Genomic DNA, 121,148 nt, shown 5'->3' on the forward strand with positions numbered 1-121,148 from the left:
TAGCATAGCTTAGCACAATCCATTGAATCTGATTAAACCATTAGCATCAGGCAAAAATATCCAAAGAGTTTCAATATTTTTCCTATTTAAAACTTGACTCTTATGTAGTTTCATCGTGTACCAAGACCGAAGGAAAATTAAAAGTTGTTATTTTCTAGTCAGATATGGCTAGGAACTATACTCTCATTCTGGCGTAATAATCAAGGACTTTTCTGATGTAACATTGCTGCAGGAGGCGTAGTGATATTACGCACTGCCCGAAAATAGTCCCCTGCCATTGAAAGTAACCAAAGGGACTATTTTCAGGCAGTGCAGTAATATCACTACGCATATAAATAGGAAAAATATTGAAACTCTTTGGTTATATTTTAGCGCGATGCTAATGGTCTAATCAGATTCAATGGATTATGCTAAGCTATGCTAAAAGTGCTAGCGCCAGACCCGGAGATCGGCTAAATGGATATCAAAACGGTAAAAATTATATGTTTAACTCTAGGGGACCTGGAAAATTAGCATATTTTCAAAAAAAGTGGAATGTCCCTTAAGAGGCAACCATGAGGAAGAATGCGTAGTATAATTTTTTTCTGTCACTCCAGGTATGTGATGCATGCACACTATGGATGCATGCTTCCTTTTGACATCATGAATGATATCATACACTATTGTTTTTTATCTTTGCACCTGAGGCATGCTTAAAGGTGTGTGCTTTGTAGTTTAGAGCTAAACTTATGTGGGCATGTGTGTTCGAGTGTGTGTGGATTTTTGCCACCCACTACTCCTTTCACATCCACACCCACACATACAACATATGGAGCATGCAAACGTGCATGTGTGTATCTGAAAGCCAGATCCAAATGAAACTGATACTAGTTTTTCATTTATTTTTAAAACACTACAGTTATCGGGATGTGCACATGTATGCGGGTGGGTGTGCACGTGTGCAATTCATTCAGATTGATCCCGGCACTTTCATTTAGTGGTTTTCATTGATATTTGCCTGAGTGGTGATGTCACCATCAGATGCCCTGCCCACAGTCATGATGGACATGTAACTGTTGTGTATGTACAAGATCTTTATCCGTTTAGTCTGTAACCCTTATTTTGATATACATAACTTCTTAATGTCTTGTAAATAATAAACATCCTTAAACTTCACAATAAAACTTTCAAACGTATACTGTACTTTAAAAATACGAATTGTACAGTATTCGGCTTGCTTGGTATCACATTACTTCTTTGCAAGGATTATATATATGAAATATTACCCCTGCAGTACCCTAAAGACAGATGCACTGTTTTTTTTTAAAATATATTACATTGCATTATATACTGTGATTTGCTACCGGCTACGTCCTCCAGTCAGATAAATTTAAACCCATATAACTCACTGGATTCATTTAATATCCTCCAGTTTTTTCATGAGAGTTACATGAACCAAATTATATTTATAGCAATGCCAAGATCAGATTTTCTCCAGACGTTTTGGCTCAAGGTTTAGTGAATGCCCGACAGATGCTCCCTTTTAATTCACCTTTCAGTTCCTCCCCGATTTTCCTTCTCTTTCTTGTTGAGATTCAGCTGAGTTTTTAAGGAAAAAGGAAATCCGTCAGATCCGAGTATGGCACCCTGCCCTCCTTGGAGAAGCTATGGTCTTTTGAAAGCCAGAGGAAGCCAAAAGTTTTAAGGAGGATCCTGCAGACTTCCTGCAGGGCCAAACCTGCGCCCGCACCCCCTGATTTGCGAGCAGAGTGTAACTTTTCACCCTAAACTGTATCTAAACTGTCAACAGTTGGAATCAAACCTTGGTGTTATGGCTGTGTTGAAATAATTCAGCATTAACCTTAATAAGTTCCTTGGGGTCAATCTTACCCCAAGCCACTTTTCTTTAGTTAAAAAACATGATTCCTGTCATCTCAGTGAAATAAGATTTTGTAACTTTTCTAGACTGCCTGTTAATACAAAAAAAAAATTTTATTTGACAAAAAAAAATCAATGCATCAAGAATAAATTTGAAAATTTCAACACAGAAAAGCCAATGTCACAAAACCTGTTGGCAGTCTTTAATCTATGAAAAACTACCATTTAGTATGTTTTTTAGCTTTTCAGTTTATAAACCTTATAGCATAGTAAACATGTCATTATATGTCACTATTCATGTCCCTGTAAACCAAATATACCAACACAAACAAACGCGCACACACGCCACATAGAGACACACACACTTACATTCAGTCAAATTTCTGTGGCATTTTGTAAAAACAGACATTTCAAAATGTATAAAAAAATTACTTTTTATATATACATAAACTAACAAATTTTAACACTGAAGTAGTGATGTAAGCAGTTGGCCACATCCAGTGAAATGTCTCTATGGGCCTCTGCTGGTCAAAATTATTTGCTAAACTGTTTTTCTACACAACAGATGACCAAATTTCACACATAAAATCTAGATCAATATCTAAGAATAATTGAAATAAAATTAAGATCAGAATTTATGGATATTTTACAGGCGAGCTAATGGTGTAGTTGAGGAATTTAGTGGTAAACAGGTACAAAAGTACTTCATATCTCCCAAAACGCAGCATTAACGTATAGATGTGAATTAAACAAAAAATATATCTATTTGTATCATTAAAAATGTATATATTTTTTGTAATCACTTTTGTAATCAAATTTATATATTAATTTCTGGGGTCATTTTTACCCCCACGGATCTTTAACATATACAGGAAAATAGGGCCTTTTGAGGGTTAAAATTTGTCCCATGTAAAGCAAAGTACTGCTGGAGAAAGTAAATGTTATACAAATATTTTCTTTAGTACAAGTGTATCAACAATGTTGCCGTCTGATCAAATAATGAGTCAAGAAATAGATGTTAAAAAGGTTTTGTAAAGTTAATGTAAATCTTGGTTAATCTATAAGACTAGAAATGGAAGGTGAAGTCAAGCACATCGCATTGTGGGATATGGCATTTTTTCAAATGTAGTATTCTCATACATACAGAAAGTTCACAAACTGTGCAAAATATGTACATACTATATAGTGAAATAATAAAGGGGAGCATGCTAGTGTGATTTTCCAAACAAGTTTTCTTGTAGCTTGATTGGTAGAGCAATGGTCATAGGTTTGATCTCAGGGAACACACATATACTGTACTGCAAAACATGTATAGCTTGTCTGCACTATAAGTTGCTTCAGTATCTGTTAACTGCAATATATAATGTATAAATAGCCAACACTAAAGGGGTTAAATCTCCATCCTGGAAGCCACACCCACAGGAGCAAGTGCCCCATCTGGACCCAATCCCAACCTGAGAACAGATAAAAATAGTGATGTGGTGACAGAGCGTGTCTAAGATGCATCAGTTGCACATCAAAGCTATTGAAAGATAGAAGATAGGAGGTTCAGATAGATCAAGGATCAGGCATGGCCCACAAGCTCCACCCAGATGAATGCCAAGCCCTCCATTCTCAGGCCTGATTCAATGTGGGTCATTCTCTCCGCCCCAAGATAAGATACACTCAGATTGGTCATGTTGAAAAGAATGTGTTTCCAATTTGACTCACGCTGCCCCCTTCGTGTCTCTTATCTGCTTTTCTTTTCTGTCTGTCTGAAGGCTTCATGCGTGTCGCACCTGATTAATTCAGCTTCGGAGCAGCCGGCCAAACGGTGAGACCAATAAATCATCGTTTAGTCCGTCGGCAGGTAAATGAGCGGCACGGCCCCCGGCTAAAAATACAGCGATCCTCTTCGGCCCCTCTGCTCACAGATGCTTCATATTAATGTCTTTCTGAACAGAGATTACTTTAACTCGACTTATATCCACTTTATTCGCAGAGGTCAAACCCATTGTGTCTGGAGAAAAAATATGCACACTTAAGTCATTAAAATGTGAATCACCTGGTGTAAAAAAAAACTGGAAAAGCTAATTCTGAGAAAAGGTTTATCATCATTTCTCGAACTATTTTGCTGTGCAATAACATAGTTAAATTTGGAAGTCAACGTAACTTAATTTAATTCAAGAGTCTTTCTCTCCTCTTAATATTAAACTTAAAATATATTGCACATAATTTCTGCTGTTTTAGATACTTTAGCAGTTTTCTGTTTAACTGTGCCACTACTGTGAACTATAAAAGTAAAATCTACTTGGGCTCTTGAAGATTAGTCACTGCAGTATATTCATCGCGTGTTTACCTCTATGTTTGTCTGGTTGATAAATAGGGCATGAGTCAAGAAGACCACAAAACTGTCCTCGGCCTTGTTTGTTTTATCTCTTATGTTTTTTTTATTAACCATAATGTCAAATCAAAGAAACATGCGGGTACTTTTTTGCACCAAACTTCGGTTCATTCCAAATGCTGATATCATTATTTTGTCCAAATACAAGAACAAAAACATAAAAACACTTATGGCTAAATGCAATGTAGATTTTTACATGAGCATTGTTTATATTTGCATTTTAATATCTATATATTAAAAGTAAGCAGATCATTGGATGTGTAGTTGTATAAGCAAGTGTGTTCTCTGGGAGTCTAACCCATGAACATTTTGACTCCATTGTGTTTACCGTGAGATGGTTTTCTGAGAGCGTCTACACTCCAGATAAAGTGGTTTCCTGTCGATGCTCCACTTTGCTGGTGGAGATTGTGAAAGTGCAGTGATAGCTGAAGGGAAGGTGTCGACACAGAGCCAGTTCAGGGGGTCGGTTACCCAGGTCAGGCCAAAGAAGAGAGCATTCAATGAGCCTCTGGTTGCAGTTTTTCTCTCGCTCTCTCTCTCTCTCTCTTTCTTATCCTGTGCATTGCCGCCCACTGATCTTGCACTCGCTCACCGTGGGGGAAGAAAAGGTGTTCTGTCACAGTAAGGCTGCGGTTTGTTCTGCAGTTTGTTTAGTTTCACCACTCCATCTCTCTCTGTGTCTCTCCTTATTTTCCAAGTTCATATTTCTAGAAAGAAATTAAATGCAACATGATTCCATAAAATAGTAGTTGTAGCATAAAACATTTTATGCATGCATCGTTTAGTGCTAAAACCTGCATCTTATTCACTCACCGCCTACAATTGAGTAATTGCCCTGAAATTGCACCACACCGCGAGCATGTAAATTTAGTGATCTCATTCTTTTTTTTTGCAAAAAAACGCCTCCTTTTATGTCGCTTGGGGTTATTGATAGTTCCACTATTTCCAAAGAATGTCAGATAGTCTGCTGCCTACTGTGACTAATGTGTAGAGTTACTTTTTAATGACTCAACTCATGTTAAAGGGCACCTATGGTCAGATTCACGATTTTCCATTTCCTTTGGTGTGTAAGTGGTGTATGTACCTTTTCCATATCGTTAACATGTACTAACACACAAAGTAAATTATGACACGAGTTATCGTGTCCAAAGTAAATCTCTTTTCTTGGACAACAAAAAACACACAGATTGTAGCCAACAGTTTACTTCCTGGGATTGATGACGTGGACAAGACCGACATTGTCATAATTCCTCCCACTTCGGACTCCTTAGCCTGTAGGTTAACTCCTGTTAGTATTGCATTGTGAGCGAATCTTTCAAACATGGTAAGGAGCGTCACATTTCCGGCTGAAGGTATTCAGACCAATCACAACGTACAAATTAGCTGGCCAATTTAGGGACACAGCGCTTTTCAAATTGATAAGTTTTGTACCAAATCAATGCACTTCAGTACGACAGGGATATCTGGAGCTACAAAAATGTACGGTTTGTGGATAATAATGTGTTTTTGAACCATAAACCATGCAAACACATTGTATTATACCAAATACACTAAATTATGTTGTTTTTTAGCAATGAAATAATTGCTCTATAAAACACAACCAATACCTTGTTTAAAAATAACAATCTAGTGTAATTCATCTGATTTTGAGATTAAGGGCTCTATCTTACACCCGGCGCAATGCAGCGCAATTGCGACGCAAGTGTCTTTTGCTAGTTTCCACCCTGCACAATTATCATTTTCACGTTTAGCGCCACGTTGTTTAAATAGCAAATGCATTTGCGCCCCCTTTTGTCCCCATGGGCGTTCTGGTCTGAAAACGAGGTGTGTTCAGGCGCATTGTTGGCGCGTTGCTATTTTGAGGCAACTAAAATAGACTACACCATTGACCAACAAAAACCTGATATATGCAAAATATGTTTTTTGTTATTTAAAGAGCACGTTAGTAATATGCGCCTATAAACGGGACAGCAACGCGGGTTTGCTTATCACATATATGAATGCGCAGCAGCACAAAAACGCTTTTAAATTTGAAAGATTAAAGGATTGAATGTAAAAGATTATTATTGAGTCTCTTGGACATAAATGAGGACCGATTATGAGACGTTAGAAGGCGCAAAGAGCTGCTTCACCTGTAGTCTGGTAAGTAAATAAATGCTCTGCTTTAAACAAATGCATCTATTTTTAAATGTTTTTAAATGCTCTCTTACGGATTTATTGTATATGATGACACTGTTGCCAGCCAGCGCCAGCGTTTTTCATGATTTTCACCAAAGTTTAATGTCTTCCAGAAAATGTTCTTCTTTAAATATATAAACATACAATATACCAAATGAAAGAACAGACCCTCTGCTTTCAAACGAAAAAAAAACCGTTTCATCCTATCTTCAGTGGTTCTTTTGTAATCAGCTTTTGAATATGGGTAGGTTTCTGCAAAAACACCACATTTTGAGCAAAAAGCAGACATTATTTCATTTTCTCTCCACACATTTGTAAATTCTTTATCTCTTGTTTGTATTTTTAGAGTACAAACCTTTTCTTGCATATTTGCAAATTATTTAATTTTACATTTAAGATTACATTGATTATGTAGGATATCAATACATTTACAGCAATTCAAAGCCTGCTATTTGTACTTCTATGACTGAAGGAAAAAGGCTTTTAAAGGTTTTAATTAAAAAAATTACAATTTCAATAAAATTGAAAACAACACATTTTTTAAAAATTTCTTAAACTGGTGGTCTTCTTCCTTCGCTTAGTTTTTCAGTTTACAAGGTCCGTCATCTAAATATGGATTACACACAGCACCAGCGCAACTTTTAAAGAGGATGAGAGATAAGACCCTCATTGGTCTATTGCATGTTACAAAACACACCCATTACTCATTAGGAAAATATGTACAACCCTTTTCGACCCTGCGCTCGGCGCACAAACCATTTTTCCCGTCGTTAAATTAGTAAAAGTGGCATCGGACACGCCCATTTAGACAGTGCGCCGTGCACTTTAGACGATGCGCTTAGATCGTTAAAATAGGGCCCTAAATCTTATACAGTTTATTTTATACAGTTTATTTTGTTTATCAATACAGTTGTAAATCCAAGGTGATTAAACTTAAAAAGTTTAATGCATTTGAATAGTTTGCATAAATAGCCTTCATATAACTTTGAGCATAGACTTTTTTTATTCTGCCAGCATCTTTTCTATCAAATCAAGTGAGATCGGCTCCAAAACTCATCAGCTGTACAATAAACTAATGCCTCCCTGCAGGTTTGGGTTAAACACTAATGATGTTCTCTAAAGTCATCTAAACTGGTGTGGTGATCTTTTCTTCATCCACACATCTGGTCAGTGCATAACCTATTCTGAATGTGAGAACGCCAGGCTGCTGCTGTTCCCAGCGTCCCAGCCCTGGAGAACAGCGTGGACACTCCTAATGTGGGAATAGGCCAGAAGGGGAACAAGCAGAGGATCCTAACAGAGCCCTACACCCGCATGACCCGACTGGGTGAAAAGATAAAACCCCCTTTTGATTTGTGCCTGTGTTTGCATGACAAAAACTTTGAAAAGCTGCCACATAGGAATATTTTTTTTTGCCAACTTTCATCTCTGTTTCTCAAGTTTTGGATAAATCAAGTAATGATCTTATTTTCAACTGGGCAAAAACCAAAGCATTCTTATAAAGTGAATATAAATAGCACGCAGTGTGGAAAGTCGTGCAATTCATACGCCAAACTTCAATTTTACATGCATATAATATGCCAGTACATCCCGTTCTCTTACTGCATCTTTTCGTGTCATTTTATGTATAGGTTTCTCCATGTTTTGTCTATTTTTAAACTATTGTCCTTGGAGTTGGGGTTAGATTTGGGGTTTGGATGTCATTTTATGTAACAAAAAGTTGTTCTAACCTCGAACCCAAGCAACAGTGGTAAAAAAAACTGAAAATAGGAGAAACCAATAAATAAAAAGACACAAAATTATGTGACTTTTTTGAGTATGTATTGCACGACTTTTCACACCGTGTGCTATTTATACACAAATCATGAGAATGAGCTGGCAAAAACTTTTAGCCTCCTAGTTATTTATAATTATCAAATAATATTCACCAAAAGGATTCTTGTCTTTGGCGGGGTATGATAATACAATCTTCAGTCTGTGTTCAAAAGATAAAATGTGCAGCAGCCTGTTTAGTCTCTGACTGCAGAAATCAAACAGAAAGCAATAATCTCACAGCCTGGCACTGATCAGGGCCTAACCATGATAGTGTTTCACAGTCATAAGACACAGAGACGATAGGAGAGACATTTCAGTCTAGACATTATTGGAGTCTAGAGGTTGGTGTTGGACGCTAACTTCTTTGGCAAAAGATTAAATGAGATTCAGAAACACATATGCGCACACACACATGCTTACACTCTTATGCTATTTAACACATTATGTGTCATTTTGTGTTAAAAAATAATACAAGTGACAACACAAGTTGTGTCAAAAGTTCCAATAACAACACAGATATGTGTCTATTTTGTCTATAGATGAAAACTACAGTTTTTGTTGTTTTAACACATTCAAAATTTCGAGATGGATTGTATATTGTAGGCCGGCTTATGTTGGGCACGAATAAAATATATGACACTGTCTATAAAATCCAGGCTAAAGTCTCATAATTTTAGGAGCATTAAAGTTTGATTTCATTTAAATCTTTCACATGACCTTACTCATCTTTTATAAAGATATCAAGGTTATATATTTTACTGAATGTTTTTGCATTATGTAGGATGATTTTATTTACAAAATGTAACAAAAGTACAAAAGTAAATCATAAACGATGACTGGGTCACATATGTTGATGTCTAAAATCACAATCTGATGTATATTTAACGCATTACCTTACTGATCTTTTATAAAGATATCAAGGTTATATATTTTACTGAATGTTTTTGCATTATGTAGGATGATTTTATTTACAAAATGTAACAAAAGTACAAAAGTAAATCATAAACAATGACTGGGTCACATATGTTGATGTCTAAAATCACAATCTGATGTATATTTAACGCATTATCTTTGGATTTGAATTACTTCAGGCTCCCACCAAAAACATAAATAAATAAATAAATATATATATAATTAAAAATTAATAACATAAAATAATCCCATACATAGAATTAAACAAAACATATTAAATTGTGTTTTTAATTAAGTTTGAATTACACAGATTTATGATAAATAAATGTATTTTAGCAAATGTCATAAAAGGGGCAACCCTGAAACCATGTGCTGCCCCCTAGTTTGAGAACCACTGCTTTAATCTAAGGATGATCTGTAGTTCAAATGCGTCCCAAATACGCTAATTTGCAAAGACCACTAAAAGTAGGTTAAGTTTGGAAAGTGTAAACAATGTGGTTTAGTGGTTATCAAAACATTGCTGTTTGTTTATGAATCCTGCACAGCAACATCGACAAAAACAATGGGGTAAGTTTAGGGCGGGACTATTTGGTAAACTGTCTGATAGGTTTGGGAAACCTATTCAAAATCAGTCACTGTTTTCCAGTTCCAATTAATGACAAACAAGAGATTTAGCTTCAAGAGCCGGGGTGGTTCCCGGTTGGCATGGCATCCATACTTTCTGGTTCGTGTGACTCATGATAGTTTACGGAGAGTGTTTGTGAATTACTTCCATATCATTCATCTTTCCATCCTTGTTTGGTTTATTCATATTGCGTAAGGACCAATAGGAAGTGTGAAGATGCATTTACTTTGTTTAAGGATATTATGCATCATCTTATGATCTCAGCCTTTCTCACGCTTAATCTGTTTACATCACTGAACTGGAATGAGTTTACGGAGGTTCCCGACTGACTCGTACAAAGTTGTGATCTGGTGTCCAAAACGTAATCTTGCCTTATGAGTCACTTCAAGAGTGTCCTAATGCTCTGTATTTTTTATGAAATTCATGAGAAAAAATGTAATGTGATTAAATCCTATACACACATACTATTTAGTTTTACAATGAAAGTTTTTGATCATTCAGTTAGCCCAAGCAGACACACAGTACAGTAATACCTCCATCCCGAATGAGACACTATCTGATCTCACAAACCACAAACTCACACCACTTATGACCATTCGTAAAATCTTAAATATTTTTTCGAAGTCTTCTTTTAAAACAGAAATAAAGAGGCTTTCAGGATTATGAATGGGAATTAAATGATCACATTAACTAAAACGACAAGACGGCTTGTAATGAAGTGCTTTTTGAGATGTGATTTTTGATGTAAGATGATGGTGGTTTTAGCCTGACAGAGAATCTGATGAGAAGCAAACCAAACTAAGATGATTCATGATGGAAAATGTCAGATGGCTTTTACTGTTTTTCCTCCCTCGTGTCTTTATCTTGCTTTGCTCAAGTTGTGCTTATTTAAGACTCTGATAGCTGATTTTTTGGTTCTTGTCAACATTTTTTCTCATTTTAGTTCTATTTATAGCCAGATATGATTGAAGCCAAGATTGCGAGATGAATATAAATGTCAGCTTATACCACACTGTCCCCTGCTAATGCAGACGGTCGGTTTAGACCACTGTCATGCATACTGAGTGCTAATTATTAAAAAGTGTCAACATTGGATATCATCATTCTGTTCAGTGAGTGAAAGTATTCATACAGGAAACTGAGTGGTTTTTTAATGCGATAAAGATTAAAAATGATGTCGAGATTATAAATTATGATTTGCATGTTGAGTTCATGTACAAAGGAAGTGCAGTCAGCAGATTAACCAATAAATCAGATCAGGATCAAGTGGTAAAGTGCACTGCAAAAAAATTACTTTCTTACTTAGTACGTTTATCTTGGTTTTAGTACAAATATCTAAACATTCTTAAATCATGATGCATTTTCTTGATGAGCAAAATTACCTAAAAAATAAGTCTAGTTTTTAGACAAAAATTATTATGTAAGTGAATTTGTCCTTAAAAAACAGGAAAAAAAATCTTCCAATGGCGTAACTAAAAAAAAAATTGAACTTTTTTCTTAAAAAAAAAAAAATCCTTTTTTTTAGATATTATACAAAAAAACAAGACAAAAATCCAAAGAAAGTCATTTTTTCAGTGCGTGCACATTCAACGGGAAGAAAAGAAAAGTGAAATATGCTGCTTTACTCTAAAAAGGGACAGCATTTTTTCAATACATTTTTACATTGACCTATAGCACGGCCTGGGGTTTCATTCATTCACATTTACAGCCAACTTTATAATTTCAAGACAGTCCTAACAATGACTTATGATTTCTGTAGAAGCAAATCAATGTTTTGTTAGTGACATTATAAACTATTTTTAAATAGCGTTTCATTTTCAATGAAGTATACAAGCCATGATTCTAAAAAGATATCATTAATAAATATCAGGCTTTCTGAACAGGTGGACACTCCTTATTTTATGAACTTTTTATGATAAAGGCACAGACAGGTTTACCTGTGTTAACTTTTCTTTGAAGCAGGGGTCTCCAACCTTTTTGTGAGCAAGGGCTACCACAATAGATAAAACTGGAGGGCTCCTTTTTTTAATATAGTCTACTCAAAACGTTTTTGTTTACTTGTTGACATGTTTTTATCATTATTTAAAATGTTATCATACATAAAAGAAGTCTAGCTAATATAACAAATATGTAATAAACAAATAATAATAGAATGTGCTTTTGTGGGCAAACTCTGTGTGTTGGCACCATGTTGGAAACCACTGCTGTAAAGCATGCATTGCTTTTGAAGAGATTATATTCATTGTAAGCAAGGTTGTTATGTCTATAGTATTTTACTTATTTTTCCAGAATCCAACAGTCATAGCTCCTAAACCCAGAGGAAAGCACAGAGCCTGGTAATGGAAATCCATGCTGCGGCTCCATCCTTTCTGTTTGTTTAAGCCCATAGTGATTCAAGAATCTTAGTATGGTGTAAGTACCTGTTATTATTAACATGTGCTGCTGTTTGTTTTCTCAGTACATTCGAAAGTCATGCAGGGATAAACTGCACAAGCGACCACCCATACAAATGCTGCACAGTATGATGGGTATGAAGGATAGTGAAGATAATCGAGAGAGGGGAAGAGTTAGACAAAGAGGAGGAGTTGAAAATAGACACAAAGTGCTGACCCTGGCCTAAGATGTCGTGGGAGAGCACGCTTACTGCAGCAGTTTGGTGGTGTAGCTATGAGAGTGTACATATAGACCAGCTCTGTTTAACACAGACCAATGCACCCCTTTGTAACCACTTCAAACATCTACTTATGAGGCAGTGAGACCTTTCTCCATCAACGTAACATATATAGCAGCTTTTCTGTGGCTTTACACTTTTTCTTGTTCTTTTAATGAGCATAGGTCAATCATAAAAGACAAAGTGGGCCCCTTTGTTGACTAGATGTGAAGAGGTCTTGGTTGAATTGCATCCAGCTGTCATGCACCTTTGTGCCATAGCTGCAATGATATACACTTTTAACAACAGACTTTTTCAAAATGTGTAGTTCATTAAAAAACATACAGTAGATGTGTTCAACATTGTGTAGCACAAAGCTTGTGGATTTGAACACACATACTGATTAAATATATAGCTTGAATGCACCGTATAGGTGGCAGTCTACACGGCAATGTTTTCAACCAAAGCAGTAAAGTTTTTATGGGCTTTGGCTGTTTGTTTCCAACACAACATTGTTTTGGGGTCCTGATGCTTTTAAATACAATTGTTTTTTGCAAATGACACCTGGTCGCATTCACATAAACTACGAAAATGCAAATCTGTGATAAAGGTGATGTCATGTGTGTGTTAATTCAGTCTAGGCATATGTAAGTATAACCAAAACCACAATGGCAGTCTACAGGACTGTGTCTATGCTGTTCAATATATTGAGTTTATTTGCGCTCCTCCATTAAAGTTTACATAATTTTACCGCTTTATAGCCTATGGTTACTTTTAGTAAAAAACCTATGTAATTGCTCAATGCTTTTGCCATCTTAATTGTTTGTATTCAACACTTCATAGACAAAATGCGTATGTGCTCAGGCGTGTGTTTCTTTACAAAGTAACTTCGCCACCTACTGTCCTGCATGTGTAATACTACCGAGTTTTCGCGGATCCGTGGATCTTTTTCACCGTTGAGTTGTAATCAAAGTTGTTTTTAATAAATCATTGTTCGGATAAAATTGTCCAATTGCAGCCACATGTTAAACGTGTAATGTAAAATGTAAGTAGATTAGTCTAATAGTACAATTTTGTTTTGTGAGCAAGTAAATTATAACATAAATTTCAATTTGGGGTTTAAAAATATACCGTATGGGGTGGTTTCCCGGACTGGTCTTATCCTAGTGCAAGACTAAAATGCATGTTTAGGCTGCCTTAATTTAAAGAGCCCATATTACATTGCTATGTAATACAATGTGTTTGTGTGGTTTATGGTAAAAAAAAAACATTATTTTCCACATATGTACATTTATTGTTGCTCCTCTATGCCCTGCCTCCCTGAAACGTGTTGATTTTGTACAAGGCTCATCATTCTGAAAAGCGCAGTGTCTTCAGATTGGCCGGCTAACCAGAACGTTGTGAATAGCCTGAACACCTCTATCGTCAGATGTGACGCTCCTTACCATGTTTGGAAGATTTGCTCCCAATGCAATACTGACAGGAGCTAACGTCTTTTCGACCTTATCAATCAACTTTTCCAGCTCGGCTTGAGCAGGACGTAACAGATTGGTAAGGTACGGATGATAAAAAAATTACATGTCTGCATTTGTGATCGTAAACACGACAAACAACAATCGCTACTCTGCACTGCTAAATACTTGCGTTTGAATCTCGATTTATACAGTAGTAAATTCTTTAAATATGAAAACATAGACTACTTACAGGCTGTGAGTCAGAAGTGGGCAGAATTATCAGTGGCGACCAGTGATGCGCGGGTTGATCCAAAATGAGCTGGTGTGGTCACCAACGGTTACCCGCTGCTAAGAGTCATTCAAAAATATTTGTAATGATATTCGGGTCGCGGTCGGTTGGGTCATTTGAAATAAAGATGCCAATTAACTATTTTAAACAATTATTACCTTTAAAAAAATGTGTTCTAGGAAGCAAGTTGGGTAAAAAAAAAATTGCGGTACAAGTTGCGGGCGTGTTAGTTGAAAACGTCAGTCGGGTGCGGTTGTTTTTTTTTGAGGGTGCAGGATGCGATGCTTGTCACAACATGTATTTAGACCGTCATGTGTGTGGTTCGTAATTTCAAATAATTTCGGCGTGTCATGTGAACCTATGTGCATCACGCATCTTGTCAAAATAAGTGTCTGCTGCAGACGCATCTAAAGCGTTTATGATAAAAGTGGCACCCGCGTTTGCCAGATACTCGCATAATTTCATGCGTAATCAGAATCAGAGTTTACTTTTAAGTTATTGTCTTGCGAGTAATTTGTAAACGTGAGTGTCTCTTTTATCATAAACCCATTTCGACACTTCTTTTGACAAAACACTTGATGCACATGGTTAACATGACATAATGAACACATATTTTGGAATGACGAGCAACACACACGTCACTCCGAATACATATTTTGAATTTGCGCCCCTCGGAAGAGAAGTCACCAGCTGCCAGTGGGTATTAGGTATTATGATAATGTCGGACCTAGGAAGTAAAGTTTTTCCTACGATCCTTATGTTTGTTGAAGTCCAAGAAAAAATAAATTTAAGTTGGAAAAGATAACTTGCGTCTTCATTTACTTTGGGATTTGTACCTTATGCATATCGTTAACATGTACTAACACACGCTCACACACACACAAAAAGTTAACTCGTGAGTCGGATAATAGGTGCTCTTTGCACTGACATATCGTAACATATATCATTGCAATTGTTTTCTCTTTAAATGCACATAAGTATTGTTTTTTGTAAGGTATGTTTGTAACATAAAATAAAATAACTAAGGCCTAATCCTGGATAAATCTAAACCGTGTCTGGGAAAGATGGATTTGATTGTATGTTTACTTTTTTAGTTTATGTGTTGTCCTGGAAATGTTTAAGTTTTATTCATTTAAATGTATGTAGCTTCACCATAATCCTCCATCGTTTTGTTATCAAAGCTGCCAAAACATTTCCAAGTGAGTTTCCCACCGAAACGCTTTTTCCCACAGCATTTACCATCTTCCCATTTTCGTATAAGGAGATTCCGTGTTTGTAATGTTCCAGGCCAAGTGTTACTATTACCCAGATGTGTTTCTTATAAAACCTCTTAAACTCATATAGGGGTTGAGAATGACTGTTCAAATCAGAACAGAACCCAGAGTCCATTAGGAGAATCCCAAGAAGAGATCTCTGGTGGGGGCCCTTGAGAAGTGGGTTGTGCAGAGGGGAGGAGGCCCTCTCAAGAGAAACTGTGATTGGAAGCAGATGTTGCCCCGAGAAAGCAATAGAGGAGGTGGGGGGTTCGGAAAATTCTCAGGCTCGAGTCTACGCTTTCTGGGCCCTGCCTCTGTCGACCAATCGGAGAGTGCCGTCGGCGCATTTGAAGGGTGTTGAAAGCGTTCCGATTGGTGGAGAGGGAAACCGTGGGCGCAGGGAGCAGATGTCCTGGGAAAGGCGTGCTAACTCCCAGCCGAAGTGCAGTAAAAGTAAAGTGAAAACATTTGAATGCGTAACTGGACATGGAGCAGATACTGCACATGGCCAGCTGCACATACACTCTCGGTCTCGCACACACGCATGCAGCGCACTTGTGCAAACAAAGTAGACATATGCCTGGTGGTATGACATACTGTGGCAAGTATAAACCTAGTGGAGAGGAAAAGGAGTTTCCACATACATTTTTCTTATAAGTACCACACAGGTTTTACAGGTGCAAAATAAGTCTAGCACTTGACTTTTTTTTCAACAAAAGCAGTATAATAGATGCTTAGTGCAAAGCTTTTAGCATCACTGTGTCAGGTTTTGAAAAGAGAGCACATTGTACCCCATCTCCCTGACCTGCCTGCTCAAACACACCAACACTTCATTGTTTCCATCCACTAGCCTATGAGCTGTCATGCCTTTCGAAACAAAAATCAATCAGCATTCCCGATGGAAAGTCCACATTACCATCTGAAGACATCTCCATTTCCCGTCTCGAATGCCAGGTCTCTGGCTTTTGGCCCCTCATGAATAAACCGTGGACCCGGCGAGGTGCTCTCATCTGGGCAGGAACACGGTAGGTTTCTCAAGGTGTCTGTGTGAGTCAGAAGCACATTACTTCAGATCTGTACAAGAACGAGTGTAATAAAAATGCAAATTGCACCCAAGGCTTGGATGGCCCCTGGCCCCAACCCCTATACACCCACATAATACACTTCTCATCTAGGTCAGGGTGACTTCACTTGCCCGTAGATGTTGAGAAACGAGAGATGAACAATCAAAGAGGACAGGGCAAAAATTTTGCAAGGCACACTGAGTGAATGAAATGACATTTTCAATGTCTTTGTCGTTAAACACATTTAAATATAAATACAAAATGGTACTCAAGTGATATGTTTGAAAATAATTAGAATGAAACTGTACAGAATGAAACAGATTAACCCACAGATGTTGAATTCAGAAAAGTAAAAACATTTTTTATAGTAAAAAAATAGATTTTTAACGTTATGTAATCCATTCAGTTGATCTTCGGGTATGGCGGTACCACTTTTAGCATAGCTTGGCATAATTCATTGAATCTGATTAGACCGTTAGCATCACGCTCAAAAATAACCGAACAGTTTAAATATTTTTCCTTTTTAAAACTTGACTCTTTTGTAGTGCTCGAAAATAGTCCCCCGCTATTGAAAGTTACTAAGGGGACTATTTTCAGCTCCTGCGTAATATCCTTGCACCTCCTGCAGCCATGTTACTACAGCAAAGTCCTTGATTATTACGCCAGAATGAGAGTATAGTTCCTAACCATATCGGCCTAGAAAATAACAACTTTTAATTTTCTCTCTGTCTTATTACACAATGTCACTACAGAAGAGTCAAGTTTTAAATAGAAAAAACATTGAAACTCTTAGGTTATTTTTGAGCGCGATGCTAATGGTCTAATCAGATTCAATGGATTATGCTAAGCTATCCTAAAAGTGGTACCACCAGACCCGAAGATAGGCTGAATTGATTCCAAAAACTGTAAAAATCAAATATTTAACTCTAGGAGAGCTGGAAAATGAGCATAGTGTGTCCCTTTAAAAACCATCACATTATCCATCAAGAAACCTCTAAAGTTGTCCACTACTTTCCTAAACATCTATAGTCATCCAATAGGCATTCACAAAAAGAAAAATATAATTGAGCATCTTTCTTTGCCTGAATGCTTGAACACACTCAAATACAGATAACATTTTTGAAGCAAATCATGAGTCATAGATGAAACCATGGGAATATGGAGATCAGACACTGATAGTCCAACAGGATCGGTTATGGGGCCATAATGAAGTCCCAAGACTGTGTTACCGATCCTTGGTCTTATTGACCCAGACCAGATTCGACCATTCAGGACAATGAGACCAGAATAGAATCGGTTGTTATGAAGAGGACTTTTGGGATCCGGGAATGGGCTCGTATTTCATGAGCTCTGGCGTAATGGAACCAGTGAGACGGGCTTAACATGCGTCATGAGGGCAATCTCTCTCTCTCTATCTCCTCATAGAGATACATGACCAATTCTGTGAGATCATTTATCACACACAGATCAGTTTGAGGAGCACAGATACTTCACCACTGACAAGACTGGGCGGATATACGCAAATTCGGGGATTAAGTGAACATACAGTATGTTCAAATGCAATATATAATGGATTAAAGCATCTGCCAAATATCAATGGGAGAGTTAAGTGCAATGTTAATAAATAAATTATGTTTTAGGAAAGTTTAGGTTCATCCAATGAGATGCAATTTGTTGATTTATACAAAATATCTTAACTGATGCATTGGTGTGAGCTTGGACTTCATGCTTGGCCAACAATGGAAGATATGGAGTGTTTGATTGACACGGTTTCTTTTATTTTACTATTTTATCAAGTTTAGGGTTTCTCTTCTCTTCGTAAATTTGGGGACATTTTGTGTGCACTTTTGTTTTTCTGTATCTCATCAGACTGAAGATACAGGAGACAGCTGGGCCCGGTCATAGACTTTAGCATAAATATTTGTGCTAAAACTGCACACATTTGTCCATCTCTTCCACAGAATGTTTTAAGTTGTGGTGTACGTACTGTATGGAAGTTTGTGAGGGCCATGTTTCTGATAATGTCTACAAATATAGTTAAACAACTCATAAAATGACTTGACATATGTAGTGGCGCTCACTTTTTGAACGAAAGGCTCATAAATCCGCCAATTCATGTTTTACATTATATCTAATAATGTCAATAGATTTCTGTGTGGGTGAGATTTAGTGGTGTGTATCAAAACCCTACTCAGAAAGATATAATAAATATGATCTTCGTATAAATCATTGCATTTATACGAGCACATGAACATAACTGTACTGGAGAGACGCAGATAAAATTCTTCAACAGCATGCACGCTTCACCTGATTTTACCACGTATGACAGACTTTGTACTTTGCAAATACCTTTTTTTTTGTTTTTTTTTTGCCTTTCTTTCGTGTTTTTTTTTTTTTTTTGTTCAACCGTAATGGAAAGTTATCTCAGTCAGATATGAAAATTACCCTTTGAAATCCCCAACTGTATAGGTGCCTTCAAACCCACAGAAACACCGTGTTTGTGTAGCCTGACAACCATTTCTGTCATTTTTACCTGCAAAGTGCAAAACACACACACACACACACACACACACACACACACACACACACACACACACACACACACACACACACACACACACACACACACACACACACACACACACACACACACACACACACACACACACACACACACACACACACACACATGCTAATGCATATTGTAGAAGCCCTGCTTTAAAATGTCCAGCAAGATACACATTATGAACTCAGGCAAAGGCTGTATTTAGTGTGTGTGTGTGTGTGTGATGAATATAAGGATGTGATGAAACTGTTGTGGATCTGTAGTTGAAAAGGTGAAGGTAAGAGAGGAACCACCTGCAAACCCAGAATTTACTTCTGCTGAATGATAAACGCAGAGACCTCCAATAATGTTTGCGTCTTTGTGTGTGGTTTTCTGAGAAGTGAAATATTTAACTAACAATCATGCTTTCATGTACTGTATAACGTGCACATATAAAACCCCAGTAATTCAATCAGTGGCGTTAAAAGTGATTTCACACATGAGTTTTTAGGACACTCTGTGCTTTTTCATTTTATATAATTACTTACTACATTCTGCAAACCACTTCAAAGATCCAAGTACATGCAAATGTGACACCCCAGCAAGTTCAGACTAAACTGCAAGGCATAGGAACAGTTTGAAAAATAAGGAAATATGCATTAAGGTTTGAGTCTCTGGCAAGTAATATTTTGCACAAAGAAACTTTGAGTTCAATGTAGACCTTAATAGCAAAAACATTATTTGCATTAAAACCTGTTGCAAGCAATTTCCCTACTGTTACGTATTCTTTGGTTGTTTTGATGTACTGTATGTTGTTGCATATGTGTACCAGAGTATGCGTAACATTATGGAATTTTTTTTACATCAATTTTTTAAGTGAAGTGAACTAATCATTTTTAGGATATGCTAGGGAGCCCCAGTTTTATGAAATTTTACAAAACACATTAGTATACACCAATGGTTTTCAAACTGGGGGCCGCGAGATGGTGCTAGAGGGGCCCCAGTTTTATGAAATACATTAATTTATCATGAATTCTGTGTAATTAAACCTAAATAAATAAGGCTACTAACCAAAAGCACTACTTTTTGTATAATTTTAGAGTTTTAGAACAGTTTTTGTCACAAATTTTCTTTGGGGAGCTGCGAAGGAATGCATCGTTTACAAGGGGGGCTGCACGCTGAAAACGGTTTGGGAACCACTGGTATACACCACCACACCAACAGCACTAAATTGTATAATTTAATATGATTAGTTTCATTCAAATTGTAAGTTTGAAATTGTTTTATGATATGATATAGAATACGGGGGGTTTAAATGAACATACGCTGGATTGTTTCAACTCATGGTGGGTCAGATATGGAAATTTTTAGGTGTATTATATCCAACCATTATAGCAACCCAACAGTGTCTATAAACTGCAATGCACATAACCCGGACAGGACTTAGTCCTTATTGCATATTTCAGCTGCCTTAATTTAAAAACACTTTGTATATCTTGACATATATTAGTGCCATTGTTTTGTCTCAAGACGCACACCAGCATTGTTTTTGTAAGGTTTGTTTGTAAAAACTACTTAAATGTCCTAATATAAATAAGGACTAATCCTTGTCTGGGAAATCGCCCCAATAACTACACTGATGATCCCTATCTGTCACTGGGGCTGTACCCTTTAATAATATCTTAATATGTACCATTTAGGTCCAAAAATGTATATATTTGATGGTAATATATATCTTGGAGGTACCATGTACTTCTGAGTAGGGCTGGGTATAGACCCCTTCACGGTTCACGTCACAGGCGGTTCCCACTGCGCATGTCGGGGTCAGAAAAGTCATTACAGCAGATTGAGTTGCGTATTATTCGGTATCGTCAAAAATGCTTACTTGCGTCGTGGGCTTTGAAAATCGCATCAGGTCTTCCGTTACGTTTTCGCGATTCATGCAGAATCTCAAAAACAAAAAAATACAACATCTGCGGCTGCAAGCAATTAACGTGCAGACTGGGACAATGCAAATATCAAAGAGGCTTGTGTTTGTAGTGCTCACTTCATTTGAGGTAAGTCATCATTTTTCAGCCCTGTTAGGTTAAATTATAAAGCCAGGATAGTATGAACAGTTTGACCCCATGCTGCGCGCGCACCCGATAATCATTCAATGTTTACAAACCTTGAAGGGGTCTATTGGCAAGGGCCTCACTATACAATATGTATCGTGGTTCAATGTATCACGGTACGATACAATACATTGCATGCTGCGATATATTGCCATGCTTTTTATCAAAAAATGTAAAAAAATTAAGGGTTAATTTTTTTTTAACTTATTTTAAAGCCAAATTCCAAACGAAAGCTGCAGGTGTTTTAAAATGTTCTGCCATTTTTTCACTCCCGCTAACTTCTGAGACATTAGCCGCATATAACAGACGACTGGACAGCAACAACAACAGCAGCAGCGGCGAAGGAGGTTGTTTGATGCACACAGAGGGATTATTAAACTTTTAAATATCCATAGTAGAGATTGAAATATTGATACACTATCATGAAAAAAGTATCACGATAGTTAGCTGTATCGATATTTTTGCACAGCCCTACTTCTGAGGTAGTAATATGAACTCTTTATGTGTACTTTTTGTAAGGGTCCCACCCAAAGACAGCTAGGGACCATTTTTTTTCCTGACAGTGTACTGTATGTATACTTTATACCACTGTATAATTTATAAGAACATTTCTTGAGAGAGACTAAAGACAGTGACCAGAGTATTTTGAACATTTGTAATTCATTGCACTCTGAGTTTAGATAATTAAGAATGGACCGGTCTCCCCATTGTACCTCTCTCATTTAATTGGGTCACTTTAAAACCACTGATAGCATGCCCTGTCCCCTACTAAAGATATCCCAGGGATATGTTATAAAAAAGCCTAAAGGTGATGCATGCACTAAATACTGATAAGAATCAAAGGTAACAGCCTCTAAGTTTCCGTGATGAGATCCACAAATAGCTTATTAAAAGCTGTGCTACATGAAAACATGTAGATGTGGTATGTGTGATGATTAGCAATGAAAGAAACAAGCTGCTCATTTAACCAAGAATCATAATAAACGCAACCACAAATCTGCCACAAACCCTGCAAAGCGCTGCACATAGTGAGCAAGGTGACACTTGCATGTGTATCTTCAAGTTTGTGGGAGAAGGTTGCTATGGGTGTGTTTTCCTTTTCGTTATTTGATTCAGCATTATCGCTTTATACATCCATGTTTGCGAAAGAATGAATCACACGGGTCGTTTTCTTCACATATATATTTTTTAACATAACAATTTAAAGTACAATAAGAAATAGAAGCTACTGTTTATAAAACTCTCCAGCGGAACATATTGATGGGCCAGCATCAGCCATATCTATACACAACCGTATAACTGCAGACAGGTCTTTAAATTCCTTATAGTCAACTTTTTTCTTCTTTTTTAAAAATCTTTTTCATATAAAAGAAAATTCGCTACATTTCGTCTTGCGCTACCTTAATTTTCTCATGAAAGCACCAGCTGTCTGCATTTCATATTTCAAAGTTTATAAAATATAAATTATTGAAAAATATCAAATGTTTGTGAACTAAATACATTAAAACTTTCATGTAACAAAAAATACAGAAATATAAAATATACAAAATAAGGCAAAACTGTGGGGAAATAAAAAAAACACTCATTATTATGTCTATGCATGTATGCATTTGTCAAAAGTAACCATTTTCACACACTTTGCAGTTATTATAGATATTTGGGACAATGACTGCATTATGATCTTAAAAAAAACAAAAAAAACTTGTCGATGTGATGTGTGGTTTAAGAGCACATAGCATTACTGTAGGGGTATCAATCAATGCTGTCTAACCAATGCATTTTTTTATTTCCGACAGCACAAAATAAACTGTGGTAAGACGTGTGACAATCAATCCGTTGGATTTTGAAAACAGCTGTATCTGACTTATTTATTTATTTATTTTTAAATAGCAACTTTATGAAATGTTATCTGTAAAAATAGACAATTCCAAAACTACACCAATCACATGGGTAGCATAACACGACTGTAAACAATAATATTTGCTTTCTTGTAACGTTCTTTACTTTGGCTTTTCTCACGAGGTCTTATCCGTGAGGCCATTCCCACACAGTGGCAGTCACAAAATAATATTTATTGCCTATAATATTTTTTACTTAAAAAAAATCATTTACATTAAAGTTTCCATGTTGCACATTAATGTAAATTATAGCAAATATGTGCAGTTGCACCAAACAATCACGTCTAAAGCATTCAATACTATATGATTGCACAGTAACATGGAAACTGTAATGTAAACTTTGACCTAAATGGTACAACCAGTGATGACTAAAACAGTTAAACATCTATAATACTGCATCTAAACGAACCATTAAAAAACGTCCATTTTCCATTGTGCATTAAGATCTTATTATTGATAGCGGCATTTGCATTAGCTAACCGTGCCAGCCGAACATCATCAACGCCATTGCAAAAAAAAAACTAAATACATATCATACAATAAACAGCCAAAGGTCACTTTCCTAAGCCATTTTCTTTCAAAACATAACGAAACTGCCCAGTTGGTCTTTCTTTGCTTTCAATACTTGACTCACTGCCGAATGCAGACTTCACTTTTAAACATGGCTGAGGCACACAAGATATTCAATCACGTCTTTGTCAAGTTCCTAACACCTTCGGTTTATGGCTTTCATTTCAGTAAACGCTAACTAAGAGCCAGTCTAACATCGCCGGCATGCCTTTTAAGTTGTAACCTACCCCACTCTTTCAATCTACCTTGCGTTAACACAGTAAGTTCATATGCAGGCAAATTTTCCATGTGCTAATTAAGGCAACATTTTGAAGAATTAAGTGTACAAAAAAAAAAAAAAGAAATGTTTGATGTCTTAATATGACATGCCAGTCTTAAACGCAGGCACTGTTTTAATACCACAGACGCAGGGGTGGAGCGTGTGCTTTGACTGTTACTGCTGAGCAGTCAACGGCCGTTTTCAATCGTGCCTCTCACCAACTCTCAGTTTGACTGAAACGCATCTCCTTCAACTGAAAAAGGCGAGACTTTGGTATCTGTTATGATCGGTTGATCAAAAACAGCCTTTTCAGGCACAGACATTGTGGTAAGAGCAGTCGACAATGACCTTAAAAGTGGAGGGAACGAGTAAGCACGGTTCGACTTCAAAAACACTTCATTTTCTGCATATGAAAATGTACAAAAATGACACAATCTCTGTCGAGACACAATACAACAGCATCTTAATACAAGTGATCTCCAGAAATTAATACTGGCACATTTAAGAAATGATAAAAAAATAAAAATAAAACTTTTGTTATTTTGGTCCGGCTGAGAACTCTTCCCTCGTGTTGTGTATGCAAGGAGAGAGAAACAGAAAAACAACGTAGTAGTAAATATTTCTGCAGTATTCCTCTTGTCTTTGATTTTGGCAACGTGTGTACTAACAGGAGTCCTTGTTTTTCCCTGCTTTCGCAGTCTGCTGTGTGCTACTGAGTCAAAATGGCAGTTTTTCCTGAACTTTAAACAATACAGACGCACAAAGTCTACGCATTATAAACTTTGGTAAATGTTTCGATGCTTCCTTTCGTCACCGCGTCTCCAATGAGCTCAGAACAAGACTTGACCACAACTAGGTGTTAAGATGGAACGTGACAGGAGCTGAAAATTGATGCCCCGTTTTAATTTCAGGGTATCTGAAGGCATTTTTAAGCCTAAATCTCCTCTTTCCCCTGTCCAGAGTTTACTCGTCTGTGTCAGGCTTTACGTCTAACATGGTGTGGAGCTCTTCGGGAGTGTATCCCAGCAGGCTTTTTAAGTCACACACAAAGCGGTAGACGTAACGCTTGCCGGACGTCTTGTGGATGATGTTTTTGTCGTAGTAGTAGCGCAGACCACGGCTCAACTTCTCGTAGTTCATCTTGGGCTTGTTTTTCCTTTTGCCCCATCTACGTGCAACCTGGAGGTCAGAGAGACAATGGACATGAAGGAACGTGTGCAACACTTTTAGATGGTCATGCATGTGGGTTTTATATAGGTCTTTTGCTTACTGTGGGAGTACCATGGTGCAGTGATGGTATCAAGTGGTACTAAATCATACAGAATGTTCAATTCAAATTATTTCAATTTTAATTGAAAATGGGCAACTGAATAATTCGAAAATAATGCACACACAAGGTGCTAACGCATCATGGCGCATTACCACCTTGGTTGTGCACTATTTTCAAATAATTCAAAGGGCCGGTGTCCATTATTCAATACACATATGGTTATTTTAAAGGAAAACACCACAGTTTTTCAATATTTTACTATGTTATTACCTCAACTTAGAAAAATGAGTACATGCCTATATTTTTTAAATGCGTGCACTTAATCTTTGTACAGCGCGCTGTGAATGTGTTAGCATTTAGCCTAGCGCCATTCATTCCTTAGGATCCAAACAGGAACTAATTCAGAAGCCACCAAACACTTCCATGTTTTCCCTATTTAAAGACTGTTACACAAGTAAGTATGGCGGCACAAAATAAAACGTGACAATTTTTTTCGGAAAATAATGAGAACTATAGTGTATGGCGGAAGAGCACTTAGTTTGCAGCACTTTGACCTAGGCGCGCAGTAACATCATCACTCCTGACTACTCCACATCTCGCTCAAACTTCCTTCAATATTACTGCGCTAAGTGCTCTTCCGCCATACAATATAGTTCTCATTTTTTATCCACTTAAAAAGTCGGCACATTTTATTTTGTGCCACCATACTTACTCGTGTAACAGTCTTTAAATAGGAAAAACATGAAAGTGTTTGGTGGCTTCTGAATTTATCCCTGTTTGGATCCTAAGGAATGAATGGGGCTAGGCTAAATGCTAACACATTCACAACGCGCTGTACAAAGATTAAGTGCTCGCATTGATAAAAGATAGGTTATGTATTAATTTGTCTAAGTTGAGGTAAGACCATAGTAAAATTTTGAAAAACAGTGGTGTTTTCCTTTAAATCATTTTATAGCTCAGGGGTGCATACCCGTGAAACATTTCTCAACCAATCAGAATAAAGCATTCAACACCCCTGTGGTATAACATGTTCATATATCATGGTATTTATGTGTTACTTCCAAGTCCAAAACCCGTGGTACTTCCATGAAGTGTCCAAATACTATTGCATGAAATAAAATGTATCCGCTCACCTCGTCGGGGTCGGAAAGCTTGAACTCCCAGCCATCTCCTGTCCAGCTGATGAAGGACTGGCAGGATTTGTCTGTCAAAAGCTCCAATAAAAACTGCCAGAGTTGGATGGGTCCACTACCTAAAAAAATCAAATAACACATATTTGTTAAAAGATTGCACTCGATTTTTGTTTTCTGCATTTTTGTTTTACACGTGAAGGTGATTTGAAACAATATACATACATACATACATACATATGTGCATGTAAGATGCTCAGTTCACATAATTTGACACTTACTTAAACATTATTATTGCTCTGAACATGAACTATAATAATGCAATGATGTTTCTTTGAAGAAAACACTATGTTATCATGTGATTTAGTACTTTTAGTTATAAGCATCATAGTATTATCCACAAAAGAACCATCAGACTTTATAATGTGGCCCAAAATGAATCTAACATGCCATTAGCCATATGTCACAGTCCATGAGAAAGGAGACCTGGGTGACACAATGGTGTATTGACCGACTCGCACTGCCACATACTCCATGTCCAATGACTCTTTGGACTCTTTATGTGAATTCCATATCATTGACATCATTTAGGATTTTGCCCCAAGGCTAAATATCTGTTGAATAAATGCGTTTGATCGTACGAGACGTGATGTGTATGTCTGAGTGTCGTGTTTGAAAGAACACATGTGTTTGTATCTGCATGTGTGAACGGCTGTGTGGGTGTGAGAGAGTGAAGTCCTCGCCGTCCATCTGCACTCATGTTCGTACACATAAGCACTCAGAGCGATGGGGTCAACTTTAAACATTTGAGATTTTCTGGGTGGTTTTAATTCGGCTGAAATATCACAATCGTGCATTGGTAATGCGTTTGATTAAAAGAAGTAATTTATTGAGTACTCTTTGAGGGAAGGGTTTATGTGGTTGTGTTGACCTATCGAGCAGACGTTCTTTCGCAGTGTGTGGGCAGCAGCAGTACAAACTCGTGCGCTCGGCTTCATAAGCTTTGTGTTGCCTTCGTCTTGTGGTTTTGTGTGCATGAACCGTCACATCACACCCGCTTTAAATGCACAGAAGCAGAGAGGAGATCTGTCACCAGCGTTGGCTCGCTAAACGCCTGTGTTTCTGGTTAAGAGTTTATTATATCCAGCATAATGCAATGAAAGGCTAATGTAATTGTGAAACTGATTATCTCATCAACTTTTTAACGGTTCTTTCACACCCACTCTTTTGCTGGCTGGCATATAATCGTATCACCTGAATCTCTTGTTCGGATCCGTAATGCCTTAATAATCTGTTTTTGCAGGTAACAGCATAAAAACATTCCAGAAACTGTAACACACCCTCGCTAGACCCAAAAGGGCTGGGAACGGAAAGTTACGGGTCGGTCCTCTGCATGCCTAAACCAAAGCCTCTAAACTGATAGATAAAATCCATGACTGAATTGTAGAAAGCTCTTGAAGCACACTGAAGTAAATGCATGACTACAAACAAAGGTGATGGCTGCATTAATGGGATAGTAACAAAAATGATGTCATTGTTTACTCATCCTAATGCTGTTGTACACCTGTATGAAAATATTTTAAAGAATGATGGTAACCACACAGTTGACGGTACCCATTGACTTACATAGTAGGAAAAAAACAATAGGTACCGCCAACTGTGTGCTTACCATTTCTTCTTTTGTATTCAACATAATAAAGAAATTCATACAGGGTTAGAACAACATGAAGATACGATAACACAATTTTCATTTTTGGGTGAAGCATCCCTATAAATAGATTTTGTTAAACAAATGAAATTCTCACTATTGCATTCGTTGAACAGTTGTGCGACTTTTGCATGGGGCGTCTTGGTGCAAAAACCTCGCAAACCAGGTGCCAAATGGCTTGATATAGCGCTGTGGCACATTTAAATGCATCTGTGTATTACACAAACATGCTGCCTTTCCGTGCAAATGTGTCTAATTATAGACTTATTATTTTTTTTTTTTGCATGGTAAATGTATTTACCATTGCAGCTCATGATATTAAAATTTTTTTGAATTTTCTATAGATCACAGCAGCAGTTATTCGTGAAATGATGGAGGAGAGCATTAACCGGCCATGAATCATACATGTGGTGTAGATAAGAAATTTTTGGCATTTTAAAGAGACTATTCAGGTGCTTGGATCTAACTGGTAGGGTTATGCTGTACAGTCCTAACAAAGTACTTCAGATTGTGTATAAACCACTACTAGAAAAAATGTACAAAATTGCAGACTTTGTTAAATCACACACTTAAACAGTGCGTACAAATATGTGTTAATAGCCTGTGTGATTCATTTTAATGAATTCCCCCTTTTAGAAATAAAGGCATTTTTATTAAAGAATTCAACTAAGTCTGTGCATAAGAAAATGCCAAAAAGTTAAAAATCAGTTGTCAGTGAAAAAAAGTACACTGTGGTAGCGTGGTTATGTAGCTCTCCTCCCAGATCTGATGGATTTGTACTTGCATACATGTTTAATGATGACAAACATAAAAAAACACTTGCTGTCTTTATCTACCTCATCTCTACCTTCAACTCAGTGTTTTCACACTGTGGCTAAAACACATCTATTGCAACCTGCTATACAAATGTTACAAAATTAGTCTTTCGCTTTTGTGCATGCAAAAATACTCGACTATAGACAACACAACATCTGTTGCATATATATGTGTATTACTGTAAGTAGGGTTGCACGGTCACTCTGTACAAACAAAATAGCAAATACACAAGTTTATTATCGCCCATGCCTACTAGTACTGACATTTTTTTACAATCTTGTATCTAGCGTACATAATTTCTCACCACAATAAACACAGTCACTCACGCAAAGTCATTTAAACATTCAAAGGAACCCTACAGTCTCCAAAAATAGAAATGAAATGATTGACGTAATGAGTGGGACCTATTTCCTTTTTCTGAAAGGGGGCTGTTTTTCTGTTCATCTGTGAGATATATGCTTTATGACATGAGCAGGTAGGTTTGAGAAATACAGCCCTAAAAGATGGGCAGAAAAAGCAGCTCTCGTCTAAAGTGCACTGGGCTGCTATCACTTTGTGCTGCACCCTCTGTTGCCAAGACGACCTGGGAAATGGTTGAGATGTGGGCCACAGATAAAGAATACAAGATGAACACGGCGGAGAAAGAAACGGGGAGAGAGAGCGCATCAGTCTCCATTTATGTTTGAAAAAGCCAGGGTGTGGCACGTTTGCTGGGTACACGAGCTGCTCACAAAAGCAAGCGTGGCAGTCATGCAGAGAAAAAGATTGAGGTGACATCTTTACAGTCATGTAACAAACGCAGCACTGCGGTTATGCAGCGCACCGACGCATTCAAAACTGGTGCAAGAGACGATCCAGAGGCAACCGTGTCCCAGTAAGACGAGGTGAGGTGCCTCGCTTACTTTAGATGGAAACATGCACATACTTCTGATTCCAAATGATTTATGGTTGTAAACAACATTCCTTGTTTTGAATCACAGTTTTATGCGCATGATATCTGCAAATTATACGTGTAAGTGTACTAAGCTCACCATATTGGGGATAGAGTCCAATTGGAGCCCCACTGTACTTGCATTAAGTATTAAATATCCCTGATTTCCTCTTAAGCAATCAGCTGAATTGTTTGTGATTGACCGTAAGTTAATACTGACCTGTGTACCCAGCGAGCGCGGCTGCCGGGATGACTGGTTTGTCTTTGCTGAGGTCCGATCGCTCCCGTACGTAGTCTTTGAAGGTACCCTTGGGTTTGTGTCCGTGAAGTGCAGTGGGGTAGTCCTCTGAGTCAAAGCTGTCATAGGAGGGAACTCTCTGTAGGCTGTTAAACGACGACTGACTGCTCCAGGACTGCGTCAGCCTATCACAGCTCTCGAAACTGTCAATGCTCTCAAATGAGTCTTGGCCTCCCAGCTTACCTAAGATTCAAAAAAGAGGAAAGGGTTAAAACATTTCATGATATCATCCAGTCTAGGGTTGTAGAAGGTGTGATGTTTGGCCCCCATGTGTGGGAGGAAATAAAGTTCACAAGTGGTCTGGCCTCGGCCATACAGAGAAATCTAAAACTGGTGGACGCAACGCTTTGTTTCCCTTACACAATCTCCATGTGGAAATATTTGGGCTTTGTCTAATTGGAAGAAAATCAAAACAAATTGTTTTGCTATTTTTGGCTAATCCCGAGATAAAAGGCCCGTCTCAATTGAATGCCTATTACAGAATGAAAGATAATACAAGAGCTGGGTCTGATTCTTAAATCTTAAATTGAAAAATTGAAGCCACATGTGAGTTTGGTGGCACCGCAAATACTTTCCCACAAAGCGCTCATTCCAAAGCTTGGATTTACTGCATACAGCATAAAGCTTATTTGTACCCAGAGGGCAGAAGCCCCGTTGTTCGACAAAACATAACAAATCTCACAGTCCAATCTAAATCTCGATCATTTGCTCAGCTGCAAGATGGTTGGACGTAGATTCAAGGGTGTTAAGTGCGAGGCAGCCTGTTTCTCGTCTATGACAGACGGGTGGGAGAAAGAGCCCAGGCGTACGTGAGGTAAAGCTAACATAACACTTCGTGAGAAACCGGAATGCTTTCTTCACACATTGCAACTTTCGATCCTTACGAGAACCTGAATGTTCACAAAAACACCCTGTAACCCAGTAAGGTTGCCTCACCAAGATGCTTTGACACAAAAGACTGCTACCAGTGCTCTGTGGCTTCAAACGTATCTCGCTTAGATGCAAACATCTTTGTTTTTTCTCCCTTTTTCCCCCACCGCAGTTGAAAGTGCTTAGAGACGGTGTGCGAAAGAACCGCATACAAAGCCAGCGGTCTACTTCATTCCCTGGCAGTGCATGAGCGGCTGCGGTAACGCGAGACGAGAACGGTCGTGACAAACTTCGCTTTGAGGACCACACACTGCCAATCGCTGTGGGGGTGTTGGGGATAAATTTAAGCCACGATGAGAGTGTGCAAATATACGTCTAGGATGAGAGAAATTAACTTTATATTTCATACAGTGTGTTTACATTTCCCTTGTGCAGTATCAACCGAGGACTGAACCGTTATTGCACGCATACCATGTGCATTTATGCCGGGCCATGTGTACAGCATACACAGCTAAACACACTGCAGTTTAGGTCAGTATAAATCTGGTGTTGATTTGGCAATGGTCTAGTTGGTGCACCTGTTTAAAAAAATGATGAAGCTGGTTGACTAATCCCCCTTTTCCACCAAGGCAGTTTGAGTGCTGGTTCAGACCCAAAGCCTAATTTCAAATCACTTCTTTCTTTTTCAACACCCAAGTGGTTCTTAAGTAGCACCAACGCATTGCTGATCTAGACTTAAGAACCGATTGCGTCAGGGGCTGGGGGTGGTGTTACTGTGACACGAGTAGCTACATGCTAAGGCTAACGTTGTTTTGTGTAAACGCTAAAATATGTTATGCCCATACCGTTATTCTCAATTGAAACCTTTGTTTATATATATTTACTCGAGCTGCACGTACCTGTTGGATTCACAGCGTTTGGATGACAATGTAGGTATGCAAAGCCATTGACCATTAATAATAATAATTGCAACATTAGGATGACCATACGTGCCATTCTTCCCGGACGCATCCCGTCCAGGATTTTGTGTTCGTCTTCCGGAAGTCGTATTTGTCGACCGCATATGTCATAGAGGATTATTATTATTATTACAGAAAAGCAACCTTTACATTTTAAGGTAAGAATGAACCTACGATTGTATATCTTATGTTTTTAACTGAATGGCGTATGCGGTCAACAAATACGACTTCCGGAAGACGCACCGAAATGGCACGTATGGTCACCCTATGCAACATTGCTGGAAAAGATGAGATTTATTCAGTGACGTAAGACTTCGCTCTGTGGTGGCCGGTTTTTAAAAGGATTACCAACTATTAAACTAAGAACAGGGCTAGCTCTGAACCAGTCCGGTTCTTTCTGGTGGAAAAGGGGCATAAGCCACTTATGAACTCTGGTAGGGACACCAGTACACCCCAGCATTAAAAACACAACATATACTGGTGAGCAAAAATGCTAGTCTTTTACAGCAGGGAAGTACTTGTTATCATAACCGTGACCCTTTGTCTGAATCCCTGACGTTGGCTAAACAAAGAACAATGCTTGAGACAAAATGGTGTTTTAAAAGGAACGCTTCTGTACACTAAGCCTTTCTTAAGAAATAGCTTATCACTAAATGAAGCACGTCTAGTCATCAAGTCTTTATATATAATCATTCAATATTAGTTTTAGAATAAGACTAGTGTAGCAGGTTCAAGTAAGGGTTTCTCCAAATGATATAACCATCATCTCCATACATGATAAAAGAATATCCGGCACACTCACCTCTGCTAATGCGGCCCACGCACATATTGTCGGGTGACACCACTTCCTGTTTGACCGAGAAGTAATCTCCCTGCAGCTGATTGAGAGGTGCGTCACGCAGGATAACATTCGGATACTCGCTCTCGTATTTGAGCGACAGCAGGTCTTCCGAGCTAATCGGGTGAAGGGTCTGGTAAGACTCTGTTATGAAGCTTGGCTCCGAGTATTCTGAAGGTGGGACGCATTGTGGATGCTCTATGCCATAGTCTAAACGACAGAAAACAGAGAAAGGTGGACATTAAGGGAGTTCATATGAGATTTAAGGCTTTTAAATGTCCAGACTCTCGATCTTGCCATTGTTAACAGCTTTTACAGACAGATCGTTTAACATTACCTATGTATAGATCTGGCATATGATATGGAAGTCTGCTCGGGCACTGTAATGATGCTAACTGAAAGAGATACTCACTGAAAAAGTAGTCTGAGGGATAGCGAGATTCCTGGAAACTGGAGGTTAGACCGTTGATGGGGAAATGCTTCTGGTCTTCTGTGTGAACGAAGAACACACATTACTCAAACTATACTCAGTCGCAAAGACAAACGTGTTACAGATTAGATTGTGCGAGACAATAAAGTTATAGCAGCTTTCATGTTTATACCACAGTGGCTTTACTTTAGAAATTTATGAAAGAACACCGCTTTTACGTCAATAGCAAATGCATACTGGAAGATTTCAAACCCTGTTTGAATTTGATAAGCAGGTAAGCAAAGAAAATTATTCTAAGCATTTTAAGAATAACACCTGTTTTACATTTCACAGCATATATTATGAAATCTCAGCGTGATCTCTTCAGAATTCGTACATGTTTTACAAGTTGGCTAATTAGTAAAAAATTTGTGCAAAAATGTATAATTAACAAACAATAAGAACAATAACGAAAATCTACGCTAACCCCGCACCCAATCCCAACATCACAGGCACATGGGTAAATCGGACAAAAAGGTACGAATGTGGTTGTACGGATTGATAAAAATGCGCCACCTTGTAAAATACGTACGCATTGCCATGAGATAGCATTGGAAATCTTGCTGAAGCTATTATCAATTGATTTATTTTAAAAAAATCTGACTTTTTCCATGTTTAAGTGCTATAATTGGGTTCCCAGTGCTTCTATCAACCTAGAAAATGTGAAAAAGATCAACCCAGTAACTCAGTTTTGGTAAGCATTAGGTCATTAAAATTTGGCTCTCCTTATGATGTCATAAGGAGATCTTATTAAAATAATACCGCCCCTTAATCTGCACTATCCAACCACGACACAGCCATTTAGTGCAGAGAGAAAGAGAGAGAGTAAATCATTCACGGCACAACTGAGTTTCAATTTCAACAAACCACCATCATTGCGATCAGTGTTTGCATTTCATCAGCTCATTTGCATCTTAAAGGACACACCCAAAACGCCACATTTTTGCTCACACCTACAAAGTGTCAATTTTAACATGTTATAATAAATTATCTATGTGGTATTTTGAGCTAAAATTTTACATGTGTACTCTGGGGACACCAAATATTTATTTTACAGTCTTGGCCCCTTTAATTGAACTTTTTACTCAATTGTAATGAAAAACGAATGGAAGAAGACAGACAAACAAGACAGACTGACTGATTATCACCTTTTTGCAGCATCTCTAAATGTTCCCAGAGGATGTCTCCCACAAAGTCTGGTGCGAGGTCCAGGAAGCGTTCTTTACCCAGTGCACAGAGACTAGCCCCGTCCATGCTGAACTTATGAAAGTCTACATTTTTCAGACTGAATTCGTTGACCGTCCATGTTAACCATTCCCTCACGTGGGCTTCTGTCCACTCCCTGGGGTCTAACGAAGAGAAATTACATGGTCAGATACATGCATTTACGGTAGATACATATACGTATATATATGTGTATCCATATATATAATTTTTTTCCCAATATAAATAGCATAGGGAAGATGTTTATGATAATGTATAGGATGTTTATATAGACAGAGCTCTTTTCTAGTTGGTTGTGTTTAAAACGCTGACAGTATTTTGGTCACAGGCCTGGTGGCTTATGGGAAATAGTCAGGTGATTTTCTATAAATTTGTAGCCAGAGTGGAAGGAACTGAAACAACTGTAATTTTAGCCTATAGACATACACACCCCTCTCTCTCTCCATCTAATGGCTCCTTCTACTGTAGACACATACACTCCACAAGCTCACTGAATACAGCTATTTCCAGACAGACGCAGACCCAACACAGACTACAGCCTCCCCAGACACAGCAAGCAAAGCTATTTTGCGGTCTGCCATGGATGGTAAGCATAATTCATAACCTCTGCTAAAGATTGCCATGTGCCTATCTAGCAAGATCTCTTTTTAGGCAATCTGATTTTGGTATTCCGGACTACAGAGCCAGAAGCAAGGAAACTACGCTTCTGCGCTCCATGTTCGCTTTTTCTTAATATCTCGCTCTTCCTGTCTATGTTCCCTTCTTTTGCTAATAAATGAGAATGGGAGGAATATGTGTCTGCTGTTATTAACATAATCAACAAATGGTAAAAATGGGTCTTGTATGACTTAAAAGGGAGAAAAAGATATGGAAAGGAAAATGGAAAGTAAATGTTAAAATAAAATGCAATGGAAGTTGAACCTTTAGGGATGGAGAGTCGCTGTTGCTCCCTGGTGAAGCCGCTGAATGTGGCCAAAAGAGCCTGTGACATCATCTCTTTACTTCCTGGTGTGAGTAAAGGGACATCCGCACATTCCAGATCTGTTGGACCAAACACATCAACGTCAATCACACACATTTTAAGTATGGATTAATCGCAGATATGCGACATTACACACAAAATAAATAAAGAATCGACATAAACTAAGGCAAACACCAGGCGCAGTGCTTCACAATCATATTTAAATGGTCTTTTATTTAGCCACATGCACAATGTCCACCTCTTAGACGTCTCACCCAGCTAAGGATAGTTAAAAAATATAAGTGTGTCACAGGTCAAAGCCTACACCTATCGATAACCACCTCGCCATCTCCCCACTATGCCTTCTACCCGGCAAGCTGCTCCATCTCTGTCTCCAGACATAGACAGAGGGGTCTGTGTTGCAAGGGGTCAATAGTTAGGGGTTAGAGGTCATGGCTGAGGGGTGATGATGTCACAGCAGGCTGCAGGGTGCCGAACAGACACCACAGTGTTGGAAAAGTCACCCTCTTTGCCCGTGGGCACCCAGCGGGACATAGAGAAGCCTTTGATGAGTTAAACAGTGCCCGATGACTTCGACCGATCCAATTAAGACTGTCGGGGTGGCTGTTCGAGGGAGTGAGAGGGGGAAAGAAAGAAAAAGAGAGGATTTTGGGAAACCCCTAAGGGCTTGAGGAGTGCCGCTGCCAATTCTTTACACTAGAATTGGGCAAGGGAAAGAGACAAAAGGATAGTAATAAGATCAAAGATTTTACAACCATGATGTGACCCAATTTTTGTAATGTGTTGCTGATTGTGGCAAGGTGAGGGCTGGTGATTTTATCATTGGTCTGAAACAAAATCACTTTAATCTCAGTCATTTTTCCTAGAAGAGCGTGATAAAGAACAAACTGTGGTTTTGCAATGTGAAGCATTTCTCATTACATAAATGATTTAGTTTATTCATTTTATAGCTTAATAATCTTACTGTCAACAAAACATCAACATATGTTGTCTACGTGCATTTCTCCTAAGATAATTTCGAAGAATTGTTTAAGATAAATATATAACCTAAACAAAAAACTCCAGAGTTACGACAGAGCAACCTCTGAGTGATAAAATTACCTGTGTGACTCAGGCACGATGAACTCATCTTGGAGCCAAATGCACAGTTGAGACTGTGGAAAGCAACGCTCTGTGTCTTTTTTTTGTGCCGTCTGTGACTGCTGTCTACTGACACCCAGATGTTCTGGCATCTCTGCGTGGTTTTCAAACTGCCAGCCCTGGGCGCCGTATGGGTTTGCGCTTACTGTCTTCGGTCCTCAACAAGACATAACCAAGCCAGGAATGTACAACAGCTGTCCCTCCTAACCTCCCTCGCCTCTCTCCTACCCTTTCTCTCTTTCTCTCTCTCTCTATCCGCTGCTACCTCCCTGGATGAGTCTGACAGAAATGGCTTTGCATTGATACATTATGCAGAGTGTCTAAATGGAGAAGAACAATGCAGCTCTCTTGTGAGATTCGATTAGAGCGAGATCCTGCTTTCTCCATTTACAGTGTTTAATTGCGCATTAGAGGAGCCATTCTACCAGCTGGACGTCAGCGGCTTCATTCACTGGGGAAGAAGTCCATTTTCACATTAGGTGATACAACCATATCCAGCTAAACTGCCAAAAATAAACCTAAGAGACCCTGTCTGGTAAAGTGCAAATGTTCTGCGTTTTTTTTTTTTTTTTTTGTAAAGGAAGCATGTTTTATTTGGATAAAATATGACACAAAGGCATAACAAGACATAGTGAGGTTTTTTCATTAGTGGCTAAAGCAAAGTGCCTTCTGAAAGAACACTGTGGGGCAGTCATTTGAAAAACCATTTTTTTCAGATATCATTGCAAAAAGCCTTACGTACAAGTGGTGTCTGAAAATACTGAGTTCAGAGTATGGCTTTATAATGATTAATCGCAACTAATCATTTGCAGAATCCAAGTTTTTTTTTTGTGTACTGTGTATAGACTGTCATCAGACGCACGTGCGGTGACGCGATACGCGTCTGGTCCGAACTTTACTTCCGGTTTCAGTTTTTTTAATAGTCTGACTAGTTGCTTAACTGAACTCTTGAACAAATACCTCGTCGGAAATAACAAATATTTTGGTTTCCTGTGTAATCTACGTGTTGTTTATTTTGCTTGTTATATAAATAAACTACATTTAAAGTCCTTTGTTGTTATTTATTCTTAGCGGAGTTTACCGGAAGTTACGTGTTGACCACGAAAGCCGCTTGTTTATGTTGTTACTGCTGTAACTGTACATAATAATTACGTATAAATAAATACACACATGTATATATTTTAAAAATATTTAAATGTGTATACATTTTTATATTTATAATTTATATTGTATATATAATTTAAATAATATATAATTTTTTTTTCTAAAATTATACATGTATGTTTGTGTATTTATGTATGTATACATAATTATTATACACAGTAAACACATATAAATAATGTAAACATAACTTATTCTGCAACCGATTAGTTGCGATTAATCGTTATGAAGACCACGCTGTTAATTTGAAAACAGGAAACATTCCAAAAAACAAGCGAAAGATTCATGTGACCGTTTTAATAATTTAAGATGTTACAGGTCACAAAACAAGTGCAAGACATTCTGTTATTTAAGAAGTGAATTTAACTTTCCATTTTCTTTTGTGTATCTAATCTTGCATACAGCATCTGTATGTGCAAACCAGAATATCATGGAAAGCATGCCAACAAAAAAAGTTCATTACGTTCATACAACTATGCATCAAGACTGGAGCTGTTTTCAAAGCAAAGCTTTCATCTCCATAAAGCTTTGCATTACAGATATCATCTGCATGCTGTTACAATGAGAATGTCTTGCACTTCTCATTTTATTGAATCACTTTATTGTTTTCCTCACGGTTGTAAATCACTTCGGATAAAAGCGTCTGCTAAATGCCTAAATGTAAATGTAACCACGGAGTGAACTGAGAAGAGTAATCTAATACATTACCAATATGATTGACATCAGCTTTGTCAAATCAGAACAACGTAATATCTTTCCTATCACAAACAGCAGAATGATGCCATTGCACACCACTTTATCAGCAAAACGTACACTATGTACTTGTGTAAAGCATCTGAATCAAGTGTATTGAATAACACAATCACTTCAATACTAAACTAAAATGTATCCGTTTCGCCATCACACAAAAGATCTGAAAAATCTTTATATTATAAGATAACAGTGCAGGTGTGCATTGGTCGGGTATGCATTGCGTGCAGTGTGTCTGACTTTCTCAGCTCTTCGCTTTGGTCAGGGGGCTGTGAAATTGCGATTATAGTCACGGGCCCTGGTGGTCTCAAGGAGCCGGGCGTGGTGGGGAGGGGTTGGATGATTCACTTATCTGTAATGCGAGAGCATCCGAGACAACATGAATGGAGTCCCCAAGGGATGACATCATCGCTGGCATGATCATGGGCCCCGCCCATTCAGTTTATTCATTCTTAAAGTGTTTTTTATCGCGCATTCTGTGATTTATTGACTCGTAGAGATCTAGCACGGAAAATCTACAGAGAAGCACTGAAGATGCAATGTTCTTAAATTAGACGCACTTTAAAGAATGCCTGTGTCTGTGTTAAGTGTGCGTTTGTGCGAATATGTGTGTCTAAATGTGCGTGAGAGACAGCGAGTGGGTGTGTAATAAAAGCTAAATAGCTCGTTTGAGTCCTTCAATAGTCTGGACGATATTTAAGCTTCTGAAAGCTTTTTTTGTGCTAGGCGTATCTATGTGTCCATGTCAAATTAGCATATTGTGCCACACAAGCGTGCTTTTTTCACTCTTAGTTTTTTCTTATTCTATTGAGAATTACAAAGGTCCATTAAAGTCCTTTGTTATTTTTGAAAATGGAGCACAGAAAAAAAAATTGCACATCTGCCACTCATAAAACACACTTTCAGTTTTTTATCTTTTGCTCTATCTTTCTCAAAGTGTGTGACCGTAAGACTGCTAAACCTGGCCTGCATGAAGGAAAGCCATTCACCACGTCCATGCTGAACAAGGGATGGACAAGGGTGGGGGATTCAGTAAGAGAAGTTCTTGTTCTGCCCACTGTTTAGATTTCCATCTGAAAGCATGCAGACCGGGCCGGATCGAGACAGGAATAGCAGCAGCCCACGACTGAGCTCCCAAAGGCGGTGTCGAGCCTGTACGACCCGCCAGGGTCACGCGCCGGGGGTCTCCCACCCTGGAACACTGTGGCTATTCTTAGAGACCAGGCCACTGGGTGCCCCGGTTTGCAGGATGCCCTCGCACGCTCACACACACAGGCACAACAACATCCTCAGTGGGTCAAACACAGGACCCACATTGAGGATTGAAATCATGGTGGCTGTCTGACTGCATACAACCTCCAATTCCACTTAACCAAGCACACACTGTCTGTGAACTTTATGAGACTCGCTGAACATTAAGATAATGCACACACATATATTCTGTATATATGAATTTAAAATACATTATGCTATATGCCATGTTTAAAATGATGACACTATTGTATCAGGCTCCAATTTTGCTGCTGAGAACGAAGTCACAAACAAGGTGAGAAATTGCATAGCACCGCATTTTTACAAAATCTAACCGGTTGCACTACCGCAACCTAGCTTTGATCTACTGTTTGCAGTCATGCTGGTAAACTGTTGAGCTTTGTATTACTGTAGATATGAAAAGCAATGCTACTATGCATCTTGTAAAAAGAAGCAGAGGCGTTTGCAACATGCAAATTGAGGGCATGTAACTGCACTGCAAGACTGAACACACTTATGTCCAACAGGCCATGTGAGCATTCGGATCAGTGCATCTTACAGGCACTGTTTAGACTTCCGAACAAACAACTGGTGAACTTGACAAACAGTTTACTCTATCTGTAACATTCTTCAATATAAACCTCCTCTAAAGGTACCTGCAACACTTGAAAAGGGAAAACCAAGGAGACTTTCTTGGTACTGGATATAAATGCATCGAAAAGCATTTCTGATTAAACCAAATTCATACATGAGCAGTCAGTCACGCCTGAGTTAAGTTTATGAGCTAAGCAGCTTTCCGTATCGGGGAAATGAAGGAAGGAAAGCTCTGCATGCAATTAGCAAGCTAATGGCTAATGGTTTCTGCTATTGTGGAGCCAGTCGATGGCCAACAGATGCATTCTCGGTAAAAGAATTCCCCACGGACCGCATTGTTTTTATGTATCGTGCCATACATTCCTGCTTTGTTTTACAATCGCTAATGTGGATGGAAGTTTTTTTATGAGTTTTTTCTGAATTTGTGACCTTGAAACCAATAAGTCTGAGTACAATTTAAAATGGACCAATTACACAATTAAGTTAACTGTATGCAAAAAAAACTACCACAGCTGCAACAATGAAAAAGAGATCACAAGCCCAAAATAGATGAATGGGAGTCTGGAAAAAAATGAAATTGTTTCGAAATACCTAGCGTGCAGCAGGACGAATTTGTGTTCTTATGCATCTTCAAAGTGACATCATATTAGTAAACACAATAAATAACTCATGGTGGTGACAAACAGCAAAAGTGTCTATAAGCAGCAGAGGGTAAAAGCAGCAAAAAAAAAAACACAGACCAAATTAGCACATCTTGCAATTCATCCCCGAGTAAAAAAAAGTCTGAGTGCTAGAAACGACCCCATGTGTACATATTTCCTCACAGGCTCTTAGAAGCAAAAAAAAGACTAACAGCGATCCCTGCGCTGTGGCTTTATGAGAAAGGGGTGAGCTGTTGGATCCCACCATGCTTTACTGGTGTAAGTGAACAATGTCAAAGACAAGCCCTCATTATGACCGCCTTTGGATTTGATCCAGACACCTACGCAGAACGCCTTTAACTGCTCTCATCCCTGAATCGCCCGAGCAGAGCCTCTCTGTCAGAAATATGTAGATGGTTTGACCGAGAAAAAGTCCCAGCTGTGTCGGCTCTTCTGACTGCCAAGGATCATGTGCCTTCTATTCAGCTGTACATCAAGTAGAACTCACAAACAGAGAGAGACGGAGAATCTAGCTAAAGCCAAACACCTGGACTTCACAGAGTGGTTTTCTCACAAGCTTAAGCTCTAAATTACATGATCGTGTATGTAACCCGATTGGTGGCTAGAAGCATCCTTTCGATGCATCCCCTAATGTAAAAACTTGTAGATAAGACAAAAATAGGATGATTACAAAAACATCAGGCCCTACTGAGTCCTAAAACAGGTTACCATGTGAAAGCGCATACACCAATGGGAGAGAAGAATCTGAGAACAGGTCTTCCTCTGCTTCCCTGAGCTGTGAGACATAGCCAGAACCAGTCAGGATGCTGCACTGATTTCAAAACCAGATCCAATACCACCCTCCGTGTCTCTTACATAAGTTCATAACACGCACGCTACACGGGAGACATCTGTAAAACAGCCACAGTGTGCCATGGAAAGAGAGGCACCGGTCCGGCTGGCTTACTCACCTCAAGGGCCTCCCACCATTCAGGAGGTGTGCAGCCCACCAGAGAGCCTGGGATGGGCTAATGTCTTACGGGAGGAGGGGCGGGCACTGGAGTCAGCTCGGCAGGGGCTGTGACTCAGTAATTAGCCTGTAGCACGCTGGAGAAGACATCACTAGACAGACACCACATCAGGGGCCAAGGAGAAGACGCAAGGGCCCATGTGGCCCACAGACGGGAGACATGAACGAATGTGGAGAGAGACGGAGCGGGGAGAAAATGGGTGCTGTAAAATCTTGGGGAAAAAACGCCTTGGTTGTTATTTCTTCCCTGCTCAGAGACATGCTGTGTCTTTTGCTTTTGTTTTGGTCTTTTGAAGTTCAGAGAATCAGGGCCAGAGATAACTGTTCACCGCACCTTCAAGGCAGCGAATTGGGTCAAGGCAGCTTTCACAAACTCTACAGCGAAAATATTTCTGACGTATCATTCAGTCATTCTGACGCACATAAGTGTTTGTCTGTGCTGTTAAACGGCCAATACCTTGAACGAATAAAGTCTAGGACCTCCCATCACCCTTTGATGACTAAGCTTTAAAGGAACAATAAAAATGTGCGTTCGCCAGAAAGAATTTCTGACAAGGGAGTCATTTAACCAATGGACATTCTGTTAAGGGGGAGTTATTGAAGAGAAGTAGGCAGGACCCTCTGATCTAACAGTGTTTCATCTTATCCTCAGGCACTGCAATATTTTCCGTGTCTGGTGAATCAATTGTGAGTGTCAAATATTAATCCTGCTACCTCTGAATGTTTAACATGCCCTAGACCTCACGTTACTACAGTACATACTATTCATGCACTGTTCAGCAATCTATAAAAACTGAGTCATTTGTTTGGCTCCATCGGAGACCCACATCAGACCAACCTTGATTGCCCAGATCCATGTTTGCACAGCTGTCAGGTAGCAAAGGCATGAACAGGCCTGGGGAAAGTCAGAAGAGGCTGACATTACAGAAACCTTTTGCGTGTATCTGTTATGTAACAACAGGGATCCCAGCCATATTCTGACACAATCTTAAAGCATGCTGTATCATCTTTATGCCACACCTGATAATGCTCGGATTTCGCTTTACCACCAGTGGGGCCTAGCAGGGGTTCGAGATGAGAGAGCAGAGCGTCTTAATCAGATAAAAGCGGGAAGCCCACCCAGTCCTCAAACATTCCTGTCACTCACTGAACCCTGAGCAAAAAACAAGGCAAGAGAAACAGAAAAAGAGAAAGGGAAGAGGAGAAATTCTCATCTATGGCTATTTCTATATGGTTTTTCACTGGGCTTTAATGAGTGGGAGGGACCCCTGGTAGTCTCTCGTGTTGTTGCTGACTCATTTGACTGTGTTAAGTAGTCTTTGGTCCAAGATGAAAGGAGTGGCCCTGTTGTCAAGCATTTTGACAACTCCCCTTTCAAAGCACAGACCTCTGAAGATGCTGGGACAGCAGTGCATGCTTTATATTGACAATTTTAATATGCATATGTTAAACGAAACACACCCTACAGCTTAGTGGTAGAGCATTGCATTAGCAGCAAAAAAGGGCATGGGTTCAAACCCAAACGTGATGATTAAAAATTGTACCTTGTAATGCACTTGGATAAAAGCATCTGTCGTATGCGTAAATGTAAACATTTAAATGACTCACTGTTGTCGACGACTTGTGGCCTTTTTAGCAGACTGCTCCATATTCTGCTCAAACCAAAGGTTTTCGTGTCAACGGTTTTTGTTTCAGACCATCAGCGGCAGTTGTTATTTTTGGTAAATTTTGTTAAAAAGTAATAGAGTTAACTTCACGCACAATCTAATTTTAGCAATTCCATGAATGAATGCATGTTTATTGGCAGCCCTGCACTTGTGTAGCACCCATTGTCTCCTCATGCACTACATGTCTTCGGGTTAAATCAGATAATCTTGACTGAACTCTAAACAACTTTTGTGTGACTCTTGATTGAATTCAACCATTCATCACTTCTGTATAAACAGAGTCAAAATGCAAAGGGGGAAGGGAAAGGAAGGCTAGTGTCTGTGCTAGCCGTTGTCTTCTCAAGCTTGCTTGTCTTGATCTACGACCCAATACAAACTGGCATCAGGTGCTTAATGTCTACGGCCTTTCCGTATTACCAACGTGGACACGTGTCCTAGAGTTTGTGCCAGCCTGCAGAGCTATATAATCCTGCATGCATTGTGTGCTGACCACGGGCGCCTGTCAAAGATACCCACAAGGTGAACATATCTATTTTTCAGGAAGACTGAAGCACCAGACCAGCAGTAAACATGTCTTACATGGAGTTTACGGTCTTGAGCCGTGATCTGCGTTCACCTTGCCTGAACATTTACGGTTGACTGAACTCAAGGGAACACGTCTTGAGAAATTGTTTTGCAAGATAGCATGATGTTCTGGCAACAACAATGCAAGTATCAGCACTTTTTTAAAGCACACTATTTTTCCATATTACAAATATTTTTCCAAGCTAGAAAAAAAGCGTGTGCGTTATCGCACACTGCATTTTGTGTATTTCAGAAAGTGTCACAGTTCATTTCTGTGAACATACCACACTTGACTGTTCACATTTTGTAAATGTAAACTCTTATATGTGTGTGAGAAACGGAGCAAGCCTGTGTACATGTGCGAATATGCGAGTGTGGCAATGATTCATATCACGTCTTACACATCACACAGCAGTCATTATACCTCAGCTTTAGCTTTCGTTCTGACATGCTTGCAAAGGTGAATATCTTTTTTCCATGATGTATTAACAGCTGGTAGTGGTGTATATGTGTGTGTAAGTCAAAATAGAGGTAAAGAGGATGAACCAAGTGCTGTGTGTATAGCCACCAGCTGTGGCTAAGGCCAGTCAGCATTTTATCGTAGGGAAACCAGCGGCCACTGAACTCACCCTGCCCTTCCGGGGCCAAATAAAAGGGTCATATTCTTATAGAGTGCAAGTACACCAAATGTGCGAACATCCCACTTGCACACTCGTCACTTTATTCCTGTCCACAGGAGTATAGAGGAGGAGTGTAAGACTGCTGACTGCTTAACCAGCATGGCATCTGCCCTCCCTCCCTTAACCCTGGTTAGGCACGCAGCCCCTCCTAAACGGGACTGGGACAGCGGTGGGGGTTAATGTGGATGTGGTATGAATGGACAGTGAGGCTGCAACAAGCATCATTCAGTTGACACTGACCATTTTTTTCGGGACAAGAGGGAATTTCCCTGCAATTACATACTTGTGTATGTATATACATCAAAACAGAAAGAAAGAAAGAAAGAAAAAACTAGGACAATAATCATCATCCAACAGTGCAAGATAGCAATAATATCTGCTTTATATTAAAGGAATACCAAAGATGATCTTAAAACATTATTGCAATATTATATTTAGTATACATTGCACTAATTGAACATACGAAATACATGCACACATGCAATGTTTTGAAAGTCAATGTTTTTTTTCAAGTGCCATGCATGAAATGACGCGAGTACATAAGAGCGTCACGAGAGGCTGCGTGTGGTAGGCTACTCAACATCTGCTCGGTGTCAGAACCTCCACATGTACACGCACATAACACACATTTGTAACATTTTAACAAAGCGAAAGTATGCGTCTGGATAAAAAGATGTTTGCTAAATGACTACATTTTTTCAATTCGTGCAACAATAAATAGGTCCAGTCAGTTTACGCATAAATTCAAAGTTTTCTGTACAAATAATGGTTAATACAATGGCTCAACTACGTAATATAACAGCATTGCATTATTCAGCAGATTATCTGTACAACAAAACTGAATAACGGACACATTTTGGAGTGTTGCGTATAGAGAAACATGAATATGTTGCGCATAATTATGCCCGCTTGTGTTACTACTGACGGGTTAAGAAAGACAACACACTTGTTTTGCATCAGTTTGAAATGTTTTCGCTTATTGCTATTCAACATAATCGATGTGTCTCATACCATTATCTGGATTTAAACGCGTTTCACGTAGACATGGTTGCAGTGATAGCAAAAGTTACTAAATAAAGACACATTTTGCACATCAAATGAAGATAACGACGAGAAAGCGTTTAGCTTACTTACCGTCTTTTTCGGATTTTATTATGGTTAACGGCTTCATATCGACAGCTGCCGTCATAGTCAAGCATTCAATGTTTAAAGTCTTTCAATGTTTTTATATCTCTGTTTAATGTGCCCCGTCAGGATAGTCCCAAATGTGTCCTTCCAAGTCTGTATATGCGCCTCAGAGTTTCTCAAAAATGACACAGCTTTTTCCTTTAACCAGATCCGATCTCTGAAGTATTGAAGTGTCTCCTTTTCTCACTCACTCTTTCTCTCTCTCTATCTCAATCACTCCTTCATTCCCTCTCTTCTGTTAGTTACCCCAGTCAGGGCGGTTCTGTGCGCGGCGCGGAAGAGGCTGATCCACGCGCGAGGGGGCGGCGTCACACGCTGATTCACTTCAATTCAATTACACTCCACTCACAGCCCTCTCAGTAGTTATTGTCCTGTCTACACCGATACCACGACAAAACACAGTCTTTACCAAAGACGTAGTCGTCGAGACCATAACAAGGGGTGAAAACTTGTAGTGTGGACAGTTTTGTTGATTATGACGGGAGTGTTTAGTTGTTGTTTTTTAGTTTATTGCATTAGCACAGCGCCACCAGCGGCCAAAGACGAAATTATCGTTGTGCACATGAATAAAACAAATAAATGTAAAAACAAATTAAGTGTAAAATTGTATAGTTACTGCAAAATTACTATCCAAATACAGTTTTAAAACAATGTATAACTAGATATATTAAACTATTTAGGCTATACGAGTAGCCGACTGGTCTTACGCTATTATGGTGTACAGTGGCGGCCCGTGACTACTTTTTGTGGGCACATGCGAAGCTCGTCACAACAGAAATGTATTTAACCTGTCATGTGTGTTTGGCTCGCCATGCCATGTTGTGTCATGGGAACCATGTGCATCATGCGTCATGTCAAAATAAGTGCCCGCTGCAAATGCGTCTAAAGGGTTTATGATAAAAGAGATGCTCACGTTCAAAACATACTCCCAAGACATTAACTTAACACTAAACTCTGATTACACATGCGACTAAGCCAATATTCCTGCTGAAAAAAACAGCATACCAGCAAGACCAGCATATGTTGTGTTTTGGTGCTGGTTTGCTAGTGAACACCAGCTAAACCAGCATCAGCACCAGCATCAGCACCAGCATTAGCACCAGCTAAACCAGCAACAAACCAGCATTAGCACCAGCTAAACCAGCATCAGCACCAGCATTAGCACCAGCTAAACCAGCAACAAACCAGCATTAGCACCAGCTAAACCAGCATAAGCACCAGCATCCCATGCTGGTCATACCAGCATATGTTGTGTTTTGGTGCTTGCATGCTGTGACTACCAGCTAAACCAGCATAGACCAGCATAATTCCCATGCTGGTCCATGCTGGTTTGATACTGGTTTTTTTCAGCAGGGATCTGACAAACGCAAGTGTCTTGTATTATCATAAACCCCTTTGAAGTGTCTGCAGCAGACACGTATTATGAAATGACGCGTAATGTACATAAGTTTACATGACACACCGATCACATATTTTGACATGACCAGCAACACACATGATTGGTTAAATGTTGTGTACTCGAAAAACGAGTCACTGCTCACCACTGATGGTGTAGCCTACATCAAATTTTTATAACTTTACAGTTGTCACAACAGTCAGCAGACTGTTAAATTCCTCTTTATATAATGTCTAATATGTGGCTATTGTGCCACACGTCCACACCCCATTATATAAATATAAAATAAAACTCTACCTCAAATGTGGCTATCAGACCTGTGATTAAATCTTCCCTGAAAACAAACTTGGCCATGTGCACAATCGCCACTTGAAAAAAGTTATGGGAACTTCCCATTTGTTCATTTCATTTACTGTCAGAACTCTGTTGAGCATAGCAAAGCTTATGTTGGCAAAGAACGCAATTTCACATAGAAACTGAGGTCACATCTTGTCCATTATCTTTTCAAATGGTCTTGAGCAATTTCTTCAGCTTAAGAAAACACGCGAGTAAAACTGTTGCCTAACACCACTGATGCAATCGACTGCTAAAAGTGTCGTATCAGAGTAAGTTCATAAAAAACATTCATGTACTCGCTGTTCTTTGGGGATTTTTTAAAGCCAAGATGAGTTGACCTCCAAATGATGAATGCGACACACCTCACACACTCAAGGAAAGCTGCCAAGGGCAAGAAACTGTTCAGTCTATTTAAAAACACTGATAAACGGTGTAAGCCGCTGGCTCGTGTTTTAGTATCTCATTCATCTTTCGGAATTGCTGATCCTATGCTCAGTTTAACCATGACTGAATCACCGAAATCTGCTCAAAAGTGCATAAGGAACAAAGGGGGATAAAAGGCGAGACTCCTCTCTGCCTAACAGTCTGCAAATGATCTGAAAGTAACGGGTGCTCTCTTAACTTCAGGCCAACCCTCATAAACACCTCAGTGTATTTCCTGCCCACCTTGACTAGATCAGTAAAAAAAAAAACGTGCGAGAAGTATTACAAACACAATTTGTAATAAAAATATTTAATTTGAATCTTTACATTACAAATAAGTAATCAAATTTACATAAAAGTATAATATGTTTCTTCTATATTCAGTTTACAAATTCAGTTTTATAAATTGAATCACACTGCTGATGGATTCGAGCGAAGATTTACTCGCATCTAAAAAGGTGGTGAATGGAAGCAGAGAGATGGGGTGAGGGCCTGTGACTGCTCTAAGTAAATTTGCTGCTATGGTAACAGATGGCCTTTGCAATTTTCATGTGCTGATCAGTTTGTTTCCTAAATGGAGCCCAACGTTTCTGACAACTGTGGGAACGGCTGCCTGAAACACTTAGCTACGTCACGGCAGATCGCTGTGTTTCCGTAAAACTAATTTTGACCTGCCATGTTTATCCCAAAGAGCTCTGGAGTACAAACGTGACCAGTGCACGTCTCTGAATAACCCTATATTAGCCGGGTCAATACTAAGCTACCTTACAGAGCAGCAGGTAGGTAGCGGCCATCTCCAAATGGTGCTGGGGAGCCAGAAATATTGATTAGGTATAGATTTTTAAACAGGGATCCTACACATTGTCCATTAAGCTGTCTGGATAGTGTTTCATCTGACAGATATGAGCGATTATGGAAATGGCCGGGCCTTTATGGGGCTTCTGTGGTCAGCTCCTCGCAGGAGCCCGTCAATGAGAGCCGAAGGGGGAGGGACATAATGGAAGGAGGTGATATCTCGTTCTCCCCCCCTTCTGTCGGTCACTCATTCACTCATTCACTCCACCCCCTCTCGCTAATACTCTTTGTTTTAAGTCTTAATGAGCTCCTTGTATGTACTTTTAAAAGGACAGACCAGGCTCCCTTGCGCCCAGAGGCAGCCATTAAGACTAATGGGGTTGCTGACTAATATCAGAGCCAGAGGTTGCTGAGTGGCCCTTTTTCTCCTTACAAGAAATGAGGCATAGGTCCAGCCTGCAGCCTGTCACCGATCTGTTGCTTTGATGCAGATTTAATACAGTTTCATCTTTTTCTCATTCTTTTCAGTTGGAAGTCAATATCGTGTTGATACTTTGAGGCTGTATTTGGAAACATGTTTCGATTGCAGAATGACATTAATAATCACCAATGACCTCTTATCAATTTAGTTTTGTGGGAAAACCAGAGTCTTCTGAGGTCATGAATATGCTGAACATTTAGAAAAAAACAGCCCTTCAATTTTTCCACTTAATTTTTCTTCTCCATCTTGTGGAGGACTCTGTTATTAGTTGGAAAATCCCATAAGTAAAAAAATCGCATAAAGAAAATCTTCGGTTTCAAATACAATACGCAACTAACCATTGTGTCCACCCCTTCTTGACTCTGGTGCTGAGGTAATCGTAGGCTAGAAGGACTTCTCAGAACTCTCTGTAGAGCTCCTATGGCAATCTGCATGAACACGGGGGAGTTTGGGGTTTGATTCACAAATTCGAAATTCATTCATTCTCCAACTTGGATCTCAAGCAACATCTTACGTTGTTGACTCCTCAAAACAAGCAGTCTCCAGGATACAGTAAAGGAAAAACACATCTTGCTCTCTTTCTGGTGAAGTGGTCCGTCACACTTACTGGAAGCATGTGTGTAGCTTCAAAACTCTTCATAGTTCTATGGGAATTCACCCTGAGGAAAGGAACAAGGCTGTGTTAAAAAGTTCATTATGCCATCTCATGAAGCCACCAGGTGCGAAGTATCAAATCAGACCGAGTAAGAGTTAAACAGTAAGGTGTTAGTATACACACTTACACATTTAGGAGACAATTTTCTCTTAACCGAATTACAGGGCATTTAATCTACACGTATCTATGCATTTTAAAAAGCAACACTCGTCAAACATAATCATTATAAATATTCTTTATTATCATGAAAATACTTGAAATGGTTTGACGAACAGCGATATTAAATATGCTTAGACATTTCGTGGATCTGCGTGTAATGGTACTTTTTCTGTGGCGCGTATTGAGTTTCTGCACAAGAGCACCCCCTGGCTTTTGGATGTAGCGGCATTTCACCTTAATTCATTGAGAAGCATAAGCAGGATTGCACAATTTATCGTCCCAGTAACTAGTCCGCAGTCAGTGCATCTGATCAGTGTTGTGCCTGTTCATGAACTCGTTCATATTTTGGGCGAACGTGAACTGAACGTACTGTATTACTGCCTGATGAACTTATTGTGAACTCGTTCATTCTGGGGCTTGTGAACGGCACGCTCTCTCAGTTTAATGCTGTTCAATATTTTGCCAGATTTCTATAGAGTCTTCCAGGCGAAAACCCGGCGAAAACACAGGCCTTAATGTGTAGCGGAAAAAACACCCATTCTGGCAACACCGCCCCCAGGCTGCATGCGTCATCAAAACAACACTGACTGGACGCTGCTGAAATCCCTGCCGCTCCCCTCACATAGTTTAACATTAAATAACATCATATTTGTCCTAGATCTTTAACAATTAACATAGGCTGCTAACGCATATTCTGGATCTTGGAATAGACTTTGACTAGCTCACGCTATTTAACGTGCACGTGCCTGTGAGTTGTACTACACGCGATGCCTCGCAGCGCTTCTCGCCTGATGTGCGACCCCCTTGAAGCACCAGGCTAGCCTTTCAAGGTATGTGCAAGCAAATACAAAAATTAAAAGACATTCAATGCTAATGTAAACCCTTGTTGGATAAGGATTTAAAGTTGAATATGAAGATGAAATATGACTCATTTAGCTTCAGTTAAAACTAATAAAATAATTGCTGTCTGTAGTTCTATATGGGCTATAATGGCAATATTTTTTAAAAAATAATATGGGAAAAAAGAACTATAAATTAATTTATTTTTGGAACTGTGAACTAGTTCAAAATTTTGAAATATGAACTATGAACTGAACTAGTTCATTAAAAAATTTCTGCCCTGTGAACTGAACTAGTTCATGTAGAAACTGAACTTTCCCAACACTGCATCTGATGCAATTTTCTTCATCAGAAGGGTGCGCATATACTGTACGAACACCACCAGATTTTTGAAACCCTGTGTACATTGTACGCATAGGTCGCGCATGCTTCTACAGGAGAATGTAGTGCAAGGATGTGCATTGAATTTTGTCGCAATATGCATGCATCGAACATGTGCATGTACAAATTAAATAAACTATACTTTGCAAGGCTGTGCGTTTCGACCACCCACATACAGTACATTCGCATACACGTAAAAAATGATTACAATCCGGGCTATAGAATGTGTTCCCCTGGATTGAACCCATGACCTCTGCATGGGCTAGCACAACACCCAGAAAAAGCACTGTCAGAAAAAAGGCTGTCACAGGGACGGTACCCTTCAAAATGGTCTTAAAATTTTGGTATAGATGTGTACTTTTGAGGCACCGATATGAACCTTTGAGGTACCAGTATGTAACTTTGAGGTACTAAATGTACTTTAAGTACAATGGGTTACTTTTGAAGGGGTAACCACCCAGTGACAGCTTTTGTACCTTTTTCCGAGTTGGCTACGAAAACAGTACAATGGCTACCATCAAAAAATTAGACAAAGTATATACATAGTATTCTATATCATAATGACATTTAATGAAATAAAAAGATACTTTATATATCATGTCTGTTTGTGAGTAATCAAATACAATAATGTGTGCGTATGCTCATGTACTACATGTATGTAAAAAAAATTACTTTATACAAAGCTCCACAATATAAGATTAAGTATAATAATCAAAGTGTAGTTCCAGCCCTGTAATTGTTTTGATGAAGGAGTTAAAAAAAAGTAGATATAAGACACTGGATGCATTACTGGTTTGCTTTACAGTATGTGTTGAAATGATAGTAGGATAATGCAGCTGTGATCACAACCGTGCTGATATACAACGATAACACACTCTTTCCAATGTGAAATTGGCTACATATCAAACAATGTAAGTAACGTTCACCCATCAACTCTCTCCCTCTCTCTCTCACACACACATATATATAAAACTCAACCAGACACACTTGTCTTTGTGTATTGATGGTGGAGGCTCTTATGTGTGTGTGTTTGGAGAATAGTTAATGAAGACCCTGCAAAGCAGATGGGGGTTACCAATGGTGTCCGTGCTGGTTTGGCAGAAGGGAGGGGGATTGGTTCAACAAAGGCTAAGCTCTTTTCTTATCAATTAGCACTGCTAAAAAGGACATCTCTCTCCTCCATTAGTTCCACCACGTGTCTGCTATTCACCCCATTGTGTGGCAAATTAAATTACATCCCTCCATGCCGCCCTCTCTCCTCCTTCCCTATTTAGGCATATATGCCCCCCAGACTTGTTCTCTTTTACACACATGCACGTGCAGAAGGCAAGTCCCTTGCCTTTGCGAACAGCAGGCCACAGTGCTGATGTACCTCAGTCCATTGATCTGAGAGGTCAGAGGGCCTACGTCTCTGTGAATTCAACAATTACTGAAGGAATGCCAGACGGACAGTGAATAGTTCACCCAAAAATAAATTATTATGATCCATGTATTGCATCAGTTGTTTGCTGTTTTTAATGTGGAACACAAAGGGACAACTTTAAGGAGTCTTCCGTATAATAAGAGCACCAAATATCGACTCGTAAATTATTCCATGTTTTGGAAACACTGTGTGAAGAACAGACAAACATCAATGTTGTTATTTACCCTTTTCACACAGAGATTACACGGAAAATGCGTCCGGGATTTGTCCGGGATTGTTTGATTTTTGGTTCATTTACACTGCCAATGATTTTCCGGAATTTGTGCTTGCATTCACACACATACCGTAAAGATACGTGACATATTTTTCCACAGCGTCTGAAGTTTCCTAATTATGCATGGTTTTTCTCTCCATGATCTTAGCTTTAGTGTGGATAGTGACGAGCTCCTTGCTTCAGTTCAGTTTGCCAACATTTCTTGTTGTGAATGTTAATCTGCGGTTAAATCCCTGTGTCAAAGAGTTGAACCATAACTTCTGGTTGCGATGACATACACGTCCTGACTACGGCACACCCCTTACAGCACTGTTTCTGCGTCTTGTTCACCCAGAATGCTTTCTGTGAATGTTATGGGAATGTTACTAGGTCCTTACTAGGATTAGTCAATTTTCTTAAAAGAAAAATCCAGATAATTTACTCACCACCATGTCATCCAAAATGTTGATGTCTTTCTTTGTTCAGTCGAGAAGGAATTATGTTTTTTGAGGAAAACATTCAAGGATTTTTCTCATTTTAATGGACTTTAATGGACCCCAACACGTAACAGTTTTAATGTAGTTTAAAATTGCAACGGAGTTTCAAAGGATTCTAAACAATCCCAAATCTGCACTTTAAAACCACAACTTCTCGTCTATCTCCGGTACTGTGACACGCCAGCACGACCTCACGCAATACGTCATCACGTCAAAAGATCACGGATGAAACTTCGCCCCAGTGTTTACAAGTGTTGAGAAAGAGGACCGTTCCAGCGTTGTTGTATGTGGAATGATACTAATTAATGTCTTTGTGTAAGTTTATTGTTTAAAGTGGTCTGCAAATGTGCGTTTCATATATGTAACATGTGACCTTTCCGCTGCGTTACGCAATTACGTGAGGTCGCGCTGGAGCGTCACAGGACCGGAGATAGATGAGAAGTTGTGGTTTTAAAGTGCATATTTTTAATTTTTCTTGTCAAAAATGACAATTGTTTCACTAGATAAGATCTCCGTTGAAACTGCAATTTTAAACTGCATTAAAACTGTTACGTGTTGGGGTCCATTAAAGTCCATTAAAATGAGCAAAATCCTGGAATGTTTAAGAAAACTGACTAATCCTTTAAGGGCTCGTTGTAGTTGTGCGTAGGCGTAGCCGCGACACCGTAGGTTATGTGTCGGCTTTCATTTATACTTTTGTGTCACCGCCCGCGTCGACGTGCAAACACACATGCAGACTGCTTGTAGGCAGTATCCTTGCGTGTTACCACAGTAGCATCACAACTGTCAATGAAGAAGCAGCTTGGCAAGTTTAACTCACAAACAAAGGAGAAACAGCAGCTTGTTGTGTATGATTTGAGACAACCAGCAGTGATGGAAGTAAATAAACAGCGACTAATATTGCAGTTTGAGTTAAATCACTCCTTAACTTGGTCCATCTTTGTTACCGTTGCAAACGGAAATACTTATGACGCAGTTTTTTTTACCTGACGAAGGGGTTGTAGTGGATAAATTACAACGCTTGCGGTCCGCGTAGAACTGACCCGCTTTTAAAAATTGGGTGAGGTGCATGTCAGGCTACGCATAGCTACGCATAAGCTACAGATGACCTATCGAGTAGCTATGGAGTGGACTTCACATACAACTATAAATTGGACTTTACGGGAGCGATCCCAAAACATGGGTTACATTTCTGTTTAAACAAAAGTCTCTTTGCCAATTTTATGAACATTTTCAAGGACCAATGTGCTGTGTGAATGGAGTTATTTATTGTTAATATTGTTAGTTTGTTTCTTAACACCATTCCAGCAATGTTCTGAATTTTCACACAAGGTTCTGCTTGTGTAACTGTTGCCTATAAATTAATTTGGAAATACATGGATTGCCTTTTACGTAAAACCGTAATGAAGAAATACAATTATTTGAAGGGGAAGTTAGGTTTCGACATTTGACCTTGCTAAGTGGAGCTGTAGTATCAAACTTTCACCCATGCGCACTCCTCTCTCTCTCTCTCTCTCTCTCTCTCTCTCTCTCTCTCTCTCTCTCTCTCTCTCTCTCTCTCTCTCTCTCTCTCTCTCTCTCTCTCTCTCTCTCTCTCTCTCTCTCTCTCTCTCTCTCTCTCTCGTTTGCTTTGTTTTACAGTTGGGGGAAGTGTGTGCAGTACTGATTACCATCACTATTTCCTCCTTTCCCATAACCCCCAGACCCCCGCCAGTCATCTGTTTATTTTAACCCAGAAAAAATGGGCCTTGGCCTGCGAGGACGTGCCCCTCATCAGAGACAGCACTCTCCCCCATACACACAACACATCTATATACAAAGATACAGATTTAGCCGTCGCACACACACAAACATGCAAACAGCAAGGTGCTTGCACACATACACATTACTCAATATTAGTGCTGCTGTTCTCTTTCAATTCAACTGTCCAGTTGTCAAATCACAAATCATAAACGTAAGCCAGGCGTCACAGAGCTCCATAACACAGCTGTCAATTTGGCCCAAATGGGTGGGTATGCTTAAAGAGCTGATGTGAGTGTGTGATCAGGGCAATGAAACACTCTCTGTGAAAGTGTAAGTTTGATGCATTTGACAGTATTATATTATAATAAACATAGATGCATGTAAACAAAATGAGTGCATAAACAAAACATCTTTTTCTCCCCTTGATACATTTTTTCACTCACAGACAAACAATTAGCTCTTATTGACGGAGTTGTAGAGCAAGCAACAATGCGATACATTGAAGAAAACTGTCACAGGCTTTTCTTCTTCACATGCAGGTCCCATATGTGTAGTACACAAAAGCCGTTTACAGCCTGTCTCTGGTTTAACTGCCGGCACCTGCGCCTAAAGCCTACAGATGCAAGACAGGTACAGCTATGCGGAACGGTGCTCACATGCACCAACGCCAAGCTGTCTGGAAGCATGTGGGTGTCTGCGCGTGTCTCTGTGCGTTACAGTGTGTCACACGTCACGTTTCACAGCACACCTGCAAAGCATAGGGCGGCCCGCTTTTCCATAAGTTTTAAAAGCTCTTTCTGTTTTCGCTCATGGAACAAATTTGATGTCTTCATACACAGCAATGTGGAACTGATTCATTAAGTGACATGAAGTGAATAGAAAAGTGAATTAAACATGCGATCAGACTGAAAAGGTCAGAGGAAGAAATGACCTAAGTCAAGACATCCACAAAGCCAAATTACATAGTCAAAAGAATTCTATGGAGAGCCTGTCTTCGTGTTGGAAAGTCAAGGAACAAGGTTTAGGCACATATTTCCAAAATATTTCTGCTGTCGTCAAAATGACGGAAAAACGATGTCATCCTGAGCCAAAAACTGCGTATGACAGTTGGGTTAATATTTAACCTTTTGAACCAAACTGGGTAAATCTACACATGTACACTAGCATGAATTGAGCCAACACAGCCTCGTGCATATCGTAAAAGTTGGCTAAAGCCCGGAGTATAGTCTGTTGTTTAAGTGTATGTGAACGTATGCGCATAGTTGAATCCACAGGCTTGAAAAACATAGTTATTTGACCTGTTCATGTACACAGATGTTTGACCCATTGCGACAAAATGCAATGCCTAATGCATTTCCTGGACTACATATTAAAATCTTCTGTACACGCATACAGAACCTACCCGTAAAAAGTACAAGTAGTTACAAAAATAGAAATTTTCCTCACGCGTGCTTTATGTGGACCCTCGCGCAGTGTTTAAGTTATGTAAAAATTATAAGTTTTTTTTTTAAAGGGGACCCCCTATAAAGCACAAAAATATAAATTAGATGGTCCCCGGATTATTCAACTTGAAGGGGGGGTGACCTGCTAAAAGCATTTTTTTATAGGAAACTCCCTAATTTATATTTTTGTGCTTTATAGGAGTCCCCTTTAAAAAAATGCTTATAGCAGGTCCCGGGACCACCTCACCCTCAATTCGAACAATTCCCTTGCGAAATCACACTACAGCCAATCACTGTGCGAAGAATGCAGGCCAATATTGGGGCAAGTTTTTAAAAGCTAATAGTGTTTGAGTTTCTTGTGCATTTTTATTAATGTATTTCATGTTTCATGTGCAGTTTGCATGCTTCCAGCACTATCTGTGGCTGGATTATATACTTTGGGAATGTTGGCATTTACTGTACTAAAAGCATTCACAGTTCATTATGAAGACAATCGTTGCTATAGACGGTTTCAGCACCAACAACATTAACAAAGTAATGAAACCTTCTATAGATTTTTACAAAGCAACAGACTCTTAGGTGTGAAGATGAAAGCATATTGTTAACCGTCAAGTATGTTATGTTTTACAGATTAGGTATCAAAATATATGGTAAAAGTCAAGACTAACTGCTCCACACAATAGTTTCTAGGTAACGGGAGGGTGGCCCGTTTCATTCTGACTAACAGCTGTAGCAGTCCAACGGTTTTTACATGCGGTGGCTTGGGTGTCAGTTCAGAAGTCTGTTTTGAGGTTACCGTCTCACACAGAAAACACGTTCACTGCTTTAGACTTGACTCTACCCTGCCTCACCCAAAAAATCTGTTACACGAACTTGTTTCATCTCTGGATTTTGCTGATGGTTTAGCCCAAGATTGACTAAAGTCAAAAAATTCCTCCTAGTAACCAAGCATCTAATTTTCTAAACACACTTTAGATCGTCTGCAGGGCTCAGCCCGCACATCGCCTCGGAGTAAAAAGTTCAAAAGGTTGTTTTTTTCCAGCAATCTAAGCAGGCAACACTGAGGACTTTTGTTAGCATCTCCAGCAACAAACATCAGCAAATCCCATCAAACCTGACCCAGCTCGGTTCCCCTCACACTCCCCCAAGGGGCTACGAGGCTTGGGAAAAGGATGGCCGCTGCTGAGGCCTTGCGCCCTTGGACCCTTGTGGCCTTGTGTCCTGCTTGGAGGTGTAAACTTAGAACTGGTGCCAATGCTGTATCCAGCCCAACACGCACACATTAATACACATACATACAGATGGCGCATGTCGCCGATCTTTCTATATATCATTCTAAAAAGCAGGGAGGCTGATGTCAAACACGGATGGAATGTTCTCATTTTGAATAAACATTAAAAAAAATTGTCCGGGACAAAAAATGCAGAGCATGCAGCCGCCTCCACTATATTGTGTCACATACACACACAAATAAAAACACACACATACTTACACATACTGTGAGTGTGGCAGAGAAAACATTGTTCTCTGGGGGATGAACAGGGACATTGACCCTAAAGAGATGCCTTTACCAGATGCCTTGTATTTTCCTCCTTGAGAATTAAAGACTGAGTTTGTGTGCATATATGCACGTTTCAGTCACACACAAAAAATGTGGGCTTTAGGCCAACTGTCCTCAACTGTAGATTGTGTCCGGAGTGCTTTGACCTTTTTCTAATCATGCATTTTTGCTTTCTTATTTAATCTGTGCATTTTTTTTCTTCACTTTATACTCAAACTGAAACTATGCTCACAATTCATTTCACACATTTTTAGAGTACGAATAGGTTTCAGAATCATGCTTAAAAATTTGCAAATACACTGTAAAAAAAAACTTTGCTGCTTTAAATTTTTTTGTTAAATCAACTCAGATTTATAATTCATGTCAACAGAAATTAGTTGTCACAACTTATAAAATATAGTTGAGAAAAGTCAACTTAAATTTATAAGTTATAACAACTCACCTGTAGTTATAACAACTCATATCTAGTCAAGATAAATAATAGTAAGTTGAAATGACTTGTAAATCCGAGTTGATTCAACAAAAATTTTTAAGCAGCAAAGTATTTTTTACAGTGTAGGCAGTAAATAATAGAAAGTAAATTTTATATATATATATATATATATATATATATATAGCATTTTTTATAAGGCTCTTATGTTTAGGTTCAGTAATTTCTCTTTAACAATAAAAAGGTTATTAGTCAGTAATTGAAATTTCTTATTTTCACAAATGTCATGAATCTAGGTATTTCACTGATTTGAAGACACAAAGTAATATACACATGATAACACAATAAAGGAAAAAAAATATATTTTCATTGTTGTTTAATTTTAACAAATGTGATTGTCTTTTGCGGCAAAACCCTCTAAGTGCATGCAAGCCTTTTTGGCACTTAAATGAGACATATCATGCTAAATCCACTTTCTTGGCTCTTAAATGCATTTTGTTGTATATTTATAGTGTTTATAAGTACATAAAAGTTGAAATTAGTCTCTTCAGGTGCTTTGTTGATATCTTTATATTCTGTTTGGTCATATTTTCCAACCTGTTCTGATTTTTCTATTATCTATTACGGTTTTTGAACAATTACGTCAAATATGTCTGCTTTAAAAAAATAACTTCTCAGGACAAAATAGTAAATAGTTGCAAAATCATTAAAGATGCAACTAAACATTGCAAATAATTAAAATCAGAAAGTAAAAATGTCACTGCCACACTTGTACATACAGTTGTATTCAGGTCCAAGTACTCACAAGTTTGAATGTGATGCACGATTGTTTTTTTTTATGCGCTATATCATTGATTTAATACATCATTAATGCACTTAGATGACTTTGCTGAAACATTGGTGTGCCGTTCAACAGATTTTACCAATAAACCGGTATTTCTAAATGGTCTGAGGCAAGGATTACCTGGATTTTAAGCAAAGGTATTTCATGAACACACTGAAATAAATGATTAATTCAATTTACTCAATTTTTTAAGGTAAGTGGATGCAATCAATTTATTTAAGCTACATTTAAACAAAAGTTTTTTTGTTTTGTTTGGCCTTTCTAATTTTTTTGTTTAAATGTAGCTTAAATAAATTGATTGCAACCACTTACCTTAAAAAGTAAATTAAATTAATAATTTAAAGAGTTTTGTTGCAAAACAAGAAATCTCGTTTTTTGGTTGTGCATTCCAATTAATATCAATTCAACTGCAGTTGGTTTGTTTTGATGTAAACATTCATAACTTAAAAAATACAGCTAAGTAGCACCATAAAACAAAAAAATAACATGATAACATAATAACATAATAATAAACATGTTTTGACAAAAATGTTAAAAACGGATTTATCTCGTTTTGCAACGAAACTCTTCATATAATACGAGCCGAGACCTTTGGGTTAATATCAATATCTCATTTTTGACTGAGGTAACTTTCAAATGTCTTTGTGTTAAGTTAAAAAAAGAGAATCTGAGATGGCATGGGGGTGATATGATAAGACAAAGATAATGTTTTAGGGGCAACTATTCTTTAAAGCCCACGACCATTCCAACAGTGTGATTTCTTACCGTTGATGCCGTATTCTGGTCCATTGGGGACCTCCTGCAGGGTGATGTGATGGGCGTACAGAGGTCTGGCTGGAGTTGGGTTTTGTGGGTGGCACACTACAGGAGGCTGCATCTGTGGCACCATAGTGACTGCCATCACACCACTTGACCTCTACAAATACAAAAACACTTGTAACACTGTGTACCTCTATGTGTATATTTAATGTGCAGTGAAAACTGAAAGCAAGCCTTTAAATGCTGACTTTGACAAAAAAGTTAAAACATTATGGATTCACTTCTTTTTTTTCTAATTAAACAGAACAACTCATTTATATGAAGTAAAAAAAATGGTTTAACCCCTTTATGTTTAAATGACATCATGCACTGTATGATACAAATTTTTATAAATTTTCAAGACATGGTGGTGTAAGGTCTCAAATACGTATTTTTTGTTTTCTCAGGTCTTTGGTTTTATGCTCAGAATTATGCATATGAAATTCCCTATGTGGCCCGAAGCAGCTTGGGTTTCTGGTGAACCGAAGCGCTTGAGAGGCATTTTTGATTCTTTTGATCTCGGTGGGACTCTGACGTCAGGCCAGGAGAGGGGAAGCCAGACAGTCAAAAGAAAGAAAGAGAGAGAGAGAGAGAGAGAGAGAGAGAGAGAGAGAGAGAGAGACTTTGCTGAACTTTGCTGAGTCAACTGGTTTCCTAAGAACTTTTAGTACTCAAAACAAACAGAAGTTCATTTAGCACAATGTTGCAATACAGAACTGTTTAAAACACGATTAAGGATCCGCTTTTTGGTCTTAATGCCTTACTGAGCAAGAGCGGCTAAATATACTAAATTAATACTAATTGTTGATCTGTGTTGTTATGTTTAACCACTCACTATCTGAAATCTTCCACTCTGATTTTTGCCTAACATGCTAAACTGATTCATAAACAGTTCCTAATCTGCAGGTTGTTTTCCGGAAACAGCCTTTATCTAAAGAGGAAAATACATCAAACTAAACTATTTCACACAGATAAAGGTTGATTTAAATAGTAAAATCAACTACTTTTAGCTAACAGCACATGCCATCACATCTAATAAATGGACATTGTCCTTGGGTTGTTGAAAGTCTTGGTTACGTTGCCGTAACAATGCAGTTCAGTATGGGAGATTACTGTGCATTCTGATACGTTCCTTTTATAAAACCTGATATGCGATCTGCAGGCACACACGACTTAGAAATTACGTCCCATTTTCACAGGGTTCTGATACATGTTGTGAAGTGCTGGGCACAGGAACAGGTTAACTGATATCAGCATAAAACAAATCTTTGTGGTGAATAAATCGGCATTACTGCAGGGCTTGCATATCGTACTGCTCTAGATTTATCTGTCTGAATACTTATCTGTCTGAAAAAAATAGGTTTCCACTTCGAAGATGCTGCAAGCTTTCCTTGATATGATTTATCAAGCACAAAATGTTGAGCATGACTGTTTGTGAAGCAAAAAAAAAAAACAGTTTGCTCTCGCAGGGAAGCCACGGCTGTGGTTTATTAGCGCATGGCTACTGCTTCTTTAAGATAAATCCAATTAAGGTTTGGAGTAAGATTAAACCTTTGAACATTTATATTTGAAGAGCTCAGATGCAAAATCCGCTGAGAGCGTCTGACATGTTGTCTTGTAAATGAAGTTTTTTTATCAAGCTCTTAATGGATTCTGCCAGTAAAGCACTGTATTTGGTAAACATTCATATTTCGTGTCTTTTGTATGCGTAAATACATTATGTTGATTGTAACTGCGTGGCAAGCGCGTTCAAATAGAGAGCAACACAGTCACGACACGCATAACCAACACACTCTTTTTTCCAGGTACATTGGCAATTGAAAATACTTAAACTTTTTAGAATGCCGCATCAGAAAGTGCATTGGAAAGAAGAAGGAAAGCGGTGCAGTCACATTTTCTGCACGTTTTTAGACGACAAATGTAAACCATCCCCTAATACGTGCCAAAAGCATTAGGTTTATATCATTATCTTATTTTTGACGGAGGCAAGGCTTTGAACCGGTTCACGGAACGAAAACGAAAACCAGAAACTTCTGATGTTTTGCACAGAACAGAAACAAAAACAGAAACTTTCAAAAAATATATGTTCCGGAACAGAAACGTTTATTTAAAATAATGTTAACCGGTTAATACTGTTATCTTTTTCGTTCTTCGACAGGATTTCTGTGCAATACTCGGTGGAGTTCACTTCCGGTCGTTGTTGACTCATTGGAGAAATGAGAAGCTTGCCTCCAGCAAGTTGCCTACTCAAGCCCAAGTCTCTAATGCTCATTCATAAGAGGTAAATATTGTAGGCAACCAAGTATATCAACATGTTTGTTTTTTACTAATTAGTGGTGTAACGGATCGCAGTTGATCCGTGATCCGTATCTCGCATGCGATTCGCGGGTTCGGGAACTTTATTTTTTGTTCTAACCGGTTCAGGAACGTCAGCTTTAGGGTTGAATCAAAAACCGGAAACGTTAAAATACTGTTTCTGTTCGGAACAAACCAATTGGAAAAAAATTCTGGGTCAAAGCCCTGGACGGAGGTGATGTTTAGCCGCTTTGGCATCTGAGCTCCTTATTTGTCCTACTATAAAAAATATGTATTTAAAGGAACACTTTTTTTGAAAATACACTCATGTTCTAGCTCCCCTAAAGTTAAACATTTGATTTTAACCATTTTGGAATTCATTCAGCCGATCTCCGGGTCTGGCGGTACCACTTTTAGCATAGCTTAGCATGATCTATTGAATCTGATTAGACCATTAGCATTGCGCTAAAAATTACCAAAGAGTTTCAATATTTTTCCTATTTAAAACTTGACTCTTCCGTAGTTACATTTTGTACTAAGATTGATGGAAAATAAAAAAATCTGATTTTCTATGCAGATATGGCTAGGACAATACTCTCATTCCGGCGTAATAATCAAGGACTTTGCTGTAGCAGGCGCAATGATATTTCGCATTGCCCAAAAAAAGTCCCCTGTTATTGAAAGTTACCAAGTGGACTATTTTTGGGCACTGCGTACAAAATATAACTACTAAAGAGTCAAGCTTTAAATAGGAAAAACATCAAAAATCTTTTGGTCATTTTTTAGTTCAATGCTAATGGTCTAATCACATTTAATGGATTGTGCTAAGCTATGCTAAAAAAGTGGTAGTGCCAGACCCGGAAATCAGCACAATGGATTCCAAAACGGTAAAAATAAAATGTTTAACTCCAGGGGAGCTGGAAAATTAGCCTCTTTTCAAAAAAAGTGGAGTGTTCCTTTTAAAAACAGTTTTGTAAATAAGTAATTTACTCATCCTTGTGGTTTTAAAATCCATGACTTTCTGGATTATGCAGAACACTTAAGGAGTTATTTATAGCAGAATGTCCAAACTTCTTTGTTTATTTATACAAGGAAAATTAATGGTGACCATGGCTGTCAAGCTAGATTTGGGATAACTTAATCTTCATTGTGTTTCTCACACAAAGCTATTTTGTGCCTTCAGAAGACCTTCGGCAATATGGTTTGTGCTTTAAAATTGAAAGCATTTTGTCTTTATTGGAGCCTAAAAGCCCCTGGTAACCATCCACTTTCCCTGTGTAGAGGACATAAGCCAAGACATTCATAAACTTATTTGCTGTCCCACATAAAAAAAGTATATATAGTTAAAACAAAGTCAAATGGCAACATGAGAGTGAATAGGCCTGACTGAATTTTCATTTTGGGGGGCACCGTCCCTAATATGTGCCTACGCAGGCTGAAAAAGGCAAAAGAAAATAGAAAATGACACTTTCTTACATTTCTCAAATAGGTTGACAACAGTTAGGTTGTCGTCTCAAGTGCTTCTGGTGACAGAAGCCCCTGGTATCTGAGCTACTGTCTGTCTCCATGCGTGTTCTCAGCAAGGGGAGGTGTCTGCAGCCTGACTGACTGCCCATCTGATAAAGCCTGCTTTTGAGGCAAGACTGCGGTTATCAGCCAAGACTTAGCAGCAGTTTTATAGAGTTGTGGTTGTTGTAGTGTTGGTGGGGGAGCTGGAGGATTTTAGGTTAGGCTGTCTGAAACTCCGCTGCTAGAGTCACGGGGAGTGGAGACGAAAAGTCGGAGAGCAGCGAGAGATATAGATGGTTGTTGAGGGAGATATAGAGGAAGTAGGGAGGACGGCAGTTGGATTTATGGGGTGCAGGAGGGTCCCGTCCGATTCAAAGGGCAATGTCACCCCGGCCCCCATCCTTATGGCCAAATCGGGGAGCCGGAATGTCTGACGATCAGCGGAAAATAACCAATGCCTTGCTTTTTGATATCGCGCTCCAATCGGAAAAGATTAAATGCAAATGCGACATGTCTCGATAGTCGTGTTGCGTGATGAAGTGGGTTTCACAACGTACTTGAGCTGCCCTTAAGAAAAATTAAGTGTGCCGTGTCAACAGACGTACTTCAGTGGGAACAACAAACAACAGCAGGCAATCATGTTCGGTTAGACTGTGGTGCTAATAACAGAGACGAACGTCCAACTATCTCTCTTTGTCAGGTTTCTTCATCTTCATACATAGTTCATGAGAGAGAGATAGAGGTGGAGGGGGTGATGAGATCAGAAAATGTTATTTTCTTTTTCAGCACATGTAAATTAATGAACCGGGAGGAAAGCCCCCTCCACGTAGCCTTTGACCACGGTTGGAGACGAGCGTACAGTCATCTCAATTTCAAAAGCCACACAGGCCACCTGAGCAGATTAGCTGAACGGTGAGTTCCTGCATGAGGAGGCCGGGTCGGGTGCGGATTTGCATTCGACCCTTTCCGTCTCAAAGACTAACAGCCCTGTCTGTGCATACTGATGGCTAAATGTCCTCCATGAATCTTTATTAGACACCTTTCATTCTGATCTCACCTGTGTGGAATCCCAAAATGCAGGATCTCTTTTTTACAAAGGCCCAACAAACAACCTTGACCCCCCTGACTCCTAAATGGCACAAATGAGGTTAAAAGATTCATATACAAATTCTTCTTTTGCATTTATTTCTTTTCTCTCTTTTGGACAATAATATTTCTCTGGGTTCACGCAAAGCATTACGTGTCCAAACAATGTTCTGCATTCAGGGCAGGTGTCATCCCATGGGTTCAGATCTTTTAAATACCACTGAAATTACTTTGACACGCACATTCGCACATCTTGCATTGTAATACTGAAGAAATAATTCTTCTGACATATAAGTGGAAGTACAGCAAAGCATGAAATGAAGAACAATAAGTAGTTTTCCACTGGTGTTATATATTGCATATTTCAAATGACTGTATTTAAATTTCAAGCGAAGAATTGCTTAATAATTATCACTTATCTGGCTAAACTGAACAAACATGCAAACAGCTTATGTGCTACAAACCCTCAGTTAACCACCAGCTTGACGGATCATAACACAGGCATTTGTGTTCACTTGATGCACATGGCCGGTGCGGTGGGCAGCTCAGGCCAAACAGAGGTGATTTATGGTGAAAGGTGGAGGGGTCTTACCATTACACCCAGACAGTCAGGCGGTTGAAGAGGCTGATAGGAGGAAACTGGATCCGAGTAGTAACTCATTCTACAGGTCGTTTCTGAAACTGCTGCAGCGGTGGATGTCTATGGACAAGAAACACACACACGGCCACACTGGAGGTGAGGTTGGTGAGGGCATGGACCTCAATCAATCAGACAATGTTTATCCGGGAGACAAGACTCCAACGGCCGTATGGTTAACCTGGATTAGTAATAACCTGTCACTCAAAAATATAAATGACATTGGATGACCCACAACAAGCAGAAGGGTGGGAATTGATGGTGATGTAATAGCATAACAGTGGTAGTGTATTGCAGTGTTATTGCAATGTTGCTTAAGTGTGTCTTAATCGACCGGGCAGGGTTGTACAACAAATCAGATAAATTGTGTCATCGTGGTTTTTAAATTTACATGACATTCAACGCTCTCTATAGGATGTTTAATGAATGTTCAAATAGTAATAAAATGCACGTATGACAATGTTTTTACAATGACCGATGCTGATATGTAAATCAATGTCAATTTCTGAATATAAATGTATTTCTTAGACTCAGATTTTACTGTTTTAAACAGAAATTTGATATCGTTTTATTAATAATAAAATAATAATAAAAACATTTTTTTTTTAAATCAGTTAATCAGTCAAGTGGATACATTATCGATATTATGAGATCCATATAAAATCACTTTAACATCCTGGCCATTATAGCAGTCCATCACTAGTTAAAAATAAACAGCATTTATGCATTTTGGCAGATGCATCTATCCAAATCAACTTATAATGCATTACAAGGTGTGCATTTTAGTGTGTGTTCCCTGGAATCAAACCCATGCCCTTGTGGGCTGCTAATGCAATGCTGTACCAATTGAGCTACAGGAAACTAGACTTTAACCTTTTCTAAAGAAAGACTAAGTAGTGCCAAGGGAATGTGGCTGCATAGATGAAAAACAATAACCGACAGAAAATAATAGCACACTTCTACAAGCCACACAATTTGAGCTCCATGTATATGGCATAATGGCATTAGTCAAATTTACATTTTGTTTTAATACGTTTCTTTTATAGGTTTTGATTTATACAGTATGTATTTATAATTAGGAGTTTTAAAAACAGGGAACCAAGAAGCGGTCCAATGCCTGGAATCTGTCCCACAACCCTCCCTTCTAATTCATTCAGTCAGTGTCCTCTTACTGCCATGCCTTTATCATTGTTTACTAGAGCAGCTATTAGCAGAGAGAGCTGGAGCCCAGCTGTGAGGATTCTGTTTCTGGAGTTCATGACGCGTACGTAGACAGGCAGAGCAGGGGAAAAACTGAGGATTCACCTTAAACAGCAGCTTGTGTGTGTATGCGTGTGTGTGTGTGTGTAGGAGAGATAGTGAACATCTTGAAGTGCTTAGAGAGTGTGGCAACTGATGTTACACTCAGTCAAAAGTTGAGCTGGCTGTTACAGATGAATCTTCCAGAGGTTACCAAAACACTATCTTATTCAAATGAGTGAATACTGTATTGGGCACTAAAATACCCAAGTTTATATGATTAAAAAAGAAAAAAGGTAAAGGCTGAATTTACGATTTTGCTTATGAATAAAATTAAGTTTATGAATTAAACTTCTTAACTTAGGGTTAAAAGAAAATTTTAACAATAGATAGAATCTAAAACTTTAATAAAGTTATATGCAAATTTTCATGACAGTTCAGAATGAAAATGCGTATTTATAAAGTCCAGATTTGACGAATGTTGCTTCTAACAAAGTTATTTTTTTATGCTATTATAACATAAAATTGACTGTTTTAGCATTACCATCAAAAAGTCACATTCAAACTCTTCATGTGAGAAAGTTTTTGGGTCTCTGAATAACGGATCGCTTCATCCTGATCCAAACTGAAACTTCAAAGCGCAGCGCTTTAGCGCAGCACCGCAAGTGTCTTTTACGCGCTCCGCAAGTTGAACGGTTTACCAGCACAGACAAATCGATAGAGGAATTAAAATAAACTTTCCCTTACCGTTATTCGTTGATAGGCTGAAGGCTGTTTGCGGTGAGCTGTCAGCTGGTGTGTGTACCTGGCTTGTCTGGAGAGGAAGGATAAAGCGCACTTGCCGGAGTCCCACCCTCCCCAATTACTAGCGCTTCACTCCAAAACCCATTCAGGACTCTGCACATCAAAGTGTCCAGCGACTGATATGACGAAAACAACATCATTAGATGAGAATATTGCTCTATTAATAGTTGGTCTTTTTTAAACAAAATTAAAACGATTTAGTTAAATATATTTGGTTCAATTACAAGCAATAAAAGATTAAACAATCTTTATATTCTTGTTGATTTCCAAGTGTGCGTTTATTACATTTTTAAAACACTACTTGTCTGTATGAATTACATTTTTTTACATTTATTTATAGATTCAAATGCAATTTTATAGATCCAAGCACACATACAAATGAGCATTGCATTATTAACTCATATTTTTATATTTATGCAATCTTTTTTTATATGCATGCATTAATAAAATACTTTATTGGAGTGTAAAAAGGTGTTATGAAATTATGTCTGTTCGACTTATACTGTACATTTGGCAGACCTAAGGTGACTGTGGATTTAATCTATAGATTTTAATCAGTATGTGTGTTCCTAGGATCATTACGTTGATAATTCAATCAACTGAGCTATATGAACAAACTATTGTTGTAACTGTTTTGGTTTCATCTATATATACTGTAAAAGAGTTTACAGAGGAAACGGATAGAATGATGTTTCCCAGTTACTAAGTTAGTGCCTACGTTGTGTCCGACAGCCTGTGCTGAATCTGTGAGGGTGGGAGGAAAATGTCCATATACGGAGGAAAAAGGAAAGAGAGGCTGATGGGGGTCACAATGTGTGGATTTCCTCTGGTGATATCTGTCCTGCAGGTTGCTTGGCCTGGAGAGGAGGAGAGTGGATTAGGGAGTGGTCTGTTTGTGTGTACTGTCCAAGGTCCCCTTTTAATGCTCCTAGTGGGAGGAAGCAGTTTTGGGCTGGAGTTGTGATGTGTTGCTGAGTTTGGATGAGTTTTGGACATAGAAGAGTAAAGAAAAGGACCTATTTATCATGCATCGTTCCCGAAAACAGCTGTGTTGTTGTGAGCAAATGAACAAGATGTTATAAGGCCTGGGTGGTCATGACCTGCGCGTGTGTTCGTATACTCGTGTGTTTAAGGGAGTACGAGGTGTGTATTTGAGAAAGACTCCAGCTGTATGTGACAAGTGTGGATTGTCTCAGTGTAAAATTACCAGAGATCCCTGTGATCTTGTCTTCATCAAAACATCTGGTCAGGTTTTGGTCAACAACAGCATGTATCATCATTTTAAAAGTGGCAGTGGTGTTTGTTTATGGTTATGTGTAGTGAGCTGTCTCTATAGACCTCATTTTAAAACTTTCCTGACACAAATGCACTGCTAGATGAATGCCTTGTTTTTCCCAAATTTGATACTGAGGGAGAGTAACATGGAAGGAATTCCCAGAATGCATTGTGAAAAACATTTACATTTTTGTACACATTATTCATTGCTTAAATTGAAATCAATTATGAGTAATGTCATCCACTATTTGTATGACAAACAAAGTCACTGCCGATAAACAAGCACTTCAAACCGTCATTTGTGGGTTTCTATTGCATTTACCATGCAGCTGCCTACGCAGACAGTAAATTTTATTAGGGTGCCGTCCGCGTCTCGTCTAAAACACCTTGTGGATGAAAGATAAGCTCTCCGCCGCGGCCCCGTGCTCTCATTTGTTTGAATTAGAAAGTGCGTGGTCAAAGATCTTTCATGCGGGTCCTTGAAAGTAAATCTGGATGTGCTTTCAAGTCCAAGATGAGAGGTGTGAAGAGGTGGCATGTCAACCTGTGCCGTCTCGGAGGAGAATCGCCATGAAGATGATGCAGAGCAATCCCAGAGGGCTCAGGAGGGGCAACACGTCAGGGGCAAAAGGCTAGCTGCATGACTTATGGCCATGTGGCGAAAGAAATGGGAGCGAGTCGGAAAAAAAGACTAAAAAATAGGTGGGGTGAGGCGCACCCCTTCCGATGAGCCAAATTGAATAAAAGGCGGTGAATGCGATCCAGATCTTCCTTGAGTGCCCGCAATGCTGTTTCAATTAACATGATGAGTGGTTCAAAGGAAAGGCCTTGATTCACTTCTGCTCCACATGATCTAACGCTCATCACCTCCTGCATGCCTTGCGCCTTTCTTATCACTTCAACACCTTTCATCCATCCTATCTTTTACTCTCACTCTGTCTCTCCCCCTTACTCTCCCAACTTCTATAGAAGTGTAGGATTTTCATGTTAAGATAGCTAAAATTAGATTAGCACAGCTCAGATAATTCGGTTTTGATGAAAAAAGTTTGAGTTCCTAGTGTCGAGTTTGAAATTGGTGTACCACTGAGGAACTTGCTCTTTAGGTACCACAATAATGACAGCTAGGGACCATTTTTTGACAACATATGAACATCTCTGACTTTTTATTGCAGATTTAACTTCTTTTTTGCCGTCGCACAATGCAAAGCTCATCAAAATATGTATTTCGGTATGGCTTGTCATGTCAAAATATGTGTTCAGTGCATCATATGAACCTATGTGCATCACGCATCATGCCAAAATAAGTGCCTGCTGCAGACGCTTTAAATGTGTTTATGATAAAAGAGAGAGAATTACATTTGCCAGATACTCACTTAATCTCATGTGTAATCATAGTTTAGTGTTAGGTTAGTGTTTTGCGAATATTTTGTGAACTTTTATCATAAACCCTTTCGACGCATTTTGACATCACGCATGATGCACATAGGTTTACATGATGCAATTTTGACATGACGAGCAACATACACGACACTCCGAACACATATTTAAACATGCGCCTGTCCAAAGAGAAGTCACCGGCCGTCACTTCCCTCTAATCACTTTTTTGTAATCATCTATTGTTATTGTTCTCACACACATCTCTCTATATGTATCTCCCTCTCTTCCTTTCCCCGGTCTGGTCACGCTATACATTAAACAGAGCACTTTTCCCTCACCAGCAGCTCTAAACGTTCATCACTCACTGTCTCTGACTGCTTTACTGCTCATGTCCGTCCTGTTGTCATGAAACATGCAAGTGCAAAGCTCTGTGTTAAACTAAATCTCACAGATCTGTAACCCAGCAGGTCCCACCTTCGCATCTTTTTTTTTAAAAAACAGATGTAAGCCAAAGGAACATGAGAACTAGGCTGGGATCGAAATGCTTTTAGACCTTTTATTAGAGATCGAATATAATAGGACGACATCAAAGGTTTACTATCTATAGGAGACTTCATCTCAATTTTTACAAGAGCATCTGCCGTCCTGACTGAGGTCTCATCAAAGATTCCCCCCTCAATTGTCCCAGAGCTTTGCTGAGTGTTAGCAGACCTCACATCCTCTATCTCAGACATGTTGACATGTCTCCAAGTTAAGTCTTCTTTTGTCACAAGTCCAATTACAGTCTTAAATCTCTTTTTGCTAATAGGTTTCATGCCACAGGTTAGATTAAGTAACCCAGTGGCATGTTTACCATTTTGGGGGCCCTATGCAAAGTCCAAGAACCAGGGCCCCCCATGCCCCAGCATTGCCCAAGGTTTTTCAATTTAATTGCACAACAATAATATTCAGTATATAGAAGTGAGATATATATAAACCTGGTTTATTTTGTTTTACGCTTATTAAAATAACACTAAATTATTACAGTTTGGTATGACAAAAATTCTTGGTTTAAAAAAAATGTTCACGCCCCCCTCAGATATATCTTTTGCTTGCAAATGTCTTATAGGATGTATTAAAAACAATGTAATTAATACTGCAACTTCAGTGTCTGACATATTACTAAAAAAACTAAATGAGGAAAAAAAGGAAGCATTAGATTATGATTCAGACTGATCGAACAAACTGAACTAACAAACACCAGCAAACAACATTGTATGTTGGTTATTGATTGAATTTATGGATGGGAATCACATAACTCTCATGTTCATATTGCAAAAACACACTTACTATGAGATACAACAAGCTACAAGCATATAGACTAGACACTAAAGATGAGATTTAATGACCCTGATGGGTAACACTTTATTTTAATAGTCCACTTTAGACATTCTACTAACTATAAATAACTTTGCAACTACATGTCATCTAACTTTCAATAATTTGCAAATATATGTCAACTAACTGTCATTAGAGTATTAGTAGACTGTAAGGGTTAGGGAAGAGGTTTGGGTTAGTTAGTGGAATAAGTTGACATGCATCTGCAAAGATACTTACAGACAGTTGAATGTCTGTTGAGATATCATCACAATAAAGTGTTAGTAGATATTAAGCAGACAGTCTACTAATACTATAAAGATCGGTAGTTGATAAGTATTTGCAAAGTTACATATAGTTAGTAAAATGTCTGAAGTGGACTATCAAAATAAAGTGTTACCCAATGATGAGATACAGAATATGATTTATGTATTTTCGACGTGATTTAAACCCCTGCGTGGTGTCTTTATCATGTTTATCCCTGTACGAGTGTGAAACAAAAGTGTCACTGATCAAACCAAACCACCAATCACAGGTGTGAAGCCCAAAGTCTTTAAAGTAAACTTGACCATCGAGTGAATGTTGTGCAGTTACGAGAGCACAGAGAGAGTCGAGCAAGCGCTGATTCCAGCACTTATGTGGCTGCATTTGTGCGTGCTGAGCAGAGGTGCACTTTCCCGTAGAGTTTTGCTCATGAAGTAGCCTATATGTGCCCTCGCGAGGATGTGCGCAAATATTATTCTGCGTGCATTCTAGCACATCTCTCGCTCGCGCGTGCTTTACCCGTATCTTAGATTTGGGTCTGAATAAACATAACATACTTTCGCACACCTTGTGGCCAGTAGGGGGCCCCCCAAGCCCGCGAGGCCCCACGCAATTGCATGGTTTGCGTGGTGGGTAAAAACGCCACTGAAGTAACCCCATAGTGGAAAGATTCATTTTTAATTTTCAATTATATTTTTAAAGATGTCATGATTCTTATACCTGGACACAGGAGCAAACATAAATATATTTTCACAGGACACAGGAAGACAGAGCAGCTCCATCTATGAAAATATTGCAAGTAAATGAGTCTAAATGAAGTTGCTTGTCTGAGTCAATTAAACGTTATGAACATTAAGTTTGACTTGAGACCGAGTATCAAAGGTTTCCATCTCTGCTCTGTCTCCCTATTGTGCTCATGTTTTATTTCCTAAGACACTTCAGGATGGGTGAAATTAATGAGCTTTTATTAGATCCGTCCTGATTGCAGCAGGTTCATTTTTCAATTTTGGGAGGGATAAGAGCCAGAGATAGCATCCAGTGTGAGAAAGAAGTCCTCCTACTCATCTCTCGCAAGAGATCTTTCCTCTCTTTGATTCAATGCCCGGCTCTTTCCCTTAAGAAACTGCCGCACAGATGTTGCTCCAGCGACTACAAAGAAGGAGGTCTTTATGAAGAGCCAGTCTATTTTAGGCCACTGTATTTCCGAGCTCTGCTGCTTTGAGAGGTACAAGACTGATTTTCTGCTGAAGCCTTGTTTTCATTTCTTACTGGGGTATTTTTAGATAAAAGCTATGTTGCGATCACAAAAGCAGACATATAATGATTCATGACAGTATCGACTTTTGATCTCCCAAACCCAAGTTTAGGTCCCGAATGAAAAAACTAAAATTTTGCTATTACAGTTAGAGAATGTCTTGACCAAACTTAGTTAAGAGAGTTTATGTAATGGTGCAAATGAATCCAATGTGACTTTGTTGCAACCTCGAGAAAGGTTGCATTCTTTGGGAGTAGCATTAGCCCTTGATATTATCTTTAATTAAGTCCCCAATCCTTTTTTATGAGTTGTGCAAACAGCCTCTAAATAGGCCTGCTAAGTCATACAAACATCCCCAGTATTTCATGCCTTGGAAAATGTGCAGCCTTCTCCAGATGTTTAAAGTTCTCATGAAGATTTTAATAAGACCAGGGACAACACTGCTGCCCTTCCACAGAGCTTCACTATGGGACAGAGCTCCGCAGCCCTCCCTGGTCCGGACCCGTGAGCCGGAACTCATTTCAAGTGTATTGTTGGGAGAAGGGAGTGTCACCCGGCCAACACCACCTGTGAGTGCACGACTGTGAGGACTGTTGACCACAATCGGATACAGTCTTGCTCCATGGAGGTGTGAACCTTGGCCATCAGTGAGAGAAGGTCATAGCGACTCAACCCTTATTGAGTTAAGGACACTGCATGGAGTGTATTCAGTGTTATAAAAACATCTGTTACTGTATTTGTAGAACACTATGATGCTGTTTTACAAAATATAACAGGGGTGTACTTGGATATACTCACATGAGGTTTCTAAAACAATTTTTTTAAGTTACTCTTTGGGCTTTTTATGTCTTTATTTAATAAAATGGTATGTAGATGTGAAAGAGCAGAGAGAAATAAATAGCAGGATCGATAATGAGCCAACTCAGGTTACCACACTGTATTTTTTAAAATTGTTATGTTAAAGTAACATAAAAATATATAATATAATGTGAATAAAACATTCAAATTGATTTGACATCATTTATTACTGTGCAGAGATGCAGTTGCGCTATACACTGACCCAACGGATTATTACTATAACACCATACTAATACGGTCTTTGATCCCCCATCGCTTCAGGACTGTCTTTATTCTACGTGGCATTGATTCAACAAGGTGCTGAAAGCATTCTTTATAAATGTTGGCCCATATTGATAAGATAGCATCTTGCAGTTGATGGAGATTTATGGGATGCACATCCAGGGCACGAAGCTCCCGTTCCACCACATCCCAAAATGCTCTATTGGGTTGAGATCTGGTGACTGTGGGGGCCATTTTAGTACAGTGAACTCATTTTCATGTTCAAGAAACCAATTTAAAATGAATCAAGCTTTGTGACATGGTGCATTATCCTGCTGGAAGTAGCCATCAGAGGATGGGTACATGGTGGTCATAAAGGGATGGACATGGTCAGAAACAATGCTCAGGTAGGCTGTGGCATTTAAATGATGCCCAATTGGCACTAAGGAGCCTAAAGTGTGCCAAGAAAACAACCCCCACACCATTACACCACCACCACCAGCCTGCACAGTGGTAACAAGACATGATGGATCCATGTTCTCATTCTGTTTACGCCAAATTCTGACTCTACCATCTAAATGTCTCATCAGAAATCGAGACTCATCAGACCCGGCAACATTTTTCTAGTCTTCAACTGTCCAATTTTGGTAAGTTTGTGCAAATTGTAGCCTCTTTTTCCTATGTGTAGTGGAGATGAGTGGTACCCGGTGGGGTCTTCTGCTGTTGTAGCCCATCCACCTCAAGGTTGTGCAGGTTGTGGCTTCACAAATGCTTTGCTGCATACCTCGGTTGTAACGAGTGGTTATTTCAGTCAAAGTTGCTCTTCTATCAGCTTGAATCAGTCGGCCCATTCTCCTCTGACCTCTAGCATCAACAAGGTATTTTCGCCCACAGGACTGCCGCATACTGGATGTTTTTCCATTTTTACACCATTCTTTGTACACCCTAGAAATGGTTGTGCGTGAAAATCCCAGTAACTGAGCAGATTGTGTCTGGCACCAACAACCATTTGCTTGAATTGCTTGAATTGCTTGAATCACCTTTCTTTCCCATTCTGACATTCACCTCTAAATGCATTGAAGCAACTGCCATGTGATTGGTTGATTAGATAATAGCATTAATGAGGAATTGAACAGGTGTTCCTAATAATCCTTTGGGTGCGTATATGTCGAATTGCTAAGGCTATCAGCTCCAAGCACATTTTGTTACATTGAAGCATTTTCCCTCAAATTAAATTGTGACAGTGTTTAACATCAGCAGAGTCTGTTGGAAAACAAGAAAAGAGGATTAAAAATGAGAGAAATCCATCAAAAGAACAAAAAAAAAAGAATAATAGTTTGTCTTGATAAGATACTGGGATCGGTCCAATACTAACAAGCGTCAACATCCAACAGCACCCAGAACTTCTCTTCATTAGTGGCTTGATATCTGACATTTAGACACACATGCATCGACATAATTAGGAGGGAAGAGAGTTGTGTAGATGACAGTTCCCTCTCTAACTCCCCTTTTATAAAGATGGGGTGCCTAACACAGATTAATATTTGTGCATATGTGTGTGTGTCTGTGTGGTTTGTGAGAGGGATGTCCTCAATATGGCCTGTTTCGTGCGTACTGATGGGGTATGGCAAGACTTGAGTGAGTCCAGCTGTCATGGTTTCTGTTTTTATAGCACAGCTTTCATGGTAAATTAGAAAATCACCAAAAATGAAACTAGACATTCAATTTAGCTCTCTGAGTGGTTTGTAACCAATGTCATTGTTTAGCATGCACATCAAAATACAGTACACATTGTCTCTATAATATATAACCAAATTATTGCATTTTATATATAAAAAATGTGAGTGTTGGTTTCTCATGTTAAACTCACTGCCATGTGACCCAAGCATTTATTTTTGGTTGACAGGGGTCTTCTGGGTGGTCACTATGGTTGATTAGTAGTCTAGGGGGCTGTTTATACCTGGTATTAAGATGCGTTTTGGTCAATCAAATTGCAAGTGGACAAGAGAGACACATTCACATTTACACCTGGTATTTGAATCCATCTCTTTTGTCCACTTTACACCGCTTCTGTCCTTATTACTGAGGGGGTGGTCTTTGGGTGAGTCCCTCTGCTGTCGTTTAAACACGAGCAGGACAAAAGACCGGTTAAAAACGATGCAAACTAATATTAGGATGAAGGCTGCTGCTTGTGCTGTAAGTACACATGCTGTACAATGTTTGTACATGTATATATGTATAGGCTTTCTCTGATATTTCAGAGCAATTGATGAAATAGGCTTAAGCAATTTTTCAAACGCTTTAAAATGAAACAAATAGGTGGAGAGCAGCCGCTTCAGTTTTATCAATGAAAGCCTTAAGATTGCACTAAAAGTCATGTTTAATGTAAAAACATTGTACTCATTACACTACATTAGATCAAAAGGCAGAAATAGGGGGTCTTTTGTGGCTGTTCAAACACATTCAACCATGTGTGCGTCTACACCACAAAAGCAATCAAAAGGTCAAATGTGTTTTTGACTAGCTCTGAATGTGGTCGAAAGTGGATGGGCTCAAAATGTTTTACACCCCATTTACACATGTTTTTAGCTTCGTCCACTTGTGATCCGCTTGACCAAAACGCATCTTAATACCAGGTATAAACAGTGCCTAAGATACATTCTAAGTAAGCTAGGAAAAATTTTCAACCAAGCATTGGGTTGAACCCAGGCATTGGGTTAAATGAACCCAATGGATTTTGGGTTGAAACAACCCATAAATAGTTTAAAGGTGCAGTGTGTAAATTTTAGCAGTACATCTGAATAGGATTACAGCCACATAAATGATCAACCAACTTTCCCATCAAACTTTAGTCTAAGAAACCCCCTGATTCTAACCACACACAAACAATAACACTTGTGTGTTTATTGTTGTGTGCTTACCCTGCTGAAAAAACAGCATCAAACCAGCATGGACCAGCATGGGAATTATGCTGGTTTATGCTGGTTTGATGCTGGTTTAGCTGGTGGTCCCCAGCATACCAGCACCAAAACACAGAATATGCTGGTCTTGCTGGTATGACCAGCATGGGATGCTGGTATGACCAGCATGGGATGCTGGTGCTAATGCTGGTTTGGTGCTGGTTAAGCTGGTGCTAATGCTGGTGCTGATGCTGGTTTAGCTGGTGTTCACTAGCAAACCAGCACCAAAACACAACATATGCTGGTCTTGCTGGTAGGCTATGCTGTTTTTTTCAGCAGGGTATATGGCTATCCGGACAATAGCACTGCAATACAACAAGCATGTACTGATCTTCAGTCTCTTCTCTGTTTCTCTTTCCCTCTTTCTCTCTCTTTCTTTCACAGTCTCTCTCTCACACACACACACACAAACGCATGCACGCACACATGCACACACACACACGCACACACACACACACACACACACACACACACACTGACATAAAATCCTAACACATGAGTATTTATAGACTGGTTTAAGGATGTAGCGTCTATCCTGTAGTCTGATATTCTGTGAGGAAATGGACTGAGCTGCCTCCTCCATTCTCCATGTACCTCTCTCCTCCAGTCTCTCTCTCTCTCTCTCTCTCTCTCTCTCTCTCTCTCTCTCTCTCTCTCTCTCTCTCTCACTCTCTCTCTCTCTCTGCTAGTGATTTAAAAACCTTTTTGCTCTTATCAGCAGTCTTGTGAATGTGGTTGGTTCCTGTCCCATTTTTAATCAGAGTTCAAATCAGCGCACCCAACAAAGCGAAAATATGCAGGACCAACCTCTCATCCTTAACCACACTCATTTGTTTGAAACATAGGCTTATAATGAAATTGCATGACACTCAGAACAATTTGTCAATCATAACTGACAAAGTTAACACAAAGCCGTAAAGTTCCCTCCATCTATACTGTAACACAAGATGCTTAAGATGTAGATAAAAGATGTGTGAAGCTACATGTGTATATGTGAGAGAAAGTGTGTCAGTGCAGCTAAATGACTGCTAGCACACGTTTGCGTGTAGGCCTATGCTAATGTGACCGTATGTGGGTGTTTTCACCTTTGTCTTAGGCTTTATATTTCTGTGTGTATGTGTTGTGTTTTAGAGGTTCACTGCCTTATTTACATAGGTTGATGTGTATGTGTGAAAAACACAACAAATACAAAGACAAAAAACATTGTGGCTACATACTAAAAAAAATAAACACTTATAAAATAAATACATTTTAAAATTGTTTTTACTTTTAGAATTTTAAACTTTGTTACTTCTTAAAGAAAAAATTATAATTTTTGCTAAAATCTACTTGTCATTTAAGGCGTTTTAAGATATTACAAAGTACTATTTGAAAGACACTGATGCCTTACAGTGACGTGTTTGGTCTCGTCCATAGCTCAACTCTGCCCTCTATCAGTCAATACAAATTATTGCATCAGATGATTTTATACAGTATAAAACTTATACATTCCACACAAAACAATGGGTAATCCTTAATTACAATACAACAATACACTAAGCACATGTGTTGACGCAGAAATCATGTTTATTTGTTTCACGTACATCACTATACAGAAGACCATGTTAATGTGGTGTGTTTGTGTCTTAAAAAATGCACTGTCTCTTTAAGGCCAGGGAAGAATGTTGTGGTTTTTGCCAGGGCGTTTAGAGCAGTGCCCCCGCAGTCACTCACACATGCCCAATTTCAGGCCAGCTCCCTGTCTCTACCATTTCTTTTGAAGTTGGCTTTATCCTTTCGGATAGATGTCTCATGTCATGTTGCGTGTCTACTTATTTGAGATTTTTCTCAATAAATTGGCAGTACAGCCCCACTCACTGGGCAAATTGAAAATATGTGGCTAGATTTGTTTTCATATTACAATTGCAAGTAGTATACAAACATATCAACTACTGCCTTCAGTAACTAAAATTACTCCAAAAGTTTTTTCTAATTAAAAAAATATATTTTTATAATAACTTTAATTAACAGTTAAATAACAAATTATATGATAAATATATAAACAAATGTAATATTTCTTAGTATTTGGCATGCTACGTCTCCCTTTTCCAATGAAAGCATGGACTCGGAATAGATTCTACAAGATGTAGGCCTATAAAATTTGGAATTTTCAATGGAATTTTCAAAGTAAAGGAAATCTGACCTTTTGTCCCCAGGTCATTATCACAAATGTCACTTAGCAATATTTTAATAAACATTTCTGTAATTAAGTATAGTGTTTATATTATATTTAAGTGAAAACAATCCCAGACTTTAACATAGTCTCAAATTTTAGCACCACATTATATGTATAACATATGCATCTGTTCTATTTTATACCCCTTTTGTTCTCGTATTTGTATGAACGGACATGACATAAACCTGCTCGCACGCTGAGATGTGACCAGATGTCCTGGGGAGTGATTCAAGTCAACCTTTTTCCATATGTGGATGTGTCACTGTAGCAATTTTAGATATATGCTTATTCATGTTATAGGCATCTGTCTCCTAGCTCCCAATTTCACAGACAGCTGCCACTGGTTTTAATCCCCTATAAACAATGACAGAATGCGTCACAAAGGTAGCTCACTGATACATAGCTTGAATGCACTGTAAGTCACTATGGAGAAAAGAATCAGCAAAATGCATAATTGTAATATAGCCATATTTGTGGCATCGTCTCCAATCATGGACCAGAGAACCCCCTAGTGGTGAAGAACCGACACAGCAAGCTGTGAATGAGACAAGGGATCAATAGTCTCCTGCTTTATTGGATCCAGATTTGACCGTCGGAGGCCACAGATGAATGAGTTTTGTAGTCTGGTGAGCGGCTCACGTCGAGTTCAGGCTGTCAGACACGTCTGGTGGGGGAACGGGGGCACGGAGGGGGGTGATCTTAAAGCAAATGCCTGAGAAAAAGAGCCCGGGACGGTAAACCCGAGAGTCCCCGGGAACAACGCGCTCTCTCACAGGGCCGCGCATGCGGAGAGAAATGAGAGGTGACAGCGGATTCATTTCACCCGCTGTTTGTCTTTAAGGGACCGCTAAAAGCCTGCTGAATGATGAGTGGTCAGAGGATTTATTGAGGAGAGATGATTTTAAATGTTTTCAGACGAGGTGTGCAGTCAAATGCTTGGAATTGCTATGGGATTTTCCCGCTGTGCTTTATTTCACCTGGTTAGTCAGCAATGATGCTCTGTGGTTTCACTGAAGGCCGCAGTATGAATTGAGAGTTGATATTGTAAATAAATGTGATGTCAAATTGTTAGTGCACTTTGTTGTTTCCCTTTGGATAAAACCGTCAGCTAAATCCATGAATATATGAGAGAACATTTAAAAAGGTCATTTGAAAGGTTTAGAAACATAATGAACCATGTGGATGAATAAAATCACCTATGATCAATTACTTATCAGTGATGTTCCTTATGGACTTAATTAATAGTTACTGCAAATGTTGGTGGAGATCAATTTAGCTTGCGTTATACTTTTGTGACGTCATCCACTTTCTATTATCGCGATAGCCGCTTATAACATAAGTAACCGCTAAAGGAAGTTTCAAACACATTAGGCCTAAATGTTTTTCTAATAATTTAAACAATATACACCAGCCTAAAGGAGGTGCACGTTTATTTGTGATTATCTGACAATGGTATTTAATGACTTCCTTTAATTTACAAATTAGTAGCCTACAGAGCAGCACCTTACAAAAATGATGGGGTCTTCAGATGATGTTCAGATGACGCACTCTCACTGCTCCTATTCAAGTTTTGTTGTTGTGAGTTATCAGAATCAAACCTTTTAAAACTGATACAGGCCTGTGTTGTGTGAAACTTTATTACTTTTAAAGAAATCTGACAACTGTGGTCGGCTGTTTATGTCTGAATTTGATTTATTCAAATGAAGGCTATGTCTATGCCATATGTATGGGGTCAATTGTCCCTTTGTTTGGATTGAATTTACAGCCATGGATAACTGGTATCCAAGAAAGTTCAGGACCTTCCGGTGTGTCCTTACTTTATAAATGCTCTCTTATGTATATAGCGACCATAGTGGTTTAATTTCCCTTTGCAAATTCTCATGACACGCATAAGTGGTCTACTGTTTGCACAGATATACTTTCCCAGGTCTTGTTTCACCTACCTGTGAATTTATATTGCAGATCGTGAATCTATAGAGAGGTCAGGCTGAGCGCATGAAATCTAAATGATGGTTAAAATACAGAGATCTTCTTTGCATTTCATTTACCTGCTAATAAGCAGAACGCTCTCCAAACAGCTTATAGTTTATGAACAACATCTACCCAACAGCATTCTATGTTTGGCTATACAGTATGCTATATTTCTGCTTTGAGAGTCTAATGTCAAATCACAATATTTTGGAGAATTTTGGATACTACTGAAAATACTGACATTAAGCAAATTGCTGTAGTAAGATAACAAATGTGTTATTGCTTGAATGCCTTATAGAGTATGGTTGAGTTTTCCAAAGCCCCTGAGTTTATCCTGTTGCGTGTGTGGGCCTTGACAGGGTTAGCGTGAAAAGAGCTCGAGCCCTGCCTTTACTAGTGCCGGCATCTCATTTACCCTTTCTCCCCTGAGAAAACAAAGAAATGTGGAAAATGAGCTATCTTCATCTCCTCTTCATCTCTGCTGCTCTCTTGCTCCTCCAGTTAAATAAATAAGACATTATGCTGGAGGACCCAGGCATTCATTACTAAATGCCTGATGTAATCAGAGGCGTCTGTATGTTTTTGCATATTCCTAAATAGATATTAGAGAGGTCCCAAGGGGGTGGAGTTAAAACTTTGAGATAAGTTTCTAGTACTAACACCAGCCACAGGGGCTGATCATAGATGGCATACAGGAATTCTGTTTGTGAGATGCCAGTTCTCATTAGAGGTATATATATATATATATATATATATATATATATATATATATATATATATATATATATATATATATATACTGTATATATATATATATATATATATATATATATATATACCCTCTTATTTTTTCTGTAATGCAAATTTGACCGGCAATAACCTTTAATTGGTCAAACAAATTGCTAAAAATGCACTAAAGGTAATAAATGTTGATAACAAAACAAAAAGTTGTCGTGGTAATATGAGGCTTAAATTTTGAGAGTTTTGTGAGTAGTCTGCCTCACTTTCACTAAACTTGCTTAAGGGCAAAACAGATGTCAATGATTTGATGAACAGTACACTCTTAAAAATAAAGGTGCTTTAAAGGTTCTTCACAGTGCTGCCATAAATTAACCACTTTTGGTTCCTTAAAGGTTATTTTTAAGAAGTATTTCTTTCATACCTTTTTTCCTGTAGCACCTTTTTACACTAAATAAAATATACAAAAGGTTTCTTCAGCTGTTTGCTGTTATTTAAGCCATTTAGCCACAAATGGTTTATGGCATCGTGAAGCACCTTTATTTTTTAATAGTGTATTTGAGTTGTGATTGTATTTCTTTATCACATTACCTGTAATAAGACTTTTTGTAATGTTGTGATAACAGCATCAAGCATTTCTATTGTATCTTTAATATTTTTAATTAGTTAAAAACCAATGAAGACACATTGGTCAATCAACATAAGGAACAATTGACAACGGGTGTTGAATTATTCGAAAATAATGCACACCCAAGGGGGTAATGCAGCCCTACAACGCACGTGTGCGTTATTTTCAAATTAATCAAAGGACTATACCGCATATACAACGGTTACCACAAACATTGTTCTGGTGGTTATTTTAAGGCTTTTGACAGGTTTAAGTATTCCTTTTGTCCAAAAAAAATAATCAAAACCCATGGCACATTTCTCAACCAATCAGAATAAAGCATTTAACAACCCCGTGGTATACAGTACATACACAATATTGGCTCTTTCACATTATAAGAAAGCCAAAAAAAACATTAAAAATTATGTCAGATCATTTTATTCTATACACTGGATGATATACTGCACAGCATAATTTTAAATATGCAGTTTGTAGACTCTTTAAAAAATGTGCTAAATAGAACTAAAAGCTAGTAATCACAGGGGAACCCTTTTTAGGGCTATAGCACCTCTGCAGAACCATAAGTGGTGCTAAAGCATGATTAAAGCACCACTTATGGTTCAAACTAGCACAATATTTTTTGTACAATGACAAACTTTATATGCACATGTCTTATAAAGTTTTGGACAAAAACGAAACAATAATATCATAGGCAACTAAAGCTACTGCTACATTGCAACAGTGCGTCCATATTTTGTGGTCTTTGTTGTGCGGGAAAAAAACAAAGGGCACATAAAATTTAAAGCGTAATTTTCTCATGAGGCTAATTAACTTATTACTCAACTAAGAATAAACTACTTTATATGATTGCAGTAAAGAATCAAGACAATGGAAGAAAACATCCCGTTTCTGAGAACTAACACTCACATTGTTGTTTATTTTCCTTCTCTCTCATCAGGCATTTGGATGGAAGTGCGTCATCCAGACATTGATCCTCAGTCCCATTTGTAAGATCCCGGGAGCAAATACACAGACAAGATATAGTTTTAAGAATAAAGTACAATTTTAATAACCACCCCATAAAAATGTCAAGATTGCGTTATTTTAATGTTACATTTTACATCTTGGACATGGCAGCTTGACATACCACATTGTGATGGTTGATGCTAGATGTGTTTCCTGTCTGGCTAAGGTGGCTGTTTCCTACTATTGTTTAAAAGAATTTATGTGATCTTACAGGAAAATGGCTTGCTGTTCGTTTTTAGAGTTTATAGGTTTACTCAATTCAAGTACATTTCTACAGATTTCTGTATATGAACAAGTCTTTCATTTTTGTTGCCACATTGGAGTTTTTACTTTTGGAACATTGCTATTCATTGACATTAATTGAAAAACTGTATAAAGTTTTGTGCAACTTTTAAACTTGAATTACATTATCCACGTTGCACTTTTAAAATAGTTAATTACTATAGCAATAAAAATACAATTATAATCACAAGCAGTAATTTATGAGCACCAAACCAACAAACAAATTAGGAGCTAATAAAACACAGATAAAGACATCAATATTTTACGACCAAATAGTCTTCGACCCGCCTTCACGTTAGATCAGTTATATGTCTTTATCAAGCGTTTGGTTTCTTGCTGAGTGCCAAGCGTCATGCACTAGCAGTTTCCCCACTGTAAACCTGCCGTTGTTACTTTGAAGGAGTTTTCGGGTGAGGAAATGGAGTTAGTGAAGTGCGCAGGGTCAACCTAACAGGAAAGAGACGCGTGGATCTGACATGAGCCCACTGAGTGTCTTCATCCTAATGTGATTCCTCGGGGAACCATAAGAAAGAAAAAAAAAAAGGAAATTTGTCAAAATTGCCTAGGAGGACAAAAGTAAGCATTTATTTCACGCAAATTATCAGAACGCCAAATGAACGTTTTTTGTTTGTTTGTTTGTTTTTTTACTGCCCTGACTTAAAAAAGTTAACAACACACGAGGCCAAAACATATAACTTTACATACAAAAGTGTGTTATTATTTATTATTTGGTGCTGTATATACTCAGATAATGGTAATAAATAAGTCAAACAATTGTCTTTCAGACCCGCACAGCATAATCGGATGTGATCCAGTGCGCAACAGGGCTTTATGCTTATTTTCCCTGTCTTTCTTTTTTTTTATGGCGCTGTTCTCATTTCAGTTAGATTTCCCTTATTTCATGGTTCAATGGATGTGCAGTTTCTTGCAGGCTGAGTCTGGGTTTTCTCATTGGTCAGCGAGCCGCCGCTCTCCCATCTCACTTTTCCATTCATACATCCCTCCTCTCCTCCACACACGCCTCCTCGAGATAACTCACACTTATTCGCGATAACCACTTTTCTTATAGATCGGACTAATTATTTAAGACTGGAAAACGGTTTAGCTGAAGTGACAGAAACGAGACAGGTGAGTAGGGATGTTATATTTAAAGAAAACTATGCTGCAAAACTCAGAGAAAGTTTGCAGCTGTCAGTTGCGCTGTGCATTTGCTTATATAGGTTGAACTGCAGTCATTTTATAGCCTACCCAGTTGATGTCGCTTTGCAATCGTCTCTTTTTATGTGTTTTTGCATTGCGTTTGAAACGTAAAAGTCACCGGTAGATTTACGGGGAACACATAAGCTGATAAAATTCACTGTAAGTCGCTTTGGATTAAAGCGTCTGCCAAATGCATGCATGTTACGCAAATGCATTCCATTGGTGCATGGATTGTTTTCGTTAAGATTTTTGTCCAGTGTGTTGGTTCTTTGCTCAATGTGTTGACAGCATGTAACACGTACACACTAGGGTGCTTCAGATGAAACACTAGAGGATCACGGTCCTCCTCGGAGGATAGACGACGCAGTTATTTAACAGTGCCCTCCAGTCACTTAATTGGCCACAGATGCGGATTTCTATGCTATTTAACCGTTTAGAAATTGGACGCATTTGGGAAAGTTTATGAGGCGAGCCCAGCTTTCGCCCGCAGGAGCCCGAGGTCTAACGCAGAGATTGCCTTCGAATATAAATAAAGCGAATTATACGACTCCTGATGTATTCATTACGGACCTTTTGTTCAGGTATAGGAATGACAACGTCTCGTTCCGTATCGCGATAACAGACAACGCACGAGTACGTTTTTATACCAATCATAAATATTATTGTGTGTCGCCTTTGTTATGTACAATTACAGTTCTTTGTTTTCCTCTTACGATTTACGTTTTCTTTTTCTATACATCGTGTTTATATGGCCATGTCGTATTTATCTATATCGTGTACAACATAATTTTCAACTTGATACGAAGTTATTTAAAAATAAAAAATTAATAAAACAGCCAAACTTCTCAAGGCCTTTTGGTGTGAGTATAGCCTATAGACCAGGATGCAGTGGTTATTAACTCTTTTATAACCCTGATATTCTTGATAACTCTTCTCATTTAATAAAAATTTTAAAAGAATGGTAGCATTTAGTGCACAATAAATTGAGAAAGTCTGTGTTTTAGGGAAAAATGAATGAGACCTAATGTTAATTCGTTTACGATATTTCAATTGTTGATTTTGAAATGACAATCACTCTGTTTGAGGAATGTTAAATAATGCTAGTGCCAGGCTGGTCTGTAATTGCAATGGCAAAAGACACCGTCCCCGAGCTGCCCTTTCACCCGAGACTTTGTAAGCTACACTTATTAAAGCGAAAAGTGTTTCAATATGTGGCTGGCCTTTGCAGGAACGTGACGAGGGGGTTGGGCTTATATTACTTTACCAATAGACTTGTCTTTTTTATTAAACATCTATTTATTATTATTCATAATATTATTATACGATAATCTATTTTTGCTGCTGTTGCTCTGTTATGGCTTACCACCACCTTTCTCCAGAATAGGTAATGAAAGAAAGGCCTATGCAAGTCAATCAGGAAACAGAAGCAAGTATTATTTTTAAACCTCGGGAGGCTGAAAGGTATAGGCTACGATTCTTCAACGAATAAACGCAGCTCTGTTTAACTGTTCCCCTCATACAAGCTCATGAACCAAATATGACCTTTTTTTTTGGATGGCTGGATGTACATTAATGGGATGGAAAGCAAGGTGCCCAAACCACTTGCATTACCTGTTGCTTTGCCAATGGTTTTAAAGTTCATACACGACGCTGCAGGTTTATGATATACACGAAGAATGCAAATAAAAACAAACCCGGTTACGGGGAGATAACGTTTTTGGCAAAATGAAAATATTACTGTAGGGCATGAAAAAAACTACTTAGAAACTGAGACATCAAATTTGAAAGAAAATGGCAAGCCGAGGGGAAATTGTTTCACAGTGGAATCCGTGTAATTCAGAAAAAGTAAATAAAATAACTTTTTGCAGTCTTGTGAGATGGCCCAAAATTAATGAATGAATGGTTGAAATGAATAAGATAATAATCGCATTCGTTGCTGTAACAGTGGTATAGCCTACAGCAAATTGTAGAAATAATTTTCTAATTTTAAATGTTTCGGATTTAGCCGGATGGAAAAAGCCAAAGCTATTTTGATGGAGGGGGGTACATCTGAAGTTGCTTTTTTCGTTTTAGCTTTGGGTTGAATTTGGGATACTTTAAATGTTATATAATAAATAAATTAATTTATTTATTGTTGACATTTATATGTGTATTTATTCGTTTTGAGGCAGTCTGATTTTTCTCTTTAATGACCTTTGTATTTCTTTTTTAAAGGGGCCGTGAAGTGAACATCACACATTTCCGGGCTCCCTGTCCAATGAAAATGTTTCAGACCGTCCCCGACACTTCGTCTTACGTCAAGGTAAGACAACATCGTCAATACGAGCAGGTAATGTCGGAGGAAACAGACTTAAACTTCTTAATTGCCCTTTTCCTCTTCCAAGTTACATTGGTGACTGATGTAAATGGGTTGTGAAAACGCGGTTTTCCTGATCCACTCTTGTCATATTTGACATCTCTGAGTGTGTAGTGTCTCACCAACTTATTCTTAAATTAGATGTTTTTTTTTTTGCCTATAAACGAGGAAGGGATTGGCCATCCGCGACCTTCTGAGATGTTGCTTTTTGCACGTTTATTGTATTTGACGTAGTGCATTTTTCTGTCTCTCTCATGCTCTTAAAGAATGTAAACATTGCAAATGGCAGACATCTGTTTTTTGAAAAACTACCATGCATTAGTGAATTTTCCATATAGACCGTTTACAGTCATACCAATTCAAGCTGGTTTTGAGTTTAAGGAATATCTGCAAATGGGATGTTAGTCCACCAAACCAAAACTAGACCTATACAGCCTGATTACAATGCCACAATAATTATACCCACTAACTCATTTGCTCAATTTGGTACTTACATGGGGTTATATTCCTTTCTATTAAAGGTATGTTATATTATCACTGACTGACAGGTTTGGGCGGTTACTCGGTTATTTATGGCAGAGTGCCACTGCAATAACTTTAATGTATCAAAAAGCTTAGTGCACTGCGCACAGACAGAGCTATGAAAATGAAGTATTGTGCCTGCTAAAGTCATTCATTATATCTTTACAATCAGCATACTTTCCAGAGCAGAGTTGTTATGTTATGGAGACTTATTGCCCCCCTACATAAGGGAGCTTTTCATGCAAACGCTATAGTTTGTGTTCCTCCACAGAGGGGCTGAGTTTCACAGTCCCACGAACAGCCCTCGATTTGTTTCGAGACATTAGCTGCGGAGGAATGTTGAGGGAAAACCTTCTCTTTGAAAATCAGCTTCACGGAATAATAAATAGTGCAGTGAATAGCAGTCGGCTTGGGCTAAGTAGCCTACAAACAAAGAAAAAACGCGAGCAAAATGTATTTATTATTATTATTATTATTATTATTATTAATAATAATAATATTATTAGCAGTAGTATTAGTATTTATTGTTGTTGTTGTTATTATTTATTAAATACTTATTACACATTATAATTTATAATAATAATGACAATTAATAATAATAATAATAATAATAATAATAATACTTATAATAATAATTATTATTATTATTATTTTATTTTGTTGATTGTTAGCATTATTTTAAACATTGTTAATACTCAAGGGATGCCAACAGATAGGTCTATTCCTTCAATTTGCCCCGCCATGGTATTTGTACTTTGTGAGTTATTGTTGGTGGAAGGTTTTGCTATTATTTTTATTCATGTATTTATTTTACGAATGTTGCATGTAACAGTCAAAATGTATGTTGTTGCTATTTGGCAGAATTTGGGTTTTAAGAAAAAAAAAAACAGTTTCAAAGAAATAATTCGGCTTCAAGAATTCAAGCGAAGCTACGGTCCAGCTAGTGCTTTTGTTTGGTTAAGGCCGGGCGAGACTAGGGCTCTCCAATAAAAATAAATCTCAAATTAATTATGGCCTGGAGCAGGAGGCCAGACAGTATAGTGTTGTGTGCTGCAGTCTCCATTTTTTCGACGTGCCTGTCTTTCTCAGCTCGTGAGAGAAGAGGGGCTCGTGACTGTCTCGAGCAACCTGAGAAGCATGATTCCTATCAGGACAGCCGAGCGGTTTTTATATCTCAGATGTTTGCCACAAAACCAGATCACCGTCTCATCCTCACCATTTTCATGCAATGTGCACATCTACGGACAATAGACTGATGTTTTTTGTATAAATTACGCACTGTATTATCTTTAGATGTATAACTTAGACGATCATAAAACCTAGACGTCTAGATCGGTTACCGTCAGGTAATAAATGTATGGCCAAAAGTCAATTTAGCACGTTGTTCCCACAAAGGTTCTCACCATTTTCTCTCTTGCTTTAAACATGAGGAAACCTCTAGTCTCACTATTGGTTAAATCTTGCTTCAGCACTTTTCCAGTAGCGTTGGGCCACTGGCTTCCCACAGGTCGTGGTTGGGAGAAATGGCTGGCTGTCAAGCTCCAGCGTAGAGCCAGATGTTCTGTGGCTCACTACATAAACCAACATGCATCTGTTTATTGGCCTTTCAAAATGTTTGTTACCGCTGGACTCATAATGACCTGGGCAAGTGCCACGCGGGAGAAGAGGCTGATTTTCTATGTTTAATGATGCACCTAATAAAAATATTTGTTACATAAATAAAAACAGAAAATGTATTTTTAAGGTGTTATCGTTACAAAAGGCGGACCCTAGACTGTTAATGACTGTTGTCATCAAAATAGACATGCAACCTGTTTATTTCTATAGGATTACGCAGCACAAGACATTTCAGAATAAGTTTGAGTATGTTTAACTGTGTTCACTGTTTATCTGATATATAGTTTAACATCAAGTAAAGAGACGTCTCATTTATAATAATCGAGATGGAGCCCATAAAACATAATTATAGTGTCATTAGTGACCCCTCTCCACCAGATCTCCGTCTCGTCATGCGCTCAGAGATAATGGTGTTTTAATTAAAAAAATGGTGGAGTCTAAGCGGCCCCTCTAGGGAAACATATGTTTCAGCTATCAGGTCCCACGCTCAGTGAAAATGATGTCCACCCCTCCTCTGTAATGCACATGTCCCAAAACCTGATATAATTATCAAAATTTTGCATTTCACTAATACGAATGCTAAATGGTTAGCTTGGACTAAAATTCAATTTTCTTATCTTCTGCCTTACTGCTCCTATCAAAATTTTCCAGTCACTGCATCACAAATACAAATCACAGAAATTTGTTGATAAGTGCCACCGCCGTTTATTTGAATGCAAGGGAAACTATATTTCGCGCACTAGAGAGAGAGAGAGAGAGAGAGAGAGAGAGAGAGAGAGAGAGAGAGAGGAGAGAGAGAGAGAGAGAGAGAGAGAGAGAGAGAGAGAGAGAGAGAGAGGCCCTGACTAGAAATGGTTAAACAAGGTGTCTCCGTTAATTACTGTGCAGGCCTCAGGCAGGAGAAGCCTTGACCCCTAGCAGGATCCAGATGTGGTGCTCTCGAGGGGGGCTTTCCCCCTCTAGACCCCCAAGTCGCAAACAGCACAAGCAAACCGGCGCAGACTCAGTCTCGCACCCCCAGGCACGACCCTATCGGTCAGGGGGTCTATAAGAATCCGGGGTATGGTCAGATTTGGTTTTTCACTGGTTGCGTATGTGCGAGGTAATAACTCGCCGGAATTAGCGAAGGCTCTTTCAGTGCGTAACCAAAAATGTATAAGGGGTGGGAATTTACAAAGGAGCATCCACACAGCTGCTATATCATAATAATAAAGGATGTGTAGTTTGACGCTACATTGCAAGGTTTATTCGTTACTAACAACACATTTATAGTTTACAGTTATTTACAGGAAAAAAATATAATTCACTGTATTTTTTGCATCTTACAATGCATTCAAGTTATACATTTTATCACTATGTGTGTTTTCTGGGTATCGAACTATTGACTTTTGATTTGCCAGCGCAATGCGTCTCCAGCACAGTTACAATGTTAAAATGCATCCTATAATTTTTCTTTATCATCAACGAAGGCAAGAAATATGTGGATCCATGTGTTGTTGATTTTTGAGAATTGTTGAACAACAAGCACGGGAGAGAGGTATCAGTCTCTGTATGTGGAACACAGCCTCAGAGCAATAGAGATTGCTGTGGATACAGAGGTGCGCATATGCAGGAGAGCAGGCGCACACGTGTGGAGCAGACTGACTCGGCGCTGTGTGCTTCAGTTTTATTAATGGAAGCCCGTTTAAGGACTGAAAACCCCCACAGAGGTTCGGATAGACTTTTCACATGCTTCACTATATAGCTAGACTTAGTATGCGTATTAACAGCTGAAAACCGAGTCTTGTATGATACTAGATTTTTAAAAATGATCTCGTAAATGCCAATAGACTGCATAGCCTAATTATTTGCATTATTGAAGAGGTTTTTACCCGCATTCCTCAAAAATCTTAATATGTTTTTATTCGATTAATTTGTATTTTATTTATTTGTCAGTTTCCTGTTATTGTAAGCTTTTATACTAAATGTATTTTTACCATACTACCCATCTAATAATGCGTTATGCAGACCTAATATTTCCACCAAATCCTCTATAATATTTTGGGGGGGCTGGTGGGGAAAGAAAAGCGTGCAACATATGTAAAGAGCTGGCAGGCATTCTGTAAATATTTCCAGGCAAAAACATGTACAAAGGAAAGAAACGCTATTGTTTTGGTGTCTTATCTCATCGGGACAAGTATCCTGCTTTTGGGTGCCGTCATGAAGGCAGGGCCAGTGACAAACACACACACACACACACGCATACACACACGCACACACGGCTTCCTTCTCAGGCGCAGTGACTTCACTTCCCAAATTTAGAGGAAAAAAACCATCCGGCGAAACTGTCTCTGTCTCTCCGCCACATATCGGAGGCTGGAATTAATTCAGACGCGTGTCATGTTCGGAATATCGTCGGGATCCATTGAAAATTGCGCAAAATGGACGGAACTATTAAGGTAAGAGCGGAGGAGAGCGGTCTTTCTGAGATGGATAGAGTTTGAGAGCGTTAGACGTTTGACTTCTGCCTGCCTGAAGCTTTTCAGCCGCGCTCCGGTCAGAGATTTCCTACGGCTTTCCTACTTTTTTTTCTTTTCTTTTTCGTCGAAACTTTGTTGAAATCTATAGCGGAGGATGCGGAACTTTACACGCACACACACTTGGACACTTAGGAAGAAAAAACTTGGATCAAACGCAGGTCTAGACGCGCTGTTTGCGATGGAGTAAAACTGTTTTGTCAGTAAAACAATGCGTGTCTATGTTGAGAATGTTAAATGTCTGGATTTTTTGTATATTGCTGTGTTCGTACGCATTTTGGCGCAGCGGTTTATATAAATCACAAAGCTTTAGGCTGGAGATGTGGCTGCGCACTTTGAGTGGCACCGTGCCGAGGTTTTCCAACCATTCATATAGTACAAAACCCGAGCCCACCCACAATAAAATATTACTGCACAACCTTTCCCTTCTTTTGGTATCTGACAACAATCACTATACGATACTCTTGAATGGGGTTTAGTCTCTTAAACAGTAGGCTGCTTTCTGACAGCTAACTAAAAAGTTTTTTTTTTCCCCACAGTGTACCGTTACTCTGGGCATTTTTGATGGTTAGTCATAGTTGAGTTTTCTTATGCAAATATTATTCATCACATACCGCTTGTTATTGACTGAAAAAAGTTTAACAATAGTTTCATAATAACCCCCAAATAATGTAACCCTGTGATTGTAGACTTTTGTCTGGAGGGGAGGGCAGCAAATTTAATCTCTCTCTCTCTCTCTCTCTCTCTCTCTCTCTCTCTCTCTCTCTCTCTCTCTCTCTCTCTCTCTCTCTCTCTCTCTCTCTCTCTCTCTCTCTCTCTCTCTCTCTCTCTCTCTCTCTCTCTCTCTCTCTCTCTCTCTTTTGCGGTCATATAAGTGGTTTTGGGTGTGGTATATGTTTGGGACCGTACACATCATGCTTATGTTAGATTTTATCATGTTAAATAGACTGTTTCGATTGCATAGGGGTGAATAAGGACATCAGAAGAGATATGCTTTTATCTGGCAACACTCTTTACACAAACAATGTCGGTTTGATATTTTAAAGCATTAAGCAATTGTGTTGTTACATCATTAAAATAATCTGCTGTTTTATTATTATTATTATTATTGCCTATTATATTATTTGTATTATTGTTAATATTGCCTATTATTACACGATTATTACATTACTATTATTACATGATTTTGAAAATTATATATAATTAAGTATTAATTTAATCGAAACTATTTCTAATAAATAAACTGGAAGAATTTGTCAATAAACAAAGAAAACATCTCTTGATTTTAGCTGTGCACCACTTTACAATGGGGGATCTCAATCGACGGGTATTTCCTGTTCCACACAATCTGGTTTCCTGTCAGGTTTCCTTTTCCTCTTAAAAACAAAAGACAGGAATGTCCTCTGTATAAAATAGCCCCATGTTTTAAATAGGATGCAAACATCGGCATTTAATGACGCATCTTCTGCACAGACAATGATGATTCCTGCTGTTCACCTTTAATGTATTACACAGTCTTTTAAGTTACGCTGTTGGGAATATGGCTGTGCAATTTCTAGTAATCCATAACGCACGGTAGCACAATAGCCTCCATGTATTATATGTAATATTATCAGCAGTGCAATGTTGGTACCTCACCATAAATCTACACCAGCAAACCACCGAGTGCCTGAGGTTCTGCATGCTTCAAGTGAGCCATGCAGGCACGGCCAATTTATGGCCTGAGGTAAATGGCACCTTTGTGAGTATTTTAACCTCATTGTAATAAGATGCTTGGCTCAAAGTTTGTGACCGTCGCTAAGCAGTGCTAAGTTTCGTAGAGTGCAAGCAGTTTTGCATTTTGACAGGGCCGTCCCTGTGTGTATACGAGTGTTAGCGTGGAATTAGATTTTCCTATTTTTACAACCCTCTGTAATCTTGGGAAAGACTGACTGCCAATCATGAATTATATGGTGTAGGCTGATATGTCTGCATGTAAGTAATGTGTCACAGTCATAATAGCAGTTCTGGCCTTATCTGGCACCATAGAGGCATTCCTCAACTCTGCCACACTTATCATGCCACAAGCCTTCTGCTGTGAGCCACCCCGATACTGTCCACAGTCCGCTGATCAAATTGATGGCGACTGTCACAAAATTTCAAATACTAAAGGGGAAAAAAGACTAGCTGAGTGATGGTTGAATATCCCAAGATTTTCGTTGTTATGGATGGGATTTTTTATTTAAAAAGTACTAGCAACACAATTTGAAGATGACAATTCCATGTCAGAGATGCATTTGAATGTGATATGACCTAAAAAAAAAAAACCTAAAACAACGTAAAGCTCCAAATTCAGCCTTTCACCATCACTATCTTTTGGTATCTTTTCTCCATATTTCAGATATTTCCTTTAGAAAAGAAGCTTATCTTTTTAAAAAGTGAATCTATTCATTTACCTATTAGGAATAAATTTCAGGCAACATGGTTTTACAGCGGGAAACAAGGCAATGGTCTAAAGAAACCCGAAAGACTTGAATAAATGTGACTTTTAGCAGTGAATGGGATGAAGAACATCCATGAAGAAGATGATGGCATGCACGTGTAGACATTGCTCTCTCCAGAGGGGCCTGTCTGCAGCGTTTGTTTTCTTTAATAAAACTACATCACCCCAGCTGAGCGCTTGCAATGAGAGCAAATGTAGAAGTGACCTTGGACAGATGTTTGTGCCTCTGTTCTGTCTCACATACGAGTCATGATCAGGACAAAGACTGAAAAAATAATTACTTTATTTCCTTGAAGAAGTATTAAAATGTCACTATTGAAAATGGTAGTCGGGATATTGTTTAATATTATTTCCTTAAAATCAAAATTGGCACTATTTACTTGAGATGCAATTATTCGCTTTTTAGAACCATGTTCCTGTTCGGCTGATGTCACGTCTCTTACTTTTTAAACCCCTCCAGTTCAAATTCCAATTTTCAAAATCACATATCATAACATTGCATTCACAGTCCCAGTAACCTTATGTACCATCCTACATTTTTAGAAATATGTCAGATTCAGTAAAGCAGGTCACGAATGGCTTTCCATGTTGACTTCTAGATGTTTTTCACGTTTCCATGGCAGTGGTGTGGTCATGTATAAGCAATCAGTCGCGCAGCTCGATTTGAACCTGCGTCGACGAAAGATCTGCCCTTTAGCAAGTAACTAATGTGCTTAAAATTGATTACACGTGATGTACAGAAATGGGTTGGGTTTCATTGAGAAGCATTAATATCGTTTCTACCTTTTTACCCTACAGGAGGCACTGTCAGTGGTGAGTGAAGACCAGTCTCTGTTTGAGCCTCCTTACGCTGCTGCCGCTCCATTACCCAAGACAGACATGACTGCGTCCGGCGCACAGGATTACGGACAGCCCCACAAGATCAACCCTCTTCCCCCCCAGCAGGAATGGATCAACCAGCCTGTCCGGGTCAATGTCAAACGAGAATATGATCACATGAATGGATCCAGGTATAGTGGATTGAATGTGTTTGCCAATTGAATTAACCAAATGCTTTTCGAGGCGAGTGTAGATTTGTTGTTTTTCATTTGGATTCAACGTAATTCGCATTCTGTGACTTCTGTATTCTGGGTAAAAATTGCTGTGTACTAAAAAGAAGTCATTTTCAAATCTTATTTCTGTGCACTTGTTAGCATGATGTTTGTGATTGTTGTTCTTTCTAAAAATAAGCAGTAGTGATGCAAGCTCTGTCTCTGTTTTTCTCTTGTTTTCTGTCTAGCAGAGAGTCCCCGGTGGACTGTAGTGTGGCTAAATGCAATAAGATGGTCGGTGGGACTGATGCATCTCAGATGAACTATACTGGCTACATGGACGATAAGAATGCTCCGCCCCCAAACATGACAACCAATGAGAGGAGAGTTATTGTCCCAGCAGGTATCCACAGTTCTTTTACACATGAATAAAAAAGTAAATTTGCTCACAGTCTTATAAATTTAGGTATACCTGAATAATTATGTTAACTTAGTAAACGTATGCTGATATACTCAATGATTTGATTTCACATTGATTTCATCTTTGACATGACCTTACTCAGTCAATATTAAAGATATTGAGGTAAAATGTTTCCAGAAAGTTTTGCTCTACATAATTTTATGTTATAAACAGTAAATAAACAAAAGACTTTAGCTGGGTTTTCACTAGTTTCAGCCTCAAACATTTGATGCATACAGCACGCTAAATCCCAAAGTATAGTCTGTTTACTTGTATGTGAACATGCGCACACGGTTGAACCCAGCTTTGCAAAGCATAGTTTATTTAACTTGTATATGTAACTTGTGCATCTTCTGGGCAAATACTACATTCTGCTGTACCTGCATGAACAACCTACGCGTACAATGTACGCAGTGTTTCAAAAATGTGGCGGTGCGCGTACAGTACGTACACTCTATTGATGAAGAAAAGTACGCAAAGCACACTGTAAGCAAACCCTCGCGTATGCGCAAAAAAATTACCTTACTTTGGCCTTTATTTGGATACACTTCAGCAGCTTTGAAGTCATCCTCTGAATGTTTGAATTATACAGGATTTCCTGAAGAAACTTGTGTCGTGTTTTTTAACGGTCGTTCCTGAAACAACGCAATGCTTAAAAGTATACGAGGTTCAAGGCATAAAGACTTTAAAAGACGTCCAAGAGTTTTGCTTGACGCAATTTGTGGAAACTAAAAGAGATATTTTAAGGGGAACATTTCACTTTTTTAAAATGTCGAATAAATGTGTCCCCAGAGTATGTATGTAAAGTTCTAGCTCAATATTTATATTATATTATATAATTTTTATAACATGATAAAATTGCCACTTTGTAGGTGTGAGCATAAATGTGCAGTTTTTGGGTGTGTCCTTATAAATGCAAATGAGTTGATCTCTGCACTAAATGGCAGTGTCGTGGTTGGATAGGGCAGATTAAGGGGTGGTATTTTCCCCTTCTGACATCACAAGGGGAGCCAAATTTCAATGACCTACTTTTTCACATGCTTGCAGAGAATGGTTTACCAAAAGTTACTGGGTTGATCTTTTTCTTATTTTCTAGGTTGATAGAAGCACTGGGGACCCAATTATAGCACTTAAACATGAAAAAAGTCAGATAAGTTGTTCGTGAATGAACGATTTACTGGTTTTACACTGATATGTTATTGTCGAGACATTTCCTTATCCCTAAACATGACGTGGCACAACGTGAATTGTGATTGATTGCTTTACATGGCCTCTTGACCAATCAAAGCAGCTCCCGGACCTTCAGTATGAAGTGACTGGGTCACAAATGCCACCATTATTGCGTAAATTACACTTTTACCTTAAATTCATATTGCTTAAACCAAGCTACTTTACCTTTATTTTGTATTTGTCATTTCAGACCCTTCTCTCTGGTCTCCAGACCACGTACGGCAGTGGTTAGACTGGGCCATTAAAGAGTATGGTCTTCAGGAGATCGACACGGCCATGTTCCATAACACAGATGGAAAAGAACTTTGCAAGATGAGCAAAGAGGACTTCCTGCGCCTTACCACCGTTTATAACGCAGAGGTCCTTCTCCAACATCTCAATTACCTCAGGGAAAGTAAGTCAACCGCCTTTTGTTATCTTTTAAGACATGTTAAGATTAGGGACTCTCAATGTTTCTGTCGTCTTAATAGCTGCTGTGAACTTGGCTTTTGGCATTACAGATGTGGAATGTCAGATTTAAGTTGGAATTATGTCAGTCTGTCTTCATCATGTAAGAATACTTGGTTGGTTATAAATAGTCTAGACATAGTTTAGAGAGGTTTTGCAAGACTTTCTGTTCTCCTGATTTACTGTTTTCCATATAAAATCACCATACAATCTCAGAAATAAAGGTACAAAAGTTGTCACTAGGACAGTACCTATTCAAAAAAGTAAACCTTTGTACCTAAAAAGTGCATATTAGTACTTCAAAGGACATATTGGCAGTTCAAAGATACATATTTTTTACCTACATGGTACATATTAGGACCTTTTTTAAAGGGTACTGCCCCAGTGACATCTTTATACCTTTATTTTTGACAGTGTATATATTCTGTAAAAAATATAATCTTGATATCTTGAATATTGACTGATCATTGACCTTGATGCTCCTCATAATTCAATCAAGACTTTAGCCTACATATCACAGACAGTGTCACAAACATATTTATATTTTGATAATTTTATTCTCTGTAATGTGACGTGACCTCCAAAGATGTTCTTGTGATAAAGTTAAATTGTTTTGTGCATGACTAAATGACAATTGGATCACTAATGTCAAATTAGTTGCAATGGTCTGATGGCAGATGTCTTAAAAAAAACATCTCAATAGCAAATTCACTAAAAATGTCCCCAAAGAGCTGTTTGAATGTTTGTTTATGAGTATTTATGAGGTGCCAAGCAACAGACCAATAAATTGTTCCCAAACTATTTAGAAAAGCTTTTATTAATTTGCCGCAACAGTAAAACTAATTGAAGCTAGTTTAAACAGTGACTGTCAATGCAAGAAATTCAGTCAAAACGGTTGTGAGGTTTATCCCACATGGTTTTTGACACGCCATGGCTCAGTCACTCCAGCCACACTGAGATCATCTGTCAAACTTACAACATTTTATAAGATGTTTTTTAATAGTTTGCATGCTTTGCTTGTTTTAGGACTCTGCTTGTTTGTAGCCTGAATGACTTAAGTAAATGAAAGGCCCTGCTTGCCGTTTCAGTCGTGAAGATTGTGAATTTAGCAAGTATTGCATCCAGAGCATCTCCCCCCGAGTGCTTTCAGACTTGGAGAGATGAAACCCAGGTGCATGGCCTCAGGAGACTGGCCATTCAGGCCTCTGCCTACACATTGCACGAGAAAGTTTATCCCTAATTTACAACAGAGGCATCTTGCCCCCTTTCTCGTCCAAGAGTTTTTTTATGTTATAGCCTGCGTGTTTTGGCAGGGATCCCACGGCTTTGGAAAAAAACGTAGCCCACTCATCCGCTTGAATACATCAGTCTATCAGTACATCTGCGCAGGCATCATCGTCTAAACTTTAAAGAGCATGTTTGCCCTAAGCATTGCTCTCTGATCACTCATAAGGCGTTGTTTGCACGAGAGCCATAGGCGCAGCCGCGCGTCAGTAAACAGATGCTAGCTGCCCGTTCCCCGAAAGGTCGCTTTGGATGCAGTTTGCTCGGATGGTGAGACCAGCTGGCTCATCCAAACATTATGACAGCAGCTCAGTTTTGAGGTGGGTGGAGTCCCAACAGGGCAGAGTGGTTTAAAACGGTCCTCCTTAAATAGTGATGGATTTTGCTGTGAGGTAATGGGAACTTTATTCCGTGGGTGTCAACAGTTTTGTGCTGGTGGCCAGGCTGTGGGCCTGCATGCAGGCTCGACGTTTAACAGAGAGCCATTGTAAGTGTTAGGGCAGAACCCAGTCTGTCTGTGAGCCGTCAGTTTGGTTTTTTAAGAGGACTCGGTCGCTGGGTTTTCATTAGGGATATTGCCGCGGGACGGAGCCAGAGCTTACACGCAGGGCGCTGCGGATCTGCCTTCCGCCCTTTCTTTGATTTAGCCACTGTGTGTTTTGGAAACAGAAGAAATGATTCGTAATCCTCCACTCCTCCATTTGTATTGGCTTGGAAGGCATCCCGAGAAAAAAATAATAATATCAAATAATATGAGGGATGCGATTGTCCTTTCTACCGAAGGTCATTTGCTGTGAAACCCAAGACATTTGGATGACCATATACCTGTACACTAGCCAAGTTTTCTCTCAACCCCTGGGGCTCAGGGTTTATAGGCAAAGCTCATCAATTTCTTTACGCAATCCAAACGAACACACCTCGCCTGGGTCCATAAACACACGCCTGTTGCATGTTTCCTGTGCCTGCCGTCTGCGAATGTGACAGTTCACGAATGTGTAGATGCTGTGCTGTTTACATGGAGTCCGATTAACATTCTTGTTTGTCATTAAGCCTATACACAGAGGAAAAGAGCAGAGACGGGTCCCGCCTCAGGCCACACTGCAAGCAAACACTGACTCGTATGCAAAATACACACATATCATAGCAGACCGTGTTTCGTTTCTGTAACCCAGCATTGGTCAGTACATTATATTAGCCACGGTGAGGTTTGCAGGGCTGATATCTGTATGTTTTTTTTAGCTGTGCTGTTGGTCAATTGTGCAGATTTATTAGAGATTGCTGCCCACTGAAATGTGCTTTCAATTTGGACGCAATTTGAGAATTTGTTGGAATTTCAGCGCAGGGAGGGGGGTCACGTTGAACGGCTGCCTTTATTTTGACTTACCAACTCTGAATGAAAAGGTGCGTGTGCTGGAAAGGTCACAGAGTAAGAGATATGCTTGCATAAGCACATATGCAGACACAGACACACACGCACAGAGACACTGTACATTTTTAGATATACGCTTGCTGTTAACATGGGTCAATGATGTGGCAATAAATGCAGATAGAAAATGTGGCTTAAAGCTGAAGTGGTGGTAACTTTTTCTCATATTTAAAAATATCACAGAGAAGACCCCTGTAGATTTTTTTAAAATACATTGTAGTCCCTTTCACACATACAGTCTTTACTGGTAATTTACTGGTAAATTGCAGTTAACAGTTCATGTGTGAACAGAACCTTTCTGGTAAATCAGTGCTGCCAATTTACCAGTAAGAGAGGTTGTAAGATTACAAGTAATTTACTGGTAAGTGCTATGTGTGAATGGAAAAATAAGGATTACCGGCATTTAAAAATGGATGACGTCAGAACGCGCTGACAGCTTGGGGCCAATCATAATGTTTTGATACTGATGACGCGTTTAGCACCGCACTGTTTACGGACGTTTCCACATGCACGCTGCTTAAAGTTGAGCACACCTAAAGTTAACCTCCATGTTTCTTTACCAAAGTTGTTTATAACAGCTTACCATCTATTTGCCGAATTGCCCACGTCCTTCGCACACCCTAATGAAGCCTAATGTGTAAACATTACTGCCGTTCAAGACGCAGGTTGCGACTCTTCCCCAGTTCAGTAATCTAGTGCAATGTTGTTTGGTCACGAGCAACTGCGCGACTGTCAGCATTTGCCTAAGAAGTGAAAACAACAAAATACGGACCGTGGATATGTAGTCATAACGCGCCACTGTTTACAAAAACAACACTGAGCTCGCTGCTCATTTAGAGGTAACTTCCGGTTTCTCACCGAGTTTACCGGTATTTTGATACTGATGTGTGCATAATATCTTACTAGTAAAAAGATGGAACGTCACTTGCGTGTGTGAACAGCACATATTTTTATTTACTTATTTAATTCTTTCAAGTAAATTCATGGTAATTACTGTGTGTAAGAGGCTACTGACTCACACACATATAAGTAACAGCAGTTATTCTCTTCAGTGCTGCAGGTTTGCTGGTAGTTATGTGACAGAATGGTCACAGTGATATTCAGAGACGGTAATGGTTTACACAGACCATAGACATATGGACAGCTTATTCTCTCTCTCCCCCTTCTCACAAGATTTTATTGATCTATTCCATTTGTGGTGGATTATCGCATGAGCTGGATATTTCAGCACCTCCTGCAATAGCGACTTGAGGTTTTGTGTATCTCTGCTACTATATAACCTTTTATGTTTGCTGACTTAGCATATTAACGTCTGAGTAAGAGTATTAAAAACAAGCTCGCGGGTACAAAATCATATAGGGGAGAGTGGGGCACAACCTAACGCTTTTTGGTTTTGGCTCAATCATTGAAAAAATATTTGAGTTTGATTATATTTTTACACAAGCAATACACACATATCTGCTACAAATGAACATTTGAAAGTGTTTCTAGTACTTATCATTCTTGGACAATTAAATCAAACGTGACAGAAGTGCGAACGTTAAAACTTACCCCATAGGTGGGGTTAATTGTAACAGGCAGGGGGTTAGTTAACACTTGCTAAAAATTAAGTTGCAGGCTAATATTTCAATACTATTTTGTCTATATACTTAAAGTGGATTTTGTTTATATATCTGTCTATAATAGACAAGTATCCACACTGTATTTATTCATCCAGCCCTTTTCTAACAATAGTTCAATTATAAATGGAAACAAATTTCTAAACATGTGAGAAAAAGCAGCACAATTATGACAAAAACAACACATTTTTATATGTGATCCAGTCTGTAAAAACCATACTAAAGTCTCAAAATCAAATTCTGTGATAATGAAAATCAAAGTCTGATTTTAGCCATTCATTTCATTATGATTTTAATCTTTGACGTGACCTTATTCAATCAATATTAAAGATATGAACAAAAATCCATTTTGACGCTAACGCTAGCGGTTTTCATATCGTTACTGCTGAGGGGTTAGTTGTAACACAGCGTTACAACTAACCCCGCTGGGTGAACATATTTTCAAACCCACCAAAAAAGTTGCTAAGAGCTGCAGACATATTTCAAAATGATGCTATGTTTTAGTCAACAAGACACTGATTAATATGACATAACATTGGATTTGGTATCTTACACACCCAGCGTAACACTCAGAAACCAAAAAAAAAACATGATGACAAAAGTTATTTACATGACACCAAAACACTTGTTCATCAATAACTCTCTGGAAAAACATGATCACTTTCCATAAATTTGTGAGAGACAAATACCAAAAAAACCGAATTGCTCAACCCTGTGCAACAATGTAAACGGTCCGTGTTACAACTTAGATTTTGCCCCGCGCACCCATATACTTTTATATATTTCAGTGTATATATCATACAAATTATTATGAATTTTTAACCCATCGCTGGGTCACAAAGGGTCAAACCCAACCCATTGGGTTGTAATTTATCCTATGCTGGGTTGTTTCAACCTAAAGTGTTGGGTTGTTTTATTGTTGGGACAACAGTAAACATTTTCTGGATTAATTTAACCTATCGGTTGGGTTCATCTCTTTTTGACCCAATGCTGGATTGAAAATAACCCAGCATTGTTTAAAGTGTAGCACAGGTTTGAACCTGTGCTGATGATCTGAGCACTTTTGTATGCTCTACACATCTGCTGCTCCACACAGTATTTTATAATGTGGAAAATTTACATCAATTAGAATGACGTGAAACATTCAAAAGCATATGATTATCAGAAAAAACAACAATGAAGCCTCACCCCTTAACCCAACATCACTGTGCGAAAGCAGATCAAACTACAAGCTGCTTTGTAAAATAGTACGAATTGCCATGAGATTGTGTTTGCTGTCTTTTTGAGAGTTTTCAGGCAGGTGCTGTTGTGTGGTATATGCGTCGTGTAATATATATATGAATATAATGATCCAGACCTGCAACATATGGAGTTCAAAGAATTTTAATCTAAACCACTCGATGGCTTTCAAATGTAACGGGAGAGAAACACAAAAACATTAAAACACATACGACCGCGTACCCCAAAACCTAGCTGCTCTTTAACAAGGACATTGCAGCAAGCTTAAAGGCATAGTTAGCCAAAAATACAAATATGTAAGAGCTCTATGATATGAATTGGGTGAAAAGTTAAAGGTAGGGTACAGTTGGGTGAACTACTATTCATTTCAGGTGTAACCCCATGTTTCTGTTGCGTCTTTCGCTTGGATATGTGGGGGTTTATTTTTGTATGGGAACAGCAGTCTTTGATTTCTGTGTGGGGATTGCACCCCATACAAAGGCTGCCCTGTTCGGTGGCCCCAACAGCATCGCTTAGGGGGGTTAGGGGCCTGAAGGTTAAAATATGTGTTTAATGCTTTCCCTCCTCCCCCATAAAACATACATGCACACATGCATACATGCATATTGAAACGCATTGCTATCACCTCAAACTGATTAAAGAGCAAAGAAACAGCTTCTTCTGAAATCCCACTACTAAAACCACCAGCCCTCCATACACAGTAGGAAGACGTTGTTTTGCCAGCGTAATTTTCCCTCTGTTTTCCTTCGAATTGATTTACGAGTAGCAGCAGCTAAAATGGGGAGAGAGAGAGAGAGAGAGCTTCAGGACAGGACTGAGGTGGATCAGTGGAAACACTTTCAGACTGCACATGAATGCTTCTTTATGTGCACGGCAGATTGTGTTTGGACTGCAATGCCTCTGGATGTTCGAAACTGAGAAGCTCTTGTGGGAAACAGATGATTGTTGAGAATTAGTCGTAATTTGCTGATGCTTGAAGTGATTTTTCGCAGGATTTGCAATTGTTTCAGTTGTTACAATGTAGTTACATAGTTATTACACCTTTACAAACCTTAAATAAGCAGGCTAACAGTTTTAGTACAAAAAAAGTTGATATAATGTCAGTTAAATGTAAAATAAACTTGTATTAGCAAGGAATCAATGGATACTTGCTTGGTAATACTTTGCTATAAGGATCTATTTGTTAACATATAGCCTACTTACAATGAAGAATACATTTACAGGATTTATTAATCTTTGTTAATGCCAATATAAATGTTTATGTTAGTTCATTGCACATTAACTACTGTATGTTAACAGTTACAACTTTATTGAAAAGTGCTCGTATTTGTTTATATAGACGTTTCAGCAGTAACAACATAAACAAGCGACTGTCGCGGTCCACACGTAACTTCCGGTAAACTCCGCTAAGAATAAATAACAACAAAGTTCTTTAAACGTAGTTTATTTATATAACAAGCAAAAAAACAACACATAGATTACCTAGGAAGCCAAAACATTTGTTATTTTCGACGAGGCATTCATTCAAGAGATCAGTTTAGTAACTAGTCAGACCATAAAAAACTACGAAACCGGAAGTAAAGTTCGGATCCAGACGTGTATCACGTGCGTCCGATGAAACCGTCTATATGAACAATTAATGACTGCTGCTTTACAAAGAGATACACTTGCATGTGAAATAAATTTTGTATAATATTTTGTCTTTTTCAATCAGCAAAATGTGTATTTTCAAATGACCATTTTATTTGTTTTGTGTGTTGCAGGCAGCTCATCGATATCGTACAACACACCATCTCATACCGACCAGTCTCCTCGTCTGGCTGCCAAAGAAGGTAAAACACAGGCATAGTTCACAAACCGAATTTCCTTATAATACAGTTCCTGCAGCTTAATTGGTAGACCATTGCGCTTGTTATGTCTAACTCATGGGTTAACTCAGGGAACAGATACTGAGTAAAGGTACATCTCTTGAATGTATTGAAAGTCATTTTGGGTCCACAGTTTGTGTATACGCTTAAAAAAAATCTTAAAGTCAATCGTACCATTCATGGGTAGACACGAAATACACACTACACGAACAATGCATACAGTATGGACTTGACTGGGATTCATTTGAGACTTGAGTGGTCCTATCATTTGACTAAAATAAGAGCATTGCAGACTGTTTAGTTGGCCCCTGTCCCCATTTCCATCTTCTTCTGTACATCAGAGTAGATCTCCGGGCTGAGGCGAGGTGGCCAGCAGGTGCTGTCTTTGTGTGGTGCAAATAAAGAGCGTCAACCATTCAGTTGAACGCACCTGAACGCAGACAGCAGTGCAGCTCTCAGAGCAGGGAGACAATAAGCAAGACAAAAGCCACATGCAATGCTGTACTAAACTTGTAGTAGAGAGAGAGAAAGGATAGAGAGACAGCTGTCTCTGTCAACAATATAGAGACTTATTCTAAAACAAGTCCAAATTATTAATGGAGGAAACAGGGATCAAGGGATGCAAGTTTTTGTTTTTTTGTGATTTTCTCAGTGACTTTTAGTGATTTTATGATATAACCGCACTGAAGAGCATTGATTTTAAGAACATTGAATAGGTGTTTTAAAACATAAGCACAGCACATTTTGTTGTCTCATCTGCAGTAATGAAATGTTCACCTCAAATGGCTTCTTCTGTGTGATGACAGATTAAACCTTCCATAGTGGTCAGTAAAACCACAAATTGTGTAAGATTGCAAGTCACAGATTTCGCCAGTTTTGCGCAAACCATAGTAACGTTTACTGAATGTTCATGCTATGTTTCAACACCTGGACATTGTTGATAGATTGAAAGATGCATTTTGTGTTTTTTTTTTTTAAAAGCTTATTGTGGCAATTTCCCAGACAATAAAAACAATAAAATGCATGTTTGAGCTGCCTTAATTTAAACAAAAAAAATTATAACATATCTTGTAAGTGTTTAGTGCTAGTATTGTTTTTCTGTAAGTTTTGTTTGTGGAAAACTACTATATAACTAAGTTCTGGATTTATCTAAACCGTGTCCAGGAAATCGCTGTACATTCTGTATAAACTTGTATTTGTATTGCATTTATAATTGACTAGCGGCAGTGCACTGAACTGTAAGGTCTTCACACTGGGGTAGAAAAGTGCAGACTAAGAACTTTTTTATTTCTAGGCAAAAAAAAAAGATTTTTATGAAATGAAAGTTAAGTTAAATAAAAAAGGCACATTTGTGACTGACAATTATTTCAAAGGTCACATTTTACAGGATGCTGTTTGGATAATTCTTGAAATAATTTTGGCATTATATGAAGCAGCTTGCTTTGTGGTATACAAGTATACCTCTCATATCATGAAAATACCACCAACCAGATAAAAAGAAATTATGAGTTTCTCGTAAATTTGTACGTTTATTCAACTTTACAATTTGACTTTGACAGCTGCAATTAAAAAAATACTTTGTTATTTTTAAACCACACTGTAAAAAATTCTTTGCTGCCTTAAATTTTTTAGTTGAATCAACTCAGATTTACAAGTCATTTCAACTTGCTATTATTTATCTTGACTAGAAATGAGTTGTTATAACTACATGTGAGTTGTTATAACTTATAATATTAAGTTGACTTTTCTCAATTATATTTAATAAGTTATGACAACTCATCTCTGTTGACATGACTTGTAAATCTTAGTTCATTTAACAAAAAAATTTAAGGCAGCAAAGTTTTTTTTTTACAGTGCATGGTTGTTTCAAATATGGATATTTTTAGGTTGATTTAAGCCAACAGTTGGGTTAGAGAAGTTTCACAATGTACAAAAGTTGCCACTGGGGCGGTACCTTTTTAAAAAGTACACTTTATACCTAAAATGTTCATATTAGTCAAGGGTACAAAATGGTACATATTAATACACTGTAAAAAAAACTTTGCTGCCTTAAAATTGTTTGTTAAATCAACTCAGATTTACAAACCATGTCAACAGAGATGAGTTGTCACAACTTATAAAATATAGTTGAGAAAAGTCAACTTAATTTTATAAGTTATAACAATTCAACTGCAGTTATAACAACTCATCTCTAGTCAAGATAAATAATAGTAAGTTAAAATGACTTGTAAATCCGAGTTGATTCAACAAAAAAATTAAGGCAGGAAAGTTTTTTACAGTGTACCTTTTTAAAAAGGTACACTGTAAAAAATGCTGTAGTTTTGTAAAGCTATTACCCAGTAACTTATTGTAGATTTAAATGTATGTTATTTACAAGCAACAGTTTGTTCAAAGTTAAATTTTTGTCTTAAAAACAAAAATATAAAATAACAGCCTCATGCAAAGCATTCTTGAAACCAGAAATTTGCATGAGGCTGTTATTTTATAGTTTTATTCTGTTAAGCTAAAGACTTGTTAATAATTGATGTTCATTTTACTTTGAACAAACTGTTGCTTGTAAATAACATACATTTAAGTCTATATAAGTTACAGGCAAACACCTCACCGTAATAGTGTCATTTATACAGATTTTTTTTTACAGTGTACAACTTTTGTAACCTTTTTTCTAAGAGTGCAGAAATAATGTTAAAATTAATTTAAAGTGTGTTCATTCTTTAAATTTATAAGGCAATCACAGTCAGTTATGTGAAATGTCAGATATAAGATTTTATTGAAGATGTTTGTTTTATCATTGAATATTCATTCCTCCAGAGATAGTAGACAACTGTCGTGACTCGTTTGCCTATAACTCAATTTACTTGTGTACTTTCCACTGATGCTACAAGATACAAATCCAAATTAAATCAGGCTCTCAGACACATCAAGGAAATCAGTTTGCATAAACCATTTAAGTAAACATTTGACAGTCTCTCTGGAGAACGGGCTACTTAGGACATTCCCACTTCAGAAAGCACAACGCTGCAATAACACCGATAGCGCTGCTCTCCGGAGCACGGGATAATCTGGGTAAGACCAGAGGACTGGCTATCCTGATAAAAGCCAGAAGTCAGACCACCTGTTCTGTACTCATTAGTACAGTGAGCCGTAAGATAAGATAACTCCAAGAACGCTTTAAGACCTTTGACCTCTTTCTCACAATTGTGGAGGTGATGGGTAAAACTCAACACAGAAGTCATATCTACATAGAATCATCCTAAAGAACATTTTGTGAAAATTGAACCCTGATATCTTTATATTGAATTAAAAAAATATTGAAATTATAATGAAATCAATAAGTGATACTCCACCTCCTTCCCAGTCTCATGTAGATGCGTATAAATAGCACAAAGTGTAAAAATCGAACAATATACGCCAAATTCCATATAATAAGCCAGTCCTTCCCATTCACTTAAACAGCACATCTTTTTTCTAGTTTTATTTATTGGTTTATCAATTTTTTCTGTTTTTTAAACCATTTTCACCTGGGTTTAGGGTTAGATTTGTTTAAAGGGGGGGTTTAATGGTATTTCAAGCATTCTGACTTATTAACACAGTTATAGAGTTGTTTCCTCATGCTAAACGTAGGCAAAGTGTCAAAAATGCAGTTGGGCGTGTTTCAGAGTATTTCTGTGCCGAATGCACTTCGCCAGGGTTCGTACAAGTTTCGGCTAATTTTTTTCGATTACGGTTCTAACTGACGTTTCAGGGGTTTTCGATACGTATCACTTCTTTATATGGGCTTCCGCCGGAAAACTTCCCCCGGAAAACCCCGCCCAGCCGTCAGTCAGCGGGAGACGCTAGAGCTTGCTAACAGCTTATCACGCCACTCAGCTTTGTTTAATTTCAAAAGTCAACAATGGCACAACAAGAAGTGTGTTTTTGGATGTAAGGAGAAGACATCCAGCCTTATGGAAACAATGGATATAGTTTATTATCCGGATTAGCAGCGGAGTTTTGCGTGTGTGTTTGATGCGGTGGATTTTCATGACGAGTTACACGCGGTAAGTAAGACTTCTGTCTTATGTTGGAAATAGGCGCGTGTATATTATATAAATGACACGAACATGTAGTGAATCATAAGTTAAAACAGTGTTGTATAGTGTTGCATGACTCGTACTCGCTCCTCCCGTGTTATAACTCCTCCTTCTTCATTTTTTCGTACGTTATCGGAAAGATTCGGTAAAGCTAATCTTTCTTTTATAAATCTGATTAAACTAAAGACTCTTCAGAGATATAAAGGATGTCATACTACTCTATAGGTACTCCAGATTAATATCAGAAATGCAGAAACAGCGTGTGTTACGTGAGCTTTAAGGAGGTTATTTAATATACAGGTTTCTCCATATTTTTGTCTATATTTTAATGGTCGCTTGGAGTTGGGGTTAGAATGGGTTAGGATGTAATTTTTATATAACAAAAATCTAACCCTAAACCCAAGCAAAAATGGTAAAAAATTGAGAAACCGATAAATAATAATAAAAAAAGATGTGACGTTTAAGTGAATGGGAAGGACTGGTGTATCATATGCATGCCAAAGTGGAATTTGGCGTATGTAGTGCACGATTTTTACACTTCGTGCTATTTATACGCAACTCCGTGAGACTGGGTTCTCCAAATCTCATGATTATGAGACTTTAGCCTGGATTTAAAAGACAGGGTCACATGAATACCTAAAAAAAATAAAGGTCCCGTTCTTTCTGTGTTTTTGAAGCTTTGATTGTGTTTACAGTGCGCAATATAACACGTGTTCATGTTTCACGGGTAAAAAAACGCGGTATTTTTCACACAATTTACTTATCTGTCTAGCGCTGTTTTCACTTTCCTCAAAACAGGCTGAGGAAGTCCCTCCTTCAGAAATACGTATCGAGTTCTGATTGTGTAGCTTGTTTAGCGTGTTGTGATTCGATAGCAACTTAGCTTGCCGTTAGCTTAGCTGGCGACTGACGTATTCCTGTGGGCGGAGTTTAGTCAAAAAACTGTTCTACTGACATCATTAAAGCAGGAAGTAGATTGCTGTAGTCCAAACCGGCCGTTTGCTGTAGGCTTTAAGGCAAATTCTGTTAAAGAAAATATATCGCCTGGCGGTGAACTTTGAACTTTATCATTTTGCAAGTATTATGTAAGCTATTATAGCAACATTACACACTAACTAGGGTTTAAAATTGAGATCAGAAATAATGTTACCTTTAAGAAGTGAACTATTGTTTGTGATCCATACACCTCTCATACAGTCTCAAAATTTAATCCATGAAATAAAAATGCAATGACCATTTAACTTTGCCATTTAACATCTTGAGAGTAGGATTTATAAGATTGATTTATGTTTTAATGTCCTTAATTTAGGCCATATTTTTCTGCTAATTTATCCCAGGTAGTAAACAGTTAACAGTGAATAATTATCCAATTACAACATTAAATGCACTATTCAGCACCATATGGCTCTGTCCTAGAACCTAATAAGCTTTGTATATAAGCAGCGTTTTGAGGCATCGCAGGTGCAGCAGAAATCAGACAGCAAATTTTGGAGCAGAGCCTATAGGAGGTATATTGATTTCTCTCAGTGTTTTGGCACCATTTAATCAAATATTTAATATTTTCATAATAGGTGTTTTATTAATAGCCGCTCAAATTACTATACTTAACCCACATGGGACACACTCTTGCATCGCATTGGTGCTTGCCGAAACGTACGTATCCAAATTATATCAGACTCTCGTAGTCTTGGTTTCCGTATACCATTTAAACAAACATTGACTATGTATGCTGAACTTGAGCGTGCCGTTTAAAAACTGAGCTAGTCTAGACGGCTGGCTGGGCCAGGATCTTGTTTTGACTAGGAGTGCAGCGGCTTGGTCTCTCGAGGAGTCGCCACACCCAAAGAAAGCAAAGCAGATCTCGGCACAGACTGGGAACACAACTGTTTAAGCAAGATAGCGCACATTTGTCTTTATCCCATACCTCGTACAATCACAGCCTCTCGTTTATGGAAGAGATGAGTGTGTGAACCCAGTGCATGCATTACTGACAATCTAAATTTACAGCCACCGTATTGGGATGGATTTAAAAGTCCATATCCCAGATGCGTGTCTGTCTCTCATTTCGCAGTTGAGTTCGGATGTGATTGAATTGGGAATTTTGGCTCTCTGCTTTTCACCGTTTCAGATCTGGCGGTCACATCCATCAGTCTTTCCCACTGTTGTGTCTCCTACACGGTTTTGCTCCTCCGCAAGTTCCTCTTCTCTTTTAGACAGTAGCAATGGCCACCACCATTGTTTTCTTTTTGAATTCCGACGATTTGCGTCTGTCTGCTCTTCATCTCCCTCTCTCTCTCTCTCTCTCTCTTTCTCTGTTCTCTCCATTGGTTTGTGACCCTTCTTCTTCTCCTGGCTGCTGTGTGTTTTTTCATGGTGGAGGGGCATTAAAAACGGGGGAAAAAAGGCTAGTAAAACAAAGAGAGGTTGTGTGAGCAGACTCGGCAGGCAGGAAACGTAACTCTCTGTGGACTCTCTCTCTCTCTCTCTCTCTCTTTCTCTCTCTCTCTCTCTCTCTCTCTTTCTGTCTCGGCCCTTCTCCAGATCAGATCTGACAGACAGTGAGAGAGTGAAGAATGAAGATCATTAGAAGGAAAGCGTGAGCGGTTAAGGACTGAGAATGAAAGAAGATCTAAAATAAATGAAAATGGAAAGCAGTGTATTGTTGTTATTGCCTGAATTCATTGTGTTTATAAATCGCTTTAATAGAGAATGCTTTGGTGTTTAGTCCCTAGTGCTACAATTTCATTTACTTTTATAGTTATGCAGCAAACAACAGTTATTGTCGTCTCAATATTTACAGCCAAAGAAAATAATATTGTGCTTTCGTTTAATGAGCCTTAAAGCTGCAGTGTGTCATTTTGTTTGATGTTTAAATACGTCCGATTATTTCAGCTTGATATGTTTTTTATTTCTTGGTAACATTTTCAAAACATTGCTCAGTTTGTTTTGACTTTGCCTTAGTTTAGGGCTGGACGTTCTGTTTGGCTGGCTAATGAAAGACGAAAAGGCAACGGATAACCAAAGAGACTATATTTTTGTGCTAGATTTAATGATAACCTGGAGTAATAAAGGTCTTGCACGTTCTTTATTTTATTGTCGCAAGTTTATGATACTTTGAAACTTTACTATCATCTTATCTCTTGGACGCTGTTTTAGCAGGCTGGAGACACGGCTGAGATTTTGAAACGTGGATCATGCCGTTTATCAGCGCTTTCCAAGCTAAACATTTTTCTTTGTCTTCTAAGGTTAATGTTCCACTGAAAAGTTTGAATTGATTTCAAGTGAAATGACCAGAAGAGGGCGCTGTAATACCAGAGATGCAGAAGTAGATGTTTTGGATTGATGATACTAATTTTCCATTAGAAATCTAGTTGTGTACTAAAGCTTGAACTCTCAGGATGGACATAAAACAAAGATTACTTTCAAAAGCATTTCAATAACAGTTTTTTTGGCAGGTTTACTTTTAAACAGTAGCACTGTAAGCCCTAGAGAAAACATTCACTCTGGAACCAAGGCCAAAAGTCTGAGCATGCAGTCGATGGCATATAGAGACTTGATTAGTGTCAATCATTCGCCTGGTCTTTCTGTTTGGGAAAGAGGGATCAGTGCTGCTTTAAGACAACATGGGACTGTTTCAAGAGTGAAGTAGTGTCTGAGGCATCCACAAGAAACACACATGCGTCCTCCACGACTTTTATAGAAATTCTTGCCATTTTCCTCTGAGGCCGATACTTTCGGCGTTGCACAACATATCATTTGCCTTTGCATTCTTGCTATGCAGACTAAAACTTTTATAAGTTAAATAGTTGTTTGTTCAGTTTGTTCAGTTGCAGTAACATGAAAACGGTACCAAAGTGGTCTCAATTGCATTTTGCAGTTAAAATATATGACCTGGACCTCAAAACCAGTCTTGAGGATATTTTTTTCTTTTAACTGAGATTTATATATCACCTGAAATTGGAATAAATAAGCTTGATGCATGGTTTGTTAAAATAGGGCAATATTTGGCCAAGATACAACTATTTGAAAATCTGGATTTTAGGGTGCAAAAAAAAAATCGCCATTAAATTTGTCCAAACTAAGTCCATAGCAACACATACTGTATTACTAATGATATACTTAACAAACTAAAACATTTATAAAATATCCTCATGAAACATATGATCTTTACTTAATATCCTGATGACTTTTGGAATAAAAAAAAGGTTTTAAGGGTCACATATTGGTGTATTTTTATTTAATATTTAAATATTTTTTATTAATGCATAATTAACATTATTATGATAACATTTTAATGGGTTTAAAAATTTTTAATAAAATGCTGCATTAGTTTGACTTTACAGTATTAAAAGCTTCATAAAAATGACATAAATCATGCTGTAGGAATTCATAAAAAATAAAATTTTGGGTCAAAAATAAGATCAATCCATTTGTGAAAAATTTCCAGTTTTACCATTGCTACTGCACCATTTTCAAAAGTGTTCATGCACCTTTAATAAATCTTGGTATTATTTTACAATAAAGTTGTATTAGTAAACATTAGTAAATGCATTAACTAACATGAACAAGCAATGAAAAATATTGTTTTTTAGCATTTATTAATTCTTGTTATGTCATGTTAGTTAATGTCAATACAGTTATTCATGTTAGTTCATGGTGATTTAATTAATGTTAAAACTAACAATGCTTTATTTTATAGATGTATTAGTAAATGCTGAAATGCTAATGCATTAACTCATTGTTAACAAATACAACCTTATTGTATTGTATAGTGTTTCCAAAATACTAAAGCTTACAAAATTTGCATCACATACCATATAGAGCTCATAACTGTGAGACAGTGAGTTTTGATATTGATTTGTTTGCATGCTTAACAAAAAATCACATTCACCATCTGTTATGTTCTGAAAATGTGCTCGCAGTTTGTGGCTCTGTGAGATCTTTAAAAACAAACTGATCTTCATTAGATCCTCTTGCATGCAAAGAGATTAACGCTGCAATTTTGACGATTATTTTATTTGGGTTTCAATTGTATTTACTGTTTTTCAGAAGTCTGTCAGATAAAACCAAACATCTTTCATACACAGACACGCACACACATATTTTAGAGTAAAAATATGGACAAAAAAATGCTCCTCGGGGAATACGATTGACTGGGATATAAACCATTTGGATTGTATTAATTTAAATTTGGCTTTCCCAAATTATTAGCAATATAGGAGACTATAAAAAAAATATATTTTTTAACAAGTTATTTCTCTTTCTAATGTTTTTTTTATCAGATGCGTCTTATGAGGCTGTACGGAGAGCAGGCTGGTCAAACAGTATTCACAGTGGAAAAGGTTAGTCCCATGTCACCAGCTGTTTATATTCTACCTTTGATGTATTGATCAGACATACATAACGTTAGACATGTTCTTGATTCGGATATGTCTGTACTTTAACCTGGACGGTAATGTGGAAAGTCAGCCATGAGGCAAATGGTCAGTTTTCAGTTTCAGAGACACAGACAGCTAAAAAGCCCATTAAGTGCTTAGCAGTTTAGCCAGCTACTGCTCCTGTTTTCTTTGGACCACGACTGATTGGTCTGCTCGCCCAGACAAATGTGTATAACTTTTTCTTTCTCTCTCTCTCTCTGTCTCTCTCTCTCTCTCCCTTGCTGTTTTCACTCTGTCTTTCACCCTTTCCATTTCTCAGGCTCTCCAACAGTCGTGTCTCAAAACGTATCCAAGAACACTGAGCAAGCTCGGCCTCAGCCAGGTGAGCAGAAAATCTCCACCACAAGAATCCACACTTATGCATTCAAACACCAATGAGAAGATCAGCAACTTCAGATTTAAATTAGTCATTTTTTTGGTCCTTAAGTAACAAATATTCAATTTTCTCTTCTAATAGACCCTTATCAGATATTAGGACCCACCAGCAGTCGACTCGCAAACCCAGGTAACAACAAGAAGTCTTAAAGGAATATTTTAACATCTTTAAACCCATTTGATATTCTTTCTTTCATGCAACACAATTTATATATAATTTTCTGATACAAAATGCACCATAAAATGACTGATATGTCCTTATAGCTCTTTAAAACGATTCAGCCTGCTTCCTGCTTACCAATATGAATGGGTCATTGATAATACATTTTTCGTACTTCTCTTAAATGGGACATATCATGAAAATCTGACTTTTTTAACGTTTGAGTGCTATAATTGGGTTCCCAGTGCTTTTATCAACCTAGAAAATAACTCAGTAACTTAGTTTTAGTAAACTATTCTCTGCAAGCATGTGCAAAAATAGGTCATTGCGATTTGGCTCCCCTTATGATGTCAGAAGGGGATAAAACCGCCCCTTAATCTGCACAATCTAACCATGACACTCCCATTTAGTGCAGAGATCAGCTCATTTGCATTTTAATGGACACACATTTTATTTTCCATCTCTTGTGAAATGTCCCCTTTAAAGGCACATATCCCTATTAATTGTATTTGCTTTGGGAAAAAGACCAGTACAGTTCTCCCAAACGTATTATTTTGTTTCCAATGGAAGAAGTCAGATGGGTTTAGTGAATTCATTACGACAGAATTGTAATAATTCAAATATCTTGTATAACTATTTTAAAACTTTGTGTGTGTCTTGCGTAGGATCAGGTCAGATTCAGCTGTGGCAGTTTTTGCTTGAACTTCTTTCCGACAGCGCCAATGCCGGCTGCATAACCTGGGAGGGGACCAACGGAGAGTTCAAGATGACAGATCCAGACGAGGTGGCGCGTCGCTGGGGCGAGCGCAAGAGCAAACCCAACATGAACTACGACAAACTGAGCCGCGCCTTGCGCTACTACTACGACAAAAACATCATGACCAAAGTGCACGGAAAACGCTACGCCTATAAGTTTGACTTCCACGGCATTGCTCAGGCCTTGCAGCCTCACCCGACCGAGTCATCCATGTACAAGTACCAAAACGAGCTGCCTTACGTACCCAGCTACCACACCCACCAACAGAAGGTCAACTTCGTTTCGCCACATCCACCCTCGATGCCCGTCACTTCCTCTAATTTCTTCGGGCCCACCACCCCGTACTGGAGCTCACCAACGGGAATTTATCCTAATCCGAGCATGCCGCGGCATTCCAACACTCACGTGCCTTCCCACCTAGGCAGTTACTACTAACGCTCTTCACTTCTCACCCTATATGCCAAAACTTGAACTGCACTCGGAGAGAATAATTAAATGGAAGCTGGATAAGGAAAACGTGGAAGTATGACTTTTGTTTGTTTTTGAAGAGGCAAAAAAATGTACAAAGAAGGAAATGTTGGAAAAAGCTGGAAAATGTAAGTAGAGAGGAGAAAGGCGGACCAAATCATGGCAGATACTCTTCAGATGGAATACTACTTATTCAAAGGACAAGTGGCTTTTTGTTCAACGTTTGTTTTGGAGAGTGCGTGCGTGCGTGCGTGTTGCTAAATGCTCTTGTGCCTTTCTACAGCCGAAAGCTGCACCAATAAGCCTTCTACCAAATAAAGACCACGCTATAGCGTAGAAATCGGTGAACGACCGAAAATATGAATCACTGTAAACTCACCCTGTGTGTTAATGCAATTGTGAACCGAGTGTTTGTATTTGTTGGACCTAGTCCCTGTTTCTCTTTGGATTTTATCTTGGTTACATGAATTTGTCTTTTTTTTTAGTGACCAAAACGTTTTCGCTGCATGTGGCAAAATCTGGCAACTGGAAAAATGGAAGGGTTCACCCGTCAGGTGGATTTTTTCATTGAGAGCTTCTCAGGCTAGCTGGCTAAAGCTAAACTAACTTTTCATCTTTAGCAGTCCTCTGTGCTGATGACCAAGATGGTGTCGATGTGAAAGTATTATAAATGATAGATCATTTGCATATCTTTATCTATATGTAAGTCCCGTGTAAATGCATAAGTTGTCTCAGCGCTCTTACTGTCTGGCGGGATTCGTGTTTGCATCCCCCTCACTGGCCAGTGAACGTCCATTCGATTTCATCTCAAAATAGCCAATATGCCAAGTGTCAATTTAGTTCAAATGAAATTGATTTACATTCCTCTATGTCTTAAAACTTTTTTGATAACTGAATGTGGGCATCATGCAAGTACCTCTGTTAAAATAAAAAAAATTAAACATATAAAACAACAACACATAAAGTTGAAACCAGAGATTCGCGAACGCTGTGCGTTTGTCAGACCTATTTGCTTGTTTTTTGTTTTGTTTTTTGATCAAAGGTCAACTAGGCATTAAGCATCTTACTGTATAAATTATGCAGAGCTATTTTCATATGTGACAGTGTTAAAATCATACGTTAATACGAGTTGACCTCGGTCAAAATGCAAACTTTTTTTATCAGTAACTGAAAGTAGTTTGTACTACATAGGTGTTTTGTATCTGTACATATGGGCGATAAGTTTATGAATGTTTTGTAGTAATTTTCGGAAAATGCTTTTTTTGAAAAGCCTTGTGCATTGCCATGACAATAGGAAAGTTATTTTGATATGTATTTTTTATTCCTTGAAAAGCAAACGTCTTACCAAAACCTCAGGCTTGGAGACAATCTGTTTTTACATAAATCAAGGTTTACCACACTTCCAATGCCAATTGCCTTTAAGCCAATCACCAGTGTTGGTTAACCTAATATGTGCCAAAAAATAGTTTTGACAGTGTTATACAAGTGTTGGTTTCCTGTACAGTAACAGTTAAACAACATGTAATTAAAAAGTCACATTAATTCATCTCTTTTAAGGGATCACTCTCGGATATGAAGGAATTGTGCTAGTTTATATATGCAATGTATTTTGGATATTAAATTTATGACTATATAAATATATATGAAATATTGCAATTAATCTTTTTGTTAATTTTGTTGTTTGCAATTTATGAAGTATTGCCTTTGTAAAAGGGTTTGTATAGGTAAAATGTGACAAAATAAATGTTTTTACATCAAAAAGCTCTCCATATGACTTCTTGCCGTCACTTAAATTGACTTTTTTATTTTTATCATCACTTACAATTCAATTAAATATTAAATCACTGAATGGAAACCTTGGGTCTGACATCACCACTGATGTTTATGTGTCAATCTAATCATATAGAAGTAGTGCTGCCTCACGATTAGTCACGACTAATCGTTTGCAGAATAAAAGTTTTTGTTTACTTAGTATATGTGTTTGTTCTGTGTATAATAATTATGTATATATAAATACACACACATACATGTATAATTTTAAAAAAAAATTATATTTATATATAATATAAATTATATATAAATATAAACATGTATATACACATGCAAATGTTTCTTAATTATTTACATGTATGTATGTGTGTGTGTGTGTGTGTGTGTGTGTGTGTGTGTGTGTGTGTGTGTGTGTGTGTGTGTATTTATACATAATTATTATACACAGTACACCCACATTTATTATATAAACAAAAACTTTTATTCTGCAAACGATTATTCGCAACTAATCGTGAGAGAGCACTATCTAGAAGTCATATTTTTTTCACTTAATCAAGTGCTTTAAACCACAATGGGACATCCCAGGACCACAATGTCATCTTACATCTAGATACAATTTATTCATTCGGATATTTGTCCACATCACATAATTTTAAGGTGAATGAGATAAAAAAAGAAATAAAAAAGTATTCAGTGCTGTAATGACAGTTATCAGGTTGGACTTTGGTTTAAACATTTCTTTATAAAACTAATAGCAATCATGACTACCAAATCAGATCAGTTTTGTAATTCAACAAGTTTTCCCACAAGAAAAATCATGCTAGTTCACTATAATCTACTGTAGTTAAATGTTATTTACTGTAGTGCATTATTGTAATTACACTATAGTATAGCATAATTACTATAGTATTCTAAAGTATAGCATTCTGTAATAAAGGAAACTAGGAATTGTACTACAGTTCATTATAGTAAAACCATATTAATGTATATATTATGTGGGTTGCTATAAACACATTGATATTCTGAAGGAATGCCACATAAATGCCACATACAGTATTTGCTAGTATTTTCTCTGGATTATTATCTCTATCTCTAATATATTTTAATTAATTATAATAGTTAATTATATACATGTAACGAATTAATTAATATATTTTATAATATAAAATAATTAAATATATATTTGTATTTACGGTAGGCTGTTCTAGATTATTGGGTAACAGCTAAAAATCATGAAAGGTAAGCACAGAATTTGGAGAGCTATAGCTTTGTCTCGTGCGCCCTCATGTGGTCATCTTTGATCTTATACTGGTGGAAATTATTGCTTTTCACAATGCTTTTATAAAATGCAAAAATACACTCATCCGATCAAGCAATTTTTTATTTATGTTTATTAAAAAATAAAAGTAAAAATGATTTTTATACAAATAATATCTTAATATAACAAAATCTATTAATTTACAACATTTACATCACCCCAGACTGATTCAGAACTTTAAACATTTTCAGAAATGCATTATGTTTCAAATCAGTTCCTGAATGTTAACCAATCTCATAATGAACCTTCAGTTAATATTTCCACTCCCAATGCAATTAACCTGTAACAAAAAAGAGCTCTTCTTTCATACCTTTTACACTTTATTCTTTATCATTTGGGCACAGTTATATTGTTTTTGATCACGGTTTAAGTAAAGGTCAGATTTGAATAAGGAGGGCAAAATGTCAGCTAAAAAAATTGCCCACATTGCAGCAATAAAGCCATTCCTGTTTTCTCTCCTAACCTTAACTTAAAGTCCTAATAAAATGAAATTTTTATGTAATATTGCAGTGTTTAGTATAAACAATTAATCTGTGTAAGTCTTTATTTTTAATTCATGTTCCCTCATAAACTTCAATCAAAATCTGAAAATGTATTCCCACACTCTTGGGGTGATCATTCTCTGATGATGTCAGCTAGACAACTTGGGTGGGAGCATCTGTTAACTCCGCCCCCTTCAACTATCGGTTTCATTTCTAAATTAAAAACTCACTTTTCTACACCCAATCAAAGCACTGCAGAAACCAAAGGCCATATCACATATTTTCCTCATGTGATATTAGGCTTGTTTAAGATTTTTTTCCTACCCTGTCAGGCAAAAGCAGATTCGACAGGTATGCCACCTTTCGAAACGCTTGTGAAATTCAATTAGCCAAAGTCACGTGACTTTGGTGTTTTGAAACATCTATGCTTCGGGATCTTAACACATTGTGGAAACTTCAGTTTCCGCCATCCCTAAAAGTTGGACATTTCACCAAACTCGCAGTCCAGTCGACCACAAACGTCAGCAGAGTCCAAAGAATGAGTTTGCGTATTTTATCACAGATAAAA

At 38.3% G+C, this 121,148-nt stretch overlaps 2 protein-coding genes across 9 annotated transcripts; one reads left to right on the plus strand and one right to left on the minus strand.

Annotated features, from left to right (window-relative positions):
• Window positions 1–22,309: 22,309 nt before the first annotated feature.
• ets1 (v-ets avian erythroblastosis virus E26 oncogene homolog 1) lies at window positions 22,310–68,125 on the minus strand. Of its 3 annotated transcripts, none has more exons than XM_065279339.2 (10): window positions 68,001–68,125; window positions 65,970–66,077; window positions 60,455–60,605; window positions 35,304–35,423; window positions 34,307–34,507; window positions 33,102–33,176; window positions 32,654–32,899; window positions 29,945–30,205; window positions 26,273–26,391; window positions 22,310–25,048 (listed from the first exon to the last, which is right to left on the minus strand). In XM_065279339.2, exons 2-10 carry the CDS (start codon window positions 66,036–66,038, stop codon window positions 24,833–24,835), a joined length of 1,458 nt encoding a protein of 485 aa, XP_065135411.2. In that variant the 5' UTR covers window positions 66,039–66,077; window positions 68,001–68,125; the 3' UTR covers window positions 22,310–24,832. The 3 variants fall into 3 exon arrangements, with proteins under 3 accessions (XP_065135411.2, XP_065135410.2, XP_065135413.1); XM_065279338.2 differs by having other exon boundaries at window positions 33,102–33,179; window positions 68,001–68,124; XM_065279341.2 differs by lacking the exons at window positions 60,455–60,605; window positions 65,970–66,077; window positions 68,001–68,125 and adding an exon at window positions 45,977–46,274 and having other exon boundaries at window positions 33,102–33,179.
• A 17,310-nt stretch (window positions 68,126–85,435) lies between these two features.
• On the plus strand, window positions 85,436–118,771 carry fli1 (Fli-1 proto-oncogene, ETS transcription factor). 6 transcript variants are annotated; one of them, XM_065279332.2, is made up of 10 exons: window positions 85,436–85,570; window positions 87,857–87,971; window positions 95,934–96,145; window positions 96,415–96,569; window positions 98,047–98,250; window positions 105,635–105,703; window positions 115,095–115,154; window positions 115,510–115,572; window positions 115,708–115,755; window positions 116,451–118,771. In XM_065279332.2, exons 2-10 carry the CDS (start codon window positions 87,900–87,902, stop codon window positions 116,975–116,977), a joined length of 1,410 nt encoding a protein of 469 aa, XP_065135404.2. In that variant the 5' UTR covers window positions 85,436–85,570; window positions 87,857–87,899; the 3' UTR covers window positions 116,978–118,771. The 6 variants fall into 6 exon arrangements, with proteins under 6 accessions (XP_065135404.2, XP_065135406.2, XP_065135405.2 ...); XM_065279334.2 differs by having other exon boundaries at window positions 87,857–87,944; XM_065279333.2 differs by having other exon boundaries at window positions 85,437–85,570; window positions 96,418–96,569.
• The last annotated feature ends 2,377 nt before the right edge of the window (window positions 118,772–121,148 follow it).

This window comes from Paramisgurnus dabryanus, chromosome 9 (assembly GCF_030506205.2).
Source record: "Paramisgurnus dabryanus chromosome 9, PD_genome_1.1, whole genome shotgun sequence".
Taxonomy (NCBI): domain Eukaryota; kingdom Metazoa; phylum Chordata; class Actinopteri; order Cypriniformes; family Cobitidae; genus Paramisgurnus; species Paramisgurnus dabryanus.

What these genes read in the sequence shown, in the direction of transcription:
- ets1 (XM_065279338.2), bottom strand. Translation starts at nt 66,038, where the DNA reads ATGAGTTACTACTCGGATCCAGTTTCCTCCTATCAGCCTCTTCAACCG. An exon ending in CTGACTGTCTGGGTGTAATG is followed by an intron (nt 60,606 to 65,969) that starts GTAAGACCCCTC and finishes TTGTATTTGTAG; the next exon opens with AGGTCAAGTGGTGTGATGGC. An exon ending in CGCGCTCGCTGGGTACACAG is followed by an intron (nt 26,392 to 29,944) that starts GTCAGTATTAAC and finishes TGATTTTTTTAG; the next exon opens with GTAGTGGACCCATCCAACTC.
- fli1 (XM_065279332.2), top strand. Translation starts at nt 87,900, where the DNA reads ATGAAAATGTTTCAGACCGTCCCCGACACTTCGTCTTACGTCAAGGTA. An exon ending in TCTCAATTACCTCAGGGAAA is followed by an intron (nt 98,251 to 105,634) that starts GTAAGTCAACCG and finishes TGTGTGTTGCAG; the next exon opens with GCAGCTCATCGATATCGTAC. An exon ending in GCAAGCTCGGCCTCAGCCAG is followed by an intron (nt 115,573 to 115,707) that starts GTGAGCAGAAAA and finishes CTCTTCTAATAG; the next exon opens with ACCCTTATCAGATATTAGGA.